The sequence below is a fragment of the Bos taurus genome, chromosome 9, assembly GCF_002263795.3.
Source record: "Bos taurus isolate L1 Dominette 01449 registration number 42190680 breed Hereford chromosome 9, ARS-UCD2.0, whole genome shotgun sequence".
Classification (NCBI taxonomy): domain Eukaryota; kingdom Metazoa; phylum Chordata; class Mammalia; order Artiodactyla; family Bovidae; genus Bos; species Bos taurus.
Genome location: NC_037336.1, coordinates 70,741,070 through 70,877,634, shown reverse-complemented (window position 1 = coordinate 70,877,634; position 136,565 = coordinate 70,741,070). Strand labels below are relative to the sequence as shown.

The 136,565-nt window shown below is 39.2% G+C and overlaps 6 protein-coding genes and 2 pseudogenes across 8 annotated transcripts; all 8 read left to right on the top strand.

The window, feature by feature from the left end:
- The first annotated feature begins 23,573 nt into the window (after positions 1 to 23,573).
- Positions 23,574 to 42,165, top strand: VNN1 (vanin 1). Of its 3 annotated transcripts, none has more exons than NM_001024556.2 (8): positions 23,574 to 23,806; positions 25,065 to 25,195; positions 31,644 to 31,836; positions 32,809 to 33,100; positions 33,518 to 33,879; positions 38,771 to 38,941; positions 40,155 to 40,289; positions 41,995 to 42,165. In NM_001024556.2, exons 1-8 carry the CDS (start codon positions 23,594 to 23,596, stop codon positions 42,028 to 42,030), a joined length of 1,533 nt encoding a protein of 510 aa, NP_001019727.2. In that variant the 5' UTR covers positions 23,574 to 23,593; the 3' UTR covers positions 42,031 to 42,165. The 3 variants fall into 3 exon arrangements, with proteins under 3 accessions (NP_001019727.2, XP_010806882.1, XP_024852432.1); XM_010808580.4 differs by having other exon boundaries at positions 41,966 to 42,146; XM_024996664.2 differs by lacking the exon at positions 41,995 to 42,165 and having other exon boundaries at positions 40,155 to 41,352.
- LOC112448198 (uncharacterized) lies at positions 30,794 to 30,891 on the top strand (annotated as a pseudogene).
- Positions 42,166 to 42,247: 82 nt separating the features above from the next.
- Positions 42,248 to 72,792, top strand: TAAR1 (trace amine associated receptor 1). Its single transcript, XM_059889900.1, has 2 exons — positions 42,248 to 61,130; positions 69,566 to 72,792. The coding sequence occupies exon 2, from the start codon at positions 69,685 to 69,687 to the stop codon at positions 70,693 to 70,695; it is 1,011 nt and encodes a 336-aa protein (XP_059745883.1). The 5' UTR covers positions 42,248 to 61,130; positions 69,566 to 69,684; the 3' UTR covers positions 70,696 to 72,792.
- Positions 72,793 to 92,308: 19,516 nt separating this feature from the next.
- TAAR2 (trace amine associated receptor 2) lies at positions 92,309 to 93,229 on the top strand. The gene has a single exon (NM_001191222.2). It carries the CDS (start codon positions 92,309 to 92,311, stop codon positions 93,227 to 93,229), a length of 921 nt encoding a protein of 306 aa, NP_001178151.2.
- Positions 93,230 to 102,791: 9,562 nt separating this feature from the next.
- Positions 102,792 to 103,956, top strand: TAAR3 (trace amine-associated receptor 3). The gene has a single exon (XM_010808581.4). The coding sequence runs from the start codon at positions 102,860 to 102,862 to the stop codon at positions 103,889 to 103,891; it is 1,032 nt and encodes a 343-aa protein (XP_010806883.2). The 5' UTR covers positions 102,792 to 102,859; the 3' UTR covers positions 103,892 to 103,956.
- Positions 103,957 to 112,572: 8,616 nt separating this feature from the next.
- TAAR4 (trace amine-associated receptor 4) lies at positions 112,573 to 113,816 on the top strand. The gene has a single exon (XM_002690253.3). It carries the CDS (start codon positions 112,773 to 112,775, stop codon positions 113,814 to 113,816), a length of 1,044 nt encoding a protein of 347 aa, XP_002690299.2. The 5' UTR covers positions 112,573 to 112,772.
- Positions 113,817 to 123,099: 9,283 nt separating this feature from the next.
- On the top strand, positions 123,100 to 124,198 carry TAAR5 (trace amine associated receptor 5). The gene has a single exon (XM_002690252.2). It carries the CDS (start codon positions 123,100 to 123,102, stop codon positions 124,111 to 124,113), a length of 1,014 nt encoding a protein of 337 aa, XP_002690298.1. The 3' UTR covers positions 124,114 to 124,198.
- An 8,594-nt stretch (positions 124,199 to 132,792) lies between these two features.
- On the top strand, positions 132,793 to 134,121 carry LOC785588 (trace amine-associated receptor 6-like; annotated as a pseudogene).
- Positions 134,122 to 136,565: the final 2,444 nt, after the last annotated feature.

The following is a 136,565-nucleotide window of genomic DNA, read 5'->3' as shown; positions in this document are numbered from 1 at the left end:
GCTTTCTTGTCCTTCAAGAAAGTGTAGCAATTGTTTATAGCTGTAGTTTAAGCATAACTGTCTGAAAGAAAATCGCATAAAATATAAGAAAGATTATGAAAATAAATCATTTTAGGTGTACTTACTTTTTAAAATAGATCATACATGATGACAAAATCAATGCATTAAAAAGTTATTTAATGTGCTAATTTTTAAATTTACAGGCATCTGCTTAAAGCTATTATCAAGTGCACAAAAAGAGAAACTTCTTTAATAATTCTGACCATTTGAAATTAATTGGAAAGTCAAGTCCAATGTTGCAACATAAGAGCTCTTATATGTGAGTCAGGTCTCACCCTGTGATTTTCACCTTTGGAAAAATATTCTCAAAATGTTACACAGTCTGTGTTTACAGTAACCACGTAATTATGACTCAATGTTTGCTTGCTTATGGGGCTTTTCCCAGAGCAGGAAAGACTCATTATTTGCAATAACTCAAGAGGCTTATACTGAAATACACTCTATTTGCCTGGGCTGGCAAAACTGACTTTCCTAGGGGAAAGATGTCTTAAAGCCTGATTAATTAGTCTCTGAAGTATTTTAAGTAAGGAAAGTAGGTGACAGATGAAACTTTAATATTACTGAGTCTTTCAGACATTCAAATGGCAAGCTTTCAGCTCTGTGTTGTAGAAAGAAAAAATCCAGTATTTAAGAAAATGCTAATATTGGTAAAGAAAGCCACCATTTCTTCCCTAGTCACACTCATCTCTAAAAGGGATAATTCAAGTCCATATAGTCATCCTTGTGTATTTAAATACTATCATTTAGAATACTGACACATCTCTTGCTTCCTGGAGCTTTCCCCATGGGGAACTAATAGGAAACATTAAAGTGCCCTAATTATCTAGCCAAAAAAAAAAAAAACCAAAATAAAATATATAACAGTTTTATTAAGGCCTTCCTTAATGAATATGCATGTTGACAGTATTACTGTTTTTCCTGAAGGCAAGACAAAAGAAATGGTCTGAAATAATAATCATAAATCTGTCCTTTTTATTCAAAGATCAGTTCAACATCAATTGTAGGGGGACTGAGAAACCATGGAGAGTCTGAATGGCCTCTACAAGCAATCAAGTCATCAGTGTCCCTGGGCGGTCTTGTTGTTACAAAGTCCATAATGGCCAATATTGAGCACCTACTTGGTTCCTGAATCTGCACTTGGTACACTAAGCACATTGTCTCATTCAGTTTAAGTAACAGGTATAACTATTCCCCTTTTATTTACTTATTCATATTTTAAAAATATACATTTATTTTTATTATTTTTATTTATTTGGCTGTGCCAGGTCTTACTTGCAGCACACATGATCTGTAATCTTCATTGCAGCATGCGGGATCTTCAGTTCGGGCATGTAGGATCTAGTCCCCTGACTAGGGATTGAATCCCTGGGCGCCTGCATCAGCAGCACATAATCTTAGCCACTACACCACCAGGGAAGTATCTCCCACTTTAAATCCCACTGCTGGGCATACACACCGAGGAAACCAGAATTGAAAGAGACACGTAAAAAAAATAAATAAATAAATAAAAAAAAGAAAGAGACACGTGTACCCCAATGTTCATCACAGCACTGTTTATAATAGCTAGGACATGGAAGCAACCTAGATGTCCATCAGCAGATGAATGGATAAGAAAGCTGTGGTACATATACACAATAGAGTATTACTCAGCCATTAAAAAGAATACATTTGAATCAGTTCTAATGAGGTGGATGAAACTGGAACCTATTATACAGAGTGAAGTAAGCCAGAAAGAAAAACACCAATATAGTATACTAATGCATATATATGGAATTTAGAAAGATGGTAACAACAACCCTGTATGCGAGACTGCAAAAAAGACACAGATGTATAGAACAGTCTTTTGGACTCTGTGGGGGTGGGGGGTGGGATGATTTGGGAGAATGGCATTAAAACATGTATAATATATAAGAAATGAATTGCCAGTCCAGGTTCGATGCAGGATACAGGAAGCTTGGGGCTGGTGCACTGGGATGACCCAGAGGGATGGTATGGGGAGGGAGGTGGGAGGGGGGTTCAGGATGGGGAACACGTGTACACCTGTGGCAGATGCATGTTGATGTATGGCAAAACCAATACAATATTGTAAAGTAAAAAAATAATAATAATAATAAAAATTAAAAATAAAATATATAAAATAAAATAAATAAATATGAAGAAAAGAAGGGGGCTTAAGGTCTTACAATTGGTAATTAGCCTCGCTGGAATTCAAACATGGCCATTTCCACTGAGTCATGCTAACAGAACGGACTCTGAGTGCCTAGAAGCATCGTCTTCTACTTGAAATCTCCATGACTAGTAAATCCACTTCTGAGCACATTCTAATTGCAGAAATTTGGATCTTATTTTCCACTGAAATCTTTCATAACTTCCTTTGGTGTCCATACTGCTTCTATAGCATGCTCAAATATGTGACTCATCTTCAAATTAGAGTCTTTTAAGTATCTGAAGCCAGCTGTAGTCTTACTTATTTACTCACCTCAACCCCTTTTTACTTCTAGGATAAACAGTCCCAATTTGGAAGGTCTGGGCATTACTTTGAAAAGCAATTTCATAGTGTGCATTTACCCCAGGGTTTCACACAAGGGCCCTCTAAGGTAGAAGGGAAGCTATTATGCTACCTTGACATGTAAGGACACAGACAAAAGGGTGAAATCCTTTTTTCCTTTTCTTTTCCTTCCTTTTAAAAAATATTTCTAGTACCTAAAGCTGCATTTCTGGAGGATGATTGGCCTGGGACCAACTATTTACTGCCTCCTAGTATGAACGTGGCTTGCATTATGGAAAAGATTCTCTCCATTAGAAAAGCCCTTCATTTGTCTTCCTGGGAGAACTTCATAAGAAAATATGTTGCTTCTCTTCTTTCTCCTCTTCCTCTTTTACCCATTCTGTGCTTCGGTCTTGCACTGCTGTTGTGAATCTGGCAACTAGAATAGGTTAGTTTTCATAAAGAAGAAGACTGTATTGCATGTGTGTGCTCAGTCGATCAGTCCTTTCTGACTCTTTGCAACCCCACGGACTGTAGCCTGCCAGCCTCTTCGGTCCATGGGATTCTCCAGGCAAAAATACTGGAGTGGATTGTTATTTCCTACTCCAGGGGACTGGTTCCAAATAGGAAAAGGAGTATGTCATGGCTGTATATTGTCACACTGCTTATTTAACTTCTATGCAGAGTACATCATGAGAAACGCTGGGCTGGATGAAGCACAAGCTGGAATCAAGATTGCCAGGAGAAATATCAATAACCTCAGATATGCAGATGACACCACCCTTATGACAGAAAGTGAAGAGGACCTAAAAAGTTTCCTGATGAAAGTGAAAGAGGAGAGTGAAAAAGTTGGCTTAAAGCTCAACATTCAGAAAACGAAGATCATGGCATGTGGTCCCATCACTTCATGGGAAATAGATGGGGAAACAGTGGAAACAGTGTCAGACTTTATTTTTTTGGGGTTCCAAAATCACTGCAGATGGTGATTGCAACCATGAAATTAAAAGACGCTTACTCCTTGGAAGGAAAGTTATGACCAACCTAAATGGCATATTCAAAAGCAGAGACATTACTTTGCCAACAAAAGTCTGTCTAGTCAAGGCTATGGTTTTTCCAGTAGTCATGTATGGATGTGAGAGTTGGACTGTGAAGAAAGCTGAGTGCTGAAGAATTGATGCTTTTGAACTGTGATGTTGGAGAAGACTCTTGAGAATCCCTTGGACTGCAAGGACATCCAACCAGTCCATTCTGAAGGAGATTAGTTCTGGGTGTTCTTTGGAAGGACTGATGCTAAAGCTGAAACTCCAGTACTTTGGCCACCTCATGCGAAGAGTTGACTCATTGGAAAAGACTCTAATGCTGGGAGGGATTGGGGGCAGGAGGAGAAGGGGACAACAGAGGATGAGATGGCTGGATGGCATCATTGACTCGATGGACATGAGTCTGAGTGAACTCCGGGAGTTGGTGATGGACAGGGAGGCCTGGCGTGCTGCGATTCATGGAGTCGCAAAGAGTCGGACACAACTGAGCGACTGAACTGAACTGAACTCCAGGGGATATTCCGGATCTAGGGATACAACCTGTGTCTCCTGCATTGCAGGCAGATGCTTTATCACTGCACCACCTGGGAAGCTATTGGATTGCATATGAGCTTTTAAATCTTTGCTGTTGATTCTTAACCTAGAGCTGTTGTATGTTATAATGACAGGCAAATAAAGCATCAGTTTGGATGTTCAAAAATCACTAATACACTGTAAGTTTAAGGCAATATCTATTGAATTAGGCTTGGCTGTACCCCTGTACAAAAAAGACTCAGCTGTCTGGCCAAGGAAAATTCCATCTACATTGTGGCAAATATCGGGGACAAGAATCTGTGTAATGCCAGTGACCCTCAGTGTCCCCCTGATGGTCATTACCAATACAACACTGATGTGGTGTTTAATTCTGAGGGCAGGCTTATGGCTCACTATCATAAGGTGAGAATTACTTGTGCCTTAGCTGATCTTGACTTATTTTTGTTTGTGATATCTATGTAGACTTGTTTGTTGAATGTTGGTAAGGGGACCATTATAAACACATTCCTTAATTATTACATTTAGTTGAAAAGGGGACTTAACTTACTTTGACTTTTATATAAGGGTTCTGAATTTGAATTAGTTATAAAATAGAATCTGGCAGAATATTAAAGCAGATGTGCTAATAGCCTCACAGGATTTTAATATTCTCTGAGAAAGGAGAAATTCTGTTTCATCACATGATTTAATACTAGAGTAAGTTTTTGGACCCAGTTTGTTAGTTTTTGGACCCAATTTGTTAGTGTTTGGTATTAAGCTTTAGTCATTCATTCCATTAAGATCTTTTTTTGTTTGAAGTGATAGAAAAACCCCCAACTGAAATTGATTTGAAACAGTAACAACAAAAGCAATGGAATGCCCTTGCTCAGGTACCTGAGAAAATATAAATCATAGAAAGGATAGGTCTAGTTTCTGACATGGTCTGTATCTTAAGGCCTGGAAGATGTCAGCCATCCCCACAGCTCTCTCTCTCTCTCTTTCTTTTTTACGGTGTGTTTTTTTATCCTCTCAGGCCATGCCAAAGTGCATGCAGGATCTTAGTTCTCTGACTAGGGATCGAACCTATGTCCCTTGCATTGGGAGTGTGGACCACGGGATCACCAGGAGAAGTCACCCTCTAGTTCTTAGATCCTTGTAAAAAGTTCCAACTTTTTCTCAGCTGACTATCCTTTCAGACGCCACATGGCTGCTGGTTACAAAGCGCATATCCTAATGGGACAAAATCCAGAGGAAGACTGAATTTCTCTTTCCTAGAAACCCCACAAAAACCTTATTATTCCTTCAGTCCACCTAGCAACCACATGCCTCGCTTGAGTCGATCTCCTGGGAATGAAGGATGGGCTGCCACCTGAGCAGAGGACAGAAGAGTTTGGGAACCTCAGTGGTGGGGGTGGGATGGGGTGTGGCCTGAGCATATATGCACACATCAGGCCAAATAAAAACCTGAGCAGAACATAAGGCTGCACTCTTGAGTCCAGGGTAGATGGAGTTTGGGAGCGAAAATCAAGCTGGAGAAAATTTTCTAATGACTTACTAATTAACAAGGTTTACTTCCCTTTCACTTTTCACTTTCATGCATAGGAGAAGGAAATGGCAACCCACTCCAGTGTTCTTGCCTGGAGAATCCCAGGGACGGGGGAGCCTGATGGGCTGCCGTCTATGGGGTCGCACAGAGCTGGACACGACTGAAGCGACTTAGCAGCAGCAGCAGCAGCAGCTATTACATTGTCTAAGTTCCAGTTTACTTCACCTCACTTATATAAACCTAGCCATACCATGGGAAGACATGACAAAGTTTAGTTTATTAACACATGTTAAACTTCACAAGCTCAACATTCAGAAAATGAAGATCATGTCATCTGGTCCCATCACTTGATGGAAAATAGATAGGGAAACAGTAGAAACAGTGTCAGACTTTATTTTTTTGGGCTCCAAAATCACTGCAGATGGTGATTGCAGCCTTGAAATTAAAAGACGCTTACTCCTTGGAAGAAAAGTTATGACCAACCTAGATAGCATATTGAAAAGCAGAGACATTACTTTGCCAACAAAGGTCCGTCTCGTCAAGGCTATGGTTTTTCCAGTGGTCATGTATGGATGTGAGAGTTGGACTGTGAAGAAAGCTGAGCGCCGAAGAATTGATGCTTTTGAACTGTGATGTTGGAGAAGACTCTTGAGAGTCCCTTGGACTGCAAGGAGATCCAACCAGTCCATTCTGAAGGAGATCAGCCCTGGATGTTCTTTGGAAGGAATGATGCTAAAGCTGAAACTCCAGTACTTTGGCCACCTCATTCGAAGAGTTGACTCATTGGAAAAGACTCTGATGCTGGGAGGGATTGGGGGCAGAAGGAAAAGGGGACGACAGAGGATGAGATGGCTGGATGGCATCACTGATTCGATGGATGTGAGTTTGAGTGAATTCCTGGAAATGGTGATAGACAGGGAGGCCTGGCGTGCTGCGATTCATGGGGTCACAAAGAGTCGGATATGACTGAAGTGACTGAACTGAACTGAACTGAAACTTCACGCCATGATATTAGTACTTAAAGAATTGAGTGGAAAACCATCAGAAATTTGTGAGGTTTGAAATTTCAAATGACTTTAAGACAAATATTCATCTTTTAAATATCATTTGTAGATATGATCTCATTGGATGATTCATTGGTTGTGAGAAAAATGAAGTGTTTTGGGGGTTTTTTGGTGGTCAGACCAGTGAGGGGTGGGGTAAAATAGGGGCGGGGCTGATGGAGGTGGGGTTGAGAGGGTATGAGATCTCCCAGGAGCGGGGCTGTGGGAGGAGCGAGACCTTCATTAGCAAGGTAGATTGGGGTCGTGGCCTCCAAGGTCATGGGACCTCTCAGAATGATGCCTGAGAGTGTGGTCTATGAAGCCGGGATATCAATCGAGTCCAGGGGACAAGCTGAAGGGCCTGTAAGAAAACTCACAAGACAGTGGTATACTGGATATAATCTACACTAATTTATGTGTAATGTTTTTAAATATGCACACTAAAATACATGCAAGAAAAGATTTTGCAAATATTAATCACTTTTATTTGCCAGTTTTCTTACGAATCTTCCCCTTCTTTGCTTTTCATTAACAGTTCAATCTTCTTTGCACCTGAAGTTCAGTTTGACTTTCCCAAGGATTCAGAACATGTGATTCTCAACACTCCCTTTGGGACATTGGGCATTTTCACTTGTTTTGACATTTTCTCTCATGACCTGGCTGTGGTGGTGGTAGAAGAGTTTCAGCTTGACAGTATCCTCTACCCTAAGGCCTGTACAGTACACTGCCCCTCCTCTCAGTGTGGGCCCTTCCATTCTCCCTTCCATTCAGCATGGGCCCAAGCCCTGAGAGTCAACCTGCTTGCTACCAATAGCCACAACATCAGGTGCACATGACTGGTACCTCCCCCTCCAGTGCTGCCCCAAAGGGCAACCACAGTCTTGGAACACCTTCGTTTTCAAGCCATGCATTTCTTTAATGATTCTTCCCCCCCAAATTAATTAATTAATGAAATTAATTATTAAATCTATCAATTATTTAAATTTAAATTAAATCAATATACTTATTAGTTATTAATTATTAAAATAGATTTTTAAAATTTAATTAATAAAGTTATTAATTATTAAATTAATTAATTGATTAAATTTATTTATTTCTCATTGGTCTGGGTCTTCCTTGCTGTGAGCAGGTTTTCTCTAGTTGCCACAAGCAGGGGTTACTCTTGCTTGGGGTGACAAGCTCCTCACTGCAGTGGCTTCTCTTGTGGGGCGTGTGGGCTTCCGTAGTTGTGCTGCAAGTGTTTGGTTGCTCTGAGGCATGTGTAATCTTCCCAGACCAGGGATCAAACCTGTGTCCCCTGCTTTGGCAGGTGGATTCTTACCCACTGTACCACCAGAAAAGTTCTTTAATGACTCTTTTATTAACTTTAATGTCACAAAATTAATAAGACTACGGGTTTCTATACCAACATTATTTAAAGAACATTATTCCTGGGAATAAAGAAGGAAGCAAAGAGTGTATTGTCAATTTCACATGAGGGGAAATTGGAGTTAGACAGAATTCAAGTCACATAAAAAAAGCAAAGGCAGCGTTAAAGAAAGTTGCAGCCACCATCTATTAGTAATATTGAAATAAATCTTGCTATTGGGGTGATAAAATCACTTTAGACTTAATCAGCTTTTTAGAGTTTACCCTTTAAAAATCCATGTTTAAGGGAAGGCTCCTCTCTCGATTGTTTTGTCATTTGTTGATCCAGGTGAAGAATCTCAAACACAAACAAATTAGATAGGTTGGTGGATATGTAAAATTGTTCTTCATGTCTGAGGAACTTTTTGGTTTGTTGTCAAGTTGGCTAAAGAAAGGGGAGCTTAAGTTAAAAAATTTAAAAAGTGATCCAAGTCAAATGATAGTTTCAGTGTAAGTAGATTCTTATGGAGGACACAGATTCAAATTGAACTCAGGTCAGTGTAATAGGTATTTCCTTCCTTATCTTGAAAATGCTTATGCTTTCATAACTTTATATTTCATTTCCTATGAAATGATTCTATTAGTTTGTGGCCATGCAAAATTTGAAACCAGTATTCATGTTTCTTCATGTAACCCATAGGCAGTGAAATCTATGCACCGGAGGCTGTCAAAGTGTATCACTGGAACATGGAAACAGAGACAGAGAGTGGCCAGCTGATGCTCTCAGAATCGTAGTCTTGACCTCGACGGGAACCCAGTTACCGTGCAGCTGCTGACTGGAGTGCTTATGCTAGAGGTGTCAAGCCATTCTCATTTGAGCAGTTGAATTTTCCAGGGATGATTTATTTTGATGAGTGCATCTTCACCAAGCTTAAGAGAAACACAGGAAATTACACACTTTGTCAGAAAGACCTGTGCTGTCACTTAACTTACTAGATTACCTGTGCTGTCACTTACTTACTGAGAAACGAACTGATGAAGTGTATGCACTTGGTCCTTTGACGGACAGTATGCAATAGAAAGCCAATATTACTTACAGGTAGAAACACTCAAGTATGTAAGAATGGCTTTGTTACTAGTTTGTCTTCTAGGTCATCACTGCATTTCTTTAAAAATTGTGCTGGATTCAGTTAATTGGAATAGTGTTACATTTGTCATTGAACTTTTCTCCCTAGAATACTTTGTTTAGTCTTGGCAAGAACAGAATTAGAGCTGCAAGGTAAAAACATGAAACAGATTGATTAGTTCTCAGCAAACGGGGTTAAAGTTTTAAAAGCTACAATCCCCATGTATTTTTTTTTTTCTGTTAGGTTACTTTAGGGCTGTGTTTTGCAAACTGTTTTCAACTAGAGTCCAGAGCAAGAAGTCCATTGCACATCATAACCCAGTGCCATCAAGACATATCTCAAAAAGATACTTAGTGAAACAAACATTTTATAAAATAATTAAAACAAAAATTATACATGGCTATGATTATATGGATATCAAGAAAGGTGGCAAGAATACACAGAAGAACTATACAAAAAAGATCTTCATGACCCAGATAATCACGATGGTGTGATCACTCACCTAGAGCCAGACATCCTGGAATGTGAAGTCAAGTGGGCCTTAGAAAGCATCACTACGAACAAAGCTAGTGGAGGTGATGGAATTCCAGTTGAGCTATTTCACATCCTGAAAGATGATGCTGTGAAAGTGCTGCACTCAGTATGCCAGCAAATTTGGAAAACTCAGCAGTGGCCACAGGACTGGAAAAGGTCAGTTTTCATTCCAATCCCAAAGAAAGGCAATGCCAAAGAATGCTCAAACTACCGCACAATTGCACTCATCTCACATGCTAGTAAAGTAATGCTCAAAATTCTCCAAGCCAGGCTTCAGCAATATGTGAACCGTGAACTTCCTGATGTTCAAGCTGGTTTTAGAAAAGGCAGAGGAACCAGAGATCAAATTGCCAACATCTGCTGGATCATGGAAAAAGCAAGAGAGTTCCAGAAAAACATCTATTTCTGCTTTATTGACTATGCCAAAGCCTTTGACTTTGTGGATCACAACAAACTGTGGAAAATTCTGAAAGAGATGGGAATACCGGACCACCTGACCTGCCTCTTGAGAAATCTATATGCAGGTCAGGAAGCAACAGTTAGAACTGGACATGGAACGACAGATTGGTTCCAAATAGGAAAAGGAGTACGTCAAGGCTGTATATTGTCACCCTTGACAATACACCCTTATTGAACTTATATGCAGAGAACATCATGAGAAACACTGGGCTGGAAGAAGCAGAAGCTGGAATCAAGATTTCCAGGAGAAATATCAATAACCTCAGATATGCAGATGACACCATCCTTATGGCAGAAAGTGAAGAGGAACTCAAAAGCCTCTTGATGAAAGTGAAAGAGGAGAGTGAAAAAGTTGGCTTAAAGCTCAACATTCAGAAAACGAAGATCATGGCATTCAGTCCCATCACTTCATGGGAAATAGATGGGGAAACAGTGGAAACAGTGTCAGACTTTATTTTTCTGGGCTCCAAAATCACTGCAGATGGTGACTGCAGCCATGAAATTGAAAAACACTTACTCCTTGGAAGGAAAGTTATGTCCAACCTAGATAGCATATTCAAAAGCAGAGACATTACTTTGCCAACAAAGGTCTGTCTAGTCAAGGCTATGGTTTTTCCAGTGGTCATGTATGGATGTGAGAGTTGGACTGTGAAGAAAGCTGAGCACCAAAGAATTGATGCTTTTGAACTGTGGTGTTGGAGAAGACTCTTGAGAGTCCCTTGGAGTGCAAGGAGATCCAACCTGTCTATTCTGAAGGAAATCAGCCCTGGGATTTCTTTGGAAGGAATGATGCTAAAGCTGAAACTCCAGTACTTTGGCCACCTCATGCAAAGAGTTGACTCATTGGAAAAGACTCTGATGCTGGGAGGGATTGGGGGCAGGAGGAGAAGGGGATGACAGAGGATGAGGTGGCTGGATGGCATCACTGACTCGATGGACATGAGTCTGGGTGAAATCCGGGATTTGGTGATGGACAGGGAGGCCTGGCATGCTGCGATTCATGGGGTCACAAAGAGTCGGACATGACTCAGTGACTGAACTGAACTGAACTGATGATTATATACAACACAGTCTAATTTTGAAAATTCTAGTCTACTCCATTGGAGAAGGAAATGGCAACCCACTCCAGTACTCTTGCCTGGAAAATGCCATGGATGGAGGAGCCTGCTAGGCTACAGTCCATGGGATCGTGAAGAGTCGGATAGGACTGAGCGACTTCACTTTCACTTTTCACTTTCATGCATTGGAGAAGGAAATGGTAACCCACTCCAGTGTTCTTGCCTGGAGAATCCCAGGGACAGAGGAGCCTGGTGGGCTGCCGTCTATGGGGTCACACAGAGTAGGACACGACTGAATCAACTTCGCTGCAGTCTACTCCATTCGGTGCACTGAAAGAAAAGGGCTAATTTTGACCCACTAAATTAATGTTAGGGTTGACTAACAGATTATGAGCTGCAACTGGGGAAGAAAGCACTTAAGAGGCAAGCTAAAGAGTATTCTTCTCTTCTTTGAAATTGTATTTTTAGCTGTGAAAACATTTCCAAGATTTCCAACCACCTCTCTTTTCTTTTCCTACCTAGGTATGCATGTTACTGAAATGTCAAACCCCTGACCTGGAAACTTGTGGTGAGCCTGTGGGGTCAGCTTTTACCAAGTTTGAAGATTCCCTCAGTGGCACATTTGGAACAAGTTACGTTTTCCCACAGATCGTTCTCAGTGGGAGTCAGCTTGCCCCTGAAAGACATTGTGAGGTAGAGGATTTCCAGGAGGATAAATTCCTTTGAACAGATGGAGAAGATTGGCATAATGAAAATTTGAAATAATGAGACAGCATTGTAACACTGAGGTTCACCTAATATAAACAACTTATACAAAGACACTATGATATGAAGACAAGTTGTAGTTCTAGACTGTTTTTAGGCTGTGATGGAGAATTTGGGGTTTTATTTTCTTACATAAATGTGATTTTGAGAATCAAAGGAACAGATTATTGAGGGATTAAAATAAAAATATTGATTGCCAATGACAGCCAACAACTAATGTTTTCTTTATTTGCATAGATCACCAGGGCAGTAGATTTATTTACTGCATGTTCATCCAAAGTCCTTCTGATATTACTACATACGTAGATCTGAAACAGGGAGCTTCTGATTCCAAAGTCTGTGGGCTTTTGACTACTTCATGCTGCTTTTAGAGTGACATTGTCAGAGAAGGCCTCTGGACTGGAAACCAAATCTGCACTGAAGTTAATGCTTTGCTTTCTTTGATTAGGTTTCAAGAGACGGATGTCTGCAGAGCCAAGGCGAAGCCCCTTTGCCTATCTAGGCTTTAGCCCTTTATGGAAGAGTGTTTGAGAGGGATCCTCCATGTTTAGGGCAGGGCCCTGGGTAACTACAGTGATCCCCATTCACTGCCATCCTTTGAGGACTAGCCTGGCAAAGAGGGGAGGTAAAAAGAGACAGCTCAGCCCATAGTATCTGTTTAGAAGATGTGTCCTGACTTTGCTGAAACAGCCAACTTAAGCAGACTTAAAAAGAAATGGATGAGTGCGCACGCTTTACCTACTCACTCTGGGAGCTGCAGTCGTCTTCTGTGTGGGTGCACTTAAGTGTGTGTCACTATGTCCATGTGTGGTGCAACATGTATCTATGGGAGGAGAGCCAGGAAGAGTCCTTGTGTGGCAACTGCTCTAACGTATGCAAATACTGTATCTCTCATTTGTAAATGCACAGGGTTAGTGTGGAGAATGTGGAGGGTATTTGGTCCTAGTCAGTTAGGATACAGAAAGTTAAAAACAAAGGTATCTTTTAAATAACTTTTTAACAAATTGAAATTGTTCCATTATCTCCTTATTCTACTTTTATGGAATATTTGTATGGAAGTTAGATACTTAGGAATGGAAAGTTAGAAAGAGATAAATGAATAAATGATCTACTTCAGAACATGCACTGTTTCCTTCTGAAATTATTCTCTTAGAATGTACCCAATCCTGATTAAACCCTCTCATCCTCTGGAATTTGTTGCAGCCTGTGCTAGACAGGATCTTCCCTAGAAAAGGCCACCCTGTCATCTTTTTCCCAGTTACCTTCGCCCCTTTGACCCTGACATCCTGAGTCTTTTCCTGGTTGATTACTTATTAACTCTAGGAAGAGATACACATATCTGAGAGAAGAGGAGCTCTCTAGGATGTGTGGGAGAGGCTGAGGATCACTCCGAGTTTGGGGACACATTTCCCCTCCCCTAAAAGATATGACAACCGCTTTTCTAGATTTTTCCCAAGTGTTTATTTTCACTTGATTTAATTCAATCTAGTTCCAGGAAGCTGGAGACATTCTAGGCAGCAGAAAATGCCTTTGGTCTCTCTGTTTCCCTCATGCCTGGAATCTCTTTCCGGGGGCTCGGATGGAACCTGTACTCTGGACTCCTCTGTTTGTGCAGGATGTGGGCTTCTTCCCCATAAGGGCCTTGTGTTGGTTCTTTCCAGGTTTCTTCTCTCTCTTCTAGACAGTTGTTTGGAGGTTGCATTAGTATCTAGTGGCCCCAGCTTCCTCACCACCCCTCACCCCTTGCATCTTATATAGCCAACCTCTGCCCCTTCTCTAGTCCCAGGAACTACAGAATCACTGCATCCCATGGGTATTCTCAGCTCTTACCGTGACTAAACAACCTACTGTCCCTCTTATTATATCCCATGTTGTTTTGGCCCTTATCTTTTAACATCTCATGTCTTTTATTTCTTTGAGCTCTATTTTTGTCTCTCCCCTTTCTCCTCCCTAATTCTCATTTTATTTACCATGACTTATTAATAAGGACCTTGCTAGACTCAGCCCTCACAGCTGTGTCTTCCTCATTGAAACTCTTACTTTGGAAAGTAAGCCACTCGTATGGCTTCAGCTAGTGTTTCTGAGGCAGCAAAGTTATATAATTCATTGGAAGGAAAAAAAATTTTTTTCATCAGAGTCAGTTCAAGTCATATAATAATGATTAGAGACGATCTTAAAAAAAAAAAAAGGCTTATTAAGTCCTATGGTAAACATATATAGTCTTACAATATAAACAACTTTATCAATTAGATTAATGTCAATAGGAGATTGACAGTGTTCTAGCCATTAAATATTAATATGAAGGTGCATATACTTAGAGGACTTCCAGGTGAGGCTAAGTGGTAAAGAATCTGCTTGCCAATGCAAGAGACACAAGAGATGTGGGTTCAATCCCTGGGCCAGGAAGATCCCCTGGAGAAGGGAATGACAACTTACTCCAGTATTCTTGCTTGTACAATCCCATGGACAGAGGAGCCTGGCAGGCTACAGTCCATAGGCTTACAGGGTCCCCGCAACTGAGTGATTGAGACCCATAGTAGACTTAGAAACTGTAGAGAAACAGAGATCTAATCTTTTATCACACACACTAGAATTCTGACTCTAATACCACTTCTGATTACCAGCTATGATTCTGACATCTGATTTTGATGTGTCAATTTTCCCCCCACACCACTAATAAATTTTCCAACACCAGCCGGGAGTCCAACAGTCAGATGCAATTCTGACCTCATCTAATTGCAGGTGGCATTAGATGCCACAAGACTGCCTTCTACCCATGTCAGATCTGGCTGTGGATCTAGTCGTCCCCTTTTACCCATGTCAGATCTGGCTGTGGACCCAGTCGTTTCCTGTCCTTCTGACCAACTGGCTATAGATTAGAAGTTTCATGGACCTTCTCCTTAGGTTTGATGTGTTTCCCAGAGTGCTCACAGAACTCAGAGCAGCAGTTTACTTACTTGATTACCAGTTTATGACAAAAGGATGTTACTCAAGAACAGCCAGATGGAAGAGGTGCAAAGGGTGAGGTATGGGAGAGGGGCTCTGAGCTTCTCTGTCCTCTGGAGCATGAGAGTCTTCCCATATGTCTTCCCATTTACAAACCAGAAAGCTCTCTGAACCTTATCATGGCATAGGTATGACTGATTAAACTATTGACCATAGGTGACTAAACACAATTCTTAGCTCTTCTTCCCTCTCTGGAGTTCAGGGGGTTGGGACTGAAAGTTCCAAGCTTCTAAACACTTTGTTGGTTCTCCTATCAAGCAGCTCTCAACCTTAGGTATTTTCCAAAAGTCACTTTATTAAAAAAACAAAAGACACCTTTATTTTTTTTTAATCACAAAAAATTCCAAGGATTTCAAACGCTCTGTGGAGGAAAAAGTGTTAAGTGCTATTTGCTCTGTTGCTTAGTCGCTTTGCAATCCCATGACCTGTAGCCTGAGACGCTCCTCCGTCTATGAGGATAAAGTTCAAATATATATTTCTTATTATAAGTCACGATATTGCACATAAAACACGTGTGCATAGGTATACACCCAGGTATTCTCAGATGCTCATCTTATCTCATCCTCAAGGTCGCCCTGTGAGATCAGCATTTTGTTGACCTCCCTTAAATTAGCCAATCTGATCACATGGACCATAGCCTTGTCTAACTCAATGAAACTAAGCCATGCCCTGTGGGGCCACCCAAGATGGGCGGGTCATGGTGGAGAGGTCTGACAGAATATGGTCCCCGGAGAAGGGAATGGCAAACCACTTCAGTATTCTTGCCTTGAGAACACCATGAACAGTATGAAAAGGCAAAAAGATAGGACACTGAAAGAGGAACTCCCCGGGTCAGTAGGTGCCCAATATGCTACTGGTGATTAGTAGAGAAATAACTCCAGAAAGAATGAAGGATGAAGCCAAAGCAAAAACAATACCCAGTTGTGGATATGACTGGTGAAGGAAGCAAGATCTGATGCTATAAAGAGCAATATTGCATAGGAACCTGGAATGTCAGGTCCATGAATCAAGGTAAACTGGAAGTGGTCAAACAAGAGATGGCAAGAGTGAATGTCAACATTCTAGGAATCAGCGAACTAAAATGGACTGGAATGGGTGAATTTAACTCAGACGACCATTATATCTACTACTGTGGACAGGGATCCTTTAGAAGAAATGGAGTAGCCATCACGGTCAACAAAAGAGTTCGAAATGCAGTACTTGGATGCAATCTCAAAAACAACAGAATGATCTCTGTTCATTTCCAAGGCAAACCATTCAATAGCACGGTAATCCAAGCCTATGGCCCAACAAGTAACACTGAAGAAGCTGAAGTTAAATGGTTCTATGAAGACCTACAAGACCTTTTAGAACTAACACCCCAAAAAGATGTCCTTTTCATTATAGGGGACTGGAATGCAAAGTAGGAAGTCAAGACACACCTGGAGTAACAGGCAAATTTGGCCTTGGAATACGGAATGAAGCAGGGCTATGGCTAATAGGGTTTTGACAAGAGAACGCACTGGTCATAGCAAATACCCTCTTCCAATAACACAAGAGAAGACTCTACACATGGACATCACCAGACGGTCAACACCAAAATTAGATTGATTATATTCTTTGCAGCCAAAGATGGAGAAGCTCTATACAGTCAACAAAAACAAGACCGGGAGCTGACTGTGGCTCAGATCATGAACTCCTTATTTCCAAATTCAGACTTAAATTGAAGAGAGTAGGGAAAACCACTAGACCATTCAGGTATAACCTAAATCAAATCCCTTATGATTATACAGTGGAAGTGAGAAATAGATTTAAGGGCCTAGATCTGATAGATAGAGTGCCTGATGAACTATGGACATTGTACAGGAGACAGGGATCAAGACCATCCCCATGGAAAAGAAATGCAAAAAAGCATAATGGCTGTCTGAGGAGGCCTTACAAATAGCTGTGAAAAGAAGAGAAGCAAAAAGCAAAGGAGAAAAGGAAAGATATAAGCATCTGAATGCAGAGTTCCAAAGAATGGCAAGGAGAGATAAGAAAGCCTTCCTCAGCAATCAATGCAAAGAAATAGAGGAAAACAACAGAATGGGAAAGACTAGAGATCTCTTCAAGAAAATTAGAGATACCAAGGGAACATTTCATGCAAAGATGGGCTCGATAAAGGACAGAAATGGTATGGACTTAATAGAAGCAGAAGATATTAAGAAGAGATGGCAAGAATACACAGAAGAACTGTACAAAAAAGGTCTTCACGACCCAGATAATCACGATGGTGTGATCACTGACCTAGAGCCAGACATCCTGGAATGTGAAGTCAAGTGGGCCTTAGAAAGCATCACTACGAACAAAGCTAGTGGAAGTTATGGAATTCCAGTTGAGTGATTTCAAATCCTGAAAGATGATGCTGTGAAAGTGCTGCACTCAATATGCCAGCAAATTTGGAAAACTCAGCAATGGCCACAGGACTGGAAAAGTTCCGTTTTCATTCCAATCCCAAAGAAAGGCAATGCCAAAGAATGCTCAAACTACCACACAATTGCACTCATCTCACACGCTAGTAAAGTAATGCTCAAAATTCTCCAAGCCAGGCTTCAGCAATACGTGAACCGTGAACTTCCAGATGTTCAAGCTGATTTTAGAAAAGGCAGAGGAAGCAGAGATCATGTTGCCAACATCTGCTGGATCATCGAAAAAGCAAGAGAGTTCCAGAAAAAACATCTATTTCTGCTTTATTGACTATGCCAAAGCCTTTGACTTTGTGGATCACAATAAACTGTGGAAAATTCTGCAAGAGATGGGAATACCAGACCACCTCACCTGCCTCTTGAGAATCCTGTATGCAGGTCAGGAAGCAACAGTTAGAACTGGACATGGAACAACAGACTGGTTCCAAATAGGAAAAGGAGCACGTCAAGGCTGTATATTGTCACCTTGCTTATTTAACTTCTCTGCAGAGAACATCATGAGAAACGCTGGGCTGGATGAAGCACAAGCTGGAATCAAGATTGCTGGGAGAAATATCAATAACCTCAGATACGCAAATGACACCACCCTTATGGCAGAAAGTGAAGAGGAACTAAAAAGCCTCTTGATGAAAGTGAAAGAGGAGAGTGAAAAAGTTGGCTTAAAGCTCAACATTCATAAAACTAAGATCATGGCATCTGGTCCCATCACTTCATGGCAAATAGATGGGGAAACAGTGGAAACAGTGTCAGACTTTATTTTTGGGGGTGCCAAAATCACTGCAGATGGTGATTGCAGCCATGAAATTAAAAGACGCTTACTCCTTGGAAGGAAAGTTATGACCAACCTAGATAGCATATTCAAAAGCAGAGACATTACTTTGCCAACAAAGGTCCGTCTCGTCAAGGCTATGGTTTTTCCAGTGGTCATGTATGGATGTGAGAGTTGGACTGTGAAGAAAACTGAGCGCCAAAGAATTGATGCTTTTGAACTGTGGTGTTGAAGAAGACCCTGCGAGTCCCTTGGACTGCAAGGAGGTCCAACCAGTCTATCCTAAAGGAGATCAGTCCTGGGTGTTCATTGGAAGGACTGATGCTAAAGCTGAAACTCCAATATTTTGGCCACCTGATGCAAAGAGTTGAGTCATTGGAAAAGATCCTGATGCTGGGAGGGATTAGAGGCAGGAGGAGAAGGGAATGACAGAAGATGAGATGGCTGGATGGCATCACCAACTCTATGGACATGAGTTTGAGTGAACTCCAGGAGTTTGTGATGGACAGGGAGGCCTGGTGTGGTGAGATTCATGGGGTCACAAAGAGTTGGACATGACTGAGCAACTGAACTGAATTGAACTGAACCTAAATTAGCTGGATCAGCTAGATCAACTAGATTAGCTGGATCAACTGAGAAGATCACTGACAAGGGAAATGAACTCTCCAAGGTCCCACAGCAAGCTAGTGGCAGTGCTGGGGCAAGAATTAATCTAATTCCTTAAACTGCCACGTTCATTTTTTCCTTTGTGTACCTGTAGACAGACAGGATAGGGAGGCTTCCCAGAGGAAAAGAATCAGACATAGCTTTCTTAACATGAGAGAAGCCAGTTTAGACCTAAGCCATTTTGTGATCTAAACCTGGCCACAATGCTTGTCTTTGCAGAATAGGTCTCCATAGAAAATGATTTTAAGGGAATAAGGAAATTAAAGATTTTTTTTTTAAAGAACCTCTGAGATCAAACCAGGAGATTGGCATTGACATACATGCACTGCTGTGTGTGCTGCTGTAAAGCACTGGAAGCTCAGTTCAGAGCACTGTGATGACCTAGGGGTCGGATGGGGATGGGGTGGAAGGAAGGTCCAAGAGGGAGGGGATATATGTATGCATATAGCTACTTCAATTTACTTCATTGTATAGTACAAACTAACACAACATTATAAAACGATTATATTCCAATTAAAAAAAATTAAAAAACGGATAGCTATATAGAGGCCAGAAATATGACTTGACTATATTGGAGACAGTATATCAGTTGTAAAGACTCCCAGTTCAATTCCGAAAGTAAAGATCAGTCTGAAGCACATTCTTGAGCTGTTTTATAGGATCCAAACACCTACTGAGGACTCACTCACTCAACCACCAGGCTGACTAGAATCTAAGAAGAGATGATGACCCTCCTGGTGCTAGTGGTAAAGAACCTACCTGCCAGTGCAGGAGACAAAAGAGACACGGGTTTGATCCCTAGTTTGGGACGATCCCCTGGAGAAGGAAATGGCAACCCACTCCAGTATTCTTGCCTGGAGAATTCCATGGACAGAGGAGCCTGGCGGGCTGCAGTCCAAGGGGTCGCAAAGAGTAGGACATGACTGAAGTGATTTAGCACTCCTAACTCCAGCCAACTAGAGCCTGGAGTCTGCCAACTTTGGCCCTAAGCCTATGCTGAATTCTTCTTTGCTCAAGGCCCTTCATGAATACCAATGTACCCTTAGTGTAAAACTTCCCCCATTTCGAAATATCCTCAGTGTTCTTATTTGTTGCAAGTAAAAAAATCCTTCCTTCCTTCTGCCCTTTAGGTTGATTATATCTTCTGGCTCAACACACAACAAGAGGCAAACCCAGTTTTAAGGTAACGTTAGGGATCAGAAGATTTAACTGAGGCATCCTAAGAGAGGCTATTGGCGCACCAGTCCCAGTATAAGCTGATGGATGGAATTCTATTGCAAGAACAACAATCATCCACGTAAAGATTTCTCCCAAATAGTACGTGTCAGGTAGGCTGGAATTGCCAGCTTGATGTAGTAGTAAATGTGGAGAAGGGGAGGAGTTATCTAGCCCTCTGTCTATTAAATCTGTTTATTTTTTGTTGTTCTTGCACTAGAATTCCATCCATCAGCTTAAATAGGGCTATTTAATAGCCCTATTAAATCTCTGTCTTTTAGTAGGATTGTGTCCCTGGGCTCTGACCTTCATAAGTGTTTCTCAGCTGTTTTCTTTCCTCCTTTAGTTGAGACAGGCAGGTTAAAGGGGATTAGAGATGGGGTTTTACTGTCCCCCAGAAAGGTTCAGTTCAGTTCAGTTTAGTCGCTCAGTCGTGTCCGACTCTTTGCGACCCCATGGACTGTAACCTACCATGCTTCTCCGTCCATGAAATTTTCCAGCCAAGAGTACTGGGGTGGGTTGCCATTTCCTTTTCTAGAGGATCTTCCTGACCCAGAGATCGAACCCGGGCTTCCCTCAATTGTAAGCAGACTCTTTACTGTCTGAGCCACCAGGGAAGTCCTTCCATTGAAGACAGGTTTGGTTAAAAGAACAGAATGCTCTGGATGTATTTCAAAGTAGGTACATTTTTCCTCCTCCTATAAGAAGCAGCACAGGATGTTTTACTTCCTCATTATTCCCTCAGAGAACCTGGTTGGGCTTCTGGAGTAAAAGTTATAAAAATGTGAGGACCCTCCTAATACTGAAACCTCCTCCAAACCCTCCCCCCCGACCCCGTGTTTATCTTGCAAGCCTGTCCAGTAATTTAGCAAACACAGCTGGAGTGATGGTACCAGGAATAGCTGCCTCAGTGGACTTCTACCCCAGGTAAGCCTGTCTCTCTAACTTTGGGGGTAATGATGTGTGCTGACTTCAGTTCTCTGGAGTATCTAAAAAAGTTGCTGCTTTTCAGTTGTTCAGCTGTGGGTTTTTTGTTTTTTTTTTTTGGTTGAGAAAATGAGAGAGAGGACTTTGAAGTTCTAGTTATATCAGACTGGAAACACAATGGGAGATTCTTATTTAAATTTTAATTTGAATAAGATCAAAGAAGTATATTTTTTAAATCTCTAGGTGACTCATTCCAGTTTTAACTTTTCTTTCAGAGCTTCCTTTATAAATTCTTATGGAATGATTACAATCTCCTTGTGAGAAAAAAAAATGGATAAATGGAAACCTCTATTAAATAGAGTTGGGAGACCAGAAGGGGAAGTTCTTATGTTCCATGACAACAGCAGAGCCATACAGGAAGAAGACCACTCTCTCCTTTCCTGGCAAGGACTGTTTGTGGCAAGAACTCAGCCAAGGAAAAACTAGGGACTCTTTGTTAACTCTAGTCCTCTCAATTTCTTTTTTATCTCTATAAAAGCGTTCTCTTTCTCTTGCCCTGCTCACCATGGTGGTAGATCCCGAATTGCAATTCTCTGCAAACCTGTCTTTGCTGGAGAAATATCCCATAGTCTGTTTTGGGTCAACACTCTTGTGAAGTACTAAAGTACATGTGTTTCTGACCACCTGAGAAGGGAAAACCCAAAGGAGATCGGCAAGCAGAGGGAGCTGGTATTTGCTACAGACTTAAGAGGACCTGGTCAACACAACCTCTTGGCTGCTTTGGCAGTCACAGAATAAAGTTACGATAGTCCTGAAGTTTAAAAAAATAATAATATATACTCTTCTTCAACCTGAACAAATAAAAACACCATCCAAAGTGAAATCTAAAACTAAAACAATCATAAGCACTAATCTGTAGACATTAAAAAAAAAAGTTTTCCTTAATTTACAACTAAAATTTGCCTTCTAACTCCATATCAAAATTTCTAAGCTTTTTTTCTATTTTATATTATTTCCCCTCTCTTCTCTCTCCCTCTATCACCTTCTTATTCTCACTCTCATTCTTTATACTCATCCTCTATGACTTGTGTGGTTTGCAGCCTCTAGGATGGTCCACAGTAATCTGTGCCTCATATATGCCCTTGGGTAAGTAAGCCCCTCCCAACAAGTGTACTGACTGGGTGTTTTTTTTTTTTTTTTTTACATTTCTTTTTAATTAGAGGATAATTGCTTTGCAATATTGTGATGGTTTTTGCCATATATCAACATGAATTGACCATAGGTATACATGTGTTCCCTCCCTCTTGAATCCCCTTCCCATATCTTACCCCATCCTACCCCACTAGCTTGTCACAGAGCACCAGCTTTGGGTTCCCTGCATCGTACTTCTAATGAATATAATATAACAAAATTGATGCGCTGTCACTTTCTAGATGACATTACTAAAGACTGCGGCTTCTATCTTGGATGGTGGTTCTCTTGTTATCTGGGTTTGAGGGAAGCTGGATGCCAGCATGTGAGTTTCCTTTTAGTGCGACCAGGGGCCTTCACAGCAAGGAACATGTTGGGCCACAGCCAATGTGGACCTGAGGCCTGCCTGGAGCCATGTGAGCCTAGAACCTAGAACTGACTCTTTTCCCAGTCAAGCTTTGGTAATTGTGGGACAGAGGCACCCAGCCAAGCTGCCCTAGGTTTCCTGACCCACAGAAAATGTGAGATCATACAAGCTTGCTCTTAGAAGCCATTATTTTTTGGGGGTGATTTGTCATATAGACAATGAATATTCCTCTTTGTCCTGAGTCTTCACCATTCTGAGGAAACGAAAGTGAACAAAATATGAAATTCAAATATTCACAAGGTGATAGTAATAATAATTCACAATTGAAAAGCTGTTTATTCTTCAAATTATTTACATAAACTACTAGGTTTGAAGTTCTAAGATGTATGAACTCCAGAAATTCGTATGTTTAAGTTCTAACCCTCTGCACCTCAGCATGTGAGTTTATTTGGAAATATGATCATTTCAGATGTAATCAGTTAAGATGATGTCATACTGGAGTAGGACGGGCACTAAAGCCATTGACTGGTGGCCTTGTAAAAAAAGTAAAAGTCTGGGGTACTCAGACGTGCCCACAGAGAGAATATTGGGTGAAGACAAACAGGAAGGAGACAGCTAAATACAACGAAAGAGGCAGAACAAATCTGTCCCTCACAGCCCTCAGGAGGAGCCAGTTTGCTAATCCCGTCCTCTGAAACATCTATCCCCCAAAACCGCAAGACAATACATTTCTATTGTGTGAACCACCTAGTGTATGGCACTTTGTTAGGATAACCCCAGCAGATGGAAAGTACATGCATTTTTTTATTTGATCCTCACAGAGCCCTGTAAGAAGAGAAGGTCACTTGTTATGTAAGATCTGTTTACATCTTTGTCTGGCGGTGTAAAAATCACAAGGCTTTCTTGAAGCTAGCTTTTGTCACATATTTTTAAAGTACTAAGTTCTGGGAGCCACGTGATTCACTGTGTTCTCTCTCTCTATAAATAACAGCGCTTACTCTGCTTTTCAGCAGTTGCTGGACTTCAGCATGATTATGTCTCAGTTGCTCAACTATGTGGCCGTTTTGTTTTTCTGTGTCTCCAGAGCCAGCTCCCTGGATACCTTTATTGCAGCTGTTTATGAGCATGCAGTCATATTGCCTAATGCCACCCTCGTGCCAGTGTCTCCTGAAGAGGCCTTGGCAGTAATGAACCGGAATTTGGATCTTCTGGAGGGAGCAGTGACGTCAGCATCGAAGCAGGTACCATTTCTCAAGTGTGCTTCTGGCTCCTATGTAGAAAAAGGGTGGCATCCTAGTAGAAAGAACCACTGTCAGGGTCAATTACACCTTTGAATGACCTATGTCTCAGGGTAGTCAAGACCTTGTTTTGCAATCAAAGTCCTCCCTGCTCCTAGTTTTTAGGGCAAAGACATTATTACATACTTCCCTAACAGTGAGAGCAACATTTGGAAAACACAACTTGGTTATTATTAAGTGACAACAAATCTTAGAGGAACTTGCTATGAATTCAACTATTTTGTTGATTTTGTTGCTCTGTTCTGTTACAGGTGGAGGGTTGGAGGATAAATGGGTCAGGAATCAATAGCTGTTCTTAGAGTACTGGCATACTTTTGTGCTATTAAGAGTTTGTAGGTTAGTTTGTAACACCAAAACAAACTTAAGTTGCAAATTACTTACCAGTGTATATTATATACTTCATACTAATTACAAAAGTACATATGTTAGTGCTTAGTAAGTTCTTGAATTGAATGAAGGGTTAAGTTTGCATGTGTGGCTTGAATGAATGTGGTTGAAATAAATTATGCATAGAGCAGGTAAAGATAAGGGATATATAAAGTCTGGTGAGAGTCATGAATGTATACATATACATGTATTTATCAACCTACATTCTTGTACCTACAAAGATTTAAAAGGTTATTAAGAATTCTGAGGTTTTTTTCACCTTTAGTTCAACTGTTTCCTTAAAGGTCACACACACAGCAGCTTCCAGGGTGATTCTTCCACCAGAGTTGCCCAGGTGAGCTCAGGTTGTACCTCTAGGCCTGGAACCATTCAGATAACCATATCAGAGCTCCTTTCTGAGAAATGGGGATTGCATTTGTAGGGTATGAGGTGGGGGAGGCTGGAGCAGAAGAGTGAGTGATCAGTATCCTTACATACTCAGGCAAGATAACTGGCCAAAGGTCAGGCAGGGGCTTTATTCAGGGAAGAGATAGGTTTATAGTTAACAACTGCAGCAGGTGGCAAGCCTGTGAGTAGCCTGGAAAAATATTAACAGCTATGAAATGATGAAAAAGTGACATAGAAATGATAACTGTGGGATTAGGAAATGAAAGTGGTTGGGCAAAGAAAATAAATTATAAATATATTAAAAAACAGAAGAATAAGATGAAAAAAAAAAAGCAAATTTTCTCAGCCACTCAGGTCCTCTTGCAGGCCTCCTCTTTTATTGTTTGCTTATTTGAATAATATATTGATTCTGCTTCATTTGTAACAGGGTGCACATATCATTGTGACCCCAGAAGATGGCATTTATGGTTTTAACTTCACCAGGGAATCTATCTACCCATACTTGGAGGATATCCCAGACCCTCAAGTGAACTGGATCCCTTGTAATAATCCTGACAGGTAAGGAAATGTATTATGGAGAATTTAACCATGAACATGAACTTAATCTGAGAAAACTTTGTAGATCATTGTATAAGCTTCACTATCATCTGTAAGTTTCAGGATAGTTTTATAATTTTTCATCTCCTACAAATATGTGTATTAAGAAAGTGAATATGAAGTTAGTGCTATAAGATGACATCAGAATCTAATTCCAATGTGAATTTCCACTGAGGGAATGAATCTGGAGAGATGATAGTATAACCTACTTAAGGTCACAGGGTGTTTGGCTAGAGGAAGAACCATATCCAAACTCTACTCTTCTGACTCCTTACCAGTGAGCAGAAAATTGCTTTCCTGTGTAGGTCTGTACTTTTAAAACAGTGTGAGAAAATAGTGAAACAGAGTCACATGTCAGCTTAATATTAAAATTTTCCCTTTCTCATCAATAAGATAGTTGGATAACATGAATGTATATGAAATTCTTAAAGCTTAAGATGAGGACCTAGGAGGTGGATAGAGCAGAATTGTGTCGGTGGTTATTTTATTTTTTAAATTTATATGGCTGTTCTGGAGCTTAGTTGCTACATGCAGGATCAAGTTCCCTAACCAGGGATTGAACCTGGGCCCCTTGCATTGGGAACCTGGAGTCTTAACCACTGGACCACCAGGGAAGTCCCATATAAGTGGTTTAAATCAAATCTAGAATAAGAAATATGAAGTCTGATAAAAGTACGCTATTACTTATAATATAAAGGAAAACATATGAACTATACATTTAAGAGAATCATGTCAGTTGACTCACATTTCCAAATGCACTATTGCTAAAATTGTAGGAATTCCTTTTTTGGAAAAGCTCTCAAAACCACACAAACTAACAACTATGTCTGCATATAGGGACACCTTGATTTTTGACAAAGTTCAATATTATTTACCTTAATATTAACAAACTATTTTAATTGCATTGCATCGCATCATAATTATTTCTTATTTAACCATGTCCCATGCTCAAGGTTCAGTTCTAAATGACAAGCCTTCTGTTCTCACTTCCATTAGGAATTGCCTTTCTTTCTTTCTGAATGACTTTTCCCTAGAACCAAATTTCCTAGGGCCTTCTGAGAATTCCCACCAGGATGTTGCATTTGTTCCATTTCAAGAAGTTTGGTAGTCTTTCTTTTTTCCCATCAACCAATGACATCTCTGTTCTTGCTTTTATTTAACACAGTTTTTGAATACCTATTATGTCCAAGCACAGTTCTGGACAGTGGAGTGAACAAAAAGAATTAAAAATCTTTGTCCTTTGGAGCTTATATTCAAGTGTGGAAACAGCCAATTGAAATAAAAAAAAGATATTTGTTTAATTATCTATCACTTGTCAACCTATCTACAATATGGGGTAGAAATAAATATTATAGGAAAAAATAAAACGGGAAAGATGAATATGGTGGAAAGAATGAGGTTTAAATTTTTATGTCACCAGAGGGCTTCTTGGTGGTATCTAAGCAAAACTTAAAGGAAGTGAGGGAGGAAATCATATGGGTTTCTGAGAAAAGAACCTTCCAGGCCAAGGGAATTCTAAATACCAAGGTTCCATGGTCAGAGTGCATATCTAGCATATTAGAAACAGCAACAAAGTTAGTGTGGTTGAAATGATGTGAAGAAGTAGGAGAAAAGTAGGAGATGGAGGCAGAAAGGCAGACAGATTGGAGGGCCCTGATAGTATAAGGGTTCATGGGCCATGCTAATGACCTTGGTACTTAGGTGAGAAAGTAGCCATTGGTGAGTTTTGAGCAGAGAAGTGACATGCTCTGACTTCAGTTTTATAAGGATCATTCCTGTGTCCTCGTGGAGACAAGCCTTCAGAAAGATCAGTAAAAATGCAGGAGATAATTTAAAAGCTATGAAGGTAAGCTAGGCAAAGAAATGCTGCTGTTTGGATGAAGATGGTAGAAGTTTGAAGAGGGTTTTGAAGGGCACCAGCCCTGCTTTACCCTGTATCTCCCACCCTGTGCGTGGACAGCTCTGCATAGAATGTCTCTTCCCCAGACGCCCACATATCTAGCATGGTGTTCCCTGTAGTGGTGCATGCCTCTGCGTGCATCTTAAGTCACTTCAGTCGTGTTCAGCTCTGTGCGACCCTATGGACTATAGTCTGCCAACTCCTCTGTCCTTGAGGTTCTCCAGGCAAGAATACTGGAGTGGGTTACCATGCCCTCCTCCAGGGGATCTTCCCAACCCAGGGATCAAACCCATGTCTTCTCCGGCTCCCACACTGCAGGCAGAATCTTTGGCACTAAGCCACCAGGGAAGCCTTTGTGTAGTTGTAGGACCCAACAAATATTTGCTGAATATTTCATGTGCACTTTTTAAAAGTTAGTAAAAGTTGTCTTCCATAACTGACAGTTTTTATTATATTTTCAGATTGAATGCTTTGTCTTAGGAAATACACTTTAAATACCTTTTAAATACCTTTTAAACAGAAAAGAAAATACCTTTTCTGTTCCCAGTAGACCGAAGACAGAGCTCTGCATTTATTCGATTCAGTTCAGTCACTCAGTCGTATCCAACTCTTTGTGATTCCATGAACCGCAGCACGCCAGGCCTCCCTGTCCATCACCAATGCTCAGAGTCCACCCAAACCCATGTCCATTGAGTCAGTGATGCCATCCAACCATCTCGCACTCTGTCGTCCCCTTTTCCTCCTCCCCTCAATCTTTCCCAGCATCAGGGTCTTTTCAAATCAGTCAGATCTTCTCATCAGGTGGCCAAAGTATTGGAGTTGCAGCTTCAACATCAGTCCTTCCAATGAACACCCAGGACTGATCTCCTTTAGGATGGACTGGTTGGACCTCCTTGTAGTCCAAGGGACTCGCAAGAGTCTTCTCCATCACCACAGTTCAAAAGCATCAATTCTTCGGTGCTCAGCTTTCTTTATAGTCCAACTCTCACATTCATATGTGACCACTGGAAAAACCATAGCCTTAACTAGATGGACCTTTGTTGACAAAGTAATGTCTATGCTTTTTAATATGCCATCTAGGTTCGTCATAACTTTCCTTCAAAGGAGTAAGTGTCTTTTAATTTCATGGCTGCAATCACCATATGCAGTGATTTTGGAGCCCAGAAAAATAAAGTCAGCCACTGTTTCCACTGTTTCCCCATCTATTTGCCATGAAGTGATGGGACCAGATGCTATGATGTTAAATTTCTGAAAGTTGAGCTTTAAGCCAGCTTTTTCACTCTCCTCTTTCACTTTCATCAAGAGGCACTTTATGCCATAAGGGTGGTGTCATCTGCATATCTGAGGTGATTGATATTTCTCCCGGCAATCTTGATTCCAGCTTGTGCTTCCTCTATCCCAGCGTTTCTCATGATGTACCCCTTCATAGAAGTTAAATAAGCAGGGTGACAAGATACAGCCTTGACGTACTTCTTTTCCTATTTGGAACCAGTCTGTTGTTCCATGTCTAGTTCTAACTGTTGCTTCCTGACCTGTATATAGGTTTCTCAAGAGGCAGGTCAGGTGGTCTGGTATTCCCATCTCTTGCAGAATTTTCCACAGTTTGTTGTGATCCACAAAGTCAAAGGCTTTGGCATAGTCAATAAAGCAGAAATAGATGTTTTTCTGGAACTCTCTTGCTTTTTCCATGATCCAGTGGATATTGGCAATTTGATCTCTGGTTCCTCTGCCTTTTCTAAAACCAGCTTGAACATCTGGAAGTTCACGGTTCATGCATTGCTGAAGCCTGGCTTGGAGAATTTTGAGCATTACTTTACTAGCGTGTGAGATGAGTGCAATTGTGTGGTAGTTTGAGCATTCTTTGGCATTGCCTTTCTTTGGGATTGGAATGAAAACTGACCTTTTCCAGTCCTGTGGCCACTGCTGAGTTTTCCAAATATGCTGGCATATTGAGTGCAGCACTTTCACAGCATCATCTTTCAGGATTTGAAATAGCTCCACTGGAATTCCATCACCTCCACTAGCTTTGTTCATAGTGATGCTTTCTAAGGCCCACTTGACTTCATATTCCAGGATGTCTGGCTCTAGGTGAGTGATCACACCATCGTCATTGTCTGGATCATGAAGATCTTTTTTGTACAGTTCTTCTGTGCATTCCTGCGACCTCTTCTTAATATCTTCTGCTTCTGTTAGGTCCCTACTATTTCTGTCCTTTATTTAGCCCATCTTCGCATGAAATGTTCCCTTGGTATCTCTAATTTTCTTGAAGAGATCTCTAGTCTTTCCCATTCTGTTGTTTTCCTCTATTTCTTAGCACTGATCGCTGAGGAAGGCTTTCTTATCTCTCCTTGCTATTCTTTGGAACTCTACATTCAAATGTGTATATAAAGGGCTTGGAAAATATTATGGATTAAGTGAGAAGCAGATTCAGACTAACATAAGCAAAATGCATTTTTAAACTCCAAATCAAAACTTGTGATCTAACAAAGAATTTTGGAGCCTTTCTGGGCATAACAAAGAGTCTGAACAATTAGTTTAGATGGAAATAGATTAGAATATATGCTACCCTTTCAAAATTAATATAGACAAGAGGAAAATATGCAATCACAGCTGTTTTATAAATCCAGAACAGTAGGCTTCTATTTCATGTGCCTATTCTACCACTTAGAGTATTTGAAAAGATTTGAGATAAATATGTTTCAAATGGTTTAATGTCTCATATTTATATCTGTGCATTTCAGATATTAATTTAAGCAAGTGAAGGTAAATATTATTAAATGGTCATTTTATATAGATGCATTAAAATAATAATTTTTAAAAGATGTTTTCTATCCTTGTTGGTTTTTTCAAGGATATGTTTTGTGGGTCATTGCTACGGTTTTGATTATATTGCCAGCAGATGGCACCAAATTTTCATTCTTCCAACAGTTATCACAGCTTTGTCACATATTCTTTAGTACCTTCTATTAGCCATTTATTATTTTAGTGTTAATGCCAATAAGGAGTAAATATGGCTATATGTTATATATTCTGAGGTCTTACTGTTCAAAATTGTGTTTTAATTGCTTTACTGGGACAACTACTGGTAACATGATAAGGAATAAAGAAATCAAGCATTAACAAATATTTCAGTATTTCTGTTTTTCCATAGAGGCTGTTACTGCTCTAGTCCAACCCTTATTGCTTCTAAACTGAACTATGATAACAGCTTCCTAGTGATTCCCCACATTTATACTCTGATATTCTAGTACATTCTATGTTCTGATGCCCTATTAATCTTGAAGAAAATTCATATCATTTGACTTCTGTTCTCAAAACATTTGGAAAAGATTTCTTAACCTCTTATGCAGAGCTCTTCTCCTATGACCCAAAATGCATCTCTAAAATTCCCCTTTTTTCCCCTGAAGATGCTATTGCATCTTGAACAAGTTTCCTGAACAAGATTTCCCTTTTCTACTGCCAAGGCTTTTTTTCCTCCACTTAAAAAAAGTGAGGTAAAATACACATTACATAAAATTTACCATCTTAGCCATCCTTAAATGTAGTCAGTGGTATTAAGTACAAACACGTTGTTGTGCAGCCATCACGTCCTCTTTCTCCAGAACTCTTTTCATCAAGCAAAACTCAAACTCTATACCCATTAAACAGGCACACCTCTTGTGCAGCACATACGCTAAAACTGGAACAAGACAGAGAAGATTAGCATTGCCCCCTGTCCATGGATGGCATGAAAATCCCTGAAGCATTCCATATTTTTGGAAATGAAAGGGGGGACTTTATAACCAATACCACAGAAATACAAGGGATCATAAGAACAATTATATGCAACAAATTGTACAACTTGGAAGAAACGGATGAAGTCCTAGAATTAGGTAGAAAGATAGGATTCTCGGTGCCTTCTTCCTATAATCATCTTACTTCCAAGACATTGTTCTATCATTCAGAATACTTTTTAATGCCATTTTTCTTTCAGGCATGGGTTCAGCAAACAGGAGATATGGGTCTTTGTCCCAGAATATCTATAAGATGTGATATACATTATGAAGTGAAAGTCATTCAGTTGTGTCCGACTCTGCGGCACTATGGACTGTAGTCTGACAGGCTTCTCTGTCCATTGAATTCTCCTGGCAAGAACACTGGAGTGGGTAGCCATTCACTTCTTCAGGGGATCTTCCCAACCCAGCTCCCCTGCATTGCAGGTGCATTCTTTACCAGCTGTGTGACCAGGGAAGCCTAAGATGAGCATATACATAAATATATTAATTACAGATATGATAAATGCTATGAAAAAAATGCATAGCCCAGAGTCTCATCATAGAATAGTTTTCTACAACCAAATTGCCACAAACATGTACTTCCTCTGAAGTTTCTGTGTTAATCTTTCCCTTCTATCTATGTTATTTAGAATTTATTTTTGTGTTTACATATATATTTAAGAAACTATCATTCTGAATTTTATTAAAAGCTAAGCTTTATGTTTTTTTTCCTCTTCCAATGAATATATAACAGATTTGGTCACACCCCAGTGCAACAAAGACTCAGCTGTCTGGCCAAGGATAACTCCATCTACATTGTGGCAAATATCGGGGACAAGAAGTCATGCAACGCCAGCGACCCTCAGTGTCCCCCTGACGGTCGTTACCAATACAATACTGATGTGGTGTTTGATACTAAGGGAAAACTGGTGGCACGCTACCATAAGGTAGAATTTATTTGCAAATAATTCAATTACTGAATGCTTAACAAAATAAAGTGAACAAGAAGGGAAACAATCATTATTGCTGATAATAAGCTCATTTTAAAAACAGTATAAACAAAGCACAGAAAGTAATGATTATTTGTGATAAGGTCCTAGAAAAAGGATATTTCCTGTACATTTAGGAACACAGGAGTGTGTCATTAGAAGTGTGTGGGAGTCAATAGGAGTGACCTGACTTGAAATAAAATGTTGCCTTTTGGACTTGTCTTTTTTTTTTTTTTTTTTAATGATGGATGGTCATTTTCCTTTAAAAAAAAAAACATTTATTCATTCATTTTTGACTGCACTGGGTCTTTGTTGCTGCATGTGGGTTTTTTTCTAGTTATGGTGAGTGGAGGTTACTCCTTGTTGCAGTGTGCAGGCTTCTCACTGCAGTGGCTTCTGTTGCAGAGCACGGGCTTTAGAGCACTGGCTCCGTGGCTGTAGTGCATGGACTTGATTGCCCTGTGGCATGTGGAATCTTCCTGGACCAGGGACTGAACAAACAGAGAAGCCCTACATTTTGTACTTTTCATGACATGACCTGGCAAAGGGTAAAGCTAGAATGAAAAACTTACCAGTCTTGTTTTCAAAGAGAAAAGGAGCAAAGTTCTTTGTCTGCAGAAAATTGTTAAGTGCACTTGGCAAATAGAAGCTATCTATCATTTCTCTTTTATGTCTTATATAATAATATTCAAGAAGGTGTTAATAGATAAGGATTTCCTTATACATATCTATCAAATGTGGAACCTGAGCCAAAGTTTCCTATCAGCATAGTCATCTCTAATTCTCTAACGTTCTTTCCCTGTGGAGACAGTGGTCATAGATGAGGTTGGCACAGTTTAATAAATGTGAGCTTGAACTTTTTTAGATGCCATGACATCTGGGCCAACTTCTTTAAAGAGATTTCCCCCCATCGTCTTCTGTTTATCGCAGCAAAATCTTTTCTTGAATGAAGATCAATTCAATGCACCCAAGGAACCCGAGGTCGTGACTTTCAACACCACCTTTGGAAAGTTTGGCATTTTCACATGCTTTGATATTCTCTTCCACGATCCTGCTGTGACTCTGGTGAGAGATTCCCGTGTGGACACCATACTCTTCCCAACAGCTTGGATGAATGTTTTGCCACATTTGTCAGCTATTGAATTCCACTCAGCTTGGGCTATGGGCATGAGAGTCAACTTCCTAGCATCCAATCTACATTACCCCTTGAAGAAAATGACAGGTAATGTGTAGTCTTTAAGATTTTGATGTAATCAAAAAGGAAAAAAATATGTTTTCTAGCTAACACGTACTCCTTACCAAAATTCCTCCAACTGTTAATGTTTGCATATATAGCTGGTGACATGCTGTACAATCAATCTCAACCCAAATTGTTTCATAAACTGGTTTAGTTTTATTTAACTTGAATATACACTCTTTTTCTTTTTTTCAAAATTCACCACTTCTTACATGAAATTTTCTTCTTGGATTCTTTGTGTCATACTTTACTGGATTTCACCTCATCTGTCTGACTTTATCAGTATATTTTACTGAAATTAATGAAAGATACAGCTTAGAAGAAGTAAAATGTTCATATGAGTTTAGAATATAACACCCATGCAACTCCTTTTTGTTTTACTGTTTTAAATGTCATTTCCAGGGAGTGGAATCTATGCACCTGATTCTCCACGAGCATTTCATTATGATATGAAGACAGAGGAAGGAAAACTCCTCCTTGCACAACTGGACTCCCACCCACACCCCACACCGGTGGTGAACTGGACTTCCTATGCCAGTGGTGTAGAAGCCCACTCAGTGGGAAACCAGGAATTTACAGGCATCATCTTTTTTGATGAATTCACCTTCTTGGAGCTCAAAGAAATTGGAGGAAATTACACAGTTTGTCAGAGAGATCTCTGCTGTCATCTAAGTTACAAGATGTCTGAGAAAAGATCAGATGAAGTTTATGCCCTGGGGGCATTTGATGGACTACATACTGTTGAAGGGAGCTATTATTTACAGGTAATGATTGCTTTGGTGGCAGAGGAATTACTGGATAAAACACAGGACACCCAGTTAAATGTGAATTTCAAAAACAATGGATTACTTTTATTATGAGTATGTCCTGCTTTGGTATTTATGTGTATACTAAAAAAAAATGGCTATTTACTTGAAATTTCCTTTTAGTTGGGTATCCTAGATTTTTATTTGCTAAAACTTTTGATCTTAAATGTCAGTCCAATGCTTGCTCATTTTGGCAGACATTTCTTGAATGCCAAACACATACCAGATATATATTCAGCACTAATGAGATGAAGATGAGTAAGTATGGACCCTCCTCTTGAGGAATTTAGTAGCCGAGAAAGACAGATGACCATAGTTTCAGTATAGGTTGGCATGTGATTGAACAAAGAAGTCACATTTTGCTGTAATAATACTAAAGAGCTACATTTAGTCTAATTTGGAGATCCAGGAAAGTTTCTGAAGACATGATGCTTGAGTTTGTGCTATTTTATCCAGGTGAAAAAAAGTGGGAGGGAATTCAAGATAAGGTGAAGAGCCTGAGCAAGGGGGTGGATGTGTCAAAGAGCAGGGTGTACAGAAATGAGCAAGCAGTTGAGTCACTAAAGTGTTAGCATAAGAAGCAAGGATGGATGGAAGATGAGCATAGAGCCAGGATCACACCCTGCAGGACCTTACCTGTCATTCCTAAGATGTGGACTTTGTTCTATCAGTGATGGTTTCTGCCAGAAGGTGTTCAGCAAGGGAATGATGCTGTCACAACTGTTTATGAGTACATCGTTTTGGTTGCACCGTGGATCATGAAACGTAGGGCAAAATGACTAGTGGTATTATTAAAATAGTCCTACTAGGGCTTCAACCAAGATTATGTTCATATGAATAAAATCAGGATACGGAGTCAAGAAATATTTAGAAAACCAATCTTAGTAGCTGATTTGAGATGGAACAGGAAAACAGAATGAAGGGTCTAGAATGTACCAGCTTTTTGGCAAGATGGATAAATGGGATGCTTTGACGGATCAGGATTCGAGAGGAGGAGCAGATTGGATAGTAGTGGGAGAGATGGTAAATTCAGCTTTGGATGTGTGGGCTTTTCATTACTTTGGGGACATTCAGTTGTATCCAATAGGCTATTGAATGTAATATGACACTTAAGGGAGATATTAGATTTAGAAATACAGTTTTGAGAATCAGCAGGAAAAAAGTTGTAATAAACCCACAAGAAAGAGTGAATTGCAAAAATCGACTAATGGTAAAGAATAGTGAGCTAAAGGTGAAATCTTTTGAAGCTCCTGTGTTTGGGCAGGAAATAAACAGAAGAATAGGAACCTGCAATTATGACTGAGAAATAAAGGAACATTTAAAGAGAACTCTTATCAAAGGTAAGGTAAGTAGAGACTCTCAGAAGGAGGAAACTGAAGTGTATTTGTGCAATAGGTTTACCATTATTGCATGAATAATACATAATTTTGTTGGAATCTCCTGGGCTCAGAATGATAGAGTGAAAGACAGATTACAGTGGGTTGAAAAGTGAGAAGTAAGTGAGGATATTGAAAGGATGAGTGAATCAATCAATGCACTTCAAAAAGTGTATCTGATTCAGGAAGAAAGGAAACAAGATAGGAGCTAGCCAGAGAACTCGTGATAATGCTGTTTCTGTTTTTCCAATAGATGAAAGAAACTTGATTATCTTTATAGGCCTAAGAGAAAGAGCAACAAAAAAGGAAAGGATGAAAATGTGGGAGGAATCAATATTCCTTCTCAGAGCTCTGAGGTGCTAGAAGAAAGGGGGAAAAAATGCTATCAAGAACACAGGTAGAAAAAGTCCAATGATTGGAAACTAGTTTAAAAAATTATGTTGTAGAAAAGCATCTATTGCCACATGAATATTATATATTACATGGCATATTGACATATATTGCATTATATTTGTGGTACATATGTGTGGTATTTTATTGCCATACTGCTTTTTAAAATAAAAAAATTGGGATATATTATTTTTTATTATTTATGATCTATTTTAGGTTTAAAGAAATGATTATAAAACAAGACAGCATTCTTTCGACTCTTCCTTTCTTTTCCCTCCTTCCCTCTCAGTCTTATCTGCCTCTCTGCCTGCCCCAGAGTCTTGACTCCACTTGAGGAGATCAGCCATAGGTCTCTTCTTAGTGTTGGGAGGTTGCTTAGTGCTCCAAGTAAAACCAAGAAGCTCTCTGTTATTATTGCTGAACAGTGATCCTTCAGCTAAACCACTGGTGTCAGACAGGCTTTTAAATTTAAAATTCTAAATTTAGAAAATTTCTTCACGTGTATGATGACCTTTTTTTTTTTCTTTCTTTTTAACTGAAACTGTTTGAAAACTCTGAGCATGTGGTTGATACTTGCCAACTTTAAGCTTCATGGGGGGACAGTCTAGCTGGGCTTTTTACTAGAAGAATCCCTGAAGCAAATGTCTTTAGAGACTTCCTTTGGGGATGATTCAGTTTCCCATATTTCAAAATTCTTCTAATTCCTTTACTGAATAAGTTTGCTTAATTTAGCAAATAAAAATACAGGGTGCCCCAGTAAATTCAAAATTCAGATAAACACAGATTAAAAAAAAATGCCCAGGTAATAGTTGGGACATATTTATACTAAAAACTGGTTTTGGTATTTTTAGTTTACCTAAACTTCAGATTTAACTGGGACTCCTGTCCTGTAATTTATTAGGAAACCCTATTCCTGAAGGAAAAAATGCCTTTTTAACAGAATGTAGAGAGTCAGCAGCTGACTCATTGTAAAAGTCCCTGAAGCTGGGAAAGATTGAGGGCAAAAGGAGAAGAAGGTGTCAGAGGATGAGATGGCTAGATGGCATCATCAGTGCAATGGACCTGAACTTGGGCAAACTTCAGAAGATGGGGAGGGACAGAGAGATCTGGCATGCTGTAGCCCATGGGGTCACAAAGAGTTGGAAATGACTGGGTGACTGAACAACAAGAGAATCAAGTTGGGGAAATGCAGGGTAGAAGGGCATGGTATCACTATTCAGCATGACTCATTCAAAAAATCCTCTTACTAAGTCTTTCAGAGTCTCCATCTAAACATTGTCTGCTTTACCCTCTCTGGTAATAAAGGTTCCATCTTTTATGGAACTGGGGAAGGGTCGTTGCTCATCCATGTCTGGAGACTCAGCATTGAGGCACCCTTAACAACTTCCTACCAGTTTTCCTTTCATTAAACACCCCAACATACTCTCAGTTACTGAGATACCTAGTACTCCCGGGGATGGAATCTTTTGAGTATTCTGCAGTGTGAAAGCAAAAATGAAAGTCACTCAGTCATGTCCAGCTCTTTGTAACCTCATAGGTTGTACCACCAGGCTCCATGGAATTATCCAGGCAAGAATACTGGAGTGGGTAACTATTCCCTTCTCCAAGACATCTTCCTGACCCAGGGATCCAACTGCACCGCAGGCAGACTCTTTACCATCTGAGCCACGAGGAAGCCTATTCTGCAGTGTAGACAGGTTGATTCTAGGCTTTCCCCATGCTAATTCAGGAGTCTCCATTTCGATACCTGGATTGGGAAGATCCCCTGGAGAAGGGTATGGCAACCCACTCCAGTATTCTTGCCTGGGAAATCCCATTCACAGAAGAGACTGGCAGGCTACAGTCCATGGGGTTGCAGAAGAGCTGGACACAACTTAGCAACAAACCTTCCAAATATTCCTTTGTATATATGTACCACATATTTTTATCCAATAGTCTATTTATAGGTATGTGAGTTGCTTCCTCAGTTACCATTTTTGTGTCAACACCCAAACTTCTAAACTTTTGCTACAGTCTGTCTTCCTCCTGTTCTCCTAATCTTGTGGGTCCAGATCTTCCACAATAATAATAATGTTTGTTTTAGTAGGATTGCAAGGGAAAAAAATAGAAGCATGTATTCATGTACCTTTACGTGAAAGTTATTTGTATCTCATCTTGACACACTTGCTAGAAAACACTTGCTCTCCAACTTCAAATATGGAAGGAGGAAGACCAGTTAAGGGACATTGCTTTAGTCAGGCCATAAATGAAGGTAGCTTGGAGTAAAATTTTGAAGATGCAGTATAGATGGAGATAAGTGAAGAAGGTTCTTCCTTTTGGGGGTTTTGCATCCACATGGTGAGATGATTCATACACTTAGATTTACACGCAGATAGCTTTGTAATATAGTGTAGTATAGTGTAACTAAGTCAGATAACGAAAGCGCTTTCAGCCCTTGCTCAGGTGTAGGGTATGTGACTCTGCCAGTTCATGAATTGTCTCTAGATCAACTCTAGGGTTCTCTACAACTTTAAAGTTCCTTCTTTGTTAGAAATAGGTGATAAGATAGAAATTAAACTAGTGTTTAAACTTGTTAAAAATAATTGAACACTCTTGATTTCTAAAAGCATGGCTAACTTGAAAACAGTAAGGTATAATTGTTCATGGCTATAGACCAAGGACCTATGATTTCTTTATGTGGTTTAATCTTTTTACAGTGAATTGCAGAAATAGATGTAAGAGATGAAGGTTTGATCCCTGGGTTAGGAAGATCCTCTAGAGGAGGGCACAGCAATCCACTCCAGTATTCTTGCCTGGAAAATCCCATGGACAGAGGACCCTGGTGGGCTTATGGTCCACAGGGTCACAAAGAGTCAGACACAACTGAAGTGACTTGCCATGTACACAGAAAGCATTAGGGCTCGAAGTCCTTTTTTCTTTTTTGCTAATTGCAGTAATAGTCAGCAACGAAGCAGATTAGTCTAATGAGGAAGCAATATAACAAAAGGACATAGACTTTTTTTTCTAGATCAAGAGAGTGTTTCAATTGGCTTTCCTAAGACTTAACTGTTTTTAAACTTACTGTTCTCTTATTCTGTTCCTAGATTTGTACTCTGCTGAAGTGTAAAACAACAGACTTACACACTTGTGGTGACTCAGTTGAGACTGCTTCCACCAGGTTTGAAATGTTCTCCCTCAGTGGCACGTTTGGAACCCAGTATGTCTTCCCTGAGGTGTTGCTGAGTGAAATTCAGCTTGCACCTGGAGAATTTCAGGTACAAACCTTTGCTTAATATTGACAAATCATTTAATGATTTAATGTAAGAAGAAGCATCTTTTGAATAGAAAACCTGTCCAAGTGCTTGCAAATATCATGAAAATCTTCATTTGGAGAGAGTAAAATTGGACTTAGGGCTCATCAAGGACATGGAGCACGTGGAATCTCTTGTCTAAAAGTCCTTTAGAGCAGCAATCCCCAAACTTTTTGGTACCAGGGACTGGTTTCATGGAAGGCAACTTCTCCATGGACCATTGGGGTAGTAGGGGGGATGGTTTTGGGATGCTACTGAACAACAACAAAAAAGCACATGACACTGTGCACTTTATTTCTATTATTATTACATCATTTCCACCTCAGATCATCAGCCATTAGATCCTGGAGGTTGGGGACCCCTATTTTAGAGACTAACCAGTGTAAAGAAATATATTTTACTGTGGGGACTTCAGGGAGTGGGCTGGACTGTTTAAGGTCTATCAAGTAGAAAGAAGACTAGAGAAGAGTTGCATGACCAGTCCTACCAGAGGAAGCCTCCTTGTTTAGGGGAGGGATGGCCTAGAACAGTTGAAAAGAATTCTTTTCATGGTGTGTTCGAAGGCCCTGGGTGACCATCCAGAAAAGGAAAGAAAGAAAAGCTGAAGAATTGGATAGTGGCTGAACTGGCAAGAAGCAACCCTTTTAAAAAGAATACGCCAGAAGTAATTTCTTCTTGCACAAGTGTTCTGTTCAGCCACATTCTCCCACTGACTGTACCTGCAGGTGCCACTCTTCCTCCCCTTTCTTGGTCCAAACAGTTACTGTGGGGAGTTGAGGACAGTGGGCAGATAGGGAGGCTGTGATGAGTATGAGGGATGACAGAAGCTCAGCTCAACGCCCCTTAGTCAAGCTCTCCTGAGCCTTTGGAGGAGTCTTTCTTGCTTGAGCGAACAAGAGTTCTCTCATACATTCTCAAATCCATTGTTTTGTGTTTATTAACTCATGGGATGCCTTCTCAGATGAGTAAATTGTAAGATGTAGAATACAGACATTTCAGTAAGTACCAATTCTATAGCTCCAATTTTTCTCTGTACCTTTTCAAGTATTTCAGATGCAGTAGAATATGGCCATTATTTTCATTGTTTCTTCATCCAGTTGTACTGAATTTTAAGAGTGTGTTGTGAGGTTGTACAACTGAAAGTTATTCTCAGTCAGCTTCCCTGTGTTTTAATTAGGTATCGAATGATGGACGCTTGTTCAGCCTGAAGCCAACATCTGGACCTGTTTTGACAGTGACTCTCTTCGGAAGGTTATATGAGAAGGATAGTGCACCAAATACTTTATCAGACCTCACGACACAAGCGCTAAGGGTAATGTTCATAGTTATAATACTTATTGTGTACTCATTATATTGGTAGAATATTTAACTTTCTATTTTTATTTTGGATAATTTTAAAAATAACAAAAATGAAAAGAAGAATGTGTCTGGGATTTTGCTAATAGTGCTCATGATCATTCATATCAATGAATTGCTAATACATTTTTTTCTCTTGTTTAGAAACACACACACACACACACACACACCAGCCAATATAAAGTAGATAAAGTGATAAAATTTTGAAAAAGAACAACAGTTATACCCATCTGTTAGGTTTTTTTTTTTTTTTTAGTGAGTATTAAATAAGTTACTACAGTTAAAGTGCTTAGACAACTTCCCAGCTCATGGTAAGTATTGTATATATGTTCACTTTTACAATGTTATGGGACTGTCACAGGAAAACCAATTGTGATGTATTTATTGCTAAACTCCTATCATCCCTGATTGGTTCAAGTGCATATGTTTTCTAATAGTTCAGCCACTCTGTATATTTTGATTAGAAAGTCAAGAAACTCAAAAGCCAATTGGGTGTGGCTTGAATAGCTAGCACTAATGTATCCCAGAGAGCAGCCGAGCTTACATCTAGAAACCTACTCGAGAGCCTGAAGATTTTTTATATGCTTTTCAGTGGTGATTGACTGCCTATTTAGAGCTTTGCCTGTCTTGTCAACCTGTAAGCAAATTAATAGGGTGACTATAAAGTAGATGTTTATCAAATCTGGCTTCATAATGGCCTGTGAGCTAAGAAAGGTTTTCAGGTTTATGAAGATTTGAAAAAGAAAATTAAAAGAAGACTAATATTTTGTGACACATGAAAATCATTTGAAATTCAAATTTCTGTCTCCATACCTAAAGTGTTATTGAAGAAAGCCATGTTCATTAGTTCAGTACTGTTGATGGTGTTTTTCATGATGCAGTGTGGAACTGAGTATTTGTGATGGAGACTGTATAGACTACACGGCCAAAGAAGCTGAAAATATTTACTACCTTTACAGAGAAACATTGCCATCTCCTGCTCTAAAGTATTAAAGAACAATGTATCTTAGTATTGAAAACCAATAAGGGCAAATTATCCTTGAGTCTTTCTTATTCTTCCACCCAAAGAGAAACAAAATATTTTCATTTGCTTTCTGTTATATTAACATCACAAAAAGATTACCTTGATTAACTTATGACCAAATATGTTTAATAGGCTAATATCCCAAACAAGTGAATATAATTTTATAAACATGATTAATATTCAATCATTCTAAGATACCACATCATAGTCTTTTGTTGCATTTGGTATTTACTGACATTTCTGAAAGAAATAACATTTTTTATTTTATTTTTTAATTAAACAATTTTAATGAAAGTATAATTCCTTTACAATGTTGCGTTAGTTTTTAGTTCCTAGTTATTAAATTTTCCTGGAGATCATTTAAGAATTGCTCATATTAATATACTGTCTGATATTTTTTCCTGTGACAAATTTGCTACATTGTCTTTAAATGATTTTTTTTTTTAGTTAAACATTGCAGCAGTGAATTTACTCTAAAAAAATGCCATTTACTACATTCATACCCAGCTCTGGTTATTTTCACTCTGGATTTCTTTAATGAATATAGATTTTTTAATGATAGTTTTGATGTGCTTTTTAACTGTAATTTTTATTTCTTCTGCTGAAAGTATTTGTGATGCTCACTTGATACCAACAGCTCAATCCAAAGACAGATGCATGGAAAAGTAAATAAGGTCTAACGTGAAACAGTGCTGAATGGGAAGGCAGAAAGAAAAAAGCAGCAGAGGAAAACCATGAGGATTCTTCATAATTTAATAAAAATATGGCACTTTCCTTAAAAACTAAAAATGAAGCCTCTTATAATGGATGATAATGCAAAAGACGCGTGTTCATTCCTACATTTGCATGCACACACACAGATATACCCAATGACCATACACAGAGGCCCTAGCACTTATGAAGGGGCACCTAGGTGGGCACAGGTGCAGATTAAAATGTGAGTCGGTGTTGTTTGTGCTTCTAGAAAAGTGCTTATGGGAGAAAGGTTTGTTTGGGTATGGTGATCTCAAACAGGAAACACTATGTGTCTCTTCAAAAGCCAACAATCAAAAATGCTATCCTACAGGAAAATAAGCCTACTTGCACTTGGAGGTCTGAGTTCTTCTGCTCCACAGTCTCATGTTCCTTCAGCCTCCAGGCATGGCAGGAGCACTTGGCTGCTGTACTTCTCTTTCTAGTCATAGTTCAGAACTTGGTAAATTTCAATGGCCAGGGTTAAAGACTTTGTGAGCTTTCCTAACTATGGACTGTGGTTTTGGCTTAATCTTAGAAAACTTAGATTTCCTACAGTCAAATATTTCCTGGGCATGGATGCTGGAGAAAGCAAGGGCTCCTTGATCTGGTTCATACCCCGTGGGGACATGAATGGTGTTAGGGTCAATGGGACTCCATGTCTTGTGGTGTGCTGACAACAGTTGACCTGGACTGATGGGATTCTTCATGCGGGTTTGAGACAGGATGCTGGGTGAATAGAACCCAGATGCCAAGACCAAGATCTGGGCCAGTTAAGCAGCTAGCTATAGCTCTGGAATGTGAAGACTATGATCATGAAGACACATTCTAACTGCCATAGAACACTGACTGGAGGAACCAATGGACTGTCACTCTCTTCATCCAACTCTTTCTCTTTTTCTTTATTCCTTACTAAATGCATCTTTGTGATGATGGGACAGCTGCTTCAATGGCTTATTTAATAGAGACTTAATGAAGCCAGTGGAGTTGGGAGAGAGTGATTAGTGTGGGCTTAAGGTAGGGACATTTTCTCCATCTCAATTCATATTTTTTCATAAAAAATCCCCCAAACTGTCAAAATGTTGCCATAGTATTTTCTTTCTTCCTTTACTAAAAGTATTCACTTTCAAGTTGGTGAAGAAGATACTGAAGGGGAAATGTTCCTTAGATCTAGGAATATATCTGTATAAAAATTAAAAGAAATAAAAACATAAATAAAACAGAATTTCTAGATTCCAAGAGTAGTCAGTCCTTGGAGAGGATTCAAAATGCATGTGGTCTGCTCACTGTGATAAGGATATTCCCATGTTGTCTTGATCTCTGATCTCCCAAAAAATTCAAAGTTGCAAAAATGGAAAAAATAAACAAATGCAAAATAAAAATGCCCCAGCAGGAATGCATGGCCCCTCACCCTTATTTTCTGGAGCCAGGGAATATCCCACCCCTCACACTCTCAAAGGATAGTTACTATATTCCAGCCCATAACAGCTCTTTAGCATCCATTGCATTAGGACATCTATGTGTAGTAGAACCAACAAGAGCTGTGTTTATTTTTAAAATATTTCAACTGTATTTTATTATTGCTGAGGACTGAACAATAATGACAATAATAATGAAGATTTTCAAGCATGAACTGTTAAAAGATAAACTGAGGCATGTTAAACATTCTAAGAGTTAATTTGAGCAAAAATTAGTTTGAATAGGGCAGCACCAAACCAAAAATGGTTAGGAGAGGTCCTCTGACGGGAGTTAGGGACAAGACTTTTACAGGAAAGATGGAGATCCAAAGCAAGAAACTATTTAATTGGCAATAACTTAAGTAATTGGCTTATTTGGGAAAGTCTAGTGGGCTGTTTGTAATTGGCTGAGGCGGCCGAGAGGACCAACCCCACATCCAAGGAGTGGCAGCTGCGTGGGCACAGGAGGGCTGAGGGGAGGTGCTCCACATCCAAGGTAAGGAACAGCAGCTGCACTTGACTGGAGAAGCCGTGAAGAGATACCCCATGTCCAAGGTAAGAGAAACTCAAGTAAGATGGTAGGTGTTGCTAGAGGGCATCAGAGGGCAAGCACACTGAAACCATAATCACAGAAAACTAGCCAATATGATCATATGGACCACAGACTTGTCTAACAATGAAACTAAGCCATGTCATGTGGGGCCACCCAAGACGGGCGGGTCATGGTGGAGAGGTCTGACAGAATGTGGTCCACTGGAGAAGGGAATGGCAAACCACTTCAGTATTCTTGCCTTGAGAACCCCATGAACAGTATGAAAAGGCAAAATGATAGGATACTGAAAGGGGAACTCCCTGGGTCTGTAGGTGCCCAATATGCTACAGGAGATCAGTGGAGAAATAATTCCAGAAAGAATGAAGGGATGGAGCTAAAGCAAAAAACAATACCCAGTTGTGGATGTGACTGGCGATAGAAGCAAGGTCCGATGCTGTAAAGAGCAATATTGCATAGGAACCTGGAATGTCAGGTCCATGAATCAAGGCAAATTGGAAGTGGTCAAACAGGAGATGGCAAGAGTGAACATCAACATTCTAGGGATCAGCAAACTCAAATGGACTGGAATGGGTGAATTTAATTCAGATGACCATTATCTCTACTACTGTGGGCAGGAACCCCTTAGAAGAAATGGAGTAGCCAGCATGGTCAACAAAAGAGTCCGAAATGCAGTAATTGGATGCAATCTCAAAAACAACAGAATGATTTCTGTTCATTTCTAAGACAAACCATTCAATATCACAGTAATCCAAGCCTATGTCCCAATCAGTAACGCTGAAGAAGTTGAAGTTGAATGGTTCTATGAAGATCTACACAACTTTTAGAACTAACACCCCAAAATGATGTCCTTTTCATTATAGGGGACTGGAATGAAAAGTAGGAAGTCAAGACACACCTGGAGTAACAGGCAAATTTGGCCTCGGAGTACAGAATAAAGCAGGGCAAAGACTAATAGAGTTTTGCCAAGAGAACACACTGGTCATGGCAAACACCCTTTTCCAACAATACAAGAGAAGACTCTACACATGGACATCACCAGATGGTCAACACCGAAATCAGACTGATTATATTCTTTGCAGCCAAAGATGGAGAAGCTCTATACAGTCAGCAAAAACAAGACCAGGAGTTGACTGTGGCTCAGATCATGAACCCCTTATTGCCAAATTCAGACTTAAATTGAAGAGAGTAGGGAAAACCACTAGACCATTCAGGTATAACCTAAATTAAATCTCTTATGATTATACAGTGGAAGTGAGAAATAGATTTAAGGGACTAGATCTGATAGATAGAGTGCCTGATGAACTATGGACAGAGGTTCGTGACATTTTACAGCAGACAGGGATCAAGACCATCCCCATGGAAAAGAAATGCAAAAAAGCAAAATGGCTGTCTGGGGAGGCCTTACAAATAGCCGTGAAGAGAAGAGAAGCAAAAAGCAAAGGAGAAAAGGAAAGATATAAGCATCTGAATGCAGAGTTCCAAAGAATAGCAAGGAAAGGTAAGAAAGCCATCCTCAGCGATCAGTGCTAAGAAATAGAGGAAAACAACAGAATGGGAAAGACTAGAGATCTCTTCAAGAAAATTAGAGATACCAAGGGAACATTTCATGCAAAGATGGGCTTGACAAAGGACAGAAATGGTATGGACCTAACAGAAGCAGAAGATATTAAGAAGAGGTAGCAAGAATACACAGAAGAACTGTACAAAAAAGAGCTTGACGACCCAGATAATGATGATGGTGTGATCACTGACCTAGAGCCAGAAATCCAGGAATGTGAAGTCAAGTGGGCCTTGGAAAGCATTATGAACAAAGCTAGTGGAAGTGATGGAATTCCAGTTGAGTTATTTCAAATCCTGAAAGATGATGCTGTGAAAGTGCTGCACTCAATATGCCAGCAAATTTGGAAAACTCAGCAGTGGCCACAGGACTGGAAAAGGTCAGTTTTCATTGCAATCCCAAAGAAAGTCAATGCCGAAGAATGCTCAAACTACCATACATTTGCACTCATCTCACACGCTTGTAAAGTAATGCTCAAAATTCTCCAAGACAGGCTTCAGCAGTACATGAACCGTGAACTTCCAGATGTTCCAGCTGGTTTTAGAAAAGGCAGAGGAACCAGAGATGAAATTGCCAACATCCACTGGGTCATCGAAAAAGCAAGAGAGAGTTCCAGAAAAACATCTATTTCTGCTTTATTGACTATGCCAAAGCCTTTGACTGTGTGGATCACAATAAACTGTGGGAAATTCTTCAAGAGATGGGAATGCCAGACCACCTGACCTGCCTCTTGAGAAACATATATGCAAGTCAGGAAGCAACAGCTAGAACTGGACATGGACCAACAGACTGGTTCCAAATAGGAAAAGGAGTACATCAAGGCTGTATATTGTCACCCTGCTTACTTAACTTCTCTGCAGAGTACATCATGAGAAACGCTGGGCTGGAAGAGCAACAAGCTGGAATCAAGATTGCCGGGAGAAATATCAGTCACCTCAGATATGCAGATGACACCATTCTTATGGCAGAAAGTGAAGAGGAACTAAAAAGCCTCTTGATGAAAGTGAAAGAGGATACATGTTGATGTATGGCAAAACTAATACAATATTGTAAAGTAAAAATAATAATAATAATAAAATTAAAAAAATAAAAAAATATATTCAAAGAAACAACAACAACAACAAAAGAAAGTGAAAGAGGAGAGTGAAAAAGTTGGTTTAAAGCTCAACATTCAGAAAACTAAGATCATGGCATCTGGTCCCATCACTTCATGGGAAATATCTGGGGAAACAGTGGAAACAATATCAGACTTTATTTTTGGGGGCTCCAAAATCACTGCAGATGGTGATTGCAGCCATGAAATTAAAAGGCACTTACTCCTTGGAAGAAAAGTTATGACCACATAGATAGCATACTGAAAAGTAGAGATATTACTTTACCAACAAAGGTCCATCTAGTCAAGGCTATGGTTTTTCCAGTGGTCATGTATGGATGTGAGAGTTGAACTGTGAAGAAAGCTGAGCACCTAAGAATTGATGCTTTTGAACTGTGTTGTTGGAGAAGACTATTGAGAGTCTGTTGGACTGCAAGGAAATCCAATCAGTCCATCCTAAAGGAGATCAGTCCTGGGTGTTCATTGAAGGACTGATGTTGAAGCTGAAACTCCAATACTTTGGACACCTCATGCGAAGAGTTGACTCATTGGAAAAAACCCTGATGCTGGGGGGGATTGGGGGCAGGGGGAGAAGGGGACGACAGAGGTTGAGATGGCTGGATGGCATCACCGACTCGATGGACATGAGTTTGGGTAAACTCCAGGAGTTGATGATGGACAGGGAGGCCTGGCTTGCTGCGATTCATGGGGTCACAAAGAGTCAAACACGACTGAGTGACTGAACTGAACTGAACTGAACTGTACTGAGATTTTGATTTTTTAACTTTTGAGGCACTTACAGGCTTAGGTTCTGATTTGCTCACATAGGTTTCTAAGGTATTAGAACCACCTAAATCTAGTGGTTTCCTGTTTGAATTAACTTACTACTAAAAACAGGCACTTTCTCACATGAAACAATCCTTTAAATAAGCATTATTGCCTTCATTCTACAAGGTGTCATTGAGTCTTGGAGAGGATAATATATTCAAAGTCAATCAAAAATAAGTAGTTAAGATAATCTAAAACATCTAGCTCCTTTTGCCTCAACTATATGTAAAGTTGGCCCTTCGTATCTGTGGTTAGTGTACCCACAGACTCAACCAACAGCAGGTTGAAATTATTTGGAAAAAAAATTTCAGAAAGTTCAGAATTTCAGAATTTTCTATGTGCTGGCAACTGTTTACATAACATTTACATTATGTGTGTGACTAAGTTACTTCAGTTGTGTCCAACTCTTTGCAACCCTATGGATTGTAGTCCGCCAAGCTCTTCTGTCCTTGAGCTTCTCTAAGCAAGAATACTGGAGTGGCTTTTCATTCCTTTCTCCAGGGGATCTTCCCTATCCAGGGTTGAACCTGAGTCTCCTGCATCTCCCTCATTGGCAGGAGGGTTCTTTACCACTAGCACCACCTGGAAAACCCACTTACATTGTATTAGGTATTATAAGCAATTTACAGATGATTTAAAGTGCACTAGAGGATATGCATAGGTTATATTCAAATAACCATTTTGTGTAAGGGGCTTGGACATTTGAGAAGTTTGGTATCCAATGGAGATCCTGAAATCAATCCCCCTTGGATACTGAGGGAGGGGTTTACTCTTTCATGGTGTTATACTTTCTCTCTATTTAGAATGTATTTTAGTCAGGAAAGACTAGGGAATGGTACAGTAATAAATAATATAAAAAGCATTCTGGCTCATCAAAGCAAAATTTTATGTCTACTTCATTCAGAGTCTATTCTAGGGAAGCTAGCCTTTACGTCATAGATCAGAACTCTAGGCTTTTTTCACCTTGTATCATTTCCTTATCAACTGTGCTCCCATAATTTCTAGAGCATGAAAAGAACATGAAAAAATTGTACAATGTCTTATAAATGCTTTCACTCAGAGTGATACCTGCCATTTCCACTCATATTTTATTGGCCAGAGAAAGTCATATGGCCACGAAAAATTTAAATAAATAGGAAGTGTAATTCCCCTGCATGTCCAGGAAAGGGAAGAGATTTATAAATAGTGGCTAATGCTAGTTATGTCTATCACTGAATGTAAAGTCTTCAAAAATGTGTGTCTTACATTCATCTTCAACTTTACCATATAGACATCACTTAATAAATGATTAATGTCTGCTGTGAGTCACCAGAGTGCTAGTTCAGTTCAATTCAGTCACTCAGTCTTGTGGGACTCTTTGAAACCCATGGATTGCAGTATGCCAGGCTTCCCTGTCCATAACCAACTCCTGGAACTTTCTCTAACTCATGTCCATCAAGTCGGTGAGGCCATCCAACCATCTTATTCTCTGTCATCCCCTTCTCTTCCTGCCTTCAATCTTTCCCAACATCAGGGTGTTTTCCAGTGAGTCAGTTCTTTGCATCAGGTGGCCAAAGTATTAGAGTTTCAGCTTCAGCATCAGTCCTTCCAATGAATATTCAAGACTGATTTCCTTTAGGATTGACTGGTTTCATCTCCTTGCAGTCCAAGGGACTCTCAAGAGTCTTCTGCAATACCACAGTTCAAAAGCATCAATTCTTCAGTGCTCAGCTTTCTTTATAGTCCAGCTCTCACTTCCATACATGACTACTGGAAAAACCACAGCTTTGACTAAGATAGGCCTTTGTTGGCAGAGTAAGTAGTGTCTCTGCTTTTTAATATGCTGTCTAGGTTGGTCATAGCTTTTCTTCCAAGGAGCAAGTGTCTTTTAATTTCATGGCTGAAGTCAACATCTGCAGTGATTTTGAGCCCAAGAAAATAAAGTCTGTCACTGTTTCCATTGTTTCCCCATCTATTTGCCATGAAGTGATGGGACTGGATGCCATGATCTTCATTTTTGAACGTTAAGTTTTTAACCCTTCCTTTATTCTCTAATCTATAGTTACCCTATACTTCTTGCCTCTTGCCCCATTACTTTGTTGTCAATCCTATGTATATGTTAATTGCAAGCCAATACCAATAGTTGCTCAAACTTTCCATTGATCTTTCATTGATCTAAAGGCACTTTTACCTGTACTTGCCAGGCGTATGTAAAAGGCATCACTGATGTTTTTTGTACAGCATTTTGTAGTTTAAAAAAACATTTTAATGCACATTTTCTTTTATTTCACAAAGTGTTGGGGGCGATCCAAGATGGCAGAGGAATAGGACAGGGGGACCACTGTCTCCCCCACAAATTCATCAAAAGATCATTTGAACGCTGAGCAAATACCACAAAACAACTTCTGAACACTGGCAGAGGACACCAGGCACCCAGAAAGGCAGCCCATTGTCTTCAAAAGGAGGTAAGACAAAATACATAAGATAAAAAAGAGACAAGAGTTACGGATGGAGACCCATCCCAGGGAGGGAGTCATAAAAGAGGAGAAGATTCCAAACACCAGGAAACCCTCTCACCAGTGGGTCTGTGGGGGAGTTTTGGAATCTCAGAGGGCAACATAACTGGGAGAAAAAAATAAATTAATAAAACCCACAGATTATGTGTCTAACTGCAACTCCCAGCTGAGAAGCAGCCCAGACACTCACATCAGTAAGCAGGGGGCTGAACAGGGAGGCAGGGCTGCATTGCTTAAGGTAAAGACTGGGCCTGAATGCCCTGAGGGCAATCTGAGGGAGCTAACATGATATAGCAACCCAAACCATGGGATAGCCAGAGAGAGAGGGAAAAAAAAAAGAGAGAGAGAGGAGAGAGAGAGAGAGAACTTTCCTGTGAAAAGCTCTAACCTAAGGAAAGGCCAGGCCTGCTCACAGAACAAAGGACTGATCGAATACCAGAGGAGAGCTAGCTGGCAGCAGACCCGCCCATCCCCCGCTGGAGGCAGGGAGGCAGGCAGGCACCAGCCAGAGCCAGAAGGCAAGGTGCATCCTCTACCAAACTTCGAGCAGGCTCCCAGTTGCTAAACAAGTCTTCCTAGGATCCTGGACAGTCGACATCGCCAGGAGAGTCTCAGCCAGAGGTAAGCTCCCCAAATGAGACACACAGCACACCTGAGAAGGTGCTTCTGCTGTACACCCAGGAAACTGAGCGGCTTGGACGGGGTTGTGGGGGGAGGGAGGTGATAAGACGCACTGCCCACCTGGGGAGAGTGCACTCACCAAGCACCTGGTCACCTGAGCTGCTCAGACCTGGGAAGGGCACAAAACGCAGGCCCAACTGAATCTGTGTCTTTGTGGAGTACCCGAGAACCTGCACCTGAGAGGCTTAGATCTGGGAAGTGCACGCAACCCAGGGCCCGCTTTAGACAGTTCCCCTGCAGAGCAACCTGGAGCCTGAGCAGTATGGATGGGAGAACACACACGCTGTGAGCAAGCCCAGTGTGGCCCAGACACTGCGAGCACTCCCCGCACACGCCAGTGATGTATGTTTGCAGTGTTCCTCCCTCCTGCAGCACAAGTTAACAAGTGAACCTAAATAAATGACCACCTTCGCCCCCTTGTGTCAGGGTGGAAGTTAGATACTGAAGTGAGAAGTGAAGTTGCTCAGTCGTGTCTGACTCATTGCGACCCCGTGGACTGTAGCCCACCAGGCTCCTCTGTCCATGGGATTCTCCAGGCAAGAATACTGGAGTGGGTTGCCATTTCCTTCTCCAGGGGATCTTCCCGACCCAGGGATCGAACCCCGGTCTCCGGCATTGCAGGCAGACGCTTTAACCTCTGAGCCACCAGGGAAGCAAGAGGCTTGCAAACAGAGGAAGCCAAAATAAACAAAGAAGAAGGAACCGCTTTGGAAGTGACAGGTGCAACAGATTAAAACCTTGCCATTAGGATTGGCTAGTTCAGAAGGGACCTATGGACCTTGAGAAGTATAAGCTGGAACAAGGAACTATCTGAAACTGAATTGACCCCACACTGCCCTCAACAGCTCCAGAGAAATTTCTAGATATATTTTACTATTATCATTTTTAATAAATTTTTAAAATTTTTAAGTTGTTTAGTACTCCTTTAATTTTCATTTTTAAAACCTACTATTACCTTGCCAAAAAATTGATGCTATTTTTAAATTATATATATTTTTTTTATGACTTTTGTGATTCTGTTTTGTTTTTGTAATATTGTATTTTTAAGAGTCTAACCTCTACTCTAGATTTTTAATCTTTGCTTTTTGGTATTTGTTATCAATTCTGTACCTTTAAGAATCCAATCTTCAGTACTCACTTTTACTTAGGAGTGTGATTACTGGCTTGACTGCTCTCTCCCCTTTTGACTCTCCTTTTTCTTCCCCAGGTCACCTCTATCTCCTCCCCCTCCCTTCTCTTCTCTACTTAACTCTGAATCTCTAGGTGTTCTGGTCTGTGGAGAACACTGAACCTCTCTGAGTGCTCTCCAGACCGTGGAGAGCAAATAGAGAATTGATTACTGGCTAGATTGCAGTCTCCCTTTTTGATTCCCCCTCTTCTCCTCCTGGTCACCTCTATCTCCCTCCTCTCTCTTCTCTTCTCCATGTAACTCTGTGAACCTCTCTGGGTTTTCCCCACTGTGGAGACTCTTTTCACCATTAACGTAGATGTTTTATCATCCATGATGTATACATGCAGATGTCTTGAGGCTACTGTAAGAATAAGACTGAAAGCCAGAGGCAGGAGGCTTAAATCCAAAACTTGAGAACACCAGAAAACTCCTGACTCTGGGGAACATTAATCGACAAGAACTCATCTAAAAGCCTCCATACCAACACTGAAACCAAGCTCCACCCAAGAGCCAACAAGTGGGTGTATCAGATTCTCAAAAATGAATCTTTGAGCTTCATGTCCAGTGTATTCTTTAGCTTTCTAGGTTATCAGTGTTTTCTTAGATAGCCACGCTAGACTGCAGCTTCCTGAGGGACTCACTGTTAATCCTGTTTGATTAAAGTGCTGGGTACTGATGTTTTGCTTAATGATTATTAAAGCTAGATTTTAATTGCATTTTTAAGAGTCCACCTGCAGTGCAGGAGACCCAGGTTCGACTCCTGGGTTGTAGATGCCCTACAGAAGGGAATGGCAATCCACTCCAGTGTTATTGCCTGGAGGATTCCATGGACAGAGGAGCCTTGTGGGCTACAGTCCATGTGGTAACAAAGATTCGGACATGACTGAGTAATTAACACTTTCACACTTTCACTACCTTTGTAAGAGCAACACACTACATTCCTCATAGTCAATCTTGTAGCTTTAATAGCCACAGAGTTTGGTAGGTTGTAGGGTGATAGGTAGAGGGCTAAGGTGAAAGTACACAATTAATATAAAATATATATACACACCCTGAAGAAAGATTGAACTCAGTTGATGATATCAGTTAACATGGCATAGAAAATACACATTTTCCTTGAAACACTGAGAGAGGACTGTCAACATTAAGAGTGGAAATTTTTGGGACTTGGGAGGTAAATTTAGAAGGATCAGTGACAATGTGTTCATTGTGTTCCCTTATGTGTGTTAAGAGTGAGCTCTTTTAATCTTTCTGTTTTGAAATCAGTTCCGTATGGTTGTCTGGTTGCAGAAATATAGCAAGTGCTTTTATCAGTGTTAATAGCTGTTTAGCCATCAATATATTCTGGAAACTTTGAGCTCCTGCCAAAGCAAAGAAAAGCCACCTGTTAGCGTAGTGGTAGATTATCTGATAAATAGTTAATATTTGGGCAATATGCTTTGTAGACAGGATGAACTTTGAGTTATGAAAACATTAGTATCAAAAATTCTGTTTTAATGGATTATGATGTTGATTTAGCTGAAATTATGAACCAGCTGATTTCTTTTTTCCCGTCTATGATAAAATTTCATCTTGCTCTGTCAAAGACAACTAAGGATTTATTTGCCATAGCAGTATGAGTGGAAAAAAAAAAAAAAAGGAAACACCTGACATTGTGTGTACTTAGTACTAGGAAACTAGTTGTTGTAGAGATCAATTATAAAAGCATTATAGCAAGAAAATAAAACTATTAGCCTAAAAAATTTATAATTTAATTTTACCTGAAATATGTGAAAGTTATCTATAGAGACTGATGAGAAAAATATAATTTTAGTGACAAAAACAATTACAAAAAGTATTTTGAAAATGTTTTGAAATTACTATTGTTGTTACTATGCTATTACTATTGTTCAGTTGCTCAGTCATGTCTGACTCTTTGTCACCTCATGGACTTCACTATCTTCAGGAGTTTGTGCAAACTCATGTCCATTGAGTTGGTGATGCCATCCAATCATCTCATCCTCTGTCACCCCTTCTCCTCCTGCCCTCAGTCTTTTCCAGCATCAGGGTCTTTTCCAATGAGTTGGTTCTTAACATCAGCTGGCCAAAGTGCTGGAACTTCAGTTTCAACATCAGTCCTTCCAATGAATATTCAGGGTTGATTTCCTGTAGGATTGACTGGTTTTCCAGGCAAGAATACTGGAGTGGGTTGAAGATCTCCAGGGGATCTTCCCAACCCAGGGATCAAACTCCAGTGTCACACATTGCAGGCAGATTCTTTACCATCTGAGCCACCAGGGAAGCCCCCAAATTACTGTTAGTATGTTATTATCTCATCTGCCTTTTTTTTTTAATGAAGATCATTTTAAAAGTCTTAACTGAACTTGTTGCAACATTACCTGTCCTAACTTGTAAATGATATGATTCACTTGTCCACTTATTCATAACACTTATGAATGTTAAGCAAAGTTCTCAATAGGGTGGTTATCTCAGTTTTTGCTATCTAGCTGTTTGAAGGGGCTGAGGGAGAAATCAGCTATAGAAAAGAAAACCCTTCACTCAAACTTTTTTCCCCCAAATTCTTCATCGTGGTTAGGAGCTGAAACTCTGGAGTCAGACAAATCTGGAATCAAAATCCACTGCTGCCCCTTAGTATAAATTAAAGTATCTAATTCTCATGACCTTCCTTTGTGAAGCAATTATCAAGATAGTATCTATTACTGTAGAGTTGTTACGGAAATAAATTAGAGCTTTCTCATAAGGCTCTTCACTCATTGACTGGTACTGTTTCAGGAAATGTTGTTTCTCCTCCACTTTCTTTCTTCTATCCCTCCTGTTACTCTTTTTTCCTCCTCTTCTTCCACTCACATTTTCTCCTCTTCCTTCTTCATCTCTCTTCTTGCCCCTCCTCTTCTTCCTTATTATTTCCCTTTTATTATTATTATTATTGAGAGTAACCAAGCTTAGGCTGTGTCCCCAGGAGCAGTATGTTTATGGTTTGCCTTCAATAGGTCCTAAGATGCAAGGGAAAGTCTAGAGTAGCACAGTGTGGGAAATCTACTATTATGTGGGAGATCCACAGGGTCCTAGTTTATTCCTCCTCCCCTCTCCTCTGAGGGGGAAAAAATGAGAAGATTGAAGTTGTTTCATACTGGGTCACTCTATTCTAGGGTCCTTGGGAGGCAAGAGTGCCGGGAGCCACCAAGGGAGATCCCACCCATGACAAAGGTCATGCGGAAGAGACCTGGCAGGCAAAGGCGGATCAGGCCTCAAGGGACCCCCTGAATCTGCTCGAGCATCCACCCCAAAACCAAAATCTGTTTGTCTTACTATTTTGTGCCTTTCACCAACTCTTCTGACATTAACAGGTGGCTATCCCCGACCATCTTTCTCTGGAAAAAAATCAACTTAGGGCTTTAGTTAATGGACATGATAAGAGTGTTTCAATTCAAACCCCTCTGATGGCTTTCTAGCTTGCCTGACAGGTTTATCTAGACTCTTGCAGCTAAGCATGTGGCTGTTCACAGCCTCCCCACCGTGAGAGACATGGGAAGCCTAAAACATTCTAAAAATATAGAGCCTTTCAAAGAGTTAAAAATTATTAGAGTAGTGCTGGTGTGGGGTTTCATTATTGGGCCAATGCTTGCTGCCAAGTGCCCATATCCCTTACCCACTGTGCACCTGGGAGTGCATTGGTTAACATAGTTGGAATGTAAGAAAAACAAGGAGCAACCTTGCAATTAACCACATCAGACCTTTGAGCTAATTGGTTCTTTCTTTGTTGTAACTTACTACATCTTTGCTCTGTGAGAATGTAACTCTGTTTGGCACTTTCTGAGGCTGACATAGATTAGAAATATAAAGAAAAAACACTTCAAGGGAAAATAAGTTTTCTGGTTGAGCAGCCTTTATCAAAAAAGGATCATAAAATGTCCACAAGCCTCCAAGGCCAGAAGATAATGTACACAACATTGTTTATGGGAAAGATATGCAGAAAAAATCCTGGTTTTGATAAAGACAAAACAGATGTAGTGTTTGGGCTGACTCTGTATGACTTTGCATATTTCATTTCCTTCTATGTACAAGTCAAGTTATAAAAGTTCCTTTTGAAAATAAAGTTATGGGCCTCTCTCACCAAAGCTTGGTCTCCCCATGTCGTTCTTTTTTTCCTTTTCCCTCCTTTTCTCTCTCTGTTCTTTCAAGATGACTCCTTGGGGCACAGGGGCTCTCTGAGTTCACTTCTTTGCCTGGGTTTCTAAGACCCGATTGGGAAGGCGCCCTGCATCTTCACCAGGGAGGGGGCGTCCTGCGTCCTCACCCCACCAAGAGGGCACCTGCGGCCTCTGTGAACAGAGCAAGTTCCATGCCAGGAGCTTTATTGGCTTTCTGTGTTAATCAAGGAAGATCAAGCCTCTCTCTCTCTGCTTTGCTATACTTTCGCCTAGGCCGTCATCCTGAGGGTACCCCTGGATCCTGCTGGGGCTGGACCCAGGCACAAGAGGAAGGATTCAGGATAAAAACCTATATCCCACAAAAATAGATACATGTGAACATAATATCTGGGTCAGAGATTCATGTTTAGCAAGAAATTAACATTCAAGGTGTGGTGTCTTAATATCAGTTAAGAAAGAAAAACTATCCTTTCTAAAGTGTATAAGCCATGTGCCCCATTACATTTTCATTCTTCTATTTGTGGTAGCCAAACAATGTATATACAAACAACCCATCCAAAGATCCTTCCTACAATATTTATGAAGATATTCAGAGCTAGTTGCATCAGGATGACTTTATTAATGAGTCAGTCTATTGTCTGAATGGAGTTTTAAGAGATATATGAAACCTGCTAACATTTGGTCTATCCTTAAGGCTCTGAACTGATCTCAATATTTGAAGTAGCACTTTGTTTCTCAGCCTTCACACTATCTGTGTATGTGTGTATGATGAACTGACTTTATTTTTTAACTCCAGTTTTGTTGAGATATAATTGACACACAGTGCTGTACAAATTTAAGATGTACAACATAGTTATATGACTTACATAAATTATGAAGTGTTTTTCACTATAAATTTCATACATATTCATAATCTCATATAGATACAAAATTAAAGAAATAGAAATAATTTTTTTTCTTGAGGTAAGAACTCTTAGGATTTTCTCAGTTTTCATATACAACATACATGCATGCGTGCTCAGTCATGTCCAACTCTTTGCAATCCCATGGACTGTAGCCCACCAAGCTCCTCTGTCAATGGGATCCCCTAGTCAAGAACACTGTAGTGGGATGCCAGTTCCTCCTCCGGGGATCTTCCTGATTCAGGGACTGAACCTGCACCTCCTGTGTCTTGGGCACTGGCAGGCGGATTTTTCACATCTGAGCCACCTGGTAAGTCCATATGACATACAGCAGTGTTAATTACATGTATCATGTTGTACTTTATATCCCAAGAACTTACTTATTTTATAACTGCAAGTTTTTTAGTTTTGACCACTTTCATCCAATTCCCCTCCCCCAAATCTGTCGAGGGACTAAGCAGAATCAAAAAGCGAACCTTTATCAAGTAACAGAGAATTCCTCCTGCGTGGCTGGTTTTGAACTAGGACAGTGGCTTTTTTCTGCCTTTGGATTCCAACTGCAGTATGGACCCTTTTTCTGTCTCAAGCCTGTCATCCTTCGGACTAGAACTACACTACTGACTCTCCTCGGTCTCCAAATTTCCAACTCACCCTGCAGATCTGGAAACTTGGCAGCATCCATAATTATAGGAGTGAATGCTGTATAATCCCCCAGAGAAGGAAATGGCAACCCACTCCGGTATTCTTGCCTGGAGAATCCCCATGGACAGAGGAACCTGGCGGGCTGCAGTACATGGGGTCGCAAAGAGGTGGACACCACTGAGCGACTAAGCACACACATGCTGTATAATAAATCTGTCCGTATATGTATGTATATACAACCTACTAGTTCAGTTTTTCTGAGAACCCTGACTAATACATACCTGTGCTCAAGATAAACAATAACAGCCCTCAAGAAAAAGGACTGAAAGCATCATTTGTCACGCACAGTTTATTCAAATTCACTTGGTAGTTGGGGTGACCATCTGTGCTAACTAACTGGCTTTATTCAGAGGAAATATAAACTCTTCTTTATGACAAAAGATAGCTTTCATCTTTGGAGTGAAGTGTTCATTGAGGTTAGGCTCCTACCAGTCCACAGAAACTAAGGGCTAGTGGTATCATCTTCCAGAATTATGTTTCAAAGAGTGATTCCCAGGTCCTTGGGCAAGACACTCCTGTGTCATAAAGCTGGCAAGAGTTAGCTTATTTTGCTTTTAAAAAGATTTACATATATTTCATAGAGACAGAGAAAGAACTTAAACATTTTCTAAAGTAAGTGCTCTAAGAAAAGGGAGAGAAGGGAGCCTCTTCCCTGATTTTCAAAAAGGAGTATTAAGTCTTTTATTTTGAATTTGTAGTTGCCCTTATACTTCCCTGAACTTTTCATCTCTTCAAAATAATATTAATAATATTCTATTTAATCTTATTTTCACTGTCGTATGTCTCAAAAAAATTTAATCCAGCTACTTCTATTTTTTCACCATGCACACTGTCTTTCTTGGGCTTCCCTAGTAGCTCAGATGGTAAAGCATCTGACTGCAATGCAGGAGACCCGGGTTTGATCCCTGGGTCGGGAAGATCCCCTGGAGAAGGAAATGGCAGCCCAATCCAGTATCCTTGCCTGGAAAATCCCATGGACAGAAGAGCCTGGCGGGCTGTACAGTTCATGGGGTCACAAAAGAGGTGGACATGACTGAGCAACTAACACACACTATCTTTCTAGTCTCATGAATCTAGTTTTCCTTTGACCTCCTCCCTCTAGTCCATAATAATCCACTGATAATTGCTTCAAAATCCCTAATGGCAACTTCTTTAACCTATCACCTTATTTTCAGCTCATTTCCTCCCTCTTCCTCACTGTCTCTCCTTTTAATCCTCCACCACAGATTCAGCTTCAACTATTACCACTAGGTTGCTGCCTTCCAAATCAATACCACATGCTATGACTTTTCTTGTGCTATCAATGTGAATATTCATCTAATCTGCTAGAAATCTCAGTCAACTGATCAGTAGTTATTGAGCACCTACTATGTGCTGGGTCCTAAGGATAAAGCAGTGAAAAGAGCATATATGTTCCCTGTCTTCATGGAGCTCATGAATTCTATAAGAGTGCCCCACTTGAACGATCAGCAGGTAGCCTGTGTGGCCAGAGACACAGATCTTGACTTCACTGTGAGCCATTCAGTGGCGGAACTGAAATCAACCAATGCTTCATTTTATAATTAGGAAGCCGATGTTCACAGACCAAATGTGCATGGAATGTTTATGATGTGAAGGCACTATTTTAGATGATGGAGAGACAGAAATGAACAAAGCAGATAAGATCTTTAATTTCCTGGAACTTAATAAATTCCAGTACATGAGACATTGTGCTTTTTCACTCATTCACAAAATGACAGGTATATATGTGAATTAGGCATACATTGGCCTTAGTTTTGGAACTACGAATAATATTTTCTAGGTACTGTTAATAAGAAATAAACTTGGGTGTTACTTCTTAACCTTTTATACAGGAATTTCTGAAGATGGAGTTACATTTACTTAGTAAAAGGTCATCTTCATCTAGTAAAGGGTAATTTTCATTTTACACTTTCTTTCTTTGTATGGTTGCAGCTTTTGTTAATGGCTGTTTAGATCATAGGTGGCCCATCGTGTGGTGTCAGTACTTCTCTGGTGTCAGCGTTTCTCCAAGGAAGAGAATGGGTAATAGATCTCAGTAGCTTCTTTCAGAAATACAACTTAACTCAGTTAGTTATTCCTATGAAAATGCTGTGTAAAAAAAAAAAAAAAACCCAAACTCAGTAGCTTAAAATAATAGCCACTTCAGTGCATGAATCAGTAGGGTCAGCAAGGATGGCTCTGCAAATGCTGGGTAGCTACATGCCCCAGTTTGCTCTACATGCCCCTCAACCTCCTTGGAGAAGTGGACTTCGCTGGGGTGTGTTCTTCTCATGGGGATGACACAGGACATTCATAAACAGGTGAGTCCCCTTAATGACTAAGCTTGGAACTGGCATCTTTTTATTTCTGTCTACATTCTTTTGGCCAAAACAAGCTAAACGGCAAAGTTCAAATTCAAAGGACAAGGAAGCGGGGCCTTCCATTCCAAGTGAAGCAAAGACAAAGGTGGAGATACTAGAAGAATGAGAATTGGAACCAATAATCAAGCTGTCATAATAATTCTATGATTTCCTATGGCAGAATAACAGATTCATAGAAATAGATGAGAAACTATACTGTTCAACCCATTTATTTTGCCATGTTGAAGGCACTGGCTCCTTGTTTTGAAAGAAGGTCATTTTGGAAGTTCTATATATAGCAATTTTAAAATTGGTGGGCTAAATATGTATCATCTCTAAAGTGGTTTTCTTAAAATTGTGATTAGTAACATTATTGAGGTACAAACCCCACTCAGCTAAAAAAGTGAAATTGAATAAAATAGAATATTAGAGTGAATTGAATGAGGTAAGGGTATTTTTAATGACAGCATTGCTTCTGTTATGAATGCATATTTATATATGTATTGAGTCATGAGCTAAAATGCATTTTTCCTACCATGATTTAGACCTCAAATTATTTTCTAGTTATGTTATTAGGTTTAAAAACAGTCTAATCTCTAAAAACAGCCCTTTATCAAGTACAAGTCATCTATTTTGAAAGTGGGGGGTTTTGTTTTTGCTTTTTAGTGCTAGTTATCTCCTTTGTACAGATGCCTAATACAGGAGTATTTTTTTCTTTCAAATCAATCAACAATTAAGGCAGTCTTAATGGACATTTGTTTTCATTTATATGCCGTTAACATCCATGACTGTGGTTCCTGGTGGCTCATGCTTGAGATACTTTTTAAAGTAACAGTGATATTTACCTTCTCTATTTAATTTGCTCACTGCTAGCTTCCTGGTGCTCATTTAGAATAAACACACCTCTCACCTATTTTTCTCAATAGTATACTGTTACCTGTTTCAGAAAGATTTATTATCAGCTTCTCTTTTCCAGATGTTAATATGTGCGTCATTCTGTCTGCATTAACTGCAGTCTATCATTGATCAGCAGTGGCTCAAGCCAGCAGCAGGTGTACAGGACACGAGTGAGGATGGCCTCCTCCCAAAGGTAGTGTTTCTGCTTATCCACTTGCTCTGTGACCCTTTCCTGAGAAGGTAGGTCTGAACACAATGAACAGCCTTGTAAACCAGAGATTAGCCGGGAGGCCCAGGTGATCTTTTACAGGGAGAATGCTCAAGGGAGTAAGAGTTATCAATGGTTTCGTACTTACAAATATATTAACATTTAGGGTTATTTGATGGAAAGATTCTCTACTGTCATTTTAGTAGGAGAGGATAAAAATAGTTACATATATTTTAAATAGCTTACTTTATATGAGCTTTTCAAAATATTTCACCTTGATTAAAAATTCACCTGTGGGTGGCTAGAAAATTCGAAAAAGGATTTTTAAAAAATGTTCTTTCCTTGTAAAATGAAGGAAATTCCGTGTTGTGTTTGGCTACTTTTAATGTAATAATGGAGTATTCATGGAAATTTTTCAGGATTACAAATTAAATTGTATCTTATTGTTATTATATATGAAACTGCAGAACTAAAAGCTTATTTGTGGCAAATACTGTTTGGTGGGGAAAATGCTGGTGCATTTCTGAATGATGTTGTGCTTTAATATGTGTACCTCTGCGTGTGTGTTTATATGTGCCATGTATTAGATCCATTAACTTAAGAATCTCTTAGTTTTGATGACCTAAATCTGATGTACTATTATCTTTTGTGTAACACAGCAGAGACGCTTTCAGGTATAGTGTGTTTACTTTATCAAAATATTGTGGAGATTGTTTTCTGTCTTATCTATTGGTCTATGCTGATGTCTAAGCAAACAAATGAATTTTGCCATGCTTCCTGTTACTTAAAGATGGAAACAATTTGCTTCCAGGGATGTTCCACCTAGAGACCCCATGAGTTATGACTTAAATATTTGGAAATCTTGTCTTTTATCTCTTTCTTTCTTTTAAAATAAATATTTTTCAAAAATACTTCCATTATTTTAACAAACACTAGATAAATTACAGAGCTGCAAACATATTTGTGAATAACATTATTATCAAGTCCATTTCTAATTTTGATTCCAAATTTTGTATAACAGAACAAAAACAGCATATGGGTCAGTTAAGAAATTTAGCAAAAGTGTGATTTTTCATAATAAATTCTTTACTCAGGTGAAGAATTATACAAACACATGAAGCACAAATAATATAATTTATTAATAATCATTTATCAATAGCTTTTTGAAAGTTTCATTTAAAGTTTCATTTGAAACAATTCACAACCTACTTAATTTTATTAAATATTTTTTTTCTGAAAATGAAAATGAAGCATTTCATAGTAGGAAACTTGCAAAATGTAAAAAATTATAGAGAAGAAAGTAAAACTCATCCATTATTTCACCTAGGAAAAATTAATGCTAAAATTGATATTTTTTCCCATTTTGTTATTTATTTATTTATTTAATGAATTTCAAACTTACCATCTTTGAGCAGTTGGAGCTATTATTCCATGCCTATGCTTCATGCTTTTATACAAGTGTGTGTGTTCAAGTGCATGCTACTTTAAAACACTCTGCATATTTTTCTTTACTTGACAAGATCTCATGGACATCTCTCTATGTCTTATTATAAAAAGAGTCAACTCCACCAATTTGCCATCTTTTTGAACATGTATCTACTGAGGTTTATGTGTCTAATATACGTTTAGATGATTTTACTTTTTACTTTTGTTACTGTTATGAAAACCATCACACTGAACGTTTGCTGGGTAAAGCAACTTGGAATTTTAAAATTTAAAACATGAAGTTGGAGAAATTTTCCAAAATTAAATCATTAATTTTGCATCTTAGGATCCAGCAAGAAGTGTCTTGACAGCTACTCACTAACTTTGATTACAACTAGAGATTATTGAAATAGCTGAAAATTTAAATTTCAATATTAAGTGTTTTCTTGAAATTTACTTTTTTCTATTTAAAAATTTTTTTAGAAAGCATTATATTGTGTCATATTGTCATAACTCTTTTTGACATAAACTAAATCTTTATTTAGATAATATTATTCACTATGTTTGCTTTTATTCTTGGTGACGGTAGTTTGGTTGCTAAAGTTGTGTCTGACTCTTGTGACCCCGTGGACTGGACAGCGCCAGGCTAGTCTGTTCATGGAATTTTCCTTCTTTAGAGGACCTTCCTGACCCAGAGATTGAACCCTAGTTTCCTGCACTGCAGGTAGATTCTTTACCAACTGAGCCACCAGGAAAGCCCAAATTTTAGCATTGCATACCACTACTCTTCTAAATCAAATCCTTTATGGTTATACAGTGGACGTGAGAAATAGATTTAAGGGACTAGATCTGATAGACAGAGTGCCTGATGAACTATGGACGGAGGTTTGTGACATTGTACAGGAGACAGGGATTAAGACCATCCCCATGGAAAAGAAATGGAAAAAAGCAAAATGGCTGTCTGGGGAGGCCTTACAAATAGCTGTGAAAAGAAGAGAAGTGAAAAGGAGAAAAGGAAAGATATAAGCATCTGAATGCAGAGTTCCAAAGAATAGTAGGAGAGATAAGAAAGCCTTCCTCAGTGATCAATGCAAAGAAATAGAGGAAAACAACAGAATGGGAAAGACTAGAGATCTCTTCAAGAAAATTAGAGATACCAAGGGAACACTTCATGCAAAGATGGGCTCAATAAAGGACAGAAATGGTATGGACATAACAGAAGCAGAAGATATTAAGAAGAGATGGCAAGAATACACAGAAGAACTGTACAAAAAAGATCTTCACGACCCAGATAATCATGATGGTGTGATCACTCACCTAGAGCCAGACATTCTGGAATGTGAAGTCAAGTGGGCCTTAGAAAGCATCACTATGAACAAAGCTAGTGGAGGTGATGGAATTCCAGTTGAGCTATTTCAAATCCTGAAAGATGATGCTGTGAATGTGCTGCACTCAATATGCCAGCAAACTTGGAAAACTCAGCAGTGGCCACAGGACTGGAAAAGGTCAGTTTTCATTCCAATCCCAAAGAAAGGCAATGCAAAGAATGCTCAAACTACTGCACAATTGCACTCATCTCACACACTAGTAGAGTAATGCTCAAAATTCTCCAAGCCAGGCTTCAGCAATACATGAACCATGAACTTCCAGATGTTCAAACTGGTTTTAGAAAAGGCAGAAGAACCAGAGATCAAATTGCCAATATCCACTGGGTCATCGAAAAAGCAAGAGAGAGTTCCAGAAAAACATCTATTTCTGCTTTTTTGACTATGCCAAAGCCTTTGACTTTGTGGATCACAACAAACTGTGGAAAATTCTGCAAGAGATGGGAATACCAGACCACCTGACCTGCCTCTTGAGAAATCTATATGCAGGTCAGGAAGCAACAGTTAGAACTGGACATGGAACAACAGACTGGTTCCAAATAGGAAAAGGAGTATGTCAAAGCTGTATATTGTCACTCTGCTTATTTAACTTCTCTGCAGAGTACATCATGAGAAACCCTGGGCTGGAAGAAGCACAAACTGGAATCAAGATTGCCGGGAGAATTATCAATAACCTCAATAGGCAGATGACACCACCCTTATGGCAGAAAGTGAAGAGGAACTAAAAAGCCTCTTGATGAAAGTGAAAGAGGAGAGTGAAAAAGTTGGCTTAAAGCTCAACATTCAGAAAACTAAGATCATGGCATCTGGTCCCATCACTTCATGGAAAATAGATGGGGAAACAGTGGAAACAGTGTCAGACTTTATTTTTGGGGGTGCCAAAATCACTGCAGATGGTGATTGCAGTCATGAAATTAAAAGACGCTTACTCCTTGGAAGGCAAGTTATGACCAACCTAGATAGCATATTGAAAAGCAGAGACATTACTTTTGCCAACAAAGGTTCATCTGGGCAAGGCTATGGTTTTTCCAATGGTCATGTATGGATGTGAGAGTTGGACTGTGAAGAAAGCTGAGTGCCAAAGAATTGATGCTTTTGAACTGTGGTGTTGGAGAAGACTCTTGAGAGTCCCTTGGACTGCAAGGGATCCAACCATTCCATTCTAAAGGAGATCAGTCCTGGGTGTTCATTGGAAGGATTGATGTTGAAGCTGAAATTTCAATACTTTGGCCACCTCATGCGAAGAGTTGACTCACTGCAAAAGACCCTGATATGGGAGGGATTTGGGGCAGGAGGATAAGGGGACTACAGAGAATGAGATGGCTGGATGGGATCACCGACTCGATGCACATGAGTTTGGGTAAACTCCGGGAGTTGGTGATGGACAGGGAGGCCTGGCATGCTGCAGTTCATGGGGTCACAAAGAGTCGGACATGACTGAGCAACTGAACTGACTGATCCTTCAACTGGAATGTAAGTTCCAGAAGAGCAGGGAATTTCATTGTGTCTGTTCACCATTCTTGCCTCAGCACATAGTGCCTGACAGGAGGAAGGCATTTGATTATAACATCTTGAAAAAGAATGACTGCCTTTCTGTTTGTCTTTTAGCTTAGAGTATGTAATATTCCTCTGCTTGATTCGCAAGTTCAGTGATTCAGTTTTTAGTCATGCACAGGATTTCCAAATATTTAAATTATGACTCATTGGGCTTCCCTGATGACTCAGATAGTAAAGAATCCACCGGCAATGCAGGAGACCTGGGTTCGATCCCTGGGTTGAGACGATCCCCTGGAGAAGGGCATGGCCACCCACTCCAGTATTCTTGCCTGGAGAATTCCATGGACAGAGGAGCCTGGTGGGCTACAGTCCATTGGGTCACAAAGAGTCAGACATGACTGAAGTGACTAAGCAGAAGCAGCATGGAATGTCCAGATGGGACATCCCTGCAAGTAAATTGTTTCCATCTGTAAGTAACAGGAAGAATGGCAAAATCCATCTGTTTGTGGAGACATCAGCATAGACTGATAGATAAGAGAGAAAAATCATCTCCAGCAATATTATGATAAGATAAACACACTATACCTGAGAGCATCTCTACTATGGTACACAGAATATAATAGTGCATCAGATTTAGGTCATCAAAATTAAGAGATTCTTAAGTTAATTTGAGGTTTTGGATTTATAGGAAGAGAACAAATTGTGTCTAATGCAAAGTTAAACTCTGCATTGTATTAATGTGAACATAAGTACATATCTGGTGTCTTTAGTTAAATAAGAAAGTGAGATAGCTATGCAGAGAAAACGTGTGGAGGACATGCTTGTTGGAAGACAGAGGAGTAAGGAGCTGCAAAACTAATACAATTATGTAAAGTTTAAAAAAAAAGTCCATTACTGAATCATTTATGTGGACAAGAAAATTATGAAGAATTTTAGCAGGAGTAGCTTTGGAGAAAGTGAGAGTAGGCCAGGAGCTAACATCTTCAAGATATAGAAAAATGACTTGAAGTCTGAAGTCTGCAGCAAGAGGAGGTATAGTCTGAACACAGAGCTTCAAAGTTTGCAAGGGATGGAAGTTAGGAAGGAAGGAGGGATAATGATTTGCAATGTCAATGAGTACAAGAGGACATGTTTTTCCTCCAAGTCCTGTAATAGAAAAGATAGCCAAGGATGCAGGAGAGGAAACAATTACCTTTGATAAGGATGTAGGGAAAGAGATATCCTCAGGGGAAAGAAAGTTTCAGTTAGAACAAAGAGAGGGAAGTTTTTTAAAAAGAGCCTGAGGAAATAGGGTGATGACCATGACCTCCAGAGGGAATACATGGAAGGGTTTGTGAGTGGGTAGTGGATGAGTCGATTAGGAGATAGGTTCACATTAGTAATTGTACAGACTAGTATGGGATTGAAAGTCTGAGCCATTAGACATGGGTAGTTGAAGGAACCAGGGACAAATGGCATGGTGAAATTAGCATTGATGGCCTTTTATTGGGAAGTTGGGGACACTCTACCAGTGAAATCCCATCTTGCTAGACAAATCTACTTCAAACTATAATGCCTAACAATATATTTTAAAATCATGTGTCATTTTCAAACATTAGGTAATTAGATAATTTGAAAAGAACTGTTGAGTTAACTAGTTATCAGAGCATGCATGTTAAGTCGCTTCAGTAGTGTCTGACTCTTTACAACCCCATAGACTGTAACCCACCATGCTCCTCTGTCCCTGGAATTCTCCAGGCAAGAATACTGGAGTGTGTTGCTATGCTCTCCTCCAGGGGATCTTCCTGACCCAGGGATCCAGCTGGAGTTTCTTATGTCTCCTGAATTGGCAGGCACGTTCTTTACCACTAGCGCCACCTGGGAAGCCTAGCTAGATATCATAGAGATTAACTTTCTGTATTGCTATAGTATGTTCAACTTCGTAATTTGTAAATACAGAGAGTAATCATTTCTAGCCAGCTAAATTCTTAAAGCTGGAAGAAAAGAAAACCACTATTATGTCATGTTCTTAGATAAGTGTTCAACTCATAATATCATCATAGAACATTTATTTAAATAAATCTATTTAAAAAATACACCCCAGTACTCTTGCCTGGAAAATCCCATGGACGGAGGAGCCTGGTAGGCTGCAGTCCATGGGGTCGCTAAGAGTCGGACACGACTGAATATCTTCACTTTCACTTTTCACTTTCATGCATTGGAGAAGGAAATGGCAACCCACTCCAGTGTTCTTGCCTGGAGAATCCCAGGGATGGGAGACTGGTGGGCTGCCATCTATGGGGTCGCACAGAGTTGGACATGACTAAAGTGACTTAGCAGCAGCAGCAGCATTTAAAAAATAAATTATAACATTTAAAAATACTTGCACAAAATTTATGCATAAAGTTCTAAAGTTGACCAGACAGATTATTCTTCTGAAGTGTCATTGATATTATCAATAGTTTCTCAGATAAAATGCTTCAGGCTTTATTTCTCTGAAAACAAGATGTATCGTTATGAGGAGGAAGCCATTTGATTTTTATCTGGGAATGAAGAACAAGGCATACAAATTTGCCAGATGACTCTTTCATCATCTATGAATATAATCTTCTAAAACTGAGCAGTCAGTTTTTTTCCCCCCACCTTCCTTTACTTATATTTGGACCCTAGTTCCTGCTGAGTGAAGCTGCTCAATGTGATACCAGGCAGGGATATTTTCTTAATTGGTAGAAATTATTAGCAAACATTCTAAACATTGTTTGATTCCTTTAATATATCAACAACAAAAGTAAAATAAAGAAGGAAAAGGGGGCAATAGTGAGAAAAAAACTTTAAATTTTAGTTTAGTTGAGAGCACATAAATTTTGTAGTCAAAAAAAATCCATCATTTATTTAGTGAATTTCAATTATAATTTGAACATTATACAATTCAAGTAATATAAATATATTTAGTCTGCTGTTTGTTCTGCCATAAAGTGGGCCTGGGTGTCTACTAAAATAAATCTTACAGGTGCATTTGATATGTTTCCTCCTGGGAATAGAAGGCAGAAAGGGACTAGGGGGAGAGATGTTTCAAATTTATTAAAATATCCATTTTCATTTCAGTTCAGTTGCTCAGTCGTGTCCCCCTCTTTGTGACCCCATGAACCGCAGCACATAAGGCCTCCCTGTCCATCACCAACTCCCAGAGTCCAGCCAAACCCATGTCCATTGAGTTGATGATGCCATCCAACCATCTCATCCTCTGTCATCCCCTTCTCCTCCTGCCCTCAATCTTTCCCAGCATCAGGGTCTTTTCAAATCAGTCAGATCTTCACATCAGGTGGCCAAAGTATTGGAGTTTCAGCTTCAGCATCAGTCCTTCCAATGAACACCCAGGACTGATCTCCTTTAGAATGCACTGGTTGGATCTCCTTGCAGTCCAAGGGACTCTCAAGAGTCTTCTCCAACACCACAGTTCAAAAGCATCAATTCTTTGGCGCTCAGCTTTCTTCACAGTCCAACTCTCACATCCATACATGACCACTGGGAAAACCACAGCCTTGACTAGACGGACCTTTGTTGGCAAAGTTATTTTATTCCTCCAATTCCAGTTTTGGATAAATTTAGATTCTTATGTGGTCTTGATTTAAACTGTCATCCCAGAGGGAGTGAGAAGAGATGAAAAGGAGAGTAGATTCCTGGAATTCTAAGACTTCTTGCTATTTCCTAGCATTTCCCCAATATAATAACAGCTTATTCACTGATAACCAGAATTTACTTTGTTATTCTGAACTCTCTCTCCTCCTCTTTTTATCTTTGTAATATGCAAGTATATAACATAATGTTATATATTACACATAATATACATTAAACATATACTGCAAAATGTATTGCAAGTTCCCCACAATTTAGCTGAGTATTACAGAATTACAGAATCATATATGTCAAACTAATAATTCAGCTTTACATTTCCAACACAGTGACTAACATGAAGTAGATGTTAAAAAAACTTATAGGAACTGAACTTACTGAACTGAACTTGGAAATAAAACCTCTTTTCAAAATAATCATTTTTCAGCAAGAAGTAACAGGTAAATGCATTAAAAGTGAGAAGAATCAAACTGTTGATAATTTCCTTTTTTCCCCCCACAGGTTTCTGGGATATATATATATGGAAGTAAGAGAAGGAACTCTAACCTGATCATGGATTTCGAAGACAGACTCCTTAAACCACTAAGGAAAAGATAACAACCAGTGCATTGTCCTAAGAAATGATGTCCCTTTGCCACAATAAAATTAATATTTCCTGTGTGAAAAGCAGCTGGTCAAATGACATCCGGGCTTCCCTGTACAGTTTAATGGTGCTCATAATTCTGACCACAGTGGTTGGCAATCTGCTAGTTATTATTTCCATATCACACTTCAAGCAACTGCATACCCTAAATAATTGGCTCATTCAGTCCATGGCTACTGTGGACTTTCTTCTGGGGTGCCTGGTCATGCCTTATAGCATGGTGAGATCCATTGAGCACCACTGGTCTTTTGGAGAAGTCTTCTGTAAAATTCACACCAGCACTGACATTATGCTGAGTTCAGCATCCATTTTTCACTTGTCCTTCATTTCCATTGACCGCTACTATGCTGTGTGTGACCCACTGAGATACAAAACCAAGATCAACATCTTGGTTATTTCTCTGATGATCTTCATTAGTTGGAGTATTCCTGCTCTTTTTGCATTTGGGATGATCTTTCTGGAGCTAAACTTCAAAGGAGCTGAAGAGATGTATTATAAACACAGTCACTGCATAGGGAGTTGCTCTGTCTTCTTCAGCAAAACATCTGGGGTTCTGGCCTTTATGACTTCTTTCTATATACCTGGCTCTATTATGCTGTGCATCTATTGTAGAATATATTTCATAGCAAAAGGCCAGGCAAGATCAATTCATGATGCAAAGCAGAAGGTTCAAATTGGGTTGGAAGAGAGAAATGGAATTTCACGAAGCAGAGGAAGGAAAGCTGCGAAGACTTTAGGGATTGTGATGGGAGTTTTCTTAACATGCTGGTGTCCTTTCTTTGTCTGCATGGTCATGGACCCTTTCCTGGACTATACTATCCCACCTACTTTGAACGATGCATTGATTTGGTTTGGCTATTTGAATTCTACTTTTAATCCAATGATTTATGCATTTTTCTACCCCTGGTTCAGAAGAGCACTAAAGATAATTCTAGTTGGTAAAATTTTCCAAAAAGATTCATCTAGGAGCAAATTATTTTCAGAATAAATCCATAGAATTATTATGATTTCAGTCAGTCAGTTCAGTCATTCAGTTATGTCTGACTCTTTGCGACCCCATGGACTGCAGCACGCCAGGCTTCCCTGTCCATCACCAACTCCTGGAGCTTACTCAAACTCATGTCCATCAAGTCAGTGATGCCATCCAACTATCTCATCCTCTGTTGTCCCCTTCTCCTCCTGCCTTCAATCTTTCCCAGCATCAGGGTATTTTCTAGTTAGTCAGTTCTTCGCATCAGATGGCCAAATTATCAGAGTTTCAGCTTCAGCATCAGTCATTCCAATGAATATTAAGGACTGATTTCAAGTGTTTTACAAAATAGTTGGTGATCATTATGAACATGCATAATATCAACCACATGTGCCAATTGTAGGGACTTTTATCAAATATTTGGTTCAAAGATTGTACAGTGAGATATGATGCTTACATCTTTCTTTTTATTTGCCATTCGTATTATGTATATTGAAGCTTTACAAGTCCAGAAATTAAGAACTTAAAATTTTAAAGAACACTTCCTACTCTTACATGAACTGCCATGAAACCGACAGTGGTACCTTACTCAGTTGTTCCGTGGTGGAAACTAAGAGGCTACATTTGGAGATGGCAATTAGAAGGACTTTGTCATTCATTTGCTTGGATATATATGCCTTTTTTTAAAGTCAACTAAAAGTGTACATTGAATATTACTATTGCTTACACATAATTTGCTATTTATTACTAATTATTAATACATATTCTGATTTTTAAATCTATTGATGTTTACATTTTTTAAATGTTTTTTTCTGATTTTCATACTTGTAGGAAATTTGGAAAATAGAGGAAAATAAAAATAATATATAGAAACAAAATAAAAATAAAAATATCATTCATAGCTTACTTAAGAACCATATCATTCAAAGTTCTTAAAAACATCATTTTGTAATGACTGCAAAATGTTAAATTGTATGAATGCACAAAAATTTTTTTAACCATTTTCCCATTGTTGACCACTTAGTTCATTTTGATTCCTTTTTTTTTTTTTTGAACAGCTTAAATTAAATGCCTGTTACCTGTGCTTCCCTAGTGGCTCAGATGGTAAAGAATCTGCCTGCAATGCAGGAGACCTTGGTTCGATCCCTGGGTTGGGAAGATCCCCTGGAGGAGGACATGGCAACCCACTTGCCCATGGACAGAGGAGCCTGGTGGGCTAAAGGACCATGGGGTTGCAAAGAGTTGGACACATAACTGAGCAACTAAGCACACAGCACCTGTTATTGAAGCCCACAAAAACGTCTGGGAGGATTTCATCACATTTCAAGGTCATGCCTGGTGTGATAGGACTCAAAATACAAGCTGTAGGAAATAAAGCAAATTCACTTGTTGGGTGCCAAGCTACACTGAAAGAGAAGCAGTTATTCATCAGAGCAGCTAAACATGAGGCAAAGAAGAGCTATAATTGGACACAGTGTATCCCATGTCTATTACTATGGCATATAGAAAAGAAAAATAAGGAGAAATAGTGATTTCAAGTAAGATCCCCTAATAGAAGTGAGCAAGCATTCTTAATCATAAATATCAATTTGCATTTGAACTGTTTCTAATCTAGACTTCATGTAATTTGTATCGTGTTAAGCAGCACCACGGATTTGAATTTATTTGTTTCCCAATTGTGACTTATGCTCATGGGTAAGTTAGGGTGAGGCAGTTAATTTTAAATAAAATTTAAAAATGCATGTTCCTGTATATGCATTTCTGTTCACAAACCCTTCTATCTATTACAATCTCTTTCAGGACTGTATATTTAGTTTCCTTGATGTGACTAGATTTTGTTCTCATAGATTTTAAAAGCAGTTTGAAAACCTTTTTCATTTAGTATATGGTAAGAAAGTTGTCCCTAATCACTCCTGGTTTCAGAAACTATCTTGACTCTTCTACTTGTGAAACTATTTTTGTTAAATTTTAAAAAGGGAACAAAAGCATTTAGATAGTTTTCTATACCAGTCCATCCTAAAGGAGATCAGTCCTGGGTGTTCACTGGAAGGACTGATGTTAAAGCTGTAACTCCAATACTTTGGCCACCTGATGCAAAGAGCTGACTCATTGGAAAAGACCCTGATGCTGGGAAAGATTGAGGGCAGGAGGAGAAGGGGACGACAGAGGATGAGATGGTTGGATGGCATCACCAACTCAATGGACATGAGTTTGGGTGGACTCCACGAGTTGGTGATGGACAGGGAGGCATGGTGTACTGTGGTTCATGGGCTCACAAAGAGTCAGACACAACTGAGTGACTGAACTGACTGACTGACTATACCTTATAGCAAGTTTCTGTGGTTTTCCTCATTTGCTCCCACACATTCTTAGATGTTTTATACTTTCGTGTGTGTGTGTCTTGCCTGTTATGAATATATCTTTTTAAAGTCATCATATTTTCTATATAATTATTATTGCTTGTGTATAGTAAAATTTATTCTAGTTTTTCAGTTGACTTGCTTGGATTTTCATTATACAGTCATAGTATCCTCAAAAAATGCTAAACTTTATCTCTTTTCTAATAGTTATTCTTATCTACAGTCTTTGCTGTACTTCATGAGTCAGAATTTTTAGAGCAATATGCTATAGTCCAGTGGGTCACAAAGAGTTGGACATGACTAAGCGACTCAGCAACTAACATTGACAATGTTGATATAAGTCATCCTTGTCTTCCATCTATTTTAAATGACTATTGAGACCACATTTTTCTTGAAACAAGTTTATGACTCAGATAATTCTACCTTTTAGACTTAGTACTAAATCCCCTATAGCCTATTTCTCTTTGTAGCCTCTGTTTTTAATACTCTTAATAAAAAAACAACCAGTAACCCATCCTTTCAGCAAACAAGAAGAAAGGCTCACCTTGTCTTTCCCTATGTGCAGCTTTATTCTAGTTTCCATTCCTCCATGCAGAGGTATTTTAGTCTTTTGGTTGTCCAGAATCTGCTTCTCAACTGGAATTCGATTAGCTTTGGGAAATTTCTCATCCAGACTAGATATAATTTGTTGGAACTGTAAGGAAGAGAGTGGCCTTCTGCCTTTCCCCTTAACTAAAGAGATGGGTAGAAAACCTACACTAAAAATTTCAGAAGGTCTTTCTTTAGAAACTGAACCTTAAAAGAAGGGAAAAAGACAACTATTTTTAGCAGAATCATTAGCAGAAAACAAACCAAAAAAATGTGGGTTTCCATTCTATTCGTATGGTGAGACTGTGACCTGACTGCTCTTGGTGTTGTTGGAGTTCATGCCTCCCAGATTCCACAGATACCCAAGTATTCATTTCCAAACTGAGTTCTCCATTCTCTCATGGATTTCATGACTCCCAGATAGTCTTCTAATGAATTCACAGTAGGAATAGCTTTTGGTTGCATGCACGAGAAGAACTTGAACTTGACATACGATATTATGGTAAACATAAAGAAAGCAGTTGTTACAACCCAATAGAACATTATTTCCTAGTCCAAACAATGTCCATTCAAAACAGTATCATATTCCACTCCCTTCTCAAAGAGAAATATTCAAATAAATTTCCATTGAAGAAGAGATAAAAATAAACATGTTTTAGCAAGGAACTTGTCGGAACTGATTTTTTTGTAATAATAATATTGCCATCTTAAGAGATCAGTGCAATGGAAGTTCCAGCCTGATTTTAAACTTGGTTCTTGAAGTCAATAATCCAATTTTTGGAGAGTCATAATTTTTGTCAAAAAAGTAAAGCAAACTATATAAACTCCCATAAATTGTGGATTTTGGTGAATCAGTTTGTTTAACTGTACACTGTCAATCAGAGTGTGAATATTAACTGAAATGTTTAAAGATTCATGAAGAGTGATTTATGTTTTTAAATTTAGTAGACTATAAAGTATACAAAAAAAAAACAGTATTGAGAGATATTTTGAGTGTTGCACTCAAATAATCTAAGTAATGTAAGAATCAAATTGAAGATTTTTTTTTTTTAAGATAAAGTATATATTCATTTCCCAAAGTGTTTCAAACAGGTCATTGAGTACATGGCCAACTGTAAACAAGCATTTAGAGAAGGTAAATTTGTCTTTGACAGGTCCTGACCTTCTGTTCCATATTCCTCTCCTCGTAAAATCCCTTTATGAAGTCTGTAAGCTCCCAGTGAATTACTCACCTGCAAAATAAGGACAATAATATTGTCTCACTGGACCATTAATCATTACATGAGAGATACTGCCTAGCATGTGGCCTTGCACATAAAAATACTCAGCAAATACATTTTATTAGCATTATTCTCTGTCATTTTATTGGTATGTGCTATGCTAGTGTTCATTCAGAATATGCTTAGTACACATGGAGTACCTGGCAGATATTACATATCTTTTAAAAAAAAAAAAAGACTAGAGCAACATTACATCATCCTATTTCCCAGTAAATTCCACAATTAAAATTATGGAAAAGAATATCAGACTTATTCCAAGTTCTATGAAGAAGAAAGTTAACCTGGTGATACATTTCTGCATTAGTCTGTGGCAGTTTCGCATATTGGGAATTTTTATTTCTTTAAAAATAATTTCTATAGAAGGCATATATGAACATAACTATATATTTCTATCTACATATATAGTATTGATATTTACCTGCAAAATACCTACTTATTGTCCAAGTAGTTAATGAATTTGGATGAACACTTTGTATAAGCTCTGAAGCTTGCTGGTCTAGAGCCAGATTTCTGAAGTTCCCCGCATAGAGGGATGGCCTCAGGCTTTGAAACCAGACAAGTGTGAGGTCAAGTCCATTTTCCTCGTGGTTCCTGTGCTTTCCCTGCTTATGTCTTTGCTCCTGCAGCCCCCATGGCTGAAACGCCTCCTTCCCCTCTTCCATCTCCATGACTTTTACTCATTTTAAAAGACTCATCTTGAGGATTGCCTCTCCAGGAATCCATCTAAATTCTCTAAGATCAAGTAGGGGTCTTCTCTGAATCCCCCAATGTGCAGACTTCCTTGGGCGATCCAGTGGTTAAGACTTCAACTTCCAATGCAATCAATTCCTGATCAGGGAGCTAAGATCCCACATGCTGCACAACCTAAAAACCCAAACATAAAACAGAAGCAATATTGTAACAAATTCAATAAAGACTTTAAAAATTGTCCACATCAAAAAACAAACAAACAAACCAACTTAGTACTCTGGCCTGGAAAATCCCATGGATGGAGGAGCCTGGTGGGCTACAATCCATGGGGTCGCTGAGAGTTGGAAAAGACTGAGCAACTTCACTTTCACTTTTCACTTTCATGCATTGAAGAAGGAAATGGCAACCCATTCCAGTGTTCTTGCCTGGAGAATCCCAGGGACTGGGGAGCCTTGTGCGCTGCCGTCTATGGGGTTGCACAGAGTCGGACACGACTGAAGCGACTTAGCAGCAGCAGCAGCAGCAAAACAAAACCAAAAAACCTCCCAATGTTGTGCCCTGCACTTATCTATATGTGCACGCTCAGTCACTTCAGACTCTGTGTGATCCCATGGACTGTAGGTCACCAGGCTCCTTTGTCCATGGGATTCTCCAGGCAAGAGTAGTGGGGTGAGTTGCCATGCCCTCCTCCAGGGGATCTTCCAACCCAGGGATCAAATCTGCATCGCCTGCATTGCAGGTGGATTCTTTAACCCAGGAGCCACTGGGGAAGTCTCTCATCAATACACTGCCCGCTTATTTTTCAAATGCCCTCTGTCCCCACTGGAGTGTGAACTACAGAAGTTAAGGACTGTTTCTTATTCATTCTTCTACTCCATACTCAGCACCAGACCTGGGACAGAGAAGTCACTCAAAGCACATTTTTAAGGGGAATAGATGAATCAGGGGAAATAAGAAATCCAAGGGTATAGTGTTAATGCAAGTTAGAGACAGATTGGAATCCAAGTCTGTCTGGCCCAAACTCTACCCTCTTTCCTACTTCAGATCAAATATGAAGCAACTATCAGGACTCATAGTTTTATCTCCAGTCAAGTTTAAGCAGATGTGCCTGTATGACTTTAATTTTGGCAATAAATATGTATTATTTATGGATAGGAAAAGATTTTAATGGTTAAATTATTTAAAAAGCTGGTTCTGAAACTGCTAACTAGATTTAGCATATGAGCTACTACCGAGGCTGATGTTCAATTCCTAACTGTTTGGAATTATTTAGGGTTGATTGGATTGAGATTCAGAAATCTGCAGTTTCAAACAGCAGCAGCCCATGCTCCTTGGATCACATTTCTCCTAAGCACCATTTCCTTAGATGTTAAAAAAAAGGAATAAAAAAAATTAAGTTTATATTGTACAGTGAAAATTCAGAGGAATAATGAATAGCACAATGTATTTAAAAATGAGCTCAGAAGCCCTGGCTATGAGCTCCTGTGAGTTAGGGACTCAGTTTTCCCCAGCATCTGCCACAGGGCCTGGGCCAGATAGTTGCTCCAAGAACATTTGTCCAAGGAAGGGAGAGAAGAAAGATAACTAACTATTTGAGTGCAACATTTTAAAAATTTTAATTAATTATTTATTTATTAAATTAATGGCACCCCACTCCAGTACTCTTGCCTGGAAAATCCCGTGGACTGAGGAGCCTGATAGGCTACAGTCCATGGGGTCGCAAAGAGTCAGACACAACTGAGCGACTTCACTTTATAGTTGCTTCAGTGTTGCATTAGTTTCTACTGTACAGCAAAATTAATCAACTGTACTTATAAATGTATCCCCTCCTCTCCTATTCAGGTCACCACAGTGCACCAAGTAGAGTTCCTGTGGGAAAAACTATTTCTAAAGTTATGTTTTGAAATTTAAGCATTTTAATGTTATTTTGTCAAACTAATAATGCCTTGATCATCTAACTCAGGGATTCTCAAATTTTCCCAGTTTGAAGACTAGCATTGGCTATGACACACTTTTTACCAGTCATTATGAAGTGAGAAAATAAACACAGTATAAGAGTTTTTCATTATGGAATATGCATTCAAATTAATAGACTGTCTCTTGACTAAGATCATTCCTTACTAAATTTCCAGGATTAAGATGTTCTTTTCATGAAAGAAAATGTAGTAATAACAGACAAAATATTTTGACAAGGATCTTATTTGACAAGCTTATGTTTGATCCCAAGGTTGGGAAGATCCCTTGGAGGAGGGCACAGCAACCCACTCCAGTATTCTTGCCTAGAGAATCCCTATGGACAGAGGAGCCTGGCGAGCTACAGTCCATGGGGTTGCACAGAGTCAGACACAACAGAAGCGACAGCACAGTACAGCGTAGTGGCACGTTTGCCCCCATGTTTAAAACTTTCTTTTTGTGAAATCCCCAAATCCACTATTCTACGTTGTTAATATCCCTTGAAGCAAGAAAGGTGTTTTGGCAGTAAGAGTTGATGGTGAGCTTGCAGCATACCATGGAGGCATCAGGATAGCTCCAATCATTGAAGAAATTAAAGTTTTAAGGACGACTTATAACCTATGCTTAAAATTCAATGAAAATAGATGACAAAGGCCACGACCAATGCAAGCAAAAGAATTCTTGCTAGGAGGCCTTACAAATAGCTGTGAAAAGAAGAGAAGTGAAAAGCAAAGGAAAGATATAAGCATCTGAATGCAGAGTTCCAAAGAATAGCAAGAAGAGATAAGAAAGCCTTCCTCCGTGATCAATGCGAAGAAATAGAGGTAAACAACAGAATGGGAAAGACTAGAGATCTCAAGAAAATTAGAGATACCAAGGGAACACTTCATGCAAAGGTGGGCTCAATAAAGGACAGAAATGGTATGGACCTAACAGAAGCAGAAGATATTAAGAAGAGGTGGCAAGAATACCCAGAAGAACTGTACAAAAAAGATCTTCACGACCCAGATAATCACGATGGTGTGATCACTCACACTCATCTAGAGCCAGACATTCTGGAATGTGAAGTCAAGTGGGCCTTAGAAAGCATCACTACGAACAAAGCTAGTGGAGGTGATGGAATTCCAGTTGAGCTATTTCAAATCCTGAAAGATGATGCTGTGAAAGTGTTGCACTCAATATGCCAGCAAATTTGGAAAACTCAGCAACGGCCACAGGACTGGAAAAGGTCAGTTTTCATTCCAAACCCAAAGAAAGGCAATGCCAAAGAATGTTCAAACTACCACACAATTGCACTCATCTCACACACTAGTAAAGTAATGCTCAAAATTCTCCAAGCCAGAATTCAGCAACATGTGAACTGTGAGCTTCCAGATGTTCAAGCTGGATTTAGAAAAGGCAGAGGAACCAGAGATCAAATTGCCAATATCCATCGAATCATCAAAAAAACAAGAGAGTTCTAGTAAAACATCTATTTCTGCTTTATTGACTATACCAAAGCCTTTGACTGTGTGGATCACAATAAACTGTGGAAAATTCTGAAAGAGATGGGAATACCAGACCACTTTACCTGCCTCTTGAAAAAACCGTTATGCAGGCAGGAAGCAACAGTTAGAACTGGACATGGACCAACAGACTGGTTCCATATAGGAAAAAGAGTACGTCAAGGCTGTATATTGTCACCTTGCTTATTTAACTTGTATGCAGAGTACCTCATGAGAAACGCTGGGCTGGAGGAAGCACAGGCTGGAATCAAGATTGTTGGGAGAAATATCAATAACCTCAGATATGCAGATGACACCACCCTTATGGCAGAAAGTGAAGAACTAAAGAGCCTCTTGATTAAAGTGAAAGAGGAGAGTGAAGACGTTGGCTTAAAACTCAACATTCAGAATAAGATCATGGCAGCCGGTCCCATCACTTCATGGCAAATAGATAGGGAAACGGTGGAAACAATGGCTGACTTTATTTTTGGGGGCTCCAAAATCACCGCAGATGGTGACTGCAGCCATGAAATTAAAAGACACTTACTCCTTGGAAAGAAAGTTATGACCAAACTAGACAGCATATTAAAAAGCAGACGTTACTTTGTCAACAAAGGTCCATCTAGTCAAGGCTATGGTTTTTCCAGTAGTCATATATGGATATGAGAGTTGGACTATAAAGAAAGCTGAGCACCAAAGAATTGATGCTTTTGAACTGTGATGTTAGAGAAGACTCTTGAGAGTCCTTTGGAGATTCAACCAGTCCATCCTAAAGGAAATCAGTCCTGGATGTTCACTGAAAGGACTGATGTTGAAGCTGCAACTCCAGTACTTTGGCCACCTGATGCGAAGATCTGACTGATTTGAAAAGACGCTGATGCTGGGAAAGATTGAGGGCAGGAGGAGAAGGGGACAACAGAGGATGAGATGGTTGGATGTCATCACCTACTCAATGGACATGGGTTTGGGTGGACTCCAGGAGTTGGTGATGGATAGGGAGGCCTGGCATGCTGTGGTTCATGGGGTCGCAAAGAGTTGGACATGACTGAGTGGCTGAACTGAACTGAAGACAAAAATTGTCTTTTTCTTGTGTTATACCCTTTTTTGACACAGAATCTTAATTTACTCAATGTATTTAATTTATTACAATTCTAAAATTTGAAATTACTCCTTAAGGGACAAACAAAATGAATATTTAGTTAAGAGGTTTCTTGTATCTCCAACCAGAGTTGAGATGTAATGTTAGCTGAATGGTTTTTCTGAGATTTCTGAAATCTTCCAGATAAGTGATTCTTTGTTTTTCATTCATGATACCAGCTCTGTAAACACATTTACATCAAATAAGAAGATAGACTAAGACAGAGGTCACTATTTTGCCTCTCTTGCATCAGCTAAAGTTTTCTTTCTCAGATATGCACTTTGCTTAATAATCTGTAGAAGTCCCCAAACATTTGGTTCTTCAAACACAGTTCTGTGATAAATGTGTTCCTGTCTCCGCTAAGTACAACTACTTCCCCAATGAATAATAGTGTGAAATTATTTCCCATCACAATCAAGGCAGAACAGCTAATGTGTTAATGATGCCCTCCGGTGTCTATTTACTCAAAAGCTTAGCAAATGAGAGTAAAGAGAGAAATGCTGCTTATACTGGTCTCTTTGGACTATGAGCTCGAATTTCAGGTTCCAAGTGTCAAACTGTAAATGAAGTACTGTGGACATTGGTAAATATCCAATCAACACATTTAATCACTGCTATTAGCAATTCTCATAAGACTTTACTTTTAACAAACAGAAGAGTTTGAAAACAGTGATATCATAAGTTTGAAATGTGCTAATAACTATTTTTAAATGGCCTAGCGTTTACATTTTGTCTGTATAATTCTCCCAAGTGCATAAAATTATTAAAAGTTGGCAGAATAAGGAAAAACACTCAGATAATCCATTGATTTTTCTTCCATGGTTCATGTTGCAAGAACAATAAAACAAAATACAACACAACAAAATAACATACTAACATCTGCTTTACATGAGTAGACTAGAGGGGCTATTATCACAATGCTAAATTTGAATATGTATAACTAGAATAATGTTTGTTCTAATTAACAAAGAAGTGAAAAATGATAGTCATTACCCGGGTAATTGAATCATCTAAATTTTCTTCTTCCTACCCCTGTAACGACCATCAGATAAAACTAAAAACAAAAGAAACCAGAATAATTTCTGGGATGAATCCTGAAAATATATCGGCTTGGGTTTATACTCAAACAGGTTATTAGTAGCTATTCAGCTATGTTTGGCAGCAGAAAGCAATTAACCAAATCTTAAATTTCAGTTTCCTTATTTGTAAATGGGTAATATGTAACTTTCAGAGTTGTAGTGAAGACTTACTCATTCATTAAGTCATTTATTCATTCACATAACAAATTTACTGAGCACCTGATATATACCTGTCATTGTGTCAGCTAAATGCTAAGGATAGAGACCTGAATAATATCCATATGTTCTCAACCTCTCTGAAATGTTAATGGAAACGAAATGAGGTTTTTGAAAATGAGATAGTACAAGATCAAGAAATTCAAATTATTATTACTTATAATTAACATTGCCATTGTCAACCTGGTTCATAGGTGCACAGATGAGATTTAAAAATACATCCCAGACTATCAATTTTAAGCTCAGATCACAGCATTATATCACTCTATCTGTTTAGCCGATGCAGCAAATCATCATGCATGTGTTCCTCCCTCCCATCTTTCTTTCGTTCCTTAGTTTCTCTCTTTCTTGTAGTGCAAAAATTACTTGCTTAAAATAGAGGTTTTTCATGGGATGGGGGAGGATAGGGTCAACACAAAGTAGAAACAGAGTAATAGCAGTGCAGTGTAAACGGAAAATCTCAGTGGGAAGCGTCTGAGTGACGAGGGCCACCACCGTGGAAGCCTTAGTGATTCAGAAGAATGAGCAGTCATTATCAGACTCAGGTAGAACCAGTACTATTTTTTTTTTCAGATTAAAGTGGCTTAAAAGATTCTTAATGTGAATTGAATTTTCAGAAACAATAAGAAACATTTCAAGCAAAATCTTAGTGTTTTGACTGGGTGATAAGCTATGGTTCTTATTTCTCTAGAAAATGGACATAAGCTTACAATAAAAAGATAAGTTTTGTGTGCTGAATTGAAAATTGGCAGAAAAGAGCCCACAAAGATTTTGAGCTATGTCATCTTTAAAAGACATTTTTTTTTTTTTTTTTGGCCGTGAGGCAGATGGGGTCTTAGCTCCCCTACCATGAATCAAACCCGAGCACCCTGTAATGGGAGCACGGAGTTTTAATGGCTGGACTTCCAAGGAAGTCCCTAATAAACTTTTTAAATGTCATAAGAAGCAACTGTTTCATTTTTAAAGTGACTTAGTCATTTTATAATAAAGCCTCAATCAATATTGTCCTAAAGATCTTAGTACAGTATATTAAGGACAAGAAATTGAAGGCCTCAAGAATTAGAGGAGGAAATAGAACCATAATAATTTGCAGGTAGTATTATTAACCACATAGAAAATTCAAGAGTCTACAAATAAATTTTTCAAATAATAGGAAAATTGAGCAAGTTGCCTGAATACAAAATTCAGTTAAATGTGTGCACCAGTAATAAGCAACAAAAAAAACTGTGGATTTAAAAATACACCAATGTAAAATTGAGTTACTCAGGAATAAAATTATCAGAAGGTATGTGCCAGGAACCAGTGTGAGGAACTCCGCCTGTGGCAAAGGTCATGAGGAAGGAGGTTCGGCAAACGCAAAGGCGGGATGGAGCCTCAGGAGTCCCCCTGGAAATTCTCGAGCACCTACCCCCAAAACCAGAGTCTGCCTACTTTACTGCTTTGTGCTCTCACTTTGACTGACTTTATGGGGGGCTGTCCCCCACTACCTCTCTCTAAAAAAGAGTTAACTTACAGCTCCAGTTGATAAACTTCCTGGGCGTGACAAGAGTGTTTCAACCTACAAACTCCTTTGGAAGTCCTCTAGCCTGCCTATAGGTTCTTCCGGCCACGTGATTGTTCAGAGCCTCCCAACTGTGAGAGGCATGAGATGTTCTAAACTGTCTAAATACAGATTCCTTTGAGCAGTTAAAAGATTGATTAGAAATTGTATTGGTGAAGGGTTTTTCACTTGTTGGGCCAATGTTTGTGGCTAAGTTTCCATATCCCTTGCCTACTGTGTCCCTGGCAGTGGATTGATTAATATAATTGGTATATAGGAATGTAAGTAGTAGCTTTAATGTTTGTAACCTTAGACCCTTGAGTTAATACTTTTCTTGCTATAGCCCACCACACCTTTGCCCTATAGGAATGCAACTTTATCTAATGCTTTCGGAGGGTGGCACCTGACTTTAGAATAATCACCTTTAGAGAAAAATAAGTTTTCTGAAAAAAGGATCTTAAAATGTTGACAGGCCTCCGGGCCAGAAGATGATGTAAATCACCTAAACTTTTGCATATGATAAGTTTGCAGGAAGAAAGCCTGGCTTACTGCTGACTCTACCCCTTCCCTCATTATCCTCTATGCACAACTTAAGGTATAAAAACTACTTTGGAAAATAAAGTGCAGGCTTTGTTCACCGAAACTTGGTCTCCCCATGTCATTCTTTCTCTCACCTTCTGGCTGAATTCCCATCTGTAGCATGGAGGCTCGTCAAGCCTACGAATTATGCCTGGGCTTCTAAGATCTGACCAGGGAGGCCTTAGTGTCTCCTCTCCTTCAGGAGAACGGGAGGACACCTGCGGCCTACGTAGGTGACGCAAATTCCTTATTTTGGAATTTTATTAGCTTTCCACATAAACCAAGTTATTCCGCCTCTTTTCTCCACTGAATTTTCCTGCTGAGCTACCCTTATTCAATTAATCTTTATATCTCTAATTAATATTTAATTAAAGCTATTGTATCCAGTTCGCTGACGCCGTCCCCACTTCGAATTCCCTGGATCCACCGGGGCTGGACCCCGGCAGGTATGCAAGACACATTTGTAAAGTATTAGGAAAGTTTACTTAATAGAACATTACAGAAGACCAAATAAATGTGGATCTAGCCCATCTCATGGATGAGATATAATAGTGAAGAGATATTAATGCTATTGCCTCAAAATCCAACATAATTTTTATGGATCTTGGAAAGATAATTAACATCTTTGAAGGAAGGAAGAAGAAGGAGGAGGAGGAGGGGGGAGGAGGAGGGGGAAAGGGCTTATTCTATTAAACATCAAGAGTCATTACAAGCCATGATAACTAAGCCAATGTGGTGTTTGTGCAGTATTAAATGAATGAGTGGATGGCATTGTATGCAGAGCTCAGAGATATGTGTGGACTTTGATATACAACATCTGCATTGGGGAAAGGAAATTCTACTCAATAACTGGAGCTGGAAAAAGATGTGAAAAAAAATAAGTTTTTTTCCTACTTCACACCATACACAATTACAGATGAATTAAAAACTTGAATATTAAAAGCAAAATGTTTAAATTTTCACTAGAAAATTTAGATGGCATTTTTTCTGACTCGGAACTAGGGAAGGATTTTTTAAAATAAAGTTACAAAGCATAAATGATTGATAAATTTAGCTATTTGAAAGAATTTTCATTTATCAAAAAACTACCTAAAAGGAAAGGGCAAGTTATCCATGGGGAAAATATATTTGCTACATATATAATAACTGATAAAGGTTATTATTAAGGATATAAAAATAGCTTGTATAAATCAAGAAGAAAAGGAAAATGTAAATAAAAAGAAATAATAGGATTTCACAGAAGGGAAACAACAATAAACACACAAATAAATGCTGTCCTTCATTGGAAATCAGGAAAATGCAAATCAAATATACAATAAAATACAACTCTTCACTCATTAAATTGTTGAACATTTAAGTGTGTTAATATCATGTGCTGCCTGTATTATAAGTCAATAGAATTTCTACATATTTATTGTGAGAATGTAGTACAGCCACTTTGGAATAAAATTTGTTTAGTGTTGTGAAACTGAATATTCACATTCTTTCACTCCTTAATTATTTTCTCATGTACATTTACAAGAAAATCTTTTGACTATTAGTATCAAGAAACTTACACAAGGATATTCAAAATAGCACCATTCATAATAGCAAAAGAACTATAAATAATTCAGATATCTTTTGATAGGAGAAAAGATTATTATATAACAATAAAAATGAATGAACTATAGTTATATATAGTATAAAATTAAGTGAAAAAATAAGAGCAAAACAAATTCTAAAAGACAACAAATTGCATGATACCCATTTTATAAGAAATTCAAAAAACAAAACCCATCAATACTTTGATTTAATCATGAACCATAACATGATAAATCTATTAAAGGAATATAAAAACTGATAAACACAAAATTCAGTGTAGTAATTATCTGAGGTGGTAGAAAGCAGAATACAGAAATAAGGACACTATTGTCAAGCTAGTTCACAGTCATGGGTGTTCATTATGTTACAAACAAAGCAATAAAGCAAGTAAGATGTATGGCATGATTGTGACCCGGGTCGTGCTAAGTTCCCTCAGTCGTGTCCGACTCTGTGCGACCCCATGGGCTGTAGCCCGCCAGGCTCCTCTGTCTATGGGATTCTCCAGGCAAGAATACTGGAGTGGGTAGCCATTCCCTTCTCCAGGGGATCTTCCGGACCCAGGGATCAAACAGGTGTCGCCTATGCCTAAGCTGCACTGGCAGACAAGTTCTTTACCATTAGCGCCACCTGGGAAGCCCTGTGGCATGACTAATTGTAATTAATTCTGTACTTCTGAGTTTCATTAAAAATGTGAACATATTAGTGATACATCCATTTTATCCAGCTTGAGGTACAAAATAAGATCATATCGCTTTGTTTTACTTAAATTAACCATCTTTCTTATATCCTTTCTGATCTTCTGATGCATTCTGTAAGGACTGAATCCGAAGGTTCAGTTCTCCCAAGTTGCCACAAGGTGTCACTGTAGCAAGTATCACTAGGGAGCCAGTGTGGTGTCATTCCATCTGCAATGATGTAGATAATGGGGCTGCCAGGGGACAGTATAGATTCCAGGGGCTTAGAAAGGAGAGGACTGAGTTGACACTCGCTACACTTACATTCACCAAAGAGTTCTCTTTCAAATCTTTTCATTGGGATTAAAGAGGCTGGTTCAGGGGAGTTTTCAAGGGTCAGTTGTCTATCTGCCCTCTGTCATGGTCAGTCCTGCTCAAGAAAGCCCTAATGTTCTTTCTTGCCAGCTGGTATATTAGGCTTGTTTATTAAGCTAGTGTATATTAAGATGATATACTTTAGTTTATTAGATATATTCTATCTATCACAGTTCAGTTCAGTCACAATTGCACTCATCTCATAAGAGAACAAAACTCATTCCTTTTGCTCCTTAGCTCTTTAAAAGCAACAATTTATATTCTAACCTGCCTCTGCTACATGTCCCCCATCTACATAATTAAAAGAGAATGTTTAACTAATTCTTTACAGAATCAAGAAGATCTATCTAAAATGACTTACTGACTTCCCCCCGAAGACAGAGTAGTTGCTGGCAACTTTGGAGTGGTAATGCCTTTTGCTTTTAAAATAAGTGCTACCTTCTTGGCAAGCAACCGTGCTAATATTTATAAAGTTTTCTTAACAAAATACCTTCATATACATTTTCTCATCTATCATAAATATGAATAGGCTCTGAAATAAGAGGTTTTTTTTCTTCTTATTTCTCTTCTTCAAGAAGAGCTCCCAAGAGAGATTGAGCAGGACCAGCTATGTAATTTAGGGAACTCACAGCAAACCGAAAATGCCATTTTTAAAAAAAATTTTTATTTGTTCCTTTGTTTTTAGTTGTGCTAGGTCTTTGATGCTGCACGTGGGCTTTCTCTACTTTCAGGGAGGGAGGGATACTCTCTAGTTGTGATGTGCGGGCCTCTCATTGCAGTGGCTTCTCTTGTGGAGCATGTGCTCTGGACGTGTGGGCTCTGTAGGTGCAGGACCGGGGCTCAGTCATTGTGGCACGCACGCTCTAGAGCACAGGCTCCGTAGTTCTGCTGTGCAGGCGTAGTTGCCGCATGACATGTGGAATCTTCCCGGACCTGGGATTGAACTCATCTCCCCTGCGTTGTGCCGTGCTAAGTCTCTTCAGTCGTGTCCAACTCTGCAATCCTATGGATCGTAGCCCACCAGGCTCCTCAGTCCATGGGATTCTCCAGGCAAGAATACTGCATTGGCAAGCAGATTCTTGACCCACTGGACCACCAGGGAAGCCCTGCAGTCTCTTTCCTAAAATGTATTAAGCATTTCAAGAGGGCATTAGCGGAGCCATTGAGCCAAGAGTGGACCCTTTGAAGCTCAGGACTTCATGTGACCCCATGTGACTGCACAAGCGGCATATCCAAGCAACAGCCGTACGCCAAGCTGACAAATCACAGATCAGATCAGATCAGATCAGTCGCTCAGTCGTGTCTGACTCTTTGCGACCCCATGAATCGCAGCATGCCAGGCCTCCCTGTCCATCACCAACTCCCGGAGTTCACTGAGACTCACGTCCATCGAGTCAGTGATGCCATCCAGCCATCTCATCCTCTGTCGTCCCCTTCTCCTCCTGCCCCTAATCCCTCCCAGCATCAGAGTCTTTTTCCAATGAGTCAACTCTTCACATGAGGTGGCCAAAGTACTGGAGTTTCAGCTTTAGCATCATTCCTTCCAAAGAAATCCCAAGGCTGGTCTCCTTCAGAATGGACTGGTTGGATCTCCTTGCCGTCCAAGGGACTCTCAAGAGTCTTCTCCAACACCACAGTTCAAAAGCATCAGTTCTTCAGCACTCAGCCCTCTTCACAGTCCAACTCTCACATCCATACATGACCACAGGAAAAACCATAGCCTTGACTAGATGAACCTTTGTTGGCAAAGTAATGTCTCTGCTTTTGAATATGCTATCTAGGTTGGTCATAACTTTCCTTCCAAGGAGTAAGCGTCTTCTAATTTCATGGCTGCAATCACCATCTGTAGTGATTTTGGAGCCCAGAAAAATAAAGTCTGACACTGTTTCCACTGTTTCTCCATCTATTTCCCATGAAGTGGTGGGACCGGATGCCATGATCTTCATTTTCTGAATATCTATAATTTCAATTCAGGCAAGCAGACCCTGATTTTTTTTGTGTGTTTTCTTTTGAAGTTTTTATTTTGTATTGAGGTATAGCCAATTAACAATATCATGATAGTTTCAGGTGAACAGTAAAGGGACTCAGCCATACATACATTAATATATGTATCCATTCTCCCTCAAACTCCGCTCTCATCCAGGCTGCCACATAACATTGAGCAGACTTCCAACAAGGACAGTAAGTCCTTGTTGACAGACCCTGATGCTTTTTAGTGACCAGTATTATAGTTTCTCTACATCTGAAGTGTGTTGCCTCCCGAAGTTGTCCCCAACAATGCAAAAGGAGTTTTCACATTTTACAAGAACAAAACAAAAAGGTAAGTTCTTCAACGTGTGAATAGATTTAAGTTGGTAACATCTGAGATTTTGGCATCATTACTTGAGTTCCTTAAAGAGGTAATAATTATGCTCCATTCCTCCAGATCTAAGAGGGTTGATGAGACTTGCTCTTTTAGTCACATTTAAACAAAGGAAAAAGACAAAAATGGTTAGGAGCTAAGAGCCCTTAGTGACTGAAATGTGAGACACACATGGACTGTGACAGATTTTCCTAAAGAGATGGAGGACATAATGCCATTCTTCTCTCGAACTACCAATCTCATTCATGCGTAATCGAATCAGGGTCCTTAGGGTCACCCATAACTGGAGGGTTTAGAGTTACTTTTACAGTTGTTGTATAATAGTGGATTTAAAGCTGTCAGTGTTGGAGGTGATGAAAACTTCGGAAAGCAGAGTCCTGAGAGGATGAAGGAATGGTTTAGGCTCATTTAGCTGTTAAACTTTAGAAAGGCAAGGTTTCGCTTTGCTTTTTTTTTTTTTTTGATTTTCAGACCCAATTCCCTTGAGACTAGTTGTTAAGTTGCAGAACAGCGTAATGTACATAGTTCAGGTTGTTCAGCTCCATAAAAGCATTCACTTAGATGGAAGAGAAACAAAGAAGAACAGTTCCTCTAGTAAGGAGTTTAATTAGCAATGTCATCTTCTGCAGTACAACAGGTATGTGGAGAGGAGATTGAGAAGGATGGATCTGCACTTTCTTTTCCTTGGGTTTTCTCAGGAAGCAAACTGTTACTCTAGTAATACAGTGGTATTACCGGTAGATTGATTCTTTTTTTTTTAATGCATTTTGGTCCAGTACAAAGAGACAGGTAGGAATGCAGAAGATTATAGATGCAGGACTTAATATAAATTTGTAATAAAAGGCAGAGGCTTTTAAATATGCTAACAGGAAAATGTGCTGCCTTTCGGCCGGGCAGCATGTTTCCTAGGAAGAAGATTGAGAATTAGGGAAAGGGTTATTTGCTTATAAGCTGCTGAGAAAATCATTTACCGTAAGTGTTCACCTGTGTGAGGCAGAGGGTTAAGGCTGTTACCTGGGTTTTTACATACAGTCCCATCTTTTGCTTTCTTGGGAGACATCTTTTCTGGTCAAATGTATCCTTGAATGTTGAATGTGGTGTTCATCCCAACCAGGAAAGAGGGAAGGAAGGAAAAGAGGAAGAACAAGAGGGCAGTCACCTTTGATAGCGTTCTTTATATATCAGGCATTGTGCTATGACTGTTCATGTGTATTATTTAATATGTTAAGATTCATTATGAAGTTTCAGATAGAAATTAAGCAACTGAAAGAAACCAATTGCTTGGGTAAGGTCAAAATAATTCAAGGAAAGTAGAAAGAATGATTATCAGAACAAAGTACTTTTAAAAGCCTCTTAAAATCCTTAAAGAGTGGGTTCTAAAGCAGTGGAATATTTAAAATGGAAGCACAAAAATTTAATGACAAGATAAAAAGAAATGAGACCATATTAGAACAATCAGAAAATTCTTTATTATTATGGTCTGCTCCTACAGCTTAATCACTTTCTAAGGGAATGCAGCAATCACTTTTAATTTAACACTTGAGTAGAAGACAGTTCAGACATAACTGCTTAAATATGAGAACCAAGTGGGAAAGCTCCTTTGACTGAATACAGATTAAGAACAGTGGCTTGAGGGAACTTGACACTAGAAATTCTCCCTTCTCCATTCCAACCTCTCCTCCACACCCAATTTTCTCTGTCATGTTTCAGAGACCCTGAGAATGACTTTCAAAGGTCTCTGAATAACCTTATGCCATTTCTTCACCCTTCCTGCTTAAAATAGAGTTTTTGCTTTTCTGTTCAAATCTTACTCACCCAGTGAGAACCAGGCAAAAGTCTTATCCTCACTGGGGCATTCTTGTTGACCCAGCCTGAAAGCCTCTTGTCCACTTTTGATCTTTGACTGCACATATTGCCTAGACTTGTCTTTGGTCAGTTCATCACCACAGTTGCTTTTAATCTGTGGTCCAAAATCATCTGGGTTTTAAGTGTTGATGTGTTTTGTCTTTTTAGCTGTTTTATAGACTCTCTACCACCATTCATGCCTTCTCGTTCCTTTCGTTGTGTCTCATGGATTGTGGTCATGTATTTGTATTTAGATAGTGATTTTTTCTCCTAATGTACATTTAAAAAAGAAAGTTATCCTGAGACTTCTCTGGTGGTTCAGTGCCTGAGACTCCACAAGTCCAATGCAGGGGGCCCAAGTTGGATCCCTGATGGGGGACTAGATTCCACATGCTGCAACTAAGATCCAGCAAAGCAAAATAAAAATAATATATTTTAGAAAAAAGAAAAAAGTTATCCTAATTCATATACATGTTCCACCCCTAGTATACACGTAAATGGTAACATGCTGATTTTTATATGCAAAATAAAGACACTGGGTCAATGCATGGAGAGCATGTGCTACTTAGAACTGGCTTTCTTTCCTAGAACTCGCTAATGCCCAGCCCCTAGCTCTCTGTGTGACCCGCACACTGAAACTTGCCAGGCTGTTACCATTGCACGGGGCTTGAGGAGAGGTGCTGCAGTGGTGCCCTTACTCTTCACAAAGCGGGGGTGGTCGGCTTTGGCCTCTGCGCTCCTCTGATTTAGCTGCTCTGAGGGTGAGATGCTTATCAAAGTTCCATGACCAGCTGAAGAGGATGATTCTCCCAGACTGTTAGACTTCCTTAAGTGATTCTTCCTCTTTCAAATGCGCTTAGCATGAAAAAGATAGAAGCACAGTGAGAGTGATAGAACATATGCAGGAATCTGTTTTTCGCTTAGTAAACTCCTGGTCCCATAGCCAATAGACCCCAATCAAACAAAGTCTGGTTACCTGCTCCTGACTCATTTGAGGAAGAAGTGAATGTATTGTCTAATAAGTATCAGTATCTATTCTTCCTATGTACACAGGGAAGAACAATTATATTAAGTTCAATAACAAAAGTTTCTTCTTCTCCTTCTTTTCTGTCTACCCCCTCCTCTTTTCTTCCTCCCCTCAGTCTTTTCCTGACTCCCCTCCTCCTCCTCCTCCTTCTAATTTCAGGCCCTGGCATAAATTAAGAGCTTACTGAATGTCAGTGGTATAATTTGAGTAAGTGAAAAGTGAAAGTCACTCAGTCATGTCCGACTCCTTGCAGCCCCGTGGACTATACAGTCCATGGAATTCTGCAGATCAGAACACTCCAAGTCAGCGTGGGTAGCCTTTTCCTTCTCCAGGGGATTTTCTCAACTCAAGGATTGAACCCAGGTCTCCTGCATTGCAGGCAGATTCTTTACCAGCTGAGCCACAAGGGAAGTCCAAGAACACTGGAGTGGGTAGACTATTCCTTCTCCAGCAGATCTTCCCGACCCAGGAGTTGAACCAGGGTCTCCTGCGTTGCAGGTGGATTCTTCAGCTGACCTATCAGGGAAGCCTTAATTTGAATAAAGGCAAGAGTAAAGTAAATTATGATCACTTAAACTCATTAGGTTAGAATTCTATGAATTGTAAATTTACAGGTTAAGACTAAATACAGATTAAGATAAATAAGAAAATTATAATAATTCATCATAAATTATCTTCCTTAAGTCTTCTATGTCTTTTTAAAATTTTTCTATGAAAGTATATCAAAAACGTGATATACTGTCTATTAACTGACACAATCCCATGTGTTCTTGCTTTTTCCTAAGAAACTATTGAATTGCTCTGAATATGGAAGTGGATCTTGCCCAGAAAACGAAAGGCCGGTAGGGGTCCAAGCTGCCATGTATTCCTTTATGTCTGGAGCCATATTCATCACAGTGTTTGGTAATCTTGCCATGATCGTTTCCATTTCCTACTTCAAACAGCTTCACACACCAACCAACTTCCTCATCCTCTCCATGGCGGTCACTGATTTCCTGCTGGGATTCACCATCATGCCATACAGTATGATAAGATCAGTGGAGAACTGCTGGTATTTTGGGCTTACATTTTGCAAGATTCATTATAGCTTTGATCTGATGCTCAGCATTACATCCATTTTCCATCTTTGCTCGGTGGCCATTGATAGATTTTATGCTATCTGTTACCCTTTACAGTATTCAATCAAAATGACGATTCCAGCCATTAAGCAGTTGCTGAGTCTCTGCTGGTCAGTCCCCGGGACATTCGCCTTCGGAGTGGTCTTCTCTGAGGCCTATGCTGATGGAATAGAAGGCTATGACATCTTGGTTGCTTGCTCTAGTTCCTGCCCAGTGATGTTCAACAAGCTATGGGGCACCACCTTGTTCATGGCAGGTTTCTTCGCTCCTGGGTCTGTGATGGTTGGAATTTATGGCAAAATTTTTGCAGTATCCAGAAAGCATGCTCGTGCAATCAACAACTTACCAGAAAATCAAAATAATCAAATGAGGAAAGACAAGAAAGCAGCCAAGACTTTAGGGATAGTGATGGGTGTTTTTTTATTATGCTGGTTTCCCTGCTTTTTCACAATTTTATTGGATCCCTTTCTGAGCTTCTCTACTCCTGTAGTTTTGTTTGATGCTTTGACATGGTTTGGCTATTTTAACTCCACATGTAATCCTTTAATATATGGTTTCTTTTATCCCTGGTTTCGCAGAGCCCTGAAGTACATTTTCCTGGGTAAAATTTTCAGCTCACATTTCCATAATACTAACTTGTTTAAAGAAAAAGAAACTGAATAGACTTATTTGTATGAGTGGAAAGAAGCAAAGGACTGGAATTTAGAAGAACAAAGTTACTTAAACTCTGTGTGTGGTGTGTGTGTGTATGTGTGACTTTGGCTACCATGGAAAGTTTTTGGTTTCTAAAACTTGAGAGGAAAAAAGAATTTTTTATTTGAACCCCAAATCCTGTCTTTTCAGAATAGTTCTTACTGCTTATAGGTAGAGAAGAAAGAAAAAAGTCAGAAAGGTGAAGAGAAGGTAGAAAAAGCCAGGAAGGGGATGAAGGGAACACACACAAAATTTTGTACTATTTGGAAGGGAGCAAAACACAAGCTGAGCTTGAGTATTGCTCTCCCCATTCTCACCATCACACACATTTTGTGTGATATTTTATTTACATTGTCTTCCTCAGAGTCTGATCAGAGGTATTTTGAAACATCGACCACTAAAAATTATAGGTAAGTAAATATGGAAACACAATTTCAAGAAGTCATATGATGTCAAGAATCAATCATTTGATAGTTGAAAATCAGCCTTTACTAGATTTTACAGTTGTGAGATTGAACCTTTTTTTTTTAATAAAATAAGAAATGGAAACTGTGTAACTGAGGCCCCAGATTCCATCCGCATTTCCGTCCGAGTATCATCTTAATCATGCAATTGACATTTTTTCTTTTTTCTATTTTCTATTTTTCTGTTTTACTAGCCAGAGAATTCCAGCCAGAGCCTTCCTTTCTTTCTCTGGCTCATTCACACTTTGTATGACTATTGGTGTTCTGATTTTTAATAAATGTGAAGTATATACCAAAAAAAGGTTGCATTTTGACTCAGTCACTCGTTTTTGCTTAAAATGTGTACATGTATCTTTGAATAATAGAGTAGCAGCAGGAGGAAGCAAAGAAGAAAGCTTCTATTTATGGTGGTGCTTCTGGGTACAAGAAGCTTTATACAGCATGTGCTATTCAATGACTTTTAAACTTTAAGTTGTGACCCATTAGTAATTTGTAAAATCCACTTAGAAGTCTGCAACCAGTGGTGTGCTAGAAAATGTTTAACATCTGGCTCTGAAAAGAAAGAAAAAAGCCCATATTTGTAGAATTTGATTTTTTATTTTCATTGAGCTGATTTCAAGCTATGAACGTAATGTCAACAGGTTCTAAAATTCCTCAAAAGTTAACCTATTCCTGCACGTGGACATAAGAGGTTCTAATTTACCACTGACTGCAAAAAATGTTTTTAATGAAAAGCAAACCAGAACAGAAGAAAGTAGATAATTTCAGAATATACTTGCATTCAGGGTAAAGATTGCCTTATGAAGTTTTCATTTAAATGTATATACACAAGTATGTTTGTGGATGTATTTTGTGTGTGTGTACGGGCTCTGTGTTTCACTGAAATTTTTTTTGTTTAATTTTTCCATTACGTTATTTCAATGAGCATTTTTTTTTTCTCTTTTTGGAAATGTTTACATCAGTTCAGTTCAGTCACTCAGTCATGTCCTACTTTTTTCGACCCCAAGAATTGCAGCATGCCAGGCCTCCCTGTCCATCACCAACTCCCGGAGTTCACTCAGACTCACGTCCACGAGTCAGTGATGCCATCCAGCCATCTCATCCTCTGTCGTCCCCTTCTCCTCCTGCCTCCAATCCCTCCCAGCATCAGAGTCTTTTCCAGTGAGTCAACTCTTCGCATGAGGTGGCCAAAGTACTGGAGTTTCAGCTTTAGCATCATTCCTTCCAAAGAACACCCAGGGCTGATCTCCTTTAGAATGCACTGGTTGGATCTCCTTGCAGTCCAAGGGACTCTCAGGAGTCTTCTCCAACACCACAGTTCAAAAGCATAAATTCTTCGGCATTCAGCCTTCTTCACAGTCCAACTCTCACATCCATACATGACTACTGGAAAAACCATAGCCTTGACTAGACAGACTTTTGTTGGCAAAGTAATGTCTCTGCTGTTGAATATGCCATTTAGGTTGGTCATAACTTTCCTTCCAAGGAGTAAGCGTCTTTTAATTTCATGGCTGCAATCACCATCTGCAGTGATTTTGGAACCCCCCAAAATAAAGTCTGACACTGTTTCCACTGTTTCCCCATCTATTTCCCATGAAGTGATGGGACCAGATGCCATGATCTTAGTTTTCTGAATGTTGAGTTTTAAGCCAACTTTTTCCCTCTCCTCTTTCACTTTCATCAAGAGGCTTTTGAGTTCCTCTTCACTTTCTGTCATAAGGGTGGTGTCATCTGCATATCTGAGGTTATTGATATTTCTCCCGGCAATCTTGATTCCAGCTTGTGCTTCTTCCAGCCCAGCGTTTCTCATGATGTACTCTGCATATAAGTTAAATAAGCAGGATGACAATATACAGCCTTGAGGTACTCCTTTTCCTATTTGGAAACAGTCTGATGTTCCATGTCCAGTTCTAACTCTTGCTTCCTGACCTGCATATAGGTTTCTCAAGAGGCCCCACAAATGTGCTTTGATCTTAGTTCACTGCACAGATGACAATGAAACAGTGACTGCCCAGAAGTCAGCTTAAGTGGTGTCTTGCCTGGTTGCCTGAAGATGGGCTGACCCGTGTTCTCCAGACCTTGTATGTCGCTTCCATCCTTGCTGTCCTAATGATAGGTTGGTCTCACCCAATAGCCTATGAGGTAGAGGTGGAACAGTGCATCTTCTTTGAAATGGTGTTCTTTTTACAGAATGATAGTGTTTGTGATGGTGGTTGTTGTTTATTATGGTGTTTATGGATGAAATAACAATTTGTCAGTCCTATCTGGTCCAAAAGTTTCTCATGATGCTTCTCTCTATTAGAATCCTCCTCATATTTTAAAAATCATTCAAGTAGCTAAACATTCTACTCATTTATTCCCCTTTCACTGAAACATAATTTTCTTCACACTTAAAAAATTATTTTAACCATATTTAACTGTACAGTTCAGAGGCACTAAGTACATTCACATTGTTGTGCAACTCTCACCACCATCCATCTCTCAGATTTTTCACCTTCTTCAACCAGACTTTGTTCCCATTAAAAACTCCCCATCCCCCTTCCCCACCTTACTACCCTCTACTCCCAAACCCTTGGCAGCTACCAGAGTACTTTATGACTCTATGGATTTGAATCTTCTAGGTATCTCATAGAAGTGGAATCATATCACCAGCCATCTACTTCATACATAGCAGTGTACACTTGTCAATCCCTATTTTCCAATTCATCCCACCCTCTCCCTCCCCTCTTGGTGTCCATACATTTGTTCTCTAAGTCTGTGTCTCTATGAGGCACTTTTTAGTTTCAGAATGTGGTCATCCTGGCTTGTTCACTAGTTCAAATACAGTAGTAACCCAGCATCCTATCTGCTTTCCTCCTTCCACTGTTCACCCTGCATTCATTCCCAAAGTCAGTACTGTTTCCCCTCACACTCAAAATTTTATAGACCATTATAGATGAGAAAGCTGAACCCAAGGGAGATTGAATGATTTGCCCCAGATTATACAATTTTCTATTGTATTGAAGCTGAAACGCCAATGCTTTGGCCACCTGATGTGAAGAACTGACTCACTGGAAAAGACTCTGATGCTGGGAAGATTGAAGGCAGGAGGAGGATGAGATGACAGAGGATGAGATGGTTGGATAGCACCACCGACTTGATGGATATGGGTTTGAGCAGGCTATGGGTGTTGGTCGGAGAAGGCAATGGCACCCAACTCCAGTACTCTTGCCTGGAGAATCCCATGGATGGAGGAGCCTGGTAGGCTGCAGTCCATGGGGTCGCTAGAGTCGGACACGACTGAACGACTTCACTTTCACTTTTCACTTTCATGCATTGGAGAAGGAAATGGCAACCCACTCCAGTGTTCTTGCCTGGAGAATCCCAGGGATGGTGGAGCCTGGTGGGCTGCCATCTATGGGGTCGCACAGAGTCGGACACGACTGAAGTGACTTAGCAGTAGCAGCAGCATGGGCGTTGGTGATGGACAGGGAAGCCTGGCGTGCTACAGTCCACGGGGTCGAAAAGAGTCGGACACGACTGAGCAAATGAATGGAACTGAACTGATACAATTTTCTTTAGAAGCAGAACTAGAACTTAGCTTTCTGGACTCCTGATTTACTACACTAGTTTTTATCAAGATTTAATGGGATTGTATACTTTTGTTTTTTTAACTAAGGATTCTATTAAACTGGAACAAATCACTGAAGCAAAGATAAATACTTTTCTCCCATCCCAATATCTTCTCATTTCATCCAGGAATCAAAGTGTAAACTGAGGCCTTTTATGATTTGGACAATTATTTCTACTTTGGATATCAGCCAACATTTAGTTTAGCTACATAAGTCTATATGTTTTTAAGATACAGAAATTTTACTACCCTATTTTACCAGAATGAAGCCCAAATGACCATGAAATTGATATGAAATTGTCATCCTTTATTTGGAAAAAAAAGCACTGAAAACTATCTGGGATATTAAAAATAGACAGAATAGGTTAATATCCCTCAGGAAAGAGAGATAAAAGAGCAATTCCACTGGGGCTGTGCACTTAGTTTCCCTCTAGGAACTCCTGAATCTGTGTTCTTCACTCCAGTCCTCTGGAGAGAAGAGATAAACTTTTATGAGTCAGATATCTCAGTCCTTGACACTACACTGTCTACAATCCTGACTTGATGCCTGCAAAGCCACCAGAAGAGACACAATGATTCACAACTAAGTTATCAAGAGAGGGAAGGTACTGAGTCAATGAAAAGAATTAGAAATGTACTATCCTAGTTTTTTTAAATCTGATTTATTCTCTTCTCCAAAATAACTGAATAACAGTAACTAAATTTTACAAAGAACCCAAAATTGTTACAAATAGCATGCAAGAGAGAAGGCAGGATTTTTTTCCAACTGCAAAACAATTATTATGAAAAAAGTTTTTAAATTTTACATCAAAATGGCAAGGTTTAAAGTCTCTATGTAGGGCATTTTTAAAATGTTTTTGCAGATAACAGGAACTATGCAAGACATGATTTATAGTAAATGTAAGTTACATATGTGTTTTAGTAATGTTAAAATGCACTCTCCTCTTTGATAATATATCTAAAAAAAAAAAAAACTCTTGGTATATACTATTTAATTCACTGCCAGACACTACACATCTCACTTTTGATATTTTTTTTCTCTTGCAAGCAACATTTACTTGAGTTAGTCTGTCACTCTTTACTCCTCAAGATTATCCACTCATTTCATACGCAAAGAGTGTCCAGACTAAAAATACAGCTTCCTTATTGTCTAGAACCATTCTTCCAGAATTCAATGGTCATGTAAATAACATATTATCCTGCCAAAATGTGCATTGGTGGGAGGGGTCTGAGATTTTTCATTTCCAAAAATGTTCCCAGGAGATGAGGTCATCCATAGCTGATTACAGGCCATAATTTAATTAGCAAGGACCGTATGAAAGAAATATGAACAGATGAAGCCATAGACTTTCTTATTGATATTATTATTATTTCCCATTCTTAGAGAGCAAACAATCGTGGGAAGCTTATTGCAGCAGGAACCAAAGGACCTGGATTGCAATGTTAGTTACAGCATTTAGTAACAACTTCTCCCTCAAGACCTTGGTTACATTCTATACCTGAAAAAGTTGGGAGAAGGCAGTGGAAATGTGCCTTTTAATTTAAAAACTTTAAAATATCCAAATTTTTGTTGGCTGAGTTTCATTTGGAATACTGTATGTTTGCTGCTAAGTCACTTCAGTCGTGTCCGACTCTGTGTGACCCCATAGACGGCAGGCCACCAGGCTCCCCTGTCCCTGGGATTCTCCAGGTAAGAAAACTGGAGTGGGTTGCCATTTCCTTCTCCAATCATGAAAGTGAAAAGTGAAAGGGAAGTCGCTCAGTCATGTCCGACTCCCAGCGACCCCATGGACTGCAGCCTACCAGGCTCCTCTGTCCATGGGGAGAGGATTTATTAGGTACTTTCTAAATAAGCCATAAAAAAGAACAAATTTGAGTAAGCTCTAGTGAGGTGGATGAAGTAAATCAGAAGGAGAAAAACAAATACAGTGTATTAATGCATATATATGGAATCTAGAAAAATTATATTGATGAACCTATTTGCAGGGAGGGAATGGACATGCAGATGTAGAGATTGGATGCAGACATAGAGATTAGACTTGTGGACACAGTGCAGGAGGGAGAGAGTGGGGCGAATGCAGAAAGTAGCATCAGCTACTTTATGTATACACTGTAAGGTGTAAGATGGATAGCTGGTGAGAATGTGCTGTGTAGCACGTGGAGCCCAGCCTGCAGCTCTGTGACGACCTGGAGGGATGGTGGGGTGGGGGGTGTTCGGGAGGAAGGGAATGTATGTATAATTATGGCTGATCTGAGCTGTTGTATGGCAGAAACCAACACAACATTATACAATTTTTTAAAAAAATATTTAAATAAACAAGATTTACTGTTTCCCTAATGATTTAATCTTTCTCAAACCAAATGTCTCTAATACCATGAGACAAAGTGCCTATTATGTAGATTTCTCAATGTGTTAAAATTAATTTCTTTCCATTTAATTCAGCAAGCCATTACTGCTTACCTGAGATGAACGCAGATCCGTACTAAACATTGCCAGGCTTAGACAGTTAAGGGCATTTTATCTCATTAACTGTAAACTTCTCAAAAAATTGAATTGTAAATTAACGTAATGTATGTTTTTAAAGTGTTGTGCTAAGAAAAGGATAAAATAAAAGGCATTTGAAATCAAAGTCAGCTGTAAAATGGGGAAGACAATATAACTTTAAGATCTTTAGTCATCCCAATAGTCCAGCTGGGAGAGTGAAAAAAGGTTTCTAGAAGGCAATGATATTTGAGCTGAGCCTTCAGGTTTTCAAGAGATTGAAGGGTCAGGTGGAGAAAAGGGGACTGGCCAAACCACAGGTGTTTGCAGGGAATATAGAGACTACATGACCAAAGGTTGCGGAGTATTGTAGATTGAAGGGAGGAGGGGTTACAACTGGGGTTTCCATGCCAACAGATGCGGAAAAGATTTATCATTTATCACAGGCGAACTAGTGCTCCGATGTTCTAGCCAAAGCATGTTTTTCCAGACCTTTTCCGTGTATCCACCAAAAAAAGTACACATAGACTTGATAAAACATTTATTTAGATCAATTTCCATTGGACCTCATACTTCTTTGATAGTTGTAGTAAAGATTTTTCTCTTCTGTTTGTTTTTCAAGAATGCTATAGTTTATGGCTATTTATGAGAAAGATATTTACTATGGTTTTAATTTTCACTCTCCTTTCTCTCCCTGCTCTCTGACATGGAGGTCTCTCTGCCTGTTTCTGGTATGTATTTACTGTCAGTTAAAATATTTTTCCTGCTCCCAGATGTTTTTAAGAAGATTGTTTTCAAGGTGTTATCTCTGCCCATTGCGAACTGCCATATGGTTTTATGAAGCTTACTTACAGACTGTGATTCCATTTATTTGGAATAAATTAATCATTTGTCATAGAAATCAGCCACAGAAAAAAAATTTTTTCTTCTCTTTATCTTAGCTTTCAGCACAGCATTTGAATGCAGTCTACTTATTGTCATCCCTGGAATGGTTTCCAAGCAGTTCTGTTATTGTAATAATCATTATGGTCTATGTAAGATGTTAGAGAACTTACAGAAAAGATCCAACATCATGGATTTTTGCAAATTTTAAACTTTTGCTTATCTTTCCTGTTATACTACATGTACCATTTACACTGTTGCAATATAGATACTGTTCAAATTTTGAAATTACTCATAAAATCATACTTTTATCTTTATTTAATAAAAATATTAACACAAATCTGCTGTTTGAATGGCATCTACTGTTTAGGCTAAGCATGATTTTGGAGCTTTAAAAAATAGAATTTATATTTGAGACTTGGAGTTTAAGATTTTTTTTTAATAGATATTATAAAAATTGACATTACTTTCTGACTGATGGAGAGAGAAATGAAACAGTTATTATTGGTGTTAGTTCCAGGTCTTTGCATTGATCCTACTTTCAATAAAAAGTCTCTTTGTCCTAACTGAAAGACATAAACAGAGACATTCAGAAAAGTCTACATTTTGAGACGTGGATTTGAAAAGTTATATAGTTCTCTTAAGCAGTTTCCTAACAGCTGAAATACTTTAGGCTTCAGCCTTAGATGCCAGGAAACACATTACAATCAAAATTTAAAGGAGAAAGTGAAAGCACATTATTTATCAACCTTATCTAAGTTCAAACAAATAAAAAATTAAACATTTAATTTGAGTTAGTATATTAAAGAACTAACAACATTAATGTTTATTTTCCATTGCTAATCCATCTGATGTGATTTTTTTCAACAGATAAAAAGGAGGAAAAACTAAATTTAGATAATAGTGTACTTTGCCTGCATGTTCATGGACTTAGAAGTATGTAAGTGTAGTTGTAAGTTGTAAGTCTCCCACATAGTATTTTCTTTAATTTTTCAGAGTATCTGAATCAGCAGGAAGAACACTTCCAACTCTGCAAAGGTAAGGCACCAAACAATGCATAAGGGACGTTAAAGCCAGTATAACCCCATCCTGGCTTCCCTGATGACTTAGCGGGTAAGGAATCCACCAGCAACGCAGAAGACACAGAAGATGTAAGTTCAATCCTTGGGTTGGGATGATCCCCTGGAGCAGGAAATGACAATTCACTCCAGTATGCCTGCCTGGAAAATCCCATGGGCAGAGCAGCCTGGCGGGCTACAGTCCATAGGGTTGCAAAGAGTTGGACATGACTGAGAACACATAACTCCATCCTAACAAAGTCATGGAGCACTGAGTGGGTTCTTATGCCACCACTGCCACCATCTCCCAAAGGCATTTAGCTGAAACCCCTGCAGCAGTTTTTTCTTTTTTTTCCTTTTACTAATACCTTCATATCCGTATCTGAACTCAAAATCCTTAGGTCTTATCTCACTAGCCTAAAGGATCAGTAAAATATGTTTAGAGAAAATCTCTCAGGTCTGCCTCTCTAAATGCTACTCTGGGAGTGATTCTTTTATAGCAGTATTAGAAGCAATTTAATACAGAAAGATACTTTATGAAGTGAGCTCCTGAAATTATTCGATTCTTTTCAGCAAAGTTATAAGTGTATTGAAACAGTTGCTTTTATTGGAACAATGGAAGTATTTTAAAACAGCCATAATTTCACATTTATGTATATACTTATTCATTCATAAATATGCATCTAGTGCCTGCTACAAGCATTAACCTAAGTACCAAGAATTCAGGGAAAACAAGAGACTAGTCCTTTGCCTCCCAGTAGAATAAGAGAAAGGCATGCCTATGATCAATATGAGTCATGCGAAATTTGATTGGCCAAAGTGTGAATAAAGAAGGATGAAATGAAAGAGAAGGATGAAATAGAGTAAAATTGACTAAAACGGGAAAGAGTGAGCAGTTGAGGTTTTTCACTTTCAAATGCAGCAAACAACTCAGAAAGTAAGCACCATTTATATAATTTTAAATATTTATATATTATAATTGAAATGAATTAATGACAGGTGACTTCATTGTACTTTCAGGGCTGAAATTTCCTGGGATCATTTTAAGAGGAGAAGAAACATTGACTTACCTTCCAAAAAAGGAGTTTAAAGAGATAAAGCACCATGGATCTAACTTATATTCCTGAAGATGTATCCAGTTGTCCAACATTTGGAAATAAATCCTGTCCTCCCACCAACCGCCATTTTCATATTCGAGTAATAATGTACTCAATTATGATCGGAGCCATGTTCATCACTATCTTTGGAAACTTGGTTATAATCATTTCCATATCACATTTCAAGCAGCTTCACTCTCCCACAAATTTTCTGATCCTCTCCATGGCAACCACAGACTTTCTGCTGGGTTTGGTCATTATGCCATATAGCATGGTGCGATCAGTAGAGAGCTGCTGGTATTTTGGGGATGGCTTTTGTAAATTCCACACAAGCTTTGACATGATGCTAAGTCTGGCCTCCATTTTCCACCTCTGCTCCATTGCTATTGATAGATTTTATGCTGTGTGTTACCCTCTACACTACACAACCACAATGACCATCTCCATGATAAAGTGGCTGCTTGCAGTTTGCTGGTCAGCCCCTGCTCTTTTTTCTTTTGGTTTAGTTCTATCCAAGGCCAATGTTTCTGGTATGCAGAACTATGAGATTCTTGTTGCTTGCTTCAATTTCTGCGCACTTGCTTTCAACAAATTTTGGGGGACAATATTGTTCACTACATGTTTTTTTACTCCTGGCTCCGTTATGGTTGGTATTTATGGCAAAATCTTTATTGTTTCCAAACGACATGCTCGAGTTATAGACAACATGCCTGAAAACACAAAGGGGGAAGTGAGAAAAAACTTATCCAAGAGAAAGGATCGCAAAGCAGCCAAGACCCTGGGTATAGTAATGGGAGTGTTTCTAGCTTGCTGGTTGCCTTGTTTTCTTGCTGTTTTGATTGACCCATATCTAGGCTACTCCACTCCCATGATAGTACTTGATCTTTTAGTGTGGCTTGGGTACTTCAACTCCACTTGCAATCCTCTCATTCATGGCTTCTTTTATCCATGGTTTCGGAAAGCTCTTAAATATATAGTGTCAGGAAAAATATTTAGCTCCCATTCAGAAAGTGCAAATCTGTTTCCTGAAGCACATTAATAAAAAGGCCATTACAAGTGAATGGAGTATTGAAAGTGAGATTATTATAATTTTGACCTGAAGCATGTACGTTACATCCCCAGGTCACTGCAAATATTATTTTATTAAATTTCAATAATTCTAGATCCAAGAATAATTTAATAATATAATTCAAATATATAGGTTCAAATTGTGTCTTGAAGCATAATATTCAGTAAGGACTACTTCATTCATTATAGTTTTTATTCCCTGTACTTGTTACATGCACCATGAAATTAAGACATTTGCTCTTTGAAGGAAAGCTATGACAAACCTAGGGAGCATATTAAAAAGCAGAGACATCACTTTGCTGACAAAAATCCGTATAGTCAAAGCTATGGTTTTTCCAGTAATCATGTATGGATGTGAGAATTGGATCATAAAGAAAGCTGAATGTGGAAGAATTGATGCTTTTGAACTGTGGTGTTGGAGAAGACTCTTGAAAATCTCTTGGATTGCAAGCAGATCAAACCAGTCAATCCTAAAAGAAATCAATCCTGAATATTCATCAGAAGGACTGGTGCTGAAACTGAAGCTCCAATACTTTGGCTGCCTGATGTAAAGAGCTGACTCATTGCACTCATTAGAAAAGACGCTGATGCTGGGAAAGATTGAGGGGGCAGGAGGAGAAGGGTTGGCAGAGGATGAGATGGTCAGATAGCATCACTAATGCAATGGACATGAATTTGAGCAAACTCTGGGAGATAGTGGAGGACAGAGGAGCCTGGTGTGCTGCAGTGCATGGGGTCACAAAGAAGCGGACACAACTTAGTCACTGAACAACTATTTGTTGGTAGAAAAGCAAATGTGCATAATACATGTATAATTGGTAGCCAATGAATATTTTTATGCTTACCAAAGAGTATTTATTAACCCAATTTGACTACTGGTCTTGAAGTGAATATTTTAGGTTCTGTCCAGGAAGAGACATGTTAGGTTGTGAGAGCAAGGCCAGGATCCTTCTTCCTGAGAGTCTCAGAAGACCATGGACATGATCCTATTATGCCACTCCCTTCACAGATGAGGACATTAAAACAGACTTGAATTCCTTCAGTAGTAGATACACTTCACATCCAGTGATTGGGCTGCTCTGTTTGGCTTCCTTAAACTTTTAAAACTTTTATCTGTTTCTGTATTTTTGAACAATTCCCTTACTCTTAAAAACTTCACGCTCTGTGTGTTAGAGATTAATTATTCATGATATTTGTTAAAGACTGTAAGGCAGACTTTATTCAAGGAAAGCTTCTACAATAGGGTTTTTGTAGTAAAGTAGAGAGATCAAATTCAACTCTAACAATGTGGGATTTGTTCCCATGGGACTGGGTTGTGAGTAGTGGATTGAAAATTATTAAGAGGAAACATCAAGGAGCGTTCTTGCTAGACTGACTCATCGGAATTCTTGCTGAACGTAGGGCAGAGTGATAAGATAGTGAGGCTAGTCAGATACCAAGAGTGGGGGAGTTTTTGCTAAGCTGACTTAGCAGGATTCTTGCTCAGTCTAGAGTCTACCACAGCAAAGAAGTCCAAGTTTGGCGTAGGCAAGCAGAGGAGTCATAGGAGCTTGATTAAAATTTGATCAAAGGAGAGAGTCTTTGTCCTGTGTGTGTGTGTCTCTGTGTGTGTGTTTATGCCCATGTGCTTCTCAGGGAAGCAGGATTAGGAATTTTCAAAGTGGGAAGGGAGCAGTGTAGGGATGGCCAGCTTTAGTATGTACAACATTAGCATGTGATTATTAGACTGAACATATAAATCTATCTAAATATAAATGGGACAATCTATTAGAATGGACTTAGCTAGTTTCATGAAATATATAGCCAAGAGGCTACAGGAAAATTGTCTACATTCACTGAGATAGATATTGGATACTCAGTAAAGGATAAGAATATTTACTTAGAATTGATTCTCAGCATATGCCTCTTTTCTCACCATGTTAGCTAGTGTTCTTGCCTCCCATTTTACAGCTTTGCAATCTACTCTGCACAATTATCCCAAGTTGACACTTTCCTCTTAAATATCTTACATGGTTTCCAAGATAAATCCCTTCTGCTTGTCCAAGCCTTCTCCACGAACTGTGTAGAAAGCACAGATTCGAATTAGGATGTACAAGGTCTCTTGCCCTGGAGTGTCTAATGGATGGCATTTTACCAATAGGAAACAGTGGCAGGAGATGTGAGGATGGAAGGAGGGGCAATCGGGGTGCTTAGGCCACCTCCCTGCCAAGTTACCCTGGGGCTGGCTGACTCCTTCAGGAAAGGCCATTCAGACCCTTTTTCCATATAGCCATCCTCTAGTGCTCCTGGTACCACCCTCATCTTCTGTCAATTCCAGCCAAGGTAATGCTCCTGTGCTCAGTCGTGTCTGCCTCTTTGTGACTTGATGGCCTATAGCCCACAAGGTTCCTCTGTCCATAGGATTTTCCTACTACTGCTGCCCTGGGTGCTAGAATTTTCTGGCTGGTTTCCTTAAACACTGCCCACATCTTTGTAAATAGTTTCTTTCTTTCTTCTTCTTTTTTTTTTAAATTAAACTCTCCTCAATCATACAGGTTGATTGTGCCAACTGTTTCCTACTGGACCAAGAACGAATGTAGCTTTTCATTGTTTTGAGATAAAATTTTGAAACTCCCCTCAAAGACATCAGGTTTGTATAGGCCTGACTTGGCCTTTCTTTGTGTTTCTACACAAACTTAGTCACTCTTCTGAAGTCTACCCTCCTCTAAAGGAATCACTGGCCCCCTAATAAGTCATCCCCACTTTGTTGGCCCTACCTGAGGGTAATTCACCCTCCTCCACTTGGCAAACTTCTTTTTCTTTTGAAGATCAGTTGTCATCTTGAGATTTCTGGTGTCCTTTTGTGTATAAAAAAGAGTATTTAAGATAATTTTGGCTTTAAGAATTAATATTTTATTCAGAAAATAATATTGAAGAAATTAGCTCTTCTTTTAAAATTTAACTTATAATTTCTATTGAACTTTATTTAACTTAGAATATAAGTTATTCTACACTTAGTAAATTTTCACAACATCTTTTAAGAAGCAGTTAGAGACTTAGGTAGTTGAATTCCTTCAATATTTTTATTTACATTTATCAAATTAAAATTTCAAGGTCACTTTTTGAAAATTTAATTGTCAAATATACATAAAACATTCCCCAGTACCTAGCTCTTGCAAATGTAAGGACTTACAAATATGGTAAATTTAAAAATCTTAACAATTATAATAACTTTAGTAAACTTAGCAAACTTTACTTCTTCCTCTCAACTTAAAAATCATGGCTAAATCAATGATTTAATGACATATATTTAAGTGGGAATCATAAAGCTTTTGTAGTAAATGCTAAATTCCCTTAAACATTGCAAATACTGAAAATGACAAATGTACAAAAATTACTTTTAAACTGAGCACAAACTATATTAATACTATGTGGTTGATTTGCTTCATCTACCTGGGAAGAAATTTCTAAAAAGAAGTTTTGTAAACCCAGATGAATGTGTAAAGAAAACAGTATTTTCCTATCATTCTTATTCATTTTATGATGAAAATCCTTAGAGGCTGTAAAAGTTAATTTTGACCAGTTAATTTAAACATGGATAATTTGATTCTATTTTTTATAAATAAACTTTGATACCCTCTAAACATTTTGGGCTCCAAAATCACTGCAGATGGTGACTGCAGCCATGAAATTAAAAGACGCTTACTCCTTGGAAGGAAAGTTATGACCAACTTAGATAGCATATTCAAAAGCAGAGATATTACTTTGCCAACAAAGGTCTGTCTAGTCAAGGCTATGGTTTTTCCAGTGGTCATGTATGGATGTGAGAGTTGGACTGTGAAGAAAGCTGAGCGCCGAAGAACTGATGCTTTTGAACTGTGGTGTTGGAGAAGACTCCTGAGAGTCCCTTGGACTGCAAGGAGATCCAACCAGTGCATTCTAAAGGAGATCAGTCCTGGGTGTTCATTGGAAGGACTGATACTGAGGCTGAAACTCCAAAACTTTGGCCACCTCATGCGAAGAGTTGAAAAAGACTCACTGGAAAAGACTCTGATGCTGGGAGGGATTGGGGGCAGGAAGAGAAGGGGACGACAGAGGATGAGATGGCTGGATGGCATCACCAACTCGATGGACATGAGTTTGGGTGAATTCCAGGAGTTGGTGATGGACAGGGAGGCCTGGCGTGCTGCAATTCATGGGGTCACAAAGAGTCGGACATGACTGAGCAACTGAACTGAATTGATCTGAAATGAAACATTGGGTATTTAAAATATAACAGTTCTGTGGTTTGATGGACACCAATACAGTATACTAACGCATATATATGGAATTTAGAATGATCGTAACAATAACCCTGTATACGAGATAGCAAAAGAGTCACTAATGTATAGAACAGTCCTTTGGACTCCGTGGGAGAGGGAGAGGGTGGGATGATTCTGGAGAATGGCATTGAAACATGTATAATATCATATATGAAACGAGTCGCCAGTCCAGGTTCGATGCTCGATACTGGATGCTTGGGGCTGGTACACTGGGACGACCCAGAGGGATGGTATGGGGAGGGAGGAGGGAGGAGGGTTCAGGATGGGGAACATGTGTATACCTGTGGTGGATTCATGTTGATATATGGCAAAACCAATACAATATTGTAAATTTAAATAATAAAATAAAATTTAAAAAATTATTGTCATAAACTCCCTGAAGCTTAGCACACCATTGGAACTATGGTGCACTAGTGAATACACCGTCTCCCAGTGACTATGAAAATACCCACATGATGATGGAAGTTTCCCCTCTTCCTTTGGTTGGTTTGAAGCATGGTTCTTATTGCCTTTTGTTTGGGCTCAGGAAATTATAGACAAAGCACTGCAGTGTGAATGAGTATCACTGATTTGTACATGGCAGCAAACGGAAAAGATATATAAATTAGTCAAATTTTCACAAGAATTAAAAAACTCACTATTTGAAAACATCTAGCATTTGGAGAAGGCAATGGCAACCCACTCCAGTACTCTTGCCTGGAGAATCCCATGGATGGAGGAGCCTGGTGGGCTGCAGTCCATGAGGTTGCTAAGAGTCGGACACTACTGAGCGACTTCACTTTCACTTTTCACTTTCATGCACTGGAGAGGGAAATGGCAACCCACTCCAGTGTTCTGGCCTGGAGAATCCCAGGGACGGGGCATCCTGGTGGGCTGCCGTCTATGAGGTCGCACAGAGTCGGACACAACCGAAGCGACTTAGCAGCAGCAGCAGCAGCATTTGGTAATAAGTATAGTGAGCATTTGTTGGATTTTAACTCCTTCCTTTGTTCCTCCTTCCCACCTTTCCTCTCCCCCTTTCAATCTTCTCCACTTTTGCTTTGTGTGAGGCTAGTTCTTGGTGCCCCTTTGAAATCATGGCGATGATAGCACAAAACTTTTATTCTCCCAGAGCCAATTCTCTGGTGACTCGATATAGCATTTCTGCTGACAACATGCTGAAGTTGTTAAAAAAAAAACACTCCTGTTAATAGCACAACCCAGGTAATGCAGCCACAGGAGGCATATTTTGTGTATAAATACTGATGACAACACAGACTGCCAGGAGCCTACCAATAAGATCTCAGGCCTAAGTGTATTTTCTCAGGGAAAATCATCAGGGAAGAGAGTGGTGAAGCATAAGGCTCATTTGCATGGTAAGAAACCTTAGCACAACAAACAAATCACTTTCAACCATGTTAGCTCCAAATCACCAACTTAGCCAAACAAATTCTGATAAGCAAAAGAAGAGTATCTTGAAAGAAAAGATCAGATATATGTAGTTATGTTTGTATGTATGTGTTTATTTATTTCAAGTAAAATAAATATTACCAAACTTAAAATATTAATCTATAAATTCTACAAAGTATAAGATCTATAAAAATAGATTTGGATCATTTTTTAAAAATCACTGGAATTCTAAAGAGGCAATTCTAAAGATCCACAACAGTCATTTCTCACATCTAATAAGTCATCTGTCTTACCTAGGAAATTATTGTTTGAGTGAGATAGAGCAAAGCAAGACAAAATCATTGTTTTCAGAAGAACAGTCTCAGAGGTGGAGTGTTTAAGCCTCATAACCAGTAAGAGGAGAAAAATCATTCCTGATAAAGCAAATATAAGTTCTCTCCTTGTTTCTTCCATTTCATTTGCAATATATTATTAAACTTGTTGGATATTTTCCTTCTTATTTGAGGAAAATACATATATATTAATAGACTTTTAAATATTTAATACTTGAGGAAAATTATTATATAATTTCTTTTTCATATTTTCCTTGAAATTCTGAGAAAGTTCTACATTTTTCAAAATTATTATTTCAGTGTCCTTGAGTCTGTTTATCCATTCTGTAATTTTTTCCCTGAAAGAATGAAATTTGAACTAAAAAGTAATACAGTTTTTGCTTCTCTCCAGAACTGCTAGTAAATATTTCTTTTTACCTCCTGGTAAAATTAACAATTTTCTGTACTTTCCTTAGGCCATTCTTTGCAGTGTTGTCATTAATTTGATCCTTTTTTGAAATGTCAGTAATTAAAAAAAAAAAATAGGTGTAACAACAATGTCCCATGATAAAAGTCAGATGCCATAGAGGAGTTAACTTTACATTATTAAAAATTACTGTTATTAAAAAATTCTTTCCTGGAGGTGCATCTTCAGTGAAAAGGAATCTTTACTTTGTTAAGTTTTTAAATAAAGTCCTGTGCACTTAATAATTTCCTTCTTTTTCTTCTGGACTATTTTCTTTTTTAACAAAGCAGTAGACTAGTAGTTATACTTGCATTTGCTTATTTATTTTGCAACTTTTAACTAAGACGATAAAAGCTTAATTATCTTTGATATTCTCTTAAATCTTCCATGTCTTAACTTTTAAAATAAACATGTTTTATTCTATCCTTTTGTCTTAATATGATACTTAAATGCTAAAATATTTCTCTAATATATACAACCATTCATCAGAAGCATGAAATAATACTATTAATTTCTAGCAGCTGTTTCATAACTTGTCTTCCAAAATAAAACAAACAAAATTCACTTTACAAACCAAGGAGGTTAAATTATATTAATCCGTTGTTCACGGACTTTTCCAGGCAAGAATACTGGAATGAGTTGCCATTCTTTACCTGTAGGGAAGCCTATTAGTGACAAATGTATAAGTTATTTTGTGGTAATTGTTAGATATTTTTCAAAGTAATTTTTAAAATAATTAAAAAAATTTTAATTCACAAGAGTAAAAGGATAAAAATAATTTTAAAAGTTAATTTATTAAAGAAGGTGATTAGGTATTTAAGATTTTATTATATGAATATCAGAGTTTAGGAACCAAAATGATAAGTAATCAAATAATTAGTGCTGGATACTCTGCAGTTTAAAAAACAATTGAATAAATCTTTGTCTCTCATATGTTACTCTCTACGCTTTGGTTTCTCAAGTTCAACTCAGCTGCATAATATTGGAATGGTTTAGTTAAAATATATCTTAAGAATAATACTAGTCTAAGAAATTAATTCACTATACCCAGAGCAAATAAAATGTGCCATAATGTTAAGGTTTCAAATAATGCACATTGGAAAAAATTGTTAACCTATGGTTGCAAGTATTGTAAATGTAAATATTATCTTCAAAGTTACATGTATTCTCACTAGTATCTTTTCCAAGTAAATCTGGCAAGGACTTGCTGTTGGGTTCATTTTCCCAATGGACCAGTGCGTCTTCATCTATTCTCAGGCTAAACTCCATTCTCCAACCTGACCTTAGATCTTATGAATGCTTGTCATTGGTCATCAGAGTTATACATCCAGTCCTAGCTCTGGAAAAACAAGTCAAACCCTTGTCATACTCCAGATGAGTCAGTCCCATTATTTTCACATTTTAAGTACAACAGCGTAAATTACATAAAGTAAAATCAATGAGCACCCTATATGTCAAATTTGTTACCAATGTGAGACTTAAAGTCTGTGGACGAGATGACGTTAACTTGAATGTGAGTTTATAAATGAATGTGGCTGCCAAATGGAAGGAGACAACCCAGAGAATTTCACAATCTATCATTTGAGATATTTCCCACCCCTCTTTGGAGGCAATTTCTGTATAATCTTGTAGGCTTTAGAGTATTTTTAGTTACGTATATTGTTCTAAACTCTGAAATCTATATTGACCACATTTGAAGAGAACAATATTTTCTTAATTGAAGAGTATGTATTAAATGGCAGGATCCAAAACATTTGCAAATATTCACAAGAGAAATTTTAAAAAAAGAAGAAGAAGATGCATAATCTTTAGATCACAATTATTGTTTAAACTCAGCATTAAAGAATACTTCCCGAGGTCCTGGTAATTCTTGAGGGGAATTATCCAGTAAATCAAATTGATTAATAAAAGTGGGACAGGGAAAAATTCTTGATCTGCCCATGTCTTCAGAATCCTGAATAAGGATAACATATTGGTACAATCAGAACATGCATTTACCTGGATTACTTAGGTGGTTTTAACTGGGTTATTTAGGTGTTGGGTGACAATATTCATTTAGTTGTATTTAGTCCCTTTCTAATCAAGGAATGGTCCTTAGACTAATAGCACTGGCATTTCCCAAGAGCTGGTGAGAAAAGCAGATTCTTAGTCCCCACCCCAGAACTAGAATCTGTGTTTTGAAAAGATCTCTAACTGATTCATATGCACATTAAAGTTGGAAGCAGCACTCACGGTCAGTAGGGAGCTTATCCCAGGATTGAAAGTGCAGTTAGTTGGACCTCTCTGAAAAGATGCACTATTTTTATTGTTTTTCCTCTTTCTTTCACAGGAAAGAGAGGAACAGTATTTCTGCAAAAGACTCATAGTACCCACAAGACAAAGACAATGAATTCACTGGACCTTTGGAACCCTTCAGAAGTACAATTCTGCTTTGCTCTGGTGAACAATTCATGCCCTAGAAACACGAGGTCTGGGCTGAGTGCCTGTGCCTTGTATGTTGTCATGATCGGTGCCATAGTAATGACCATGCTGGGCAACCTGGTTGTGATCATTTCCATTGCCCACTTCAAGCAGCTGCACTCCCCCACCAACTTCCTGATCCTCTCCATGGCCACCACTGACTTCTTGCTGAGCTGTGTGGTCATGCCCTTCAGTATGATCCGGTCCATTGAGTCCTGCTGGTACTTTGGTGATCTCTTTTGCAAAGTCCACAGCTGCTGTGACATCATGCTCTGTACCACCTCCATTTTTCACCTCTGCTTCATCTCAGTGGACCGCTACTATGCTGTTTGTGACCCTTTGCATTATGTCACCAAAATTACCATCTCTCTCGTAGGAGTCTTTCTACTCATCAGTTGGTCTATTCCCATCTTTTTTGCTTTTGGCCTGGTATTCTCAGAATTAAACATAATTGGTGCAGAAGACTTTGTTGCAGCCACTGACTGTACAGGTTTATGTGTGCTGATATTTAACAAGCTCTGGGGGGTGCTGGCCTCCTTTATAGCCTTCTTTCTCCCTGGGACGGTAATGGTGGGAATTTACATACATATTTTCACAGTAGCCAGGAAGCATGCTAAGCAAATTGGCACAGGTTCTATGATGAAACACATTGGGTCGGAAAGCAAAATGAAGGCATCAACCAAAACAGAAAGCAAGGCCACCAAGACTTTGAGCATTGTCATGGGAGTATTTGTGTTGTGTTGGCTGCCCTTTTTTGTCTTGACAATCACAGACCCTTTCATTAATTTTACAACGCCTGAAGATTTGTACAACGTCTTTCTCTGGTTGGGCTATTTTAATTCTGCTTTCAATCCCATTATATATGGTATGTTTTATCCTTGGTTTCGCAAGGCGTTGAGGACAATTGTCTCAGGAATGATCTTCCACCCTGACTCTTCCAACCTAAGCATATTTCCTGCATGTGCTTAGGTAATGCTCTCCATTTTCTACAATTCTTTCCTACTAAGGAAACTGGATGTTCTTTCTCCCTAGAGGTAAGGGAGTGGATTGACTAGACAAGGATATTCTTCCATTTGGTGTAATAGACACCCATGTATTAGTCACTCAGTTGTGTCAGACTCTGTGACACCATAGATTATAGCCTGCCAGGCTCCTCTGTCCATGGAATTCTCCAGGCAAGGTTACTGGAGTGGGTTGCCATTCCCTTCTCTAGGAGATCTTCCTGACCCAGGAATCAAACCCTGCATTGCAAGTGGATTCTTTACCATCTGAGCCACCAGCTGATGTAATAGACACTTAGGTAGAAGCAAAGATCTAGCCTTCTGGTTATACCAGAGTTCCCAAAGTGGTCAATTTCTGGGGTTCTGGGAGACCTCCAGTAAAAAGACACTCTCTCCCAAGACTTGTTGACTCCCGAATTTACAAAATTAGAGATTTAGATTTTCACTCCTTTGGCATGTCAGATGGGGATCTTCTTTTTATCCTGTAAACATCAAAAGAGGAGACAGTTGGACTTCACACTTTTAATAGCCATGTAGAGTTTATCTAAGTCTTTCTTGAGATTATTACATTTTGGGAGAGTGGGGAGAGCTTGAGAACACTGTGAGGCTGAAGTACAGAGCATGTGAGGACATGGAAAAGGAGAAGGAAGCAGCTGCAGTTGCTTCCAGTTTTACTGATTCTGATTTAATCTCTTAAAAAAGATTTCAAGTGGCTTTTGCAATAGTTTGATAAAACTGGACTGTCTCATTAAATGAGCAGAATGGATAAAGAAGGATTTTAGGAATGTATTCTTTCTCTAACATATGTTTTTGATCTATATAGTCACGTGGCCTACATGTATAAATACAAGTGCTGTGGACATCTCTTTGGCTATGTGTGCACATTTTATTCACCAAGATTAAGCTTCATTCACAAAACTGAAGTTCTTTCCCTCCCCCAGTGTTTTGGTTAATATTTACTGCCAATAATATTTACTGTTAATATTTAATATATTTGGTTATATATTTTTGGTTAATCATGTACCTCAATGATTGTCTTTTCTCCATGTTTTGCTTTTCTCCTCCTTCTCCTACCCTAGAAACTTATTTCATCAGGTTGTGTCCTTTGTGATCTTTTCACCCTTCACACTATTACTCTGTCTCTCTCACCCAGTGGTCCTTAGCCTGGGACAGTTCTGCCCCTTGAGTGCATTTGGCAAAGTCTAGAGACATTTTGGGTTGTTATAGCCAGTGAGGGAGTTCTACTGACATTTTAAGGGTAGAGGTAAAGGATACTGACAAAAATCATACAATGCATGAAACAGCCTCCCTGACAACAAAGGATTATCTGGCCCCAAATTTCAACAGTGCCATGGTTGAGAAATTCTGCTCTAACCTTATTTAGCCTCACAGCTTCAATTACTATCTCTCCATGAATTTCTCTCTAACATATTTATTTTCAGTCTTATCATTTCCCTCAAATTTGAGTTTCTTATTTCTTACTACCGGAGGAGGATCTTTTTGGGTGCCCCAATAAGATTTTAAATTCAATGTAGCTGACATCTTCCTTCTATGTTCCCTGCCCCAATACTGTCTCTTCTGGCTCCTGCTTTGTACTGGAGTTGCATGCTTAGTCATTCAATTCAGTTCAGTTCAGTTAAGTCACTCAGTCATGTCTAACTCTTTGCAGCCCCATGGACTGCAGCACACCAGGCCTCTCTGTCCATCACCAACTCCTGGAGTTTACCCAAACTCATTTCCATTGAGTCGGTGATGCCATCCAACCATCTCATCCTCTGTCATCCCCTTCTTCTTTTGCCTTCAATCTTTTCCAGCATCAGGGTCTTTTCAAATGAGTCAGCTCTTCGCATCAGGTGGCCAAAATATTGGAGCTTCGACGTCAGTCCTTCCAATGAACACTCAGGACTGATCTCCTTTAGGATGGAATAGTTGGATCTCCTTACAGTCCAAGGGACTCTCAAGAGTCTTCTCCAACACCACAGTTCAAAAGCATCAATTCTTTGGCACTCAGCTTTCTGTATAGTCCAACTCTCATATCCTTACATGACTACTGGAAAAAGCATAGCCTTGACAAGATGGATCTTTGTTGGCAAAGTCTCTACTTTTTAATTCATTCAGTCACGTCCAACTCTTTGTGACCCCATGGACTATATCTTGCCATGCATCTCTGTCCACGGGGTTTTCCAGGCAAGAGTACTGGAGAGGGTAGCCTTTTCCTTCTCTTGGGGGTCTTCTTGACCCAGGGATCAAACCTGGGTCTCTTGCACCAGAGGTGGATTCTTTACCATCTGAGCCACCAGTACTGGAGTTAAGTATGCATATATGTGTTGGTTGTTCATGTAGATTATGAGCTTCTTGTGTGTAAGACTCTTTATATTATTCATCTTTGTATCCCACAGTGATTGGTATAGTTCCTTTCCAATAAATATCTTTGGATGCATTCATTGGATAACCAAAACAGAAACTTTGAGGAAAATGGGAGGGAGTTCCTCAAATTCACAGAAAGAAACAATGATAAAGGATATTGGACAGTGGTGGCTCCTTCTCCTGGCAAGGAAGATGGGGAAAATGTCCACTTGTAAAGAAGGAATTGAACTGAATTTAAAACATGCTCTAATGGGCTTTGGTCATATGTGTACAATGTTGTGCTGGGAAACTTGAGGACAAGGCCAGAAGAGGCACACGGTGGAAAATGACTGACCAGCTCAGAAACACTTGCAACATTCAGACTACAATTTTCATGTTCATACAGTGAACTTCCTGAGGATAGACATTAAGTCTCTCCTTTCCTAATGCCTCAGTAGTACAAGTGCTCTATAGAAAGGTGTGGTTGTACAGAAATATTGTTCACTATTCTATGTATTAACAGATTGAGGTTTTCAGATTTATTTATTTTTAATTGAAGGATAATTGCTTTACTATATTGTGTTGGTTTCTACCATACATCAACTTGAATCAGCCACAGCAGACTGAGATTTTTTTTTAATGTAAATCATTAATAGGCTCATTCTTCTAGCCTAAATGGAATATAGTCACAAACTTAGAATCTGTTCATATGTAGTTTGAGCAACATATTCACCAACCTTAGGTGTTTTTTTTTTTTTTTTTTTTTGCAGAAAGTAAGGTTGTTTTTCATAACAATAACCAAAAGTCACTGGCAAATTGCAAAGAGAAAACTTGTTACCTTAAGCATGTATGTATTTGCTACAAATACATGTGTATTTGATTGTAGCAATTCTTACAGTGATATCAGAATATTTGGTTAACCAATCCCCTCCCCCCCATTCTCTGACCTGGTAAAATGACATCACACGTCTATGCAGTACAGCTAATCCTAAAGTTTCCAATATTCATATAGGTAAATCCTAAGGCTTTTGTGAAACTTTTTACTCTTTTTTTGAATCTACCCTTGCTTCAGTGTATCTACTGAGGAAACTACTCATTATTTTAAAACACCTTTAACAACATCTCTATTCAGTTGGAGATCCCCAATACCCTCTTGATCTATGTGTTCTATTGAACATTCATAGCTTCCCAAAGTTAGTACTTGTAATTCAGTAATTTGAATATAACATATTTAAGTGCTGAGATGTTTCAGCAAATTACTGTTATCACAGTACAATATATGAAATCAAAACTAGACATTAAGATGCTTAATAGAGAATTAGTTTATTCTCTTCTAAGAGCAGTAATGTAGTCCTTCAGGAGGAGATTTTCTCCACCCATAATCCTGAAGGCAGTATTTGGAGGGTAAGGCACTTCTTTTGGAAAATCAAAAGAACAGGAATAGTTACTCAGACTTCAGGCCAAGTTAGACCTCCTTCCAGGGCCTGATGGGCAATAGACCACTATATGATAACAGGAGCACTTTATAATCCGCTTCCCATGATAAGCCTCTTTTCCTCTTTGAGAATTTAGCAGAGATGTTTGGGTTGCTGATTCTAAGGGGCTGAATAGGAAGGGCAACCATTCATTCAGCACATACTTCTTTTCTCCTTAAGATCACATAAAATGTGTTACTGAACATCAAGAAACTGGGGTCTGAGGCCATGGGGTGGTCCTTTTTGTAGACCACCTAGCTTTTTTTTTTTTTTTTTGCCCACTAGGAGCCAAGCTAAATAGAGAAGAAATGAAGGAGCAGGTAGAAGCTTCTACCGTAGTCACAATCATTTCTTACCTCAATGGAGGACTTTTGTAATTTTGAAAGGGTGTCCCATGAATGTTAGTTCAGTTGTTTCACAAAACAGCTTCACATGCTTTTCTCAGGCCAGTTCATATAAAAAGTGAATCATCCCATCCTTATTCCTAATCCAAAATAGATCTTCTATCTAGGTATTATCTAGGATGAACAGAGTAGTCATTTTCTCAAGAGCATGGTAACTGCATGGACACTTTGCTCTCTTTATTAAAAACCACTCAGTTCATTAAACATTTATTGGCCATCTACTATGTGCCAAGCACTGCTCTGAATGCTTGTGGTTCTGAGATGAATAAAACAAATCCTGGCCTTAAGAAGCTTATGATCCGTCACCACTCAATTATACTGCAGGAAGCGGAGGAAGTATGGAAGAGGAAAATTTAGCCAGGTTTGGGATTTAGAGAAGACTGCCTGCATTTTGGAAAAGGAAATGGCAACCCACTCCAGCATTCTTGCCTGGAGAATCTCATGGATAGAGGGGCCTTCTGGGCTACATTCCATAGGGTCACAAAAAGTTGGACATGACTGAAGTGACTTAGCAGCAGGAGCAGCAGCCTGAGTTTTAGGCCAAAGGATTGTTATCATCAGGCTCATTAAAGAACTCACTTCCAATCACTGACTGCTGCTGCTGCTGCTGCTGAGTTGCTTCAGTCATGTCCAATTCTGTGCGACCCCATAGATGGCAGCCCACCAGGCTCCTCTGTCCCTGGGATTCTCCAGGCAAGAATACTGGACTGGGCTACCATTTCCTTCTCCAATGCATGAATGCATGCTAAGTTGCTTCAGTCATGTCCGACTCTGTGCAACCCCATGGACAGCAGCCCACCAGGCTCCTCTGTCCACGAGATTCTCCAGGCAAGAATGCTGGAGTGGATTGCTATTTCCTTTTCCACCAATCACTGACACAGGACTGCAAAGTTTGAGCTTATAGAGAAGTCAATGGTTAGCTGTTGTCTCTGGCTGACTGCTGCCTCGGTGCATCCTTCCAGGAATTTGGTGGGATACCTGAGGCTACCACTGGTCAGCAGTGCCAGCAGACAGGAGTGAGGCTGAGCTGGAACCTGTTACCTCTGTCCACCACTGTCGTTGTTTAGTCACTAAGTCATGTCCGACTCTTTGTGACCCCATGGACTGCAGCACACCAGGCTGCCCTGTCCTTCACCAGCTCCCGGAGTTTGAACAGACTCATGTCCATTGAGCTGGTGATGCCATCCAAACATCTCATCCTCTGTGTCTTCCAGGAAAAACCAGAAGAATAATGACTGCAGCTTCATTTCTGCTTTCCAAATCTCCCCAAAGTTCCTCTAACTTGGAATCATATACATAAAGAGATTCTGGGAAACATATTTCTCAGGCTGGCAGAGCATATTTCATCACAAGGACTAAAACAAGGGAAAGAAAAGAGCAGCCAGATATTTGTGTAAGAATAGAACAAGTTTGGCCACGTGACGTAGGGAGACGAAACTGCAGAGATGTTGGGAGTGAACTGGGAGCACCTTCTGTGCCTATTAAAGGCTGAATTTCACCCATTAGGTGAGGGGGAGGCATTGAAATAGATTGAAATTTCCAATACTAGATTTTAACTGTTTCCTCCCCATCATATTATGCTTTGGTTTTAATATACATAGGAATGAAAGGATGCAAATTAGAGACAATTCAGTATAAGTATTATGTATAATACCACCTTTCCAGGATTATTGCTGAGCTAGGAAGTGGTTACATATAAGCTGTGTTAGCTGCTCCTGTCTCTCTTTACACACTAGTCAAAATAATCCATGTGGACTCTTGAATGGCCTTTGGGATACCAGATGTGGCTTGTTTAGAAGAAGGAGATGAAAGAAAAGATGTAAAACTAGGAGCTGGTATTTCTGAACAGTCTGTTTTGTGGTCTCGGTTCAGGAGAAATTGTAGGATCTACTTCATGGAAATACTTGTCCCTAAATCTGTATTGACTAGGAAAAGCTTATTTTTTTCTAATATGCATTGTTTTAGAGGTGAGTGTATTCATATGATATTAATAGTTGAACCTCCAATTCGCAAGACAAATGGATTGTGCATTTTCTTGTGCTTGTCTTTTACATCTTAGTCCGTCACCTTAAAACCACACACAATGCAAGTTTCTGACAGTCAACACTGACTTTGCAGAGAAGGGGGAGGTACATGCCAAATTCCTTTCTTTCTTTTTGGACTTCCCACCTTGTCCTACAGGCCCTGCTGCTAGATATAATCCACTGAATTCTATCATTTTTGTGACATCAGTTTAATTTGCACTGTGGAATGATTTCTCCAAGGCTGCAAAGAGACATTCCATCCTCTGGATATTTGGTACCAAGAAACAGAAATAGCAGAGTATGATTGAACATTTTCCTCGATATTATCTCTGTGATATACAGACATATGAGTCTAATCGTAGATAGTCTTATCAATGGGGAAACAAAGGGAGGAAGAGGATCAGTGATGACCTAGAAAGTGGCAGAACGGGAATCTAACTTTGCTATGTCCAGGTGAACTGTTTCACCTTCTGTGATTTCTTTAACCAGCACAAAATGGAGAGCTTAAAAAGAATCCATGATGAATCCAATGTAGGAGTCACAAACCGAAGGGCTTATGATCAATTATTCTCAATTACTTCTCATGCTGGGAGAAAAATACATAATCTTAAAGCAGAAGAGATATATGGAACATACTTAAAGTAAAATTAAGGAAAATAAAATGTAAATCCAGTGTCTTTAAATTTCATCTCTAATTAATTAGCAGGATAAATGATCCTATATTGAGAAGGAGCCTTAAACTACTGAGACTTGTGAACTGTGCAAACTAGGTCCCTGGGTACTCCTTCAGTACTAATTTGTTTCGCATGCCGAAGTAGAGGAGCAGCTTCTATTTGGAGTATAAAATCATTACCTGCTTGTACATCTGCCATCTTTGCTAAAGGAAGTGAGTGCTATGTACCTTATGTCACCTGCTAAAAGAAGACCTCCTTTCCATGAAGTGATTCTGACTCTTCTGTAAGTAGCTTAACAGCTCAGAGTACAATTTTATTAGACTTTGTTTAGAATTTCACAGACCAGTGACTAGACTAGATAGGAAAATGCCTTTTTTATTTGTGACAGTTCCCCCAGGATGTGTAAACATTGTGTTATCTTTAGAACTTGTGTAGCACGCAGAGCTAAAATAGGGCAATTCTATTCATTTAATTATTTGTATGCTGAATTCTTTTCCTGAGGAGAGTTGCCACGTAATTCAGCAAGCTTACTCTTTGCAGGGAAGGGATGGAGACACAGATGTCGAGAACAGACTTGCGGATGTAGCAGGGGATGGTGAGGATGGAACAAACTGAGAAAGTATCATTGACATGTATCCACTATCATAACCAGTGGGAGGTTGCTGTATACCACAGGGAGCCCAGCCTGGTGCTCTGTGATGACCTAGAGGGGCAGGAAGGTGGGAGGTATAAGGGAGCTTCAAGAGGGAGGGAGTTATAGTTATGACTGATTTGCGGTGTTGTACAGCAGAAACCAATGCAAAATTGTAAAGCCATTACCCTCCAATTAAAAAATAAATAATAAATGGAATATATTTTAGTAATAAAAAATTCAGTCTTGCAATCTGAGACCACATTGATGGACCTTGAGGACATTATGCTAAGTGAAATAAATCAGACAGAAAAATAAATACTGTGTGATCTCACTTATATGTAGAATTTAAAAAAACAAGCTCATAGATACAGAGAACAGATTGGAAGTTGCCAGAGACTGGGATTGAGTGAATGGGTGAAGGGTGTCAAAACATTCAAACATCCATTTATAAAATAATTAAGTCATAGGGATGATGACTGAAGTTAATATTACTGTACTGCATATTTGAAAGTTGCTAAGAGAGTAGATCTTAAAAGTTTTCATCATAAGAAAAATTCTGTAACTATGTGCAATGTTGAATGCTAACTAAACTTAGTGTGCAAATCATTTCATAATATAAATATATAGAAATATCAAAACATTATGTTGTTCTTGAAACTAAGTTAAGATTACCTGTCATTATGTGTGTGTTAGTCGCTCAATCATGCCCGACTCTTTGTGACCCCATGGACTGCAGCCCACCAGGCTCCTCTGTCCATGGGATTTTCAGGCAAAGACACTGGAGTAGTTTGTCATTTCCTTTTCCAAGGGATCTTCCTGACCCAGGGGGATCAAACCTGGGTCTCCTGCAGTGCAGGAGATTCTTTACTGACTGAGCAACCAGGGAAGTCCCATATGTCATTATACCTCAATATAAATAAATAAATTAAAAACAGCTTACTCAGTTGATTTTATTGACAGTTTATTTAATTCTTAGGAGGAGCCAGAAGTTACATCTTCCCAACTAATGATTTATTAGCAAGAATTAATTCTTCCCTGGTTCAGACTCAAAAATAATTTTATTTTTTACCCAGTTTTATTTAGAAATAATTGACCTACAGTGCTGTATAAGTTGAAGTACTGTATAATTTAAAATTTCTCCTTGTGAGGAGAACTCTTAGGATTTGCTCTCCTAAGAATTTCCATGTATAACATACAGCAGTGTTAATTACATTTATCATGTTGTATTTTATATCCCAGGTACTTATTCATCTTATAACTGAAAGTTTGTATCTTTTTGACTATTTTCATCCAATTCTCCCTCATCATTTTAATCTCGCTTTACATTTGACAGCAGGTACATTTTCAAAATGGAAGAGACACCTCTCAATAATTTTATACTCCCTACTGTGAAATAATTAGCTTTTTATTTGAGGAAATATGTACTTACATCCTTCTTCTCTTTACTTAAGGATATTGTCTCTGGTAGTTTTAAAAGTGCTTAGTCAGACAAACCAGGGCTAACAGAAGTAACTCTTCTGGGACCTTGAGTCCCATGCTGTATTTAATTTTCAAGGCACAGTTGATTCAAATCTTCCTTTGGTTCTTCCTGTAGATCTCACTTTTTAGTCGTTTATCAGATAAATTTTGTTGTTGTTGCTGTTGTTGGGGACAGGCAACTCTTCCCAGAAAGAGAAGAGGAGGAGAAACCATAAATGAGTGTGGTCCTCAACCAAGATGCTGAAGAACGCCCCGAGACTTTCTGCTACCAGGTGAATGGGTCTTGCCCCAGGACAATCCATCCCCTGGGCATCCAGCTGGCCATCTACCTGTCCTGTGCAGCAGGTGTGCTGATTACAGTCCTAGGAAATTTGTTTGTGGTGTTTGCTGTGTCCTACTTTAAAGCACTTCACACTCCCACCAACTTCTTGCTGCTTTCCCTGGCCCTGGCTGACATGTTTCTGGGTCTGCTGGTGCTGCCCCTCAGTACCATCCACTCCGTGGAGAGCTGCTGGTTCTTTGGAGACTCTCTCTGCCGCCTGCATACCTACCTGGACACCCTCTTCTGCCTCATCTCCATCTTCCATCTCTGTTTCATTTCTATTGACCGCCACTGTGCTATCTGTGAGCCCCTACTCTATCCCTCTAAGTTCACGGTCAGGGTGGCCCTCAGGTATATCCTGGCAGGCTGGGGGCTGCCAGCAGCTTACACCGCCTTCTTGCTCTACACAGACATGGCAGAGAGAGGGCTCCACCTGTGGCTGGAAGAGATGCCTTGTGTGGGCAGTTGCCAGTTGCTGTTCAATAAGTTTTGGGGCTGGCTAAACTTCCCTGTGTTCTTTTTCCCGTGCTTCATCATGATAAGCTTATATGTGAAGATCTTTGTGGTTGCAACCAGGCAGGCTCAGCAGATCAACAACTTAAGCAAAAGCCTGGCTGGAGCTGCCAAACGTGAAAGAAAAGCTGCCAAGACCCTGGGCATCGCCGTGGGTGTGTACCTTTTGTGCTGGCTTCCCTTCACTGTCGATACGATGATCGACAGCCTCCTTAACTTCATCACACCACCGCTGGTCTTCGACACGTTTATCTGGCTTGCTTACTTCAACTCAGCCTGCAACCCCATCATCTATGTCTTTCCCTACCGGTGGTTCAGGAAGGCGCTGAAACTTCTCCTGAGTCGGGAGATCTTCTCGCCACGGACTCCCACAATTGATTTGTACCAAGATTGACCGAATGCAGGCTTGTTGTTTTTCAGCCACTAAGTCATGTCTGACTCTTTGTGACCCCATGAACTGCAGCACCCCAGGCTTCCCTGTCCTCTACTATCTCTCAGAGTTTGCTCAAACTCATGTCCATTGAATCAGTGATGCTATCTAACCATCTAGGGAAAGGGTTTTGCAAAAAGCACGAATGGAATGGTGAAGGTGAGCTGTGTGGTGTTGGGAGTGTGGGCAGGCTTCCAGGGCAGCATGGTTTGAGCAGTGGGGAAAAAGACAAACTTCTTATTCTGGGAAGAGATACAGCATTCTTCTCCTTCGATGTTTCTATAGAATATATGGAAAGGAGAGAGTGCCATCCTCTAAATGTTTATTGGATATTTCAAAACTCTGTGCAAATATTAATCTCCTCATTTATTACTTCCTTGGAGACAACTAAGATGCAGAAGTGAAGGGAAAGAAATACAGAGGGCAGTTTTCTGAGCTCCTGTCCTGATCCTGCAACCTGGCAGCGCCAGGTCAGGCTATTTTGACAATATCTTACCCCTCCCCTCACGAATTTCTCCATCAGAAAAAATCAAGGGTTTGTACTCTTTGCTCTCTAAGATGTCCTTAAGTTCAAATAATTGAGCTTTGTATAACTGAACTTTGGGAAAGATTGTTTGCATACTAATTTTGCATCACTTTTCATAATCATGGTCAAATGTTCAGACTGTCTCTTTTTAAAAATGGTCCCTTTAAAAATGCTGTCTCCTTGGAACCGAGTTGCTAAACAGGTTGATGATAAGCCAGGTTTGTTTCAATGTCTGTTCCAATGCTCAATGAGTAAATGTATTATATTCTTGAAGGAATGTTTTCTTCTTTTTTCTTTAATAATTGAAAAATGAAAATGTCTGGTATATTTGTAAAGTGATGATGCTTCACATCTCACCATTTTAATATTTTCTCCTTTTAAAAAGTCATACAAGTTAGACCCATTTTTCCAGAGACACTGGTATGTGTATTTTCTACAGAAAAATAAGTTATTTATGCCACATGCTTGCTCAGAATTGAATCATTCTTTACAGGAGCTATTATTAGGAAGGATGTGTCTTTTATGTTCATATTGTTTCTGTTTTCTTCCTAAATATTTCCCTAAAGGTCTCTAGTCAGTCTAATTCCATATATCTTAGTGACTTTTTCAGATTAATAATTACTTACTTGGAAAACTATTTGTAAATTAATTTTAAGTGTCTAGTGTACAGATATATAGATGATATTATAGATGCAGATACAGACATAGACATAGCAATCAATAAATAAAGAAGCAAAAGTCATATTTTGGCAATGAAGTTAGCTAAAGTGGATTTCTTTCTTTTAATTTTTGATGGAAGGATAACTCTTACCGATCCCACTCTTTCATAATTAAAAAATACATTTGTTGTAAAAATATTTTCCAATATATTTTTAATGTTTTTACTTTTATTTTTTAACAGCAAAAACATTTTGTATTGGGGTATAGCCAATTATTGTATTAACAATATTAATAATAATGTATTAACAACATTGTATTAACAATGTTGTGATAGTTTCAGGTGAACAGTGAAGAGACTCAGCCATACATATACATGTATCCATTCTCCCTGAAATCCCCTTCCCATCCAGGCTGGCAAATAACATTGAACAGAGTTCCATGTGCTATACAATAGGTTTTTGTTGGTTATCCATTTAAACTATAGCAGTGTTCATGTACACACTGCTATATTCAATGTATTTTTTAACACTTAATACTTCTTTGAAAGTAATTATTCTTTCTTTTGCATTTAACTCAAGCATTATGAGATAAATTACAAATGAATTACAAATTCAAATTATCTTAGTACTACAGTTTTAAAACTTTAAGGAGCTTGGAATACTGTGTCTTAGATGTAACAATAAATATAATTTGCAAAGTATGTCAGTCATTATTTTTAAAAACACATTTTCCTCTTCCCTTCCTAGAATACATCGATACCCATTCCCAATCCATTAGGTATGGTGCTGTCTGTCCTGAAAGTAAGAATACTTAGCAGCTTCACAAAGTGGAACTCTACAAGTCAATCACATCCACACAGCAGGAAATGATTCTGCTTTTGTATGAACCTGACCATTATTTTTCCTCTAAATATCTCTCAATTTAATTACATTGTTTTCTTACAATTTAGTCAAATCAGGTTATAGCTCATCCCAGCAGGTAGCATCTCAGAATATAGAAAACACATGAATGTATATGTGCTCAGTCACTTCAATCACGTTTATTTGCAACCTCATGGACTGTAGCCTGCCAGGCTCTTCTATCTATGGAATTCTTCAGGCAAAAATACTGGAGTGGGTTGCTGGGCCCTCCTAAAGGGAATCTTCCCAACCCAGGGATCGAACCCAGGTCTCCCTCATTGCAGTCAGATTCTTTGTATTGCTTCTGAATAGCTCTGTTCTGTAAAGTTAGTTCTGCAGAAGGCATTGGGAACCAAAAGGTCACACAAACAGTGGCCTACAAAGTGTGTGAAAGCAGCTGGTCCTTCCCCCACAGACCTTTACAGTTTGCATGGATTTCCTCTGCAACTCTGACGGCTGAAAATTTGGAATTGTAGGGAAAGGATTTGAGAATCAAAGACAAGGAACACATCATCCTCAGTCTTGGCCCTTGGCACCTATCACAGGATGGCACTGAGACTTTGTCTTCTCTACTTCCGCCTCTATTTCATGCTTCTTTCTGACTGCAGTCTCCCCTGTTCCCTAATCCCTGGGAAGTAGCAAATGTTCCAGGTCCACTGATGTTAGGCTTGGCCATACATGTTCTGATAATTAAAATATGGGTTAATGTGGTGTTCAGTTCAGTTCAGTCACTCAGTCATGTCTGCCTATTTGCGACCCCATGGACTGCAGCACGCCAATTTTTCCTGTCCATCACCAACTCCCAGAGCTTACTCAAACTTATGTCCGTAGAGTCGATGATGCCATGCAACCATCTTATCCTCTGTCATCCCCTTCTCCTCCGGCCTTCAATCTTTCCCAACATCAGGGTCTTTTCAAATGAGTCAGTTCTTCACATCAGGGTGCCAAAGTATTGGAGTTTCAGCTTCAGCATCAGTCCTTCCAGTGAATATTCAGGACTGATTTCCTTTTGGATGGACTGATTGGGTTCAAATTCTGATACATACACTTAAGAACATGAGAAAACAGGTAAATAAAACAATAAAATAGCAGTACCAACTGAGACAGTACCAATTAGCTGAGACAGTGATTTTTCTGAGGAAGTCATTTTAAAGCTGAGGCCTGAAGAATGAGAAAGAACCTGTGAAAATCCGAGGAAAGAGTGATGCAGGCAGATGAGAGTCTGTGCTAAGGCCCTGAGGCATCCTGCTGGGGTAATGAGGGGATAGGAGTAGAAGCTCAGAGCATGGAGGCTCAGAACATAGAATCTGGAGCTAAATGGCTTAGATACAAATGCCCAAGGTCATCATTTACTAGAAGTGTAATCTTAGGCAAGTTATTAGCTTCTCAGTTTATCAGTTTTTTCATTTTTAAAATAAGGATAATAATACTTCTGACTTCATTTTTTTTGCACATAACCATATTATAACTTAATGCATGTAAACAAAACCACTTATATATACTGTTTGCTGCTTGCTACCATTATAATGATGGCTGCATTAAAGTAACATGTCTTGCTCACCTTAATCTATTCTCTGTGAATCACAGAAGATACTTGTGGGTGTGTCTGGAATATCTATCATGTTTTAGGATGCACACATCTGTATGCCTACTGATTAAAAGTTGTAAGCCAAGGGCTGTGACTCAAATTCCAACAAAACTGGTGTGAAGATAGATGTACAGTAGGCTTTCTGAAGTTATATTCAGTTCAGAAATTACAAGTGACAGTGATGAGAGAATTTGAAAAAGAACTTCAGAATATTTCCACATTTCTGGACATGCACAGGGTAATTATCAAGAGACTAAGAGAGAAGGAGAGATGGAAGAAGGAAGATTAAAAAAACAGAAAACTGACCGAGTACTCTGACATAACTAAAATCTTGGAGTCCTGGCTGAAGACACTAAAAAGGAAGGGGTTTCAATAGGAGAACTAGACCCCCTGATAAGTCTATAATTTCTTTAAAAGTGGAACATTTTCCCACAGATAGAGGGAAAACTGATTATGGTACCTTAGCTCTGAAATCTAAAAAAGCCAAAGCAGCATACTACATCATGAGCCACACATGGATGGTCTGAAGCACATAGAGAGAGGGTCACCAGATTCACAGATCTCAAGTGGATTCAAGCTTAGGGTAATGTGAACATTTTTTTTCCCATTATGAGAAATGTCCATCTCTCACCAGATAGAATATACAAAGACATCCCAATGTGCTCACATGGAAACCAGGTCATCTGCTTAGCATCCTGGAATGCTGATGCAATTATGCGAGAAAAAGAGTGGGGGGAAAATGAGTGCTATTGTTGCATTTAATAAAATAATCACAAAATTCTAACTTGATAATATGGTGAATTATATTAATTGATTAGATGGAGAAACAGTGGAAACAGTGTCAGACTTTATGTTTGGGGGCTCCAAAATCACTGCAGATGGTGACTGCAGCCATGAAATTAAAAGACGCTTTCTCCTTGGAAGGAAAGTTATGACCAAACTAGATAGCATATTCAAAAGCAGAGACATTACTTTGTCAACAGAGGTCCGTCTAGTCAAGGCTATGGTTTTTCCAGTGGTCATGTATGGATGTGAGAGTTGGACTGTGAGGAAGGCTGAGCGCAGAAGAATTGATGCTTTTTGCCGGGAGCCAGCACGGGAGTTCCCACCCATGACAAAGGTCATGTGGAGAGGCCTGATATGCAAAGGCGAGTCAGGACTCGAGGGACCCCCTGGATCTGCCTGAGCATCTACCCCAAAACCACAATCTGTCTGTTTTACTACTTTACGACTTTCACCAACTCCTCTGACATTAACGGGGGGTGGGGGGGGTGGTGGGGGGGGTGGGGGGGGTGGGGGGGGGGCTATCCCTGATCAACTTTCTCTGAAGGAAATCAACTTAGAGCCCTAGTTAATTAGCCTCCTGGGCATATTAGGAGTGTTTCAATGCAAACCCCTCAGATGGCTCTCTCACTTGCCTGACAGGTTTACCTGGACTCCTACAGCTACGCATACGATTGTTTACAGCCTCCCAACCTCGAGAGGCATGGGAAGCTTAAGATATTCAAATAGTATAGAGCCTCTCAGAGAGTTAGAAATTGTTAGAAGAAAACTAGTAGAAGATTTCATTGTTGAGCCAATGCTTGCTGCCAAGTTTCCACATCCCCTGTATTATGTCCTTGGGAATATATTAATTAATATAGTTGGTATATAGAAAAAATAAGTAGTGGCCTTGGTGCTAACAACTTTAGACCCTTAAGGTAATAAATTCTTTCCTTGTTGTAAACCCACTGCACCTCTGCCCTATAGGAATGCAACTTTATCTAACACCGTCAGAGGATGGCGCCAAACTTTAAAATAATTACTCTTAGAGAAAATAAGTCTCATGGTTGACAAAACTTTATCAGAGTCATAAAATGTTAAAAGGCCTTCTGGCCAGAAGATGATGTAAATCACCTAAACCATTTGTATACGGTAAGAGTATTCGGTAAGTTTGCAGAAAAGAAAGCCTGGTCTCGATAAGGATAAAATACTGCTGACTTTGCATGATTTTACACCTCCTATTATCCTCTATGCACAACTTAAGGTATATAAGCTCCCTTTGAAAATAAAGCTACGGGCCTTGCTCAAAGCTCCGTCTCCCCGTGTCATTCCCAGTCCAGGTTCGATGCACGATACTGGATGCTTGGGGCTAGTGCACTGGGACAACCCAGAGGGATGGTACAGGGAGGGAGGAGGGAGGAGGGTTCAGGATGGGGAACACATGTATACCTGTGGCAGATTCATTCTGATATTTGGCAAAACTAATACAATTATGTAAAGTTTAAAAATAAAATAAAATTAAAAAAAAATAAAAAAAATATATAATTAAAGCAAAAAAAAAAAGAAAAAGAAAAGAAAGCTATGGGCCTTGCTCAAAGCTTGGTCTCCCTGTGTCATTCTTTCTTGCTTCCTTTTCTCACCTTTTCTTCTCTGTTCTTCCTTCAGGACAAATAATTGGAGCACGGGGGCCCTCTGAGACTACTTATTTGCCCAGGCTTCTAAGACCCACTAGAGAAGGTGCCTAAGTGGGGCACCTTCCGCTATTCAAGAGGGTACCTGCAGCCTCCACGGTTAGTGCAAACCTGGTGTTACAGGTTTTATTGGCTTTCCACATAAACCAGTTATATTGAACCTCTGATCTTTCTCCTTTTATCTATCCTTTTAATCGCCAATGCTGTCCTCCCCAAGGAATCCCTGGATCCAACCAGGGCTGGAGCCCGGTAGCTTTTGAACTGTGGTGTTGGAGAAGACTCTTGAGAGTCCCTTGGACAGCAAGGAGATCCAACCAGTCCATTCTAAAGGAGATCAGTCCTGGGTGTTCTTTGGAAGGACTGATGCTGAAGCTGACTCCAATACTTTGGCCACCTCATGCGAAGAGTTGACTCACTGCAAAAGACCCTGATGCTGGGAGGGATTGGGGGCAGGAGGAGAAGGGGATGACAGAAGATGAGATGGCTGGATGGCATCACCAACTTAAAGGACATGAGTTTGGGTGGACTCTGGGAGTTGGTGATGGACAGGAAAGCCTGGCATGCTGCGATTCATGGGGTCTCAAAGAGTCAGACATGACTGAGTGACTGAACTGAACTGAACTGAACTGAATGTTAACACAATTTCCACTTTTGGCATTGATTGAATCAAATGTATCATCTTTTTATATATTGATACATTTGGTTTACAAACATCTGTTTAGAATACTTGCATCTTTGTATATGAGTGAGATATCCTCTCATTTTCATTTTTCATGTGATCCCTGGTGTGAGGTCATTCTACATCACACAATGCCTTATAACTGGAGATTATTAAATATAAGTTTCTTCTCTCTGTTCACACCTTGCACTACAGGGACTCCACTGTAGATATTTTGATATGGGCTTTGGGTGCTTTATTGACTACACCAAAGCCTTTGACCATGTGGATCACAATAAACTGTGGAAAATTCTGAAAGAGATGGGAATACCAGACCACCTGATCTGCCTCTTGAGAAACCTATATGCAGGTCAGGAAGCAATAGTTAGATCTGGACATGGAACAACAGACTGGTTCCAAATAGGAAAAGGAATACATCAAGGCTGTATGTTGTCACTCTGCTTATTTAACTTCTATGCAGAATACATCATGAGAAACGCTGGGCTGGAAGAAGCACAAGCTGGAATCAAGATTGCCAGGAGAAATATCAATCACCTCAGATATGCAGATGACACCACCCATATGGCAGAAAGTGAAGAGGAACTAAGAAGCCTCTTGATGAAAGTGAAAGAGGAGAGTGAAAAAGTTGGCTTAAAGCTCAATATTCAGAAAACTAAGATCATGGCATCTGGTCCCATCACTTCATGGCAAATAGATAGGGAAACATTGGAAACAGTGTCAGACTTTATTTTGGGGGGCTCCAAAATCACTGCAGATGGTGATTGCAGCCATGAAATTAAAAGACACTTACTCCTTGGAAGGAAAGTTATAACCAACCTAGATACCATACTAAAAAGCAGAGACATTACTTATCAACAAAGGTCCATCTAGTCAAGGCTATGGTTTTTCCAGTGGTCACGTATGGATGTGAGAGTTGGACTGTGAAGAAAGCTGAGCGCTGAAAAATTGATGCTTTTGAACTGTGGTGTTAGAGAAGACTCTTGAGAGTCCCTTGGAGTGCAAGGATATCCAACCAGTCCATTCTGAAGGAGATCAGCCCTGGATGTTCTTTGGAAGGACTAATGTTGAAGCTGAAACTCCAATACTATGACCACTTCATGTGAAGAGTTGACTCACTGCAAAAGACCCTGATGCTGGGAGGGATTGGGGGCAGGAGGAGAAGGGGACGACAGAAGATGAGATGGCTGGATGGCATCACCGACTCGATGGACATGAGTTTGAGTGAACTCCGGGAGTTGGTGATGGACAGGGAGGCCTGGTGTGCTGCGATTCATGGGGTCGCAAAGAGTCAGACTCGACTGAGTGACTGAACTGAACTGAACTTAGGTATTTCCTGGGGGTTTTTGTCATTAACTCCTCAGACATTCTTGAGGGGGTGGCGGTAGTAAAGGTAACTAATAAATAACAAATCACATGTATCTCACTAACTTTGACAATGAGGAATAAATCCAATATCCAGTCCAGGTAAAAAATTTTTTCATAAATTACAAGGCAAGACATTTATTGTGGCAAAAGCAAATTTGCCACAGATTTGCTTAAATTCTTATTGGATATGGAAAGTTGTTTTCAACTATATTCTAAAGAATAAAAATAAAATAGTAATTATTAATAGTAGTATTTATTGAGAACTTAACTTGCATATATTATTATTATATATGTTCTGAGCTTAAAATTAAAACAGATATATGACAGGGCATTATGATAATACCTGATAGCTGTAACATGGGTATTTAGTTAAGAGACTCCTCTCTCTTCAGAAGATAGAAAACTGCTCTATTTTATGTGATTGAAAAGGGCAGAACATCTCCAGGTGTTTACATGCTATTAACAGCACCATCATGAATAGCAGTTCATCCACCCCTGCAGCTGTGCAGCCCTGCTACAAGCACCTGAACGGATCCTGTGTGAAAACCTCCTGCTGCTGCTTCTGCTGCTAAGTTGTGTCAGTCATGTCCGACTCTGTACGACCCCATAGACGGCAGCCCAACAGGGTCTTCTGTCCCTGGGATTCTCCAGGCAAAAATACTGGAGTGGGTTGCCATTTCCTTCTCCAATCATGAAAGTGAAAAGTGAAAGTGAAGTCGTTCAGTCGTGTCTGACTCTTTGTGACCCCATGGACTGCAGCCTACCGGGCTCCTCTGTCCATGGGATTTGCCAGGCGAGAGTACTGGAGTGGGTTGCCATTGCCTTCTCCGAAAACCCCCTACTCACCTGCATCCCGGGTGATTCTCTACTTGTTGTTTGGCTTTGGGCTGTCCTGGCCATGTTTGAAAACCTCCTGGTGATGACTGCCATCCTTCATTTCAAGCAGCTTCACTCACCAACCAGTTTTCTCATCACCTCTCTGGCCTATGCAGACTTTCTAGTGGGAGTGACTGTGATGCCCTTCAGCATGGTCAGGTCTGTGGAGAGCTGTTAGTACTTTGGAGCCAGATTTTGTGCCCTTCACAGTTCCTGTGATGTGGCATTTTGTTACTCTTCTCTCTTCCACTTGTGCTTCATCTCCATTGACAGGTACGTTGCCGTTACTGACCCCCTGGTCTATCCCACCAAGTTCACGGTGTCTGTGTCAGGGGAATGTGTCAGCATCTCCTGGATCCTGCCCACTGGGTACAGCGGAGCTGTGTTCTTCACAGGTGTTCACAAGAATGGGATAAAGGAATTAGTAAGTGCCCTCAGCTGCACTGGAAGTTGTCAGCTTGTTATAAATCAATTTTGGATTTTGATAGACTATTATTTTTATATCTACTTTGGTTATAATAATTCTGTGTAGTAATATATTTCTTGTGGCTAGACAACAGGCTATAAAGATTGAACATATTCCTAGCAAAGTAGAAGGATTATCAGGCATATACAAAACCAGAGTGACTAAGAGAGAGAGAAAAGCTGCTAAAACTCCAAGTATAGCATTTTTGGTGATAGCATTTTTGATCTCATGGTTACCGTATATGATTGATTCATTTATTGATTTTTTTGGGGGGAGGTTTATAACACCTTCATATGTTTATGAGCTATTTTGCTGGTTTGGTTATTATAATTCTGCTCTAAATCCTTTGATTTATACTTTATTTTACTCTTGTTTTAGGAAAGCAATAAAAGTTATCATAACAGGCCAAGTGTTAACAGACAGCTCATCAACCATAAACTTATTTTCTAAAGAGAGCTAATTTTCAAACCTAGGAATTTAATGATTTATTTGGAATGTCTCAGTAACTGTGGCATGCAATACTTTGCATAAAATTGTTCCATTCAGCTGGGGAGGAGAAACAATACCTCAGTTTCTGCAGCATCACCTTCATGCTCTTACTTTTTTGATGAGTGAACATTTTAAATCATTTGACAGAAATATATTCAATAAAAATGTTTGACACAAGTTGATATTTTCTAGTTTCCTCAAATCTGCATGCTTCCTTGCTTTGTTGCTAATGATTTTCCTTTTCTGGGCCTCTCTTTCAGACTGATCTTTCCCTCACTTTCTTTTTTTTTTTAATTAATTAATTTATTTATTTATTTATTTTTTACTTTACAATATTGTATTGGTTTTGCCATACATCAACATACATCCACCACAGGTGTACACGTGTTCCCCATCCTGAACTCCCCTCCCACCTCCCTCCCCATACCATCCCTCTGGGTCATCCCAGGGCACCAGCCCCAAGCTTCCTGTATCCTGCATCAAACCTGGACTGGCGATTTGTTTCTTATATGATATTATAAATGTTTTAATGCCATTCTCCCAAATCATCCCCCCCTCCCTCTCCCACAGAGTCCAAAAGACTGTTCTATACATCTGTGTCTCTTTTGCTGTCTTGCATACAGGGTTGTCATTACCATCTTTCTAAATTCCACATATATGCATTAGTATACTGTATTGGTATTTTTCTTCCTTCATTTTCAAAAGTTTCTTATTTCCTGTCCCATGAACGTCTTGTATTCCCTGTCTTTTTTTCTGAACTCAGTTAACTTTGTTCTCATTTGCAGAGGCTTGTATCTTAGAAAAAGATTTTGTGGTCCTTGAGTCAAGTCAGGGAACTGAAGAGCTCCCTGAGTCATATACATCAGCCATTTCGGACTCAGGGCTGGACTTATATAATTTTGGGATTTCTGTAAATGTGGAAATAGCCATGAACAGGTGGTGCTATTTCTGCAACAGTGATTATCTTTCCATATTTGACCTCTGATGTTTTTCCGTATTTGACCTGATTCTATTCTCTTGATACTTGTTTCTCGTTATATTTTGTTTCTCTATTGTTTCTTTCGTGTTTTTTTTTTTAATTTTGCTAAAATAATACTTTTAGTTTGGTTTTTTTCCTCTTTTAGCTTCTTAACCATGGAAAGACAAAATATGCATTTGGCTAGGTAGGCTCAATATTATTAAGATGTACAATCCTTCAATGTTAGGAAACTATAGCAATTTAAAATTTAGAGGCTTTGCAGCTATTTTCAAAGCATCTAAATTCATAAATCATTGTGGTTGTTGTTGTTCAGTCACTAAGTCACATCCAACTCTTTGCAACCCCATGGACTCAGAACACCAGGCTTCCCTGTCCTTCACCATCTTCTGGAGTTTGCTCAAACCTATGATCCATGGAGTCAGTGATTCCATCCAACCATATCATCCTCTATCACCCCCTCTTCTCCTGCCCTCAATCTTTTCCAGCATCAGGATCTTTTCCAATGAGTTAGAAAACCATACATGATGTAATTAAATGGGGAAATGAGAAAATTTACTGTCCCGATCAAATATTCCAGTGCCCCTCTTCATAATTGTTTTAAAGACTCAATTTTATAACAATGAACACTGCTGGGTTTTGTTTTGTTTTTTTCTTTTTTGACAAGGTGGTTTTTTTATAAAAAATAAAGACATTAGATGGCCAAAACAATTTTGGAAAAGACAAAAAAGTAAAAGGTTTACACAACTTGGCTTTAAGACTTAAGGTAAAGTTTCAGTCAAGACAAAAGGGTATTGACCTAAATATAGAAATAGAGATCAACAGAATGGAAGAGAATCTAGAAATAAATCCACACACATATGATTGATTGATTTTTGATATGAACGTACATGGATCACTGGAGAAAGATAGTGATTTCAAGAAACGCTGCTGGAATTACTAAATATCCTTATAGTACTACTCATTCTCCTAATAAACCTCAGACCCCTCCTCATAACATATTTAAAATTAATATTATGTGAGTCATAAAACACTAGCAGTAAAGTTATAAAAATTCTAGAAGAAGCATAGAAGAAAATAGTTGTGACTGCATTAGATAATTTTCTTAGGCAAGGGAAAAAAAAACAAAACACTAGCCATTAGAAAAATAGTAAGTTGGACTTCATTAAAAATAAAACCTTTTATTCTTTAAAAGACATTCTCAGGAAACTATTCAGGAAACTAAAGTCAAATATTCAGTCAAATATTCAGAAGATATATGCCAAAGGAACTGGTACCCAGTAAACTCAATAATAAGAAACTTTAGAACTCAAGTAAAAAATGGGCAAAATTTTTAATGGACATGTCACCAAAAGTGGATACATTAATGGTCAATAATAACATGAACAGCTTTTCAATACCACCATTCATTAGATTAAAAGCATGAGATGTGACTATAC

Coding starts and splice junctions, on each gene's coding strand:
- VNN1 (XM_024996664.2), top strand. CDS start 23,594: ATGATTATGTCTCAGTTGCTCAACTATGTGGCCGTTTTGTTTTTCTGT. Junction 23,807..25,064: donor TGACGTCAGCATCGAAGCAG/GTACCATTTCTC, acceptor CATTTGTAACAG/GGTGCACATATCATTGTGAC. Junction 33,101..33,517: donor CCCCTTGAAGAAAATGACAG/GTAATGTGTAGT, acceptor TGTCATTTCCAG/GGAGTGGAATCTATGCACCT.
- TAAR1 (XM_059889900.1), top strand. CDS start 69,685: ATGATGTCCCTTTGCCACAATAAAATTAATATTTCCTGTGTGAAAAGC.
- TAAR2 (NM_001191222.2), top strand. CDS start 92,309: ATGTATTCCTTTATGTCTGGAGCCATATTCATCACAGTGTTTGGTAAT.
- TAAR3 (XM_010808581.4), top strand. CDS start 102,860: ATGGATCTAACTTATATTCCTGAAGATGTATCCAGTTGTCCAACATTT.
- TAAR4 (XM_002690253.3), top strand. CDS start 112,773: ATGAATTCACTGGACCTTTGGAACCCTTCAGAAGTACAATTCTGCTTT.
- TAAR5 (XM_002690252.2), top strand. CDS start 123,100: ATGAGTGTGGTCCTCAACCAAGATGCTGAAGAACGCCCCGAGACTTTC.